This window comes from Miniopterus schreibersii (genome assembly GCF_964146895.1).
Source record: "Miniopterus schreibersii genome assembly, chromosome: 5".
Classification (NCBI taxonomy): domain Eukaryota; kingdom Metazoa; phylum Chordata; class Mammalia; order Chiroptera; family Miniopteridae; genus Miniopterus; species Miniopterus schreibersii.
In genome coordinates, this window is record NC_138106.1 from 4,466,469 (window position 1) to 4,589,350 (window position 122,882).

Sequence of the window (122,882 nt, forward strand, 5' to 3'; positions counted from 1 at the left end):
ACCATCTGCACACACACCCTAGCTCTGCATTCTTGTCTAGTATGTATACTCTTTTTAAGCCCCGAAGGAAATTTATTCTGCCACTATCCTATGTAAATTAATAGTTTAATTTTGCATTTTAAATTAAGAGGTTTGTGTGTGTGTGTGTGTGTGTGTGTTTTAACAAAGCTTTCAATTACACAGGTTTTAAATTTGTTTAGGATGACCCTATATGTTTTGCTAAGTTAGTAAGGTAATTTTCTTTGTTTTTATTTTAAAAAAAAATTATTGATTTTAGAGAGACGAGAGCGAGGGAGAGAGAGAGAGACATCTCAATTTGTTGTTCCATTTATCTGTGCATTCATTGGTTGCTTCTTTTATGTGCCCTGACCGGAGATCAAACCTACAACCTTGGTGTATTGTGACGATGCTCTAACCAACTGACTACTTGGCCAGGGCTGGTAATTTCCTTTTTACTTTATTTTTTAAAAATATGTTTTTATTGATTTCAGAGAGAGGAAGGGAGAGGGAGAGAGAGAGAGAAACATCAATGATGAGAAAGTTATTGATCGGCTGCCCCCTCACGCCCCCTGCTGGGGCTCAAGCCCGTAACCCCAGGCATGTGCCCTGACCGGGAATCGAACCACGGTCTCCTGGATCCTGGGTCGATGCTCAACTGCTGCGCCACGCTGGCCAGGATGGCAGTTTTTTCTTTTGGCACTTTGAATGCTTCATCCCACTCACTCCTGGCCTGTGAGGTGTTTGTTAACTGAGAAATCCGTGGAAGGCTTTATGGGGATAGCTTGTAAGTTGCAAACGTCTCTTGCTTCTAAGATTTTCTCGTTGTCTTTGATTTTTTGACAGTTTTGTTGTTATGTGCCTTTGAGAGCATCTCTTTGAGTTGAGTTTGCTTGGTGACTTCTGAGCCTCATGAACTTGCGTGTCCAAATCTCTTCCCTCATTAGGGAATCAGTCAATATTTAGTTAAGTAAGCTTTCTGCCCCTTTCTTCCTCTCTCCTCCTGCTGGGCCTGCAATAATTTGCAAATTGTTCCGTTTTTTAGTGCTCCATAGATCACAAAGGCTTTCTTTTTTCTTTGTTCTGTTCCAACTGGACTATTTCAATTTTCCTGTCTTTTAGCTCACAGATTCTTTCTCCTGCTGGATCCAGGCTGCTCTCTATTGCCTTTATTATTATTATTATTATTATTTTCATTTCATTCATCGTGCCTTCTGCTCCAGTATTTTTCTTTGGTTCTCTGTTATTTCTATCTTTGTTAAACCTCTCATTTTTTTAATGCAATGTTTTACTGATTTCTTTGAACTGTCCTTCTTTGTTCCCTTGTATCTTATTGAGTTTCCTTAAACAAAGCTATTTTGAATTCTTTATCAGGTAAATTGCAGATCTCCGCAGTCTTTGAGATAAGTTTCTGGAAGGTTATTGTGACCCTTTGGTGATGACGCGTTTCCTGGGTTTTTCATGTTCCTTGGCGTCTTGTGTTGCATCAGTCACCTCCTCGGTCTTTGCTAACTGCCTTTGGGAGAGAAATACCTTCCATTAGTCCTGCTAGGGATTTTGTCCTTCGGACCTTCTGTGGATGCACCTGCTCCACGTTTGTTTCCTTTTGTGGCGGAATTCCTAAGCACGGTTGCCGCCTTCGGATCCTGCAACGCAAAAGGCGGGTGCTGACACTCCCTTTTGTCTTCGAAAGGTGGCGCTACAACCCAAGTTTGTCGACTCTCCTTGACCCACAGACGGGCCCGTTCTGGATGCGCGCTCGCTGTTCCTTCGCCCAAACTCGCTCTCAGCACCACCGGGAACACTCAGGGCGCCGCTCACAGGGTGGACGCGTGTGGGTGAGGCGTGTGGTGCGCTGGGGTGCCCCTGGGCCAGCTGTGGGATCTGCACGTGACCCTAGTGGGTCACCGCCAGGCTTCTTGCTAGTCTGTGATGCATTTAGCGGCGCTGGGGTCCCTTTAAGTTCCTCTGAGAATTCTGTCTCCTGCTCGCCCAGCCTCACTCTTTGGTACCGTGGCGGCGCAGGAGAGGAACAGCCCTCCCCGGCAGCACCTGGCACCGCTGGCGACGCTGGGCGCTCACTCACCCAAGCGCTCTCACTTTCTCCCGCGGGCTGAAAAGGTCTCTCTTGGCCCTAAACTGGGGTGCCTTAGGGGAGGCGTGGTGCCGGTAAAGTCAGACTGTTCCTCTTACCCGCATGTTTTTCTGCTCTGATGATGAGCTGGAACAAAAGCTCTCTTTGTGGGCGATGGTGTAAGACCGTGTTTTCCAGGGGCTCCCAGACTGTGGTCAAGAGGGGCTGGAAACAGCTCCCGGGCCTCTGCAGCCTCTATAGCTGGGCCTGAGGTCTGTATGCCCAGGATCTGATGCCATAGAGGTGCTGATACTTAGCAAACACCGATTAGCACTAACTTCATGCCAGGGATTGTGCTACAAGTTGGGGCAACAGCGACCTGCAAAATTAGTCCCCCCCCTCCCCCCCCGCTCCTCATGGCGTTTGTAGTCTGGTGGCAGGCATGAAACAAATAACCATGGTGCTGTGAATGCAAATAGTGGAAAGCCAGGGAAGCCTTCCCTGATTAAGGGGTGATGCCACTGGTGTGAAACCGGGTGACTGGAATTAATTAGGGACATGCAAAGTCGGGGCGCTGGGAACGTTTCCGGCAGGCAGAGGAGCGTGCCCGAGAGCTGCACGAGGGAGATGCAGAGCGGGCCTTGGGCTGGAGGAAAGGCCCCCGCAGCAGGCGTTGGGGGGCGCGTCTGCTCGGCGACAAATCCTCAGCAGCAGGGAGACTCGAGCCAGGGCTCAGGGGAGGGGGCGAGCGCGCACCTCCTGCGCATGCCCGGTGCTGGGCTACGTCACCGCGGGGCGCCTGCGCGTGACGTCACTTTCCGGCGCCAGGGGAAGAGGCGCGGGGCGGCCCACGTGGGTGTCGGCGCGACTGCCGGCCGGGCTCATGGCGACTTCTGCGGGGCTGGCGCTGTGCGGGCAGGCGCTGGTGGTGCGGGGCGGCAGCCGGTTCCTGGCCACCACCACCGCGAGCAGGTGAGGGGTCTGCGCTTGGAGCCGGGAGCCAGGCCGCGGGCGCGCGTCGGGCCTGGAGACCCCGGTTTCCCTGCTCCGGGGCTGCGGGCGTGCCGGGGGTGCCCCGCGGGAGTCCCGCCGCTGCCCTCGGGCCCTCCGCTGCCGCCTGGGCCTGGCCGCGTGCCTGCGCCGTGGAGCGACAGCCCTTTCAGCCAGTCTCCTTTCAGAACCGCCCCGGGCGCTCCCCTGGCCCCCGGTCCAGGGCCCCGCCCCCTCGGCGACCCCTCTGGGTAGGATTCTGCTGGGGTCAGGCGGGGACCGGTTGCGTGGGGCGATGTGGGCAGGATGGGGCCAAAGCGGGGTCCAGGGGACGCCCGCCAGGCCCGAACGTGGGGAGGAAGAAGGCGGCCCCTGGCGTGCGGGTTGGAGGGTTTCCTTCCCGGGAACGCGCTCCCTCTCGCCGCCCTCTTCTTGCGGCGGCGCCTGCCACCTCCTCATACCCCTCCGCATCCATGGACCCCTCCCTTGTTTGTTCTTCAGAATTCAAGGGTCTTAGGCGGCAACTCCTTAGTCGAGGGTGCGCTCAGGGCCCGCAGCGCTCACCTCCCTGGTGGCCCTTCACAGAGTTCTGCTTTTGCTTTCCCTAAGTCACTGTTCCTTCCTTTCCCTTCTCCAGGGTGTACAATTTAGGTTTCACAAAAGATTTACCCACACACCTGTCATGTATCCCCCAAATTACTTTGTTTTAGAGACTCTAAAACATCCATCTGCTTGCTCCCTTAGCGGCCGGCACAGTTTCTGACTTGGAGGATTACTTCTCTTTCCTGTGCTGCAGTGCTCCCTGCGAAAAGAGTTTAAAATCCAGTCACTGTAAAGGCTATAAATTTGTACAAGATGCCTTCCTCGTGCCAGGCACTGAAGGCTGGTGGGATAAACTGTAGAGAACTTAGTTCGATGGGGAAGATGGGTGGGTCCTGTATTGGTCAGAGCTTGGTAGCTATGGGAGCTTTTGTGAGCAGGTGAGACATTTTTCTAAACAAGAATGGCAGTTTCAAAGTTGGGAACAAAACATCCACTGAAAACAATATCAGAACACAGTTCTTTCTAACATAACCATTTTGCATTGATGTCCCAGTGCCTGAAAGACTAGTATATTACTTCCTGTTGAGTTTTTGTTGTCACCTATTTTACTAAACTGGTTTTTGTAGAGAACCTTGCCAGTTGTGTATGGCAAATCCAGACAGAGATCAGGCAAATAACGCTCCATAACCATTGTCTGAAGTAGTATCTAGACAGTTTCCTGTCGTGGCTGAGACCCTTAATTTAATGAGTTTGCAAATATTTTTCTGTTCTAGAGAAATAAAAGAAATGGGCATTTTTATTAACAAAGTGCTCCTTTTAAAATCTTTCTGTTTTTTTTTTTTTTAGTGATGATGACAGCCTCTTCACGTATGATTGCAGTACTGCAGAAAAGAAGTCACAAGAAAGTAAAGGGTAAGATGGGGAAGCCTCTTCGGGGCTTGGTTCATGGTTCTATTAATGGGACTTGATAGCCTAAGGAGGAGGTTGTTGTCTTCTCTCAGAATTCTTCCTTTCTCTTTACCTTGCTGTGTAGAAAACCAAGTACCACCTCAGGAAAGAAATGTGGAACTAATTTTCAAATTAGGCATTAAGAATATTAGGACTTCTCTGAATACTTTTGTTTCTATCAGTAATGATTTTATTGGTACTTTGAAATAACGCACCCAGTTTTAAGTGCATTGGGGCAGTTGTATGAAGTTAACTTTAGCTAATTGAAAGGTAAGAAAAGCAGAGTGTGATGATTTTATATAGTGACATTCTTGGTAGAATTGGTCCTGCAGCTCAGCTTTTTAAAAAAGTTTCATTTAAGCCTTCCTCTAGTCTTGATTAGTTCATGTCCACGAGGGAGTGGGCCAGGTGGCTCCTTCCAGCTCAGCTCTTTGGATTTTGGTGTATATACTGAGAAATTTTTCTGTTTAGTTAGATTTTACTCCTTAAATATTAGAGCTGTTTGAACCTCCCCATGTCCTCTTAATAGGTCCGAGATTCTGGCTGCATGAATCTCATAGCACTTTCTCCCTGCTCGTGTTGTAAATGAATGAGGCTGGCCTGGGGGAGCGCAGCCTTATTTGCTCGGGTAAGGCCTCACCGTTCTCTCTTTCTCAGGGAGGGCGGACAGCCCGTGGAGAAGGGGACTGACACGATCCTGGCATCCACCTTCTCCAAGTCTGGCAGCTATTTTGCTTTAACCGATGACAGTAAGCGTCTGATTCTTTTCCGTACAAAACCATGGCAATGTCTGAGTGTCAGGTATGAAATGCTAACGTTGAATAATTACAGTGTTGAACGCATAGCTTACACTTGCATGCCAATAACATTAGTGACAGTGACGATTATAATATGCAACTAACACATAGCGCCAGTTGTGTGCCCAGGGCCTGTGATGGGGGTGGGGGATTGTTCTCATCATATCTGCAAGCCAGGAGTCTGGAAGCTGAGCCCAGTGGGTTTGGAAGGGCAGAGCCAGGCCCTGAACCTGGTCATTCTGGCTCCAGAGTCGGTGGCCCAGCCACTGTGCCATCCTGCTTTCCAAACAGTGTTTCTCCAGCCTTGTGGTGGTGGAAATAAAGGTCAGCATGCACCCCAAGAGTGTCAGGGTTTTGTGAAAGTGAAGGCATCTGTGCCACAGCTTTAAATTAGCTGGTTTTTGGGTTAGAGTGCTGATTTCTAAGTACTTGAGAACAGGTGGGAGCTCAGTGGTCATGGGGGAGGATGACAGTAACTCAGCAAGAGCATAGATGCCATGGGGCCGGAGCAGTTCCTCTTACCCACAAGTCCTGTAAATGTTCCTCGGCCTTAGTTATTACTCTTCCGGATCTCCGTTCACCTCCGGAAAGGGAGGGAGTGCTGCTGTTTGCGAAGCCTTGTTTCCTGAGAGCTTCTTGGCTCATCACCGCGATGTTCTAGGAGAGGAGGCGGGCGGTGCTGGTTTCTCTGGGCTCTGACAGCCTCGGTCAGCTCTGTTCAAGTTCTCTGTTTAAGAGGGTGAAGGCTGGAATTGTTCTGTGACACAGATGGAAATATCCACATATTTAGAATATGGAAGATGTTAAGTGTTTTCAGGATTTGGGGTAAATACTACAAGGGGCTTTGAGGGTCTGACTCCAAGCTTCCCTCACTTGCACTTGGCCTTGGTTTTGAGTTTTCACAACCTGTGGGAAGGAGGGAGGGGTGTGAGGATGGGAATCAAGCCAGTGACAGCGATGACAGAGATGGTAGCTGTCTTATCTGCTTGGGCCTCTGTGACAGACACCACAGCGTAAAAGAACAGGTTCTTATCTCATACAGTTCTGGAGCTGGGATTCCTCAGGCCTTCTGGTTCCTCGGGCCAGCTGGCTGATACCTCGGAGGCCTCCTTCTGGCCTTTTCTGGCCTTTTGTCCCTCTGCTCCTGAGAAGCACAGGGTCCTGTTTGGATGGTGTGTTGGGGGCGTGATTCCTTTAGGCTTCGGTTTCCATTTCGAGCTGACATCTGGGGAGTTCCACATGCCTGAAGCTGGCGCTGCCACCAGAGAGCATGGTTTGCAGGTCTGTTGTAGGATCTTGCGCCGACCTGTGTTAACCTGTGTCAGCCAACCTTCGGCACCTCTCTGGCTTCCTAGGTCCGTGGTGAGGAGGTGCACGGCTCTGACGTTCACGGCGTCTGAGGAGAAGGTTTTGGTGGCAGACAAGTCTGGGGATGTTTACTCCTTTTCAGTGCTAGAGCCACACGGCTGCGGCACACTTGAACTTGGGCACCTGTCAATGCTGCTGGATGTGGTATGTGTCCAAGTGCTTACTAACTTAGCTGCGGTCGGGCTCAGGTGGAGCGGGGATCTGCGCTGAGCATCTGGGTGGGTGCAGGCTCTCCTGTGGCAGGGACAGTTCTCTGCAGATTTGTGAGCAGGAGGAATGGGACCCAGGGGTGTGAGGCTGACAGCAGGGCGAGTGAGGAGGGGCTGGGTGGTTCCGGATGTGAGGGTCAGCCCAGGTCAGGGTGATGCGGTACAGTCACGAGGTCAGAGTTCATCCTTCATGCTTCATGGGCATCTCCTCGGTGTCCTCCCAACTCCTGAGCCAGGAGCTGTCCCACTGGAGGCATGGAGAGGCTGTAGCCATGGGTGGTGGAACAGGGGTGGGTTCTCATGGAGGGAGTCAGAACTTGGGGACTGGCTCGACATGGGGATGTGTGAAATAGGAAGGAGAGGAAGGTGACTAGGGTGCTGGAGATGGGAAGGCATGGGTGGCAGTAAGGAATTGTGTTGAGATGGTGTCTTTGTGGATAAGGAATGGAGGCTGCAGACAAGGGGGTCTGGGGGGGTGGGAGGAAGGAAGTGCTCTGGCTGTCCCATGAGTGGATCTGTCCTTTATCACCCCACGTACACAGGCCGTGAGTCCTGACGACCGCTATGTCCTCACCGCGGACCGGGACGAGAAGATCCGGGTGAGCTGGGCCTCGGCACCGCACAACATTGAGTCCTTCTGCCTGGGGCACACCGAGTGAGTCTCCCGCCCCCCCCCGAGCTGGGCGTCTGGGCAGAGGTGGTTCCTCGGGCTGAGGGCCTCTGGGCAGTGTTGCTGCTTCTCTGTCGCCCACTGTCTTCCATGCCTCACCCCGGGGGTCTCTGGGGAGTCGGCTGAGAGCAGTGCACATGAGGGTCTGTCCAGCAGGTGTGACCGGGCCGCATCTGGTTGGGGGCCACCCTTGGTGGAAGCTGTTGTGTTGGGGCCCTGAGAGTGACGTGGCCGGTGTGCTTCCTGGGCTTCCCCATCGCCACCCACAGGCCGTCATCACTTACACGTTACTCAGCTTTTGTTGGAGGCTGGGTTTGGGGGGAGAAGGCTCCTCGCTGAGGTGACAGGAGCTGTGCAGGTCACAGCAGCACGAGCGCTGCTAACCGCCCCTCCGTGTGCCGCAGGTTCGTGAGCCGCATCCTCGTGGTGCCCGACCACCCTGAGCTGCTCTTGTCCTCGTCGGGGGTAAGTGCGCCACGGACTCTCCGTTTCTCTCCAAGGCAACTCCTCAGGGGCCGTGCTCAGGGCTCAGGGCTCAGGGCCAGGGCTCAGGGCTCAGGGCTCAGGGCCTAGGGCCAGGGCCCAGGGCCCAGGGCCCAGGGCTCAGGGCTCAGGGCTCAGGGCCCAGGGCCAGGGCTCAGGGCTCAGGGCTCAGGGCCAGGGCCAGGGCCAGCGCCAGGAGCTCATCTCCGGTTCCCAGCTGTGGTCCGCCCGGCAGCGCGCTCCTCTTCTACCTTGGCTGTCCACTAGATGGCGCTCGCTGTCTGAATGTCAGAGCTGGCTGGGCCTTGCTTGCTCTCTGTATACTCAGGGGTGTCCACGTCCGTGTGTAGAGTTAGAACAGTTGTGCAGGGAGTCCGTTCGAAGGGCTGTTGTTACATCTGTAGTATTGTGATGTCAGTTCAAATAGTTGCTAGAGAAACTCTTTCTGAGTCTTAGAGGGACCTGTGTTTGGTCACCGCCGCTGCTGATGCAGGCTCAGTCGCCCTGCGTGCTGCTCCTTGTGTGAACACCTAATCATTGATGTGGCAGTGTGTGTGCATGCATGTGTGCGTATATTTGTGTGTGCATACTCGGCCTGAATACAGCCTGGCTTGTGACATCAGGCTGTCCTTTCTCCTTCGCCCACTTTGCTGTGTGTGGGTCACCTGTTTTTCTTAATGACTTGCTGAGTGGTTGGTTGGGAAGAGCACTCAGGTTGCCCCAGAGTTACCATCCCCAGGACCTGGTGGAAGCCCAGGTGCTTGGGGAGGGTGCCGTGCCCGAGAGGTACGCTGACCGGTCCTTGTGTGCAGGACCGCACCCTGAGGCTCTGGGAGTACGGACGTGGCCAGGAGCTGCACTGCTGTCACCTGACCAGCCTGCAGGAGCCAGAGGGGCCCTGGAGCAACAAGGTAATCGGGTTTGTCTCTGGTTTGTGGGGGCTACAGGGCCCCTCTCCAGTCACTCAGGTCTTGTGAAAAAAATGATTTACGTTGGAAACATATCTTTGCTGTAGTGCATCTGGAATTCTTCCAGCTTCAGAGAAATCATGTATTTCAAATTCTGAAGGCAGCTAGTCATGTAAGCGGGAAATAGTTTATATTCTTATCATGTTTACATTCAAACAACTAATTTATAGAAAGGCCTCTAGTCCACTTGGAAATGGAAAAAATAGTAGAGCTGGAGCAGAGAGCTTTGCTGTGGTTTTATCAGCCAGGCAGCAGGCCGAGTACCTGCCCAGCGTCCTCTGTTGTCCATCATGGATTAATCTCATGGCCCACCCAGGTAGGCCTCCTGGGCCTTTGGTTGCCAAGGAGGTTTTTCAGGGGGGAAGGTGTGGGCTGCTTTTCTGGGTTCCCAGGATTCTGTGCTCATGGGCACCCAGCTTTGATGCTCCTGAGCTAGTCTTGCACAGCCAAGGGTCTGAGTTCATCACGCATGAACAGCCCCACCAGCTTCCCTGATGCCCACCTGGGCCTGGTGGGGAGGGGCAGGGGCCTGCTATCGAGTCTACTCAGGCCTTTCCCCAGAGGCACTGTGCCCTTTCCCCTGAAACCCCCACGTGGCACCCTGCCAGCCCTTGAGGACTCGGCTCTCCTGCGTGTCAGACCTGGGTGTGAAGTGAAGGACTTGTCTGCCTGGTCCTTGGCCTGGCTTCTCGTTTCTGTTGTCTGCTCTGAGACCACTATTGCAGCTGCCCTCACAGGTCCTCAAGGTGGGCAGGCTGGGCCTGACTCAGGCCAGGGCCCTTGGGACCCATAGCAAAGCACCTGCAGGGCCACCGGGTCTGTGGCGCCTGCTGCTTGGACCCTGCAGTCACGGAAGCTGCAGCAAACAGAGGCCTGCTTTGTTCTGGTAACTTCTCACCCATGTACCCTCACTTAGCCCGATGCTTCGGCATCGAGGTTGATGTGAGTTCTTCCTAAGGGCGAGGAGAGAGGCCTGTGGGTAAGCAGGTTTCTGACCTGCGCTGGTGCGCCTAACTGCAGGAGCCAGGCGGCCTTGCCTCTCGGGCACCTGCCCTGCTCGGGCCTGCTGAGTGGCAGGCCCTTTCTCTCCACTTCTGACCAATGTCCAGTGTTTCGCCCTTGCTGGGTGTGTGGGCACCCGCAGGGCAGTTGTGTCTGTACTGAATGCTTCTCTTCTTTTCCACTTGTGTTCTCTGTCCCTCTGTCCTTGCCTTTTGAACATTTCCGCTGGCTTTGGAGACATTCCATGGTCTGGAGAGAGGGCAGAACCACGGAGAGGCTTTTGGCATGTGCCTTGCATGTTGGAGTTACTATGAAACAGGCAGCCAGCCCTTCCCTTCTCTTCCCTCAGTGGTTTATGTAGAGTTCTAGCACCGTCTTCCCTCTCCATCCGGGAGCTTGTGTGGGAACTGTCAGTCCTGCAGCGTGTGCTGTCAGTGGGGATGGAACAGGCAGGCGTCAGGTCACGTCCCTGATGTGCAGTTAAGCCGGTGCTTTCCTTTCAGAGGTTCGCCGTGTCCAGGATCGCTTACTGGAGCCAGGACAGCTGTGTGGCGCTGCTGTGTGACTGGTAGGCTCACTGCTGGTTCCTTCCAGCCTGCCAGGGAGGGAATACATGGATTGTTCCATTGGGCCCATAGTCTGCCTCCTTAGTCGGGAGGTTTTAGACAGTACGGTGTATTGGTGCCATAGCTCCCAGTGGGGTGGCGATGGGGTCTCCCTTTCTGAAGTTGCTGTGGCGTGTGGGTGCGGGTTCTGGTTCTACATGCAGGCATTCTTACATACTGTTTAATTCCACTGACTTAATTGTCAGCAAGGCCTCTGACTGGTCTGACAAGGTCTTTTGTGTGTGATTGAATTCTACTTAAGGGTTGATTGTGGTAGAGTCGGCCTCAGTCAGTCCCACCTAAGGGCGATGGTTTATGAGATGGGTTAGGTAGCACTTGGGTTTCAGCTGCTTCCTCCTGAGCATCCTCTCTGCTCTCTGGATCCTCACTTGTCCTCATAACATGTCTTGAGGGGCATCTTAGCTTGTGTTAGAAGTAAGGACACAGGTTAGAGAGGGTCGAAGTGCTGCCCTGCGGGTGGGACGGCGTCAGCTCTACACTTTTCCTTCCTGGATTTCTTGTCCTTGCTGCATAACAGGTGACCCCAGGGCTTGGTTACTCAGATGTTCCTTACCTCACAGTCTGTGGCCCAGGGCTGTGGGAGGGCTCAGCTGGGTGCTTCTAGCTCAGGGTTGCAGCACAGCATTGGCAAAGGCCACATTTCCTGCTCGGGCAGGCCCAGCTGAGTGCTGAGCCAATGTCTCTGTCAGGCTGTGGGAGTTGTAACGATTCCCTCTCTTTCTCGTGGGAAGTATTCCCGTTGTCTACATCTTCCAGCTGGACGCCCTGAGGCAGCAGCTGGTTTATAGGCAGCAGCTGTCTTTCCAGCACAAAGTGTGGGACATGGCTTTCGAGGAGACCCAGGGGCTGTGGGTGCTGCGGGACTGCCGGGAAGCCCCGCTCGTGCTCTGCAGGCCAGTGGATGGCCAGTGGCAGGTGAGGTGTGCTGGGCCCTGCTGTCCCCTGAGCCCGGGGCGGGGGTAGGGCCACAGCTGTTATACCTTTCAGCTTGATCGAACCTTGATGCCAGAGGGTGTGTCCTAGGTGAGGGGGGTGTCATAGGCCATGCTGGTACATGAAATGCCCCAGGCCTCGTGTCATGGGTTTTTATCCTGACGAGATGTGGCCGCTGTTTGGTGAGCTAGCATCTCCTGGTCTTCATGTAAAGATTTGCGGGGCCTCTTCCCGGGCCCTGCAGTTCGGGCCCCCGCAGGCCTGCCCATTACTGTGCCAGCAGCACCTTCTGATCCAGGTTTCCTTTGCCTCGCAGCCCGTTCCTGAGAGTGCTGCGGTGAGGAAAGTCTGCGCACACCTTCACGGGAACTGGGCCATGCTGGAAGGTGAGGGTGTGGCTTATGTTTCAGGGTGAGGTCCGGCGTGGCCACGGACAGAGCAGATTCTAGCACACGGTGCACAGGAGGGAGCTGTGAGAACATAGGGTGCGCAGGGTGTGCACGTGTCCTTGTCGGGGGCACGGAGGAGGTAGCTCACACCTGGGCAGACGCGGTAGGTGTGACTCAGGACAGTGAGCTGCCTGTGAGCTGGGGGCCAGTCGGAGCAGCATGTCGCCTCTGCCTTCAGGGCTGGGTGCTGGAAGTCCAGAGGGCAGGCCAGCACCTGGGGTGGCCCCCAAATGGAGTGAGGAGCCACTGAGTTCCCAGCTGGTGGCATTGAGTGACTCCACAGGTGTGTGGTTTCTCGACCAGGAGGTCAGATATGAGGACAATCCACAGGGTCGTTGAGAGTCTTCACAGCTCAGGGCAGGTACCAGTAGTAACCCCAGGTCGAGGGAAAAGGGGAGAGCAGTGAAAGAAGCCAGGTCACCCCCATGAGCTGCTGGGGTTAGTGAGGGCGGCAAGGCTGTGGGTTCCTCGGGCTCCAGTAAGAGGACCCATGGCGAGCAAGTGTGGCTGAGATGGTATCCTGCCGGGGGTGTTAAAACGAGGAGACCCCACTCTACCTGCACTGGCAGAAGGCAGACCCTTAGTCACGCAGCTCTTGGCTGTTTCCTTCTTGGGAGAGACACGAAGTGACAGTGTCTGAAGAGGAATTTGTAACCCAGCACCAAGCATGCTCTGTGCAGAGCACTTTGGTGGAGACTCATTGGCTCTGATCCCAGGGTTAAGTTCCATCCTCCCTTCCTCTTAGGGTTGAAGGGTTGGGGCAGTGACAGGGCTGCATCTACCCCAGTGCTGTTTGGATTTGCATGGGCCACACCGGCAGGGTGGACTTGCAGCAGGACTGTTGGGACCCAGGGTGGAAGCATCACTAACAGGCCCCTCCCCGCCTGGCACATGCTGTCCCTGCTGCTGGGGCCTGGGGCCTGCACGGCCCACTGAGATCACCTCATTCAGGGCCAGGCCCCAGCTGTGCTTAATTTTCCTAAGAGGTTCTGCAGATAAAACCACCTATTTCCAGTGCAGGTTGGGGGAGGCTTGGAGAAAGCACAGGGAAGGAGAGTTGACCTTGAAAACCACACAAGGGCTGGAAAGCCAAGGGAGCTGGGAGGCCACATGTGTGGGGCACAGGCCTGCGAATCACTGACTGGCCCTGTGGAGTGTCCCACCAGGTGAGGTGGTCTCAGGAATAGCCAGATTTCGTGTTCTGTTAGAGGCGAGTCAGGTTCAGCCAGTGTGGCTACCAGGAGGTGGGCTGTGTGGGGTCTGCCTTGGAGAAGGTGCCAGAAGTTCACGGAGAACTCTGGGTGGTCACAGGGTGAATTCCCTGTTGCAGGAGGGCCTCACAGACCCACCAGGTCTCGCAGCTGGAGGCGGTGTCCGTGTCGCCGTCACACCTGGCCTCTGTTCTTGTTCACCCGCACAGGCTCTGCTGGCGTGGATGACAGCTTCAGCAGCCTGTACAAGGTCACCTTTGACCACGTGACCACTTACCTGCGGAAGAAGGAGGAGAGGCAGCAGCAGCTGCGCAAGAAGCGCCACAAGGACCCGCCCCCCGGGCCCAACGGGCAGACCAAGAAGGTGAAGTCCGGGGAGGCGTCCTGGAGCTGCTCGTCCTAGCCACGGTGACGGCTCTCCCGGCCTCGGAAAGCAGAGGAGCGTTTACTGGTCCCCTCCCTGCCGCAGCAGCTCCCTTTAAGGAAAAAAAGGGGGAATAGCACCGCCCACTCGCACTTGGTGGCCGTGAGGTCCATCCAGCTCCCCAGACGCCTGGGCTGTCCCAGACACTGGATGGTACCTGAGCTCCAGAACATTCTGTCTCTGAGCAGAGGCTCTGCCGCAGGTGTGTGGAGCATCCTGCTGGCTGCAGGGAAGCCGGACGGTGTGTTAGCTGAACTGGAGCTGCAGGCGAGCAGCTCGGGGCCTGCAAGCATTCGGTCTTCACGTTGGAGGAAATGTGAGCCTGTGTTCGGGGCGCTTCCCATAGTGCCACCCATGCCCGGCGCACTTCCTTCCAGGGCCGTCCATAAGCAGATGGCTTTATGCCAGCTTGATGGGCATTTTCATCTTGTTCCATCAGCGGGTCCTGGGTGGTGTACTGCACTGTCCGCCCTGGTGGCCAGCGCGACCTCCGCGGAAATCGGTGCTCAGTTCCTCCCTCGGGGCGGGCTCCTGCTCAGCGGCAGACGCGGAGAAGGGGACTTGTTTCAGGACGTGGGAACACGGGAGGAGCCGGGTGGAAGCTTAGTTCCACAGCGAGGTGGCTAATGACATGTGTACCGAGTGACTTGCACTTTTCACACGTCCAAAGGGCCAGGGTGTCAGCCAAATCCTAGTCGCCAATCAGTCACGAGCTTTTTGTAGCCTCTGGAAACATCTAGCAGCAACATGTGGAACGAATTTCAGATAACTTTGAGTGAACCCGTTTTTGATGAGTGTGCTGTTTGTGACTGAACAGCTTGCTTTTTGCTTTGAAGGAAGTTTTCGGTGTGGGGTTTCACAGGGTGCTTGGAAACAAGTCGTTCTGCGTATGAAAAGCCCGATGCATCACATTTTCCCAAGTGCCGTGTTTTACTTTGAACGCTGATCTGAAAACTACTGTTTGTGCCGTGTTCAGGATCCCACAGGGGACAGCCCCAAGCTGGGGATTGGGGACAAAAGTAGTTTAGGGGCAAGAGGGTGGCAGTCTCAGGCAGAGGGGTTCCCTGGGGGCAAGGGGGTTGCCCTGGCCATGGTCCTGTAGGAAGGGCCTGCCTTTGTTAGCACTGCATTGGGCCCAGGTAGTGGTGACATTGGGGGACCCTGACAGATAAACTAGTCCTTCCTTACATGTCCCCAGTTGCCCCAGAAATTTCCTTTCCTGTTGGTAAACCTAGACCCATGACGGCCTGCATGTTGTTTAAAGGGTTTTAAATCTCTTCACTCTTCACCTGGAACGTCAGCACCCCCTTCCTTCCGTGACTGGCTTTTTGAGAAGATCAGGTCCACAGCCGGCTCCCGCTTGCAGAGCAGTGTCTGGATTCGTCAGTTTCGCTGGCTCACCTGCCGGGAGAGCCAAGGACTTGGTTTTCTCACACTCCTAGTTATAGTTCTCTCCTTTTTTGGTTTCTGTATGTTTTACTTTGGGGAGATTCCTTGGGCTTTGTTCCAACTCATTTATTTTTATTTTTAAATATTTAAAAAATTTTTACGGATTGAATTTTAGAGAGAGAGAGGAAGGGGGACAGAAACATTAATTTGTTCCACTTGTTCACCCATCATTGGTTGATTCTTGTATGGCCCTGACCTGGGATCAAACCCAACCTTGGCATTTCAGCTGCTGCTCTAACCAACTGAGCTACTTGGCCAGGGCCCAACTCATGTATTGATTTTAAAAATCTGGTTATCGTATTTCTTAATTCTAAGGGTTCTAGTTCTTTTTTCATTTTTATTCAAGTGCAGTGTACAACTGGGAAGTGCACCTGGAATACACAAACTGAAATTCTGACTGGACACACACATGTGACAGTCCCCACCAGAAACAGGACATTACCCACGGCTGAGAGGTCCCCCAAGTTCCTTCCAGTCTTATACTCCTTCCCCCCTCCAGTGAAGGCCAGGCTGACTTAACAGATTAGCTTCCTTTGGCTCAACTTTTTGGGCGAGATTCATTTACATTGTTGCACTGGTTGGAAACGTTCATTCTCCTTGCCGCATAGTATTCCCATATGCGGAAATGCAACAATGTATCCATCCTGCTGGCAGCGGGCTTTTGAATGGTCTCCAGACTGGCTGCAGTGAACATTCCGGTCCTTGTCTTTTGGAACATATGTAAACATTTCTGTCCGGTGTATATTTAGGAGTGGAATTGCTGGCTCTTGGTCATGTTTAGCTTGGATGCTGCTGCCTGTCGTCGTTAATTCTAACACCACCACAGAATGTACATTTTGGTACATTCTCATGCTCGGCATTGGAGCTAATGTTGAATTTTGCAAAGGCACAAACTTGGGGGCATGGGAATCGGTGAAGCTGCCCACCTATCCTCCAGACTTAAACCTGATCTTGTTCTTGGCAAGGTCACCTTAAAAACAATGTGGATGGCCCACTATGGGGGATGCCAGCCATAGGTCATGAGAAGGCAGCCTGTGAAGAGGTCAGCGTGGCAAGGAGCTGAGGTCTCTTGCCAGCAGCTGGCGACCGACCCCTGGACCGAGCCATCTTGGAAGAGCTTCTTTCTAATATAAACATAAAACACTGTAGATTCTCTCCTGCAGCACCATTTACTTGAACCCTGTATGTGTTGACGTGTATTTTTCTTTCTAATTTCCCTTGTGACTTTGGTCTATGGGTTATTTGGATGTGTGGTTTAATTTCCAGACATTAGATTTTTTTTCTTCAGATTTCTTTTGTTACTGGTTTTAATTCCATTGTGGTCTCAGGATATACATTGATTTCATTCCTTTTAAAGTTACTGAGCTTTGTATTATGCTCCACAGAACAGTGGTTATTTCACATGCCCTTGAAAAGAATATGTGTTCTGAGTTCTTGGCTGGAGGAGTGTTTTGTATGTGGATTAGGTTTAGTTGGCGATACCAACTTGAAAACGACCATCTTTCTTTTTTTTGTGCATGTCTGTTAATTATTGAAAATAGTACTTAAATGTCTAACTATAGTTGTGGTTTTGTCTAATTTTCCATTGTCCTACTGTTTTTTTTTGTTTTTTTTTAATATCTTTTTTGTTTTCTGAGTGAGGAAGGGAGAGGGAGAGAGAGAGAATCACCAGTGATGAGAGAGCCATTGATCAGCTGCCTCCTGCACGCCTCCTGCTGGGGATCGAGCCCGCAACCCGGGCATGTGCCGACTGGGAATCGAACCAATAACCTCTTGGTGCACAGGACAGCGCCCAACCACTGAGCCATACCGGCTGGGGTGACAATGTGCCTTTAAAAAAAAATCCCCAAATCATTGGGTTTTAGTGGAAATAAACCTGAACCACATATGTCATCAGAAGTATTCCAGTTGTCACTTTGAAAAGTTTTTAAAAAATAGATGAAATCTTTGAGAATATAGTTCATTTAGCTCAATACAGCAAAAACAGTGTCTCAACACATGATCTATGGAAAGTTATTCATGAGCTACTTTTTTGAGCTCTTATGTTCTATTTCTAATCCTCATTGTTCGCAGGCTTGTCTTATCTGTGCAGCTCCCCCATTGGGGGCTCTGCCTGGAATCCAAGCTGCCTCGGCCTCTGAACTCGGGTCGGTCGCCCCTCGGGTGGCCAGGCTCCGTTCGGGCCTGTCCTCTCCAGGCTGCAGTCGGGTCACTCCTGGGCACAGATCCTTGAGGGCGGGGCTGCCTTTCTTAGGGACCACAGACCTGCGCGGGAGGGTGATTCTGGACCCTTGTCTCCCATGGTCCGAAGCAGAAGCCCTTGTTGCAGTTTGAATTGATGTTTATCTTGCAATAGGTGAGCTAAAGCATCTGTTTGAACAGTCTGCCGAGCCTCCTTTGCCCAGTTGCTTCTCTATTGTTTTTTGGGGGTGGGGGGGCTGGTTTGAAGGTCATCTTTTTAGTTCTTCATCTGCTGTATGACTTGCAGATTTTTTTCAGTTTGACTCTGGGCTTTTTTAATGTTTTCTTTTTAATACAGACTTTTCCGTAGTCAAATTTGTCCATCCTTTTGTTTGTGGCCCCTGGGTACCCAATCAGGAAGGCTTTTCTGCACTCACCCCACCTTTGAAATGGTCCTTTTACAGAAGGGGAGGCAGAGTGTGGGACTGAGGACAGAAATAGGCCCACCCGACGGGGTGGTGACCAGAGGCTGGTGGGACGCGAACGTGTGGGGAGACTGATCTCTGTGTCAAAAGCCATTGAGGTTTTGTCCCCCCCCCAAGCCTGGCTTTTTACCTTTGAAATGGAAGCAAAGGGGTGCTGGAGGGCCCCCAGTGGGACCTGCCCATCTCTGAAGCATAAAATTACAAGCCCTGTGTTGGGTATTATGTTTTGCTGGTTCCAATTTCATGACCAAGATGAAAGAGCCAGAATAATAAAGCTGTTTTCGTGGCTACTCTGCGCTGTTTTTTTGCCGGCTTGATGGACGGAAGATGTCTGGAGGGGGACCCGGTAGATCAGGATGGGTAGGAGTGACGACAGATGAGAATTCCTGCACCCTGCAGGTCAGGGCTGGCCCTTGGAGGTGACTAGCTCACACGACCATTAGAGAAGTCAAAGGGATGCAGAGCATCTGTCGTAAGCCAGCCGGCTTGAGCGTCTGCTCCTGTAAGACAGGAGTGGCTCTTGGGACATCGCAGACGTGCAGCTTTATTCTTTCTGGCCCAAGTGGCTTGTTCCACAAAGCAAACGAGGCACATGCTGCCCTTGGCTTAAGGTCGTGATTTTTTGCCTCAGTTCTCCAGCCTTCTTGGTGTGTGTGACTCCAGGAGCGGAGATAGCAGGGTCCTCGGGGAAGTGGTTGGTTCCAGAACTGGGGTGGGGAAAATAGAAGCTGAGCCGGGAACGTTTTGTGGAACCAGAACATACGGACGTGCTTGCAACAGACGGGGTGCTCGTTGAAAGAACGCAGGAGCCAGCTGAAGGGGCTCCCCGGGGTCACAGTGGGGACCGTTTGAGCAAGAAAATAAATGAAGGTACAATTTGATGGTGCCCCACAGATAAGCCAATGTCCGTGAATCCATCCTGATGTGAAAGTCACTGGAGAAGGGGCGGCTCTTACAGAGGGATCCCCGTTAGTAACGTAGGAGGGACTGAAGTACAGACGCGCTGCCAGGCGGGCGCCCGGTAATCGCTGCTGCCGGCCAGGCCATTTGGGGAGCACGGTATCTACACAGTTTCAAAGTACCTGCCCCAAGGTACTGACTCAGTACACATGGAAAACCAGGCCTTTTTAATGGAAAAACCCAGCAGAGCCCGCCCCAACTAGCGATCAAGGTCAGCCTCCCGGTAACCAGGCTCAAAGACGCCACGTGCCCAGTGTGACGCTCCGAGGACTCGATGTCACTGCTGCAGGGCTTCAGCCAACGTGGGGACCCATGGGACGTGTCAGACAACCCACACACGCAGTCATGGAGCTCACCCTTCAGAGGTGTGGCCACAGAAAGGGCCGACTGAGGGCCAGTCTCGGGGAGGAGGTGCGGGGCCGAGCGGCTGGGGCAGGGTGGGAGCCTGGGCTGGGGGGTACCTGGGCTCCTGTGTGGGGGATGGGCGGCACAGAGGGAGCAATCGGTCAGGCAGGAGGGGGGGTCGCAGTGGGGAAGCCGAGAAACGTGGCAAAGGTGGGACCCAAGACAGCCTCTCCCACCTTCGTTCGGTTGGTTAAATTTTGGGGTTTCATGTACGCAGCAGGATGGAGAGATCCAAGATGCTTTGGGTGAGCACTGACAGGCGAGCATCCTACACCATCATTCTAACAAGGTGTCGGGTGCGTCCGTGCCCCAAGGCTTTCCTTGGGCTCCTAGTAGTCGATACCTCCCCAGTTCCATGCTTGGACCAGGGCAAGGGGACCCCGTGCCTCAGGGGTAGGTCGACAGCTTTAGCAAATGAAAAGGCTTTGGCCACCCTCGTCAGGGGCCCACCCTTGGAAGTGCCTTCCTCGCAGTTTTCTGGGAACAGCTGACGCCATCGTTCCCTTTTGGGGCGCTCTGGTCCTCTGTACCCCCACTTCCCGGGATCACTCGGTCCATCCCTCACACATGGGCCTTGCTTCTGTTCTAGCTGCTGAGCCCGGGTGGCGGGGATGCGGGTGTCGGACTCCGCATGTGGTTTTATATTTGGACTGCGGCAGTGTGAGCGGGGGAGGGTGCCCCCAGAGGACTGCAGGCTCTGCATCTTCTAGAGCTTGTCATGCCCGCATGATTCGTATCCAGATCTGCCACATCTGTGTGCGCCCTCTCTGTCCCCCTCATGGCAGAGCCAGCCTGCTCCGGGGGTGTCCCTGGGACCCCTGGGGCTGTGGGCGGCAGGTCCCCGCCGCCCCCGTGGGTGCTGGTCGGGGAGCCTGCGCTGGGGCTCGGGCACGCGGTGCTGGGCAAAGCGCCCTTGGCTTCCAGCCCAGAACCAGGAGCCTGTGCCCATCCAGTCCTGCTCACCAATCCTCCTGTTTAGTTCGTTAACCTGAAAATGTGAGTTTGCCAGTGTGTTGGGGAGACTGCCAGCCAGCGTGCCCCTCCCCAGTGTAGGGCACACGCCGTGGTGAGCAGACACCCCGATTTCTCACTGTCCCCCCGCGGTGCTGGCCGCGCTGGGAGCCCCTCCCCTCGGGCTCCTGTGCCCGCGCCCCCCTCTCCCCGCCGCCCACAGCCCGGAGCTCCGACGCCAGATATTGCCTGGTGCTGAACTTCACGCGCGTGGAATCCGTGTGATGTGTGTGTCTGGCTTTCTCGTTTTGCGTCACATTGTGAGGGCCACCCACGTTCCGTCGTTTCCAGCTCTGGGCCGCCGCCTCTGTGCTGTGGTCACGCGTGATGAGTGACGAATGCCCATGCGTGTCTTTACAAGGGGCCTTCAGTCACAGCATGGACGAGGGGATGAGTGACCGGGGACTAGGATTTCAGGCTCACCCCCTTGGGAACTCCAGTGCGTGAGTTTCACTTATCGTTGGGCAGATGTGGCTGGTCCCTCTGCCTGGCACAGGGCACACCTACTGGGCGCTGTGGTTCCCTCAGGGACCGCAGCAGGCCGAGCAACCAGTTGGGAGAGGTCACGCTTGGTTTTGGGGACAGTCTTCTCTCGGATCTTCAGATTGGGGGGAGTGATTTTGAGGACTTTGAGGGCTGTTTCCATGGAGATAGGAAGAAAAGTGATATTTCCCGAGTACTGCGGGCCTGCTGACCACCGAGGGAGCTGTTCCCACGGCCCATTTTGCCAAATTGGGACAGCAGTCATCACCGGACTTTGCAGATCAGGAGGTGAGACTCGGTGACTTGTCCATGGTCCGGGCTGCTGGTGCCAGAACTACTGGTTGAACTGGTTTATCTGCTCCCTAGTCCGACCCTTCCCATGCAGATTGTTGTCTTCTTGAGATTAGACACCGTTTCCTTAGTCCTTAGGTCCCTGAGCCTGTGCAGTCCCCACGCCTGACAGGTACTCAGGGTCACGTGGGAGGCTCCTGGGAAGACCGTGAGGCAGGACGCACCCTGCAGCCCCTCGCACGCCCAGCCTGAGGCTTTCAGACTGAATTAGCAGCCGGTGGGGGGAGGCGAAGAGCTGAGGATTTATGAATTTCCTCCTGTATTTTGGCTTTGCGTATTTTGAAAACATTTACTTAGTGGCTCATAGGTTTAAGGTTTGTCTGTCTTTCCTAAGAAATTGTTCCTTTGCTGCTAACCAAGGACACTCATTGTCCCGATGACGCTCTTTGCCGCAAAGACTCCTTTACTTGGTGTCAAAATCGCAACACCGGCTTTCTGTTGCTTCACACGTTCTTGGTGCTGTGGGAGCCATCGCCACCCCCCCAAGCGACCTCCTCATGGGTCCCCTTCTCACTCAAGTCAGCAGTGTCCCAGTGAAGTCACCGGGACCGCAGTGAAGAAACACAGGGGTGGCCCTGCCGGGCCCGCACGATGCTTGGTCGCTTCCTCAGGAACCGGAGACCTTTGGCAGCGGCAGTTAGGCGTGATCAGACGACTGATTCCCATGAAGTTGTCCATAGCGTGTTAACTCATCAACTCTTTTGTTTTTTAATCATTTAAAGGCTTCCATCCAATTAAGTCCTGGCAGCTGTGGCCCAGTGGTTGGAGCATCGGCCCGCACACTGAAGGGTCTCGGGTTCGATTCCCTGGCAAGGTGACCTGGGCTGCAGGTTCGATCTCTGGCCTCGGTTGGGGCATGTGCGTGGGGGCAACCAATCGACGTGTCTCTCACAGCGATGTTTCTCTCCCTCTCTCCCTTCCACTCTGTAGAAATCAATGGAAAAAGTATCCCCAGGTTAACAACAGCAACACAGCTTCCAATCTAATCGTTTCCTGTACTTTCTGGAACTATTCTGGCTTCTGACTGCGCAACCAGAGCGGGACCAGGCCGACTGTCCTTCCTCCCTGGGGTGTCCATTTCCCTTTCCCGGACAGATTCAAGGCATTCTCAGGTTTTTCTTTGCGGGTTGGAAATCACCGCTGGCCGTGTCTTCCTCCCTCCCTTTTTGCATTTTAATAATGGACACTTCCTTGATGGAGAGAGGTGAATTTCTGGTGGAATTTTCCACGGGAGACGTGGTGGCGGGAGGCTCCCGCGTGCGTTTGGCGGGTCAGGTGGGAGCAGCACCTCGTTGGGGGACAAGCTGTGCAGACGGAGCTGCAGGGCAGGGAATGTGCAGAGCACGTGGCACAGAGCAGAGACCGAAAGCACCTCCCAGCCATTCCCAGCAGCGGAGAAAATGGAAAGCCCCAGGGCAGGCCAGGCCAGTGGAGTGTGTGTGTGGGGGAGGTGTGGGTGTGTGGGTGTGTGCACGCCTGCATGTGTGCACAGTGTGTGCTCCTCAGGAAACTTCGTGGGGAAGGGTATCCACGTGACAGTCCCTCTCGTTTCCTAAGCCTCTGGATGCCTGGGGTGCAAAGCCGCCTGCCCCGCAGCGCTCGGTCCTTGCGCCTCCGCCCAGGGCTGCGTTTTCCCCCGGAGGCCCCGCTCCGGCCGCCAGGGGCCTGTGTTGAAAGCGCGCGGGTCTCAGACGTGCAGAGCGCCCACTCCGTGCGTTTCTTCAGAACGTCATCCCTCAGCCTGAGCGATGTCCCCGCGGCCGCATTTCCTCATTTTCAGAGGACAAGGCTCACCCGCCTCGGGGCGGTGACCGGGCAGGAGGTTAGCGCTCCAGCCCTGCAGACGCCCCGCGGCCACCGAGAGCCGGGTCCCCGAGGAGCTAATTTGCCGAGTGACCAGTTCCCTGAATCGATTCTTTATTGGCACTAATTCATTTCAGCTGAGCAGTTTTCAATTCGGGTTCCTTTCGGTACATTCAAACGGCTCTTTGGTCTGTTCCTCAGCCCCTGGGGACGGAGGGACACGGAGGGGGGGCGCCGGAGAGGACAGTTTATGCACATAACCTTGACTGTGGAGTTTCAATCAACCAGTTCTTATTAAAGTAATTCTTATAAAGCAACTATTTCACATTGAAGAATATATTCAAGATGATGGTGATGTATTTTCCATAAATGTTTTTTTCTTGTAGATTTCCACGTTTTCAATCTGAAGGTGTGACAGAGGTTGCCAGTTGTCTGTCCCTCTCCCTTTCCCTTTGAGGGAAGGCCTTGTGTTTTGTAAAACCCACATTTCCCAGCCTCCCTGGAGGTAGGGAGGGCTGGAGAGATGTAAACAAATGTCCTGGGTGGAGCCTCGTTGAGAGTCCTGTGGAGAGACTCACCTGGGAGGCATCCGCTTCGCTCTTCTCACTGCCCTCTTCTTTCTGCCTGGAATGTGGTCACAATGGCTGGGTCTGCAGTGGCCATATTGGGACCATGAGGTGACCTCGATGATGAATGCTGAGAGACTGAATATATAAGTGGACAATGGCCAGACTCTATATGAAAATAAGACTCTGACCCATAGCCTGCAGCAACTTGCCCAGGAAACCAACCCATTGTCTCTAGTGACCGGCCCAGGGAGCCAGCTGCTGTAAGTCAGACGTGTAGGGAGTCGGACTGCTATCTTTAGTGGCCAGTGCAGGAAGCCAGGTGATGACCCCTGTTACCAGGGATGAAGAGGGATAGTCACAGAGATGAAGGGGTCAAGTCAAGAAGACGCCATCACAGTCCTAAATGTGTGCATCCTAACACCAGAGCCTCAAAATAATGAAGAAAAACCTGAAGGAACTGAATGACATCAATGGACCACAGTGTCAGCTGGAGACTTCTGTGCTGTTTCTCAGCATCCGATGGAACGTGTAGACAGAATATGTAGACAGAGGCACAGAAATCAGGGCCGTTAGTCTCCTGCAGGCCTAGTGTGGGGGCTGGAACATCTGGTCAGGAGCTGGCTGGTTTGGGTTTGTTGTTACCATGGTTATCTCAGTGCCACAAATGTCAAATCCTTCCACATGTGGGCTGAGGTGGCCTCATGGTGAGAGTAGGGCCTGGCGGGTTGCAGGGTTCTTCTTGGGGTTCCTGTGCCCCCTCAGCTTTTAGCTGTCCCTGCTTGTCTGTCCCACAGAGGGGGTCCCTCGTCAAGCTCTTACCCCTCTCTGAGAACCACTGGATCTTTGCTTGTGCCCCTCCCTCATCAGTCTCAATCATTTGCTTATAAAAGAGTTCAGGCTTGTTCCTGCCCCAGGAGCTGCCAGTCACTTCATGCCCACCTGTGCCACCCAAGGGCTCTCTCAGGTCTCCTGCCCTGTTCCCAATCTTTCTTGGAAGCAGCTGGTGGGGGGGCCATGGCAGAGAGCTTGCAAGTGGGTGCAACCCCCGCTATGAATTTAGCCGAATCTTTCTTGTCCATCCATATGGTGGCCACCTCTTCGCTTTGTGCTCTGTCAGAGATGAAACAGCTCTCTCCTCAGGGGGACTTCTTTCTTTCTGGAATTCAGTTCACTGTGTTCCTCTGTGACCCATCTGTCTGAAGATTTTGGGGATTATCTGACTTAGTTGTTAGTGTGGGAGTGATGTTCCTTGCATTCTAAGTGGAAATGGAAGTCTCTGTTATGCATTTTTTGGCAGCCCAAACCTAACTAAATCACCCCATGAGCTCATTTTCAGTGGGAATTTCTATGGTAGGTATCCTGGGTAATGGAGTAGCCCTCCAGGCTACATATCACATGATGAGACCTCATCAGGAAACAGATGGCACAGAAAACTGGGTCACTGAAGGAAGTTACAATGCTGGGGGTAGGGTTAGAGAACCCAGTATCCTAGCGCCAGCAAGAACAGAGCTGTGGCATCCCTTAGGGGTGGAAGGGAAAGAGAGGAGACTGTTTCTGGGGTCCAGAGAGGGTGGCTGCATGGAGAGGACTGGCGGGGGCTGTGGCCCTCAATGAAATGTCTCAGTCAGTTTGTGGCTACACACAACACAAGCAGGGATAGAGAAGAACTGAACACCATCGCCAACCAACAAGGTCTAATCAACAGTCATAGAACGCTCCAGCAACCACAGCACAGACCTGTGCTTTTCAAATGTCCTGGAACACATTCCAAGATCGATGGCATCATGAACCACAAAACACTTCTCAACACATTACACAGATTCGAGGTCATGCAAAGTGTGTTCCTCAACCCCAGTGGAATCAAACTAGATACCAATAACAGAAAGTGAACAGGAGAATCTCCTAACAACTGGAACTAAACAACACACTTCCAAACAATTCATGGTTCGAAGAGGAAGTCTCAAGGGAAATTAAAAAAAATATGTTAGACTGAATAAAAATGAAAATATAACGTATTAAATTTTACTGTGGAGGGTGGAGAGGGAAATTTACAGCAATCAATGCTTATGTTAGAAGAGAGGAAAAAAACCTCAAATCAATAATTTGGGCTCTGCTCTCCAAAAAAGAGTAATAGAAACCCAAAACAAATAGAAGGAAGGAAATAATAAAGATTAGAGAAGAAAATGAAATTGAAACGGAAGAAAAATAGAGAAGGTCAACGAAACAAAGAGCTGGCTCTTTGAAAAAAGAAAATCAATAAACCTTTTAGCAAGACCGACAAAGATGTAAAGAGAGATACACAAGTTGCCAAAATCAGGAACAAAAGAGGGGGCATCACTACAGATCCCTGCAGACATCAAGAGGAAGGAAACACTTCAAAGAAGTCCACCCACACAAGCTTTACAACTTAGACGAAATGGGCCAATTCTTTGAAAAGCACAAATTAGCAAATTTATCTATTATGAAATAGATAATTTGAATAGCTCTAGGACTATTAAGGAAATTGAATAAGTAATTAAAATACTCCCCCACCTTGAAAGAAATTCCTAGACCCAGATGTTTTCACTGGAGAAGTCTTCCAGGTTTTTTTTAGTTTTTTTTTTTTTTTTTTAACACCGATTCTACACAAACCTCTTGCAGAAAATAGAAGGGAGCACTTCCAAATTCATTTAACAAATATAGCATTACCCTGATATCAAAACTAGGCCAAGACAGGACAAAAAAGGAAAATTACAGACCAATATCTCTTATGAATATAGATACAAAATTCTTGACGAAATATTAGCAAATACAATTCAGCAATCTATAAAAAGTGAGTCACTATGAACAAGTGGAGTTTATTTCAGGGATGCAAGGTTTGTTAATATGCAAAACTAATCAATGTGATCTATTACTTTAACAAGGACAAAAAAAACCATGATCTTATCCATCAATGCAGGAAAAGCATTTGACAAAATGTAACACCCATTCAATGTAAAATCTTTCAGCCAAACAGGAATAGTGGGCAACTTCCTCAAGTTGATAAATTATAGTTAACGATAAAAGACTGAATGATTTTCCCCTAAGATCAGGAATGAGGCAGGATATTTGCTCTTACTGCTCTTATTCAACATGGTTCTAGACCTTGTAGCCAGTGCAATAAGACAAGAAAAGGAAATAGAAGGCACACAGGTCAGGAGGAAGAAATAAAACTGTCCCTGTTTGCGGATGGCATGATTGTCTACATGAAAAATCCCAAGGAATCTACAAAACAACTCCTAGAACTAACAAGTGAGTTAATCAAGATCACAGGATACAGGATTAATATACAAAAATCAATTGTATTTCTACAGACTAGCAATGAACACACCGACACTAAAATTAAAAATAATACCATTTACATTCACTAAAACAAAAAAGACGTACTTAGGTGTAAATCTAACAAAATAGGATGTGTATGCTGGAAACTACAAAATATGGATGAAAGGATTAAACAATGTTCATGGATCAGAAGACTCAACATAGTAAAGATGTCAATTTTCCGAAAACTGAAATACAGGTTTAATGCAACTTCTATCAGAACCCCAGCAAGATTTTATAGAGAGAAAAGATTATTCTAAAATGCACATGGAAAGGTAAAGAAACCAGAATAGTTAAATATTTTTGAAGAAAAAAATGAGCGGAATAAGTCTATCTGATTTTAAGACCTATTACACAGCTACAGTAATCAAGACTGTGTGATATTGGGAAAGATTCTGAGGGACAGACAGACACAGAGATCAATGGAGCAGAATGGAGAACCCAGGATCGCACCCATGCAAATACAGCCGGGTTGTGACCAACGTGCAGAAGCAGTTCAGTGGAGGAAAGAGTCTTTTCAACACATGGAGCTGAAGCAGTTGAACAGCCACAGGAGGAAAAAATGAACCTCAACCTAGATCTTGCATTTGGTATAAAAGTTAACTCAAAAGGGACCCTGGATTAAAATGTAAAATGATAAGACTTTTAGGAAAAAACATGGACGAAAATCTTAGGATCTAGGGAGGCAGAGATCTCTTAGACCTGACATCAAAAGGTTGATAAGTAGGACTTTATCAAAATTAATAATGTTTGCTTGGTGAAAGATGCTGCTAAGAGAATGAAAAGACAAACGGACTGGGAGAAAATGTTTGCAAACCACACGCCTGACAGTGGACCGGTATCTGTAGTAGTCAAAGAACTTCTAAAACTCAGCAGCAAAAAAACAATAACCCCCCGCCCCCTCCCCAAACAAGACATGAACGCATTTTGTCAGTGAGGGTTTATAGAGCACATTCTTCCAGATGTTCAACGTGCAAATTAATGCCACGTGGGCCAGCACCGCACACCCATCAGAAAGCTTAAAATAGAATAGTGAAAACACAAAAAAGGAACGAAAGTGTGGAGAAACTGGATCACTCGCACGTTGCTGATGGGAAAGGAAAATGGCATAGCCATTCTGGAGCGACAGTTTTTTGAAAAAGTAAACAAACAGTTACCATATTACCCAGTGATCACACTCCTTGGCCTTCATCTCAGAGAGATGAAAGGTCAGATTCATAAAATCCTCTTAGTCAACGTTTATAGCAGCTTTATTCGAAGGAGCAAGAACTGGAATCCGCCCGGGTGTCCTTCGACGGGTAAATGGTTAAACAGACTGTGTCCACTGGCATCATGGAACAGAGCTCAGCAGGAAAAAGGGACAGGTTCCCGGTCCACACAACAACCTGGTGAATTTCCAGAGACCGATGCTGAGTGGAAGGTCATATAGTGTGTCATTCACTTTATATAATGTTCTTGAAGTGACAGTTGTAGAATGGAGACGAGAGTGGTGGCTGGTGGGGGTGGGAGGAAGGGGGTGTGGCTGCAGGGGGCAGCAGGGGGGACCCTGTGGGGATGGAATGTTCTCTCCCTGGACCGTGTCAGTGTCCACATCCTGGGTGTGATGCTGACCCACAGCTGTGCGAGATGCCGCCCCTGGGGAATCTGGGTAAAGGGTCCCTGGGATCCCTCTGTATTCTTTCTTACATGGAAATCTACAGTTATTCAACTTAAAAAGTTTGATTTAAAAAAAATGATTATTTTCTTGGTTATGAAACCTATCCAAGAGAGGTTAATTTCTTAGACTAGCTCACGTTTCCTGAGCACCCTGTGCTGTGAGACCTGTCACCGTACAGACCACTTCTGAATGGCCTTTGCCTTCCGAACACCTGCTGATCCAGCCCAGCCCCGGGCATCTCGGGGACCAGACTTGGGCATGGAAACGAGAGTCTGACAAAACCACCCAGAGAAAATCAGGCCTCTTGTTGTCTTTGAATGGTGCATCCCGGATTTGGGGATGGTGGGGACATCCCGTGGGCTGGGAGGGAGTTCCAGGGTGGGGACATCCTGTGGGCTGGGAAGGTGTCCCAGGGTGAGGGCATGCTGCGGGCAGGGTGTCCTGGGGTGTTGGACACAGTCTGTGGACTGGTTAGTAACTGGGCGCCCAGCCTTGATGACCAGGGTCTCCTGCACCACACTCAGTATTGACTCTCCTTGTGGGGGATTTAAAGGAACCACAGAAGATCCTGCTGGAGGGGACTGTGGAGTCCCGAGAGGCTCTGGCACTGTGCCTAGAGACGCAGCGGGAAGTGCCCCAGGAAGGACCAGTCCCAGGGGCCCCGCCAGGGGTGCGGGGCTCTCTCTAGCTCAGGGAGAAGCAGTGCTTGTGAGAAGTGATCGATCGCACTGGGAGGAAAGGGTCTTTCCTGAGCCTCCCTGTGGGCACCGAGGGGGCAAATGGTGACTCACCAGCCAAGCTGCGGTCAGGAGGGTCCCTTGGCTAATACACAAAGACGTGGGCCTGGTGGGTTCGCATGACCGCTCACCTCTCCCCAGGGGCCGCTTGACCTCACCGGCGCCTCACTTATCAGCCGTGGGTGGCGACAATGGTGCGGAGCCAGGGAAGCCAGGTTTGCCTCAGTGAGCCCCCAGCCCCAGTTTCACCGTGTGGTCCCCAACCCCCTCCCTGGCCTCTCCATTTCTGATAGAACTGCCTGTAGCCATCAAGAGCTGCTTTTGCCACTGAAATGACCCTTTATGGCCAGGAGGAAGGAGCCCCCCATTCCCCTCTGCAATAATGCTAACATCCCCCCCATTTCCCATTTATGCCCTTTGATTTCTGAACAAAAGCAGATGCATTTTTCCTAAAGACACACACACTGAGAATCTATGTAGTTGAGGTGGTGGACAGGGGCCCCTCACCGCGGATCATAAACACACTCCACGCCTTCCCCTGGGGCTGTGAACTCCTGTCTGAAGTGAGCGGTCTGAGGTGGGGGGCGTAGGGGAGCAGGGGAGGGGCACAGCATCATTTACCTTCTGGTTCTCTTCCAAGCTTCCTTTAAGTCTATTTTAATGCAAAACAGGAGCACTAAGCCCCATCATTTTTTACCAGGTTAGCTGTGTAACCGTCCAGGTACCTGCCACTTAATTGTTGGTTCATAGATTCAGGGTCAAGCACCCTGAGCACTTCTTGCCCACGCAGGCTGGGCACCAGCAAGAAAGCGGAGAATTTCTCCCCCTCGAGTTTACTGGTGCCCGAACTCACCAACCCCAGTTTGCTCTGGTCATTTCTTGAGATACTGGTGGGGGAAGCTCACCTGTCAGACATTGGCTGTTTAAGGAGCAAGGTTTTTTGCGGTTTATAACTCATGTGCTGACGCGACTGGTCCGACACACTTGCTCGTATCAGGAAGGTGTGGGAGGCCCACAGTCCATGGGCAGGGTAGTGAAAAGATCAGGCGGTATTTAATAAGTTCATTCGGCTCAAGTTGCATGGTCGAATCTGGATAATTAAACACCTAATTATGACCACCAGTTGCGGACCTAATTAAACCCTGGACACCGGCCCGGAATAATGGCCTCACTCCGGTGAGCTCTGGGGGAGCATTAGGACTGCAGGGCGCCCCCAGGCTGGGGCTACAGGATGACCCAGAGTGTGGCTGCTTTTCCCTATGGGATGGGGCTTCTCTGACCATAAATATAAAGAAAAATACTGCCCGCTCATGGGTGAGAAATGGGTCCTCTCCGCTGGCCCGGGCGCGGTGCTCAGCATCCACAGCCTCCCACCTGGGACCTGGTCTGACTCTGAGCCTCGGGTCACTGGATCATTGGTGTGGCTCTGCGGCCAGGCTGCCCCGTCAAAATACAATGCTGCCCCCGGTGACCTTTGGATTACAAAGTGGCGCATTGTTTTCATTGTGGAAGATGTGGGGAGAATGCAGGAAAATACCACTTGTAATTTCACCCAGAAATAACCTGCTGGGAAATGCCCGTTGTTAATATTTCCCCCAACAAAATTAGGATCAGATTGTTCAAACCATTTGGCGTTTGCTTTGCCCAATCTAACATTATTTAAATAAGCATTTTAAAATAAGATTTAATGCCCTGGAAACTCAGTGTTTGCTTTCACCATGGCCTGTCACGTCTTACGGATACACCCTGCTTTATTCAAAGTCCCTCCCCCTTAGACACTCTTAGAGCTGCCTGGAAGCTCCAAATCTCCTTTGAACTTCTCAGAAAATCGAGTGACTCTGCTCTCCCACCATTTAAAAGGGGGAATAGGAGACTTTCTGTGAGCACTTAGGGGCTCAGAGTAAAACCTTGCACTCATTTTTAAAAACAATCTCTTAATGATGTGCTTTTCTGCAAGGCCATTGTTTAAACCCTCTTTACATTTTTGTTAGGTCCCTCTGACGGGTTGGCACAGTGACTAAGTATAAATTCTGGTGAGACAAAATCATACCAGAGTCAGATCACCTTCTGCCCGCTCACAGGCTGGGCGCTTGGACGGCAGTGCTTCCCCCACCTCCCGTGGTCGGACCAGCCGATCCCACCAGTGCTGGCGGGAGCCCCGATAACGGAGTCCAAGGGGGCCTGGGGCTGCTGCTCCAAGGACAGCATGGAAGCCCGTGTAAGCGGATAAGCTGAGCCCCTCAGTGGGAGTTGGGGATCGCAGCCTCAGAAGGTGGCGATAAGGTTTCGGCGGCTTTTTTTGGTTAATCCTCACATAGGATATTTTTTCCGTTGCTTCTAGAGACAGTGGGAGGGAGGGGGGAGGAGAGAGAGAGAGGAGATGGAAGCACCGACGTGAGAGGCACATCAGGTGGTTGCCTCCCACACGCACCCTGACCTGGGTGGGAAACCTGCAACCCAGGGACGTGCCCTTGACCAGGAACCAAACCCTTCGGAGCTCGGGCTGGCGCTCTAACTACTGAGCCACACCGGCCAGCCAGGGCTACAGCTGCTGTCTGCAGGTTGGCAGTGGGCCTCCACACCTGAGGTCAGCTGACTCTTGGGAGGCTCAGGAGAACGGGGGTGGGCATCCTGGTGGAGAGGAGGTGGAAACAGGCCTCCTGTGGAGACTGAGGGTGGCTACGGTTGTGTCTGAAACCACGGTCTTCCTCACCCTGGCAGATGGCAAAAAACGGCCATAAATTCTTTGCAGCTCCCTCTGTCAAAGTCTGGGCTTGACCAAGGACTTGCTGTGGCCCACAGCGTCATAAATGTGCAAGCGGAGACTGGAATAGAGCTCGGGCACTGGGGCTCATGCTCTCTTGTTGCTGGGACCACTTTGCCACCATGTGAGTGAGCCGCGTCTCCCAGCCACATGATGTCGGCACGGCTGAAACTCCAGCCGACATAAAACAACTGCCAGACACGTGGGTGAGGCCAGACCCACAATCGTGCCCAGTCAACCTGCAAACCAGGAGAAATAATAAACATTTTTCCAAGTCACTGAGTTTTAGGGTGGTTTGTTACTCAGCAAGGGCTAACTGATACACTCTCCGTTTCATACCGAGATGGTTGAAGGCAACACTTCAGGCTAGAGTTTGACCAGGCCCACGGTCATCGTTAGTCTTCCTGGATTCTTAGCTTTCTACCAACCTGTTCCTTCTGACCTACTTCTATCAGTTCTTGCTTTTGAGTAACTCTGCACCCAGTGCCCGGTCTTCTCAGAGAGACCCTGCCCGCCCTTCTCTGCATCTCTTTCATACTCTGAGCCTGCTGGTCTCCTTTCCCACTGGTCCCTTCTTCTGCCTTCCTCAGATCCTGGCTGGATCCTGGTTTGGGGAAGCCTGACCAAGAGACAATATCCCCAAATCACAGAGCCACAGCCCTGCCCCGGCAGGACAGGTATGTCAGTGATGGCCTCATGCAGCGATGCCTCGCTCCTGGCACCTATGAGTGTGACCTTATTTGTAAATAGGTTGTAGAAATAATCAAGATGAGGTCATATAGTTTAGGCTGGGCCCTGATCCAATGACTAGTGTCCTTGTAAGAAGATTTAGCCCTGCCAGCTGTGGCTCAGTGGTGGAGCATCCACCTAGGATCCAGGAGATCGAGGTTCGATTCCCGGTCAGGGCACAGGCCCGGGTTGCGGGCTCGATCCCCAGTCGGGGGCGTGCAGGAGGCAGCCGATCAATGACCCTCTCATCATTGATGTTTCTCTCTCTCCCTCTCTCTCTGAAATCAATAAAGATATATTAAAAAAAAAAAAAAGATTTAGACACCTGAGACATCCAGGGGAGGAGGCAGAGATTGGGGTGATGCTGCCACAAGCCAAGGAACACGAGAGTTGCCGGCCGCTGCCAGAACCGGTTAGAGGCGAGGAAGGCGGCTCCCCTGGAGTCCACAGGCCCTGCTCGCACGCTGGCCTTGGACTTCCGGCCTCCAGACCTGAGAGAGTAAGATCCTGTTGTTTGTAGCCACAGGACACTGACACAGAAGGTGCGTAGCCCACACAACTGGGAAGTAGAGAAATCCCAAAGGGTTCAAGCCCAGTCCTGCCAGACTCCTTCCAGAACAGGCGGCCTCTGGGTGACCCTCCATCCACTGGCAGAGGCTGGGCAGCCAGGAGGAAGGAGCAGCCTTGTCTGGAGGCCAGTGGAGGGGGCGCCCTGCAGGAGGCTGGCTGGGGCCTCTGGACGCCTCCCAGGGCTCCCAGTCAGGATGGATGGGCCTGTCCGGGGCGAGCAGGCGATATGTAAGCAGAAGGAACATCTCCGCGTGGCTCCTTCCCACCCTGTAAACTGTAGTCAGCACATCGCATAGATCAGGCTGGGGGGCAGCCTTGGCTGTGGAGCCAGCGGAGGTTTCCATAGTGCTGGGCCTCAGGGCCTCTAGCACCGTGGGGCACACATCAGCTGCTTAACAGGCACCTCCGGGCACCTACCAGCAGCAGTGAGAACAGGCAGGCCGGTGAGCCAGCCACCTTCTGTCCTATGCCAACTAGCGCGCCCAATGCATTTTTAACTTTTTGTAAAATTACTTTTAAGGAAAACAGCAGAAATTACTCCAGAGCTCTCACTGCCAAGAATCATCATCGGTGCCGCGGGGGCTCGGATGCCAGGTCTCGCTGCCCTGAGAGGGACCCACCGTCCGCCTCCCCCGCCTCTCCCCCGCACCTACCCCTTTGTTCCCCAGCGAATCCAACGTCCCTTGTTTTTGCCCCACTTGCTGCTGGGTCTGAGGAACCGTGCCAAGGAGATGCCTGACGCATTTCCGTCACTCTGACTTCCTTCTCAGCGGGAGGGAGCTCGGCGTGTAACCGGTGCGTGTACGCTCACAAATGTGCACACGCCCACGCCCACTCCCACACAGAAGCACCCGAGTGTCCTTGTGCCCCCGCCCCCACGCACACACATCTTCAGGACGACTTTCTTCTCTCACACGATTCTTCGGGGCAGTGACCACAGACTCAGACTCATTTGGCGAATGTCTGAGGCAGAAGGAAAGGCAGCCTCCTCCCCCACAGTGGACACCCTCCCCTGGGCCGAGTCCACGCGGCGCCTTCTCTTACCTGGGAGTTAAACGCCCGAGGCCACCAGCAGTAAATGAGCACCAGCTGCGGTGTCTGTGTCCCGCGTGAACTCGGTGTTGTCTACAGGGAGACGGGGCTGCCTCAGGTCCCCACTTCCCCGCACAGGCGCCAGTGTCCCCTCGCAGCTCAGGAACGCAGGACGCGCAGGCGCCAGGCGCCGGGGCGGGCCCGGCCTTCAATGCCGAGTTTCCACGGGGGACACAGCATGTCCCACTGCGCGGGCCCCGGTGCCTCTGAGCAGCACCGCGTCCTGTCTCCACGTGAGAGCGGTGTATCTGACACACTGCTCCACCGACAAAAAGCACAGAACTCATTTCTGTATAAGAATATATTATTTAAAAGGCAGTTTAAAAATAAAAATTCTGTACAGCATCATGAATTCCTTTTTTTGTTATCAGTGAACAAAATGGTTCTTAGAAAACGTGGTCACGAGCGCGATGGGGTCAGGATCAGCTTCTCCCTGCGCCGAGAAATCTCACGTTGGTGGCTGAGTGGGATCACCTGGGGTGTCCTGCTTCCTTCAGGCCAGGTCTGCTGAGGATGGAAAATAACCACGGGTTTATTTCTGTTGGGGTTGAAATGTGCAGGCGATATTGCAAATGTCACAGGATGAGACACAGGCTGTGTTTGAAAACCGAGGCCACAGGACATATTGTCGAGCATGTTTAGGCAAAATAATTTCGATTGCTTTTCCGAGCCATTCAGAAATATGACCTGACTTCTGCTTGCTTAGCTGCTGAGACGGCAACGAGAGTGTTACTGCCCCCGGGGAAAGGCTGGGCTGAGGCACAGGGAAGCGGCAACACCTGTGCACCGTCTGCACCCAAGGCCTGGCTCCTTGGTGCCGGGGCCCCTGCTCCTCTTATAAAACCCCACCCGGTGTCTCATGCCCGGCACCCCGAGTACTTTATAAACTGAGACTCGGGTGGCTCAGCCGCATGCGGGGTGTAACCCAATCCTCGGCCGAATGGGCTGGCGCTCGCCTTCCGCGAGGACTGGCTGGGCGGCTGCTGTCACAGGTGCTCGGGAAACAAGCCCCGCGATGCCAGCAAACGCCTCCTTTGTAAACGCTTTACTAAGTGTTTTTCCTTAGGAGCGGTACACGTGCTAATTGCTGACCTTTCCCAATTAACTAAAGCATGCCCCTTCCTTCCTTCCGAGCCTGATTCTAATTATTATGAGCAAGGAATATGAATTTCACTCATTTAAAAATATCTGGTATTTGGGTTTCCTCTTGATTCCTCCCTCCCTCCTTCCTCAGATCCCACTGGCTCCACTTTACCGGGAATTACTGAGACGTCGATGCCGACAGCATTACCTTCGCTTTTTTTCACATCTCTGCTCTTCTCCCTCGACTTATCGGCACCCTCGCCTGTCAGGCTCTCTGTCTTCTTCTGTAATGAGAACAGAGCACAAAAGGCGGCGGGGGTCAGGCTCAGGGACAGTGAGTGACTGCGGAGTCCTCGGCCCTTCTCCTTCCTTTTCGGGGCTGTCCTTTCTGGGGGCAGGAAGGCGCCTTGGAGGGTCCCAGTGGCCCCCACTGGGGCATCTGGGGCTGGGACTTGGGGACGAAAGGCCTTCATCGAGTTGACTCGTGGATGACCCAGGAGAGGAGGGGCCCCATAGGTCTCCTGCAGGGGCTGGGCGGGGGGACGCCTCTTCTTATATCTGTCCTCTGTATCATTTGCTCTTAAGCTTTAGGAGTTTCAGGCCCTGCCTGTGACCTTCTAGAATCTAACTAGAGAGGTCGAGATGGCTGGTCTGCTTGTCAGCGGGCTCACAGCATTTACTGAGCACCTGCAATGCGTCTAGTAGGCTGACAGAGGCAAGAGCAGCACAGGACGAGCCTCGGCAAGGTGTGGTGGGAGCTCCCAGTGGCAAAGGCAGGTGGGGGCACTGTAACGGGGAGGCCCTGGCTGGAGTTAGCAGTGAAGAAATGGTACTGAGCCAGGATGGGGGGCTCTGCCAGGGTGGGATGGGGTGAGGTGAGCCACGGTCAGATGGGGCCCAAGTGTGAGGCAGCAGGGAGACCGTTCCAGCTGTATCAGGGCCTCTGGGGAGAGGGACACCACACCTTGGGTGGCTGGAGGTCAGGTGGGAAGGTTCTTGGGCAGTGCCAAGAGGAGGGGGCCCTGACGCAGAGATTTGCACACCCTGGGTCCTGACTCGGCCAGACCAGCTTGCGGGACTTTGTGGGGAGCCTCCACCCCAGCTCCGAGCCTCCCCAAAAGACAGCATCAATCCCCCCAGAGCACCCTAAAGCCAGGCCCAGTCTGCCTCCTTGACCCCTGGGAGTGGCCGAGCTGCCTCAGGTGAGGGTCTGTGGCCTAGAGCTGGGAGGAGGGTGGCCGCTTTTTCCATGCCAGGACGACCATCTCTTCCCACCGCCCTCTCACTGAACAAGGTCAGTCCTGGGCAGGAGGAGGGAGGGCGTGGGGCCAGAGCTGCTCACAGGGTCGGCGACGCTGCGGACGCTGACACGCGGTCCCATCCTGGGGCAGCGCTGTCGTATACCATCTACCCACATCGGATTCCCTGCCTTTTCTTTGGGTGGAATGAGCGCCCGTCCCCAGGGGCCCCTCGGTGGCGCCGGCAGTGCGGACGGAGCCCGCTGTGCCTGCTGGCCCGGGAGGCCAGGCTCACCTCCGTCAGGGCGTCGTCTATTTGCTTCAGCTCCTCGTAGCGGTCTCTGGATTCCCACAGGGGCTGCAGCATGCTCTCCTCAACCACGGGGAAGAGCTGGCGGGAGACAGACTCGGTCAACAGTCCACCTCTGAGGCGACAGAAAATGTTTGGGAACAACAGGTGGTGGGTCCTGTGTCTCGGTGGGTCACACAGGAAACCTGCCTCCATCCAAGCTGCCACAGGCTCCTCTCTGGTGCCCGGGCAGTGGAGGCCACGGGGTGGCTCTGAGAGACACTGCGGAGGTCTCCACGGGAGCCAGCAGGCTGGCCATGGTGGCGGCCAAAGGGGAGGCCAGGAGGCTTGTGGCTGTGCCGCTGGGTGACACGCCAGAGCAGCAGGAGCTGGGAGGGGCGACTGGAGAGGCGAGAGGATGAGTTTTGGGCATGTCGCTGTTAAAGTGGAGGGGGATTCAGGTGGGTGCCAGGCAGGCAGTTACAGCTCGCGTGCATGTGTGTGAGCGTGTGCACTCGTGTGTGCACTCGTGTGTCGTGACATCCAGCGTGTGGTGATGGTCACTCACCTTGGTCACTGTTTCAAACATCGGGATCAGGACGAACTTGATGAACCCGATTTGGGCAGTGGCTTTGGTCACTTTGTCCCGGTCCATGAAAGGGGCCACGGGAAGGCCTTCCGACTTCTCCCGGTCGCTCTGGGGGTGCAGCAGACAGCAGCATTAATGAAAGAAACAGGGAACCCGGGGGACTCTGGGGATCGCTGTTCTTCGAGGAAGGGATAAATGAGCTAATATGCATTATGTAAATGAGTAATACCAATGACTAATTATTAGCACAGATGATGACATCCGACTGCTAACCAGGGTGCGTGCTGGGCGCGCAGGGCCATTCCAGGAGGCCGAGGGAGGGGCAGGCAGAGCCTGATTAAGTGGGTCACAGGATGCTCAGTGGCAGAAGTAGCTTGAGGACCCCCCTCCGAGTCCTCTTGGGGCTCATCAAGCTGCTGTAGTCAGCGGCTTATTCTTTCATTCTTTGAGAGGCTGGCCTGGCCTTCTGTGCCAGAGCTTCCCCGCCACCCCTGGGGCCCTTCTTGCCCCCGCGGTTCTTCTCGACCTCCAGGCCCTTCTTCTGACACGTCCGCCCCTAACAGCGGCTCCATTAGAGGTGACAGGTGGCAGTTTTACAACATTAGCTTTCCCAGGTTGTCACTGTCTCTCTGTCTGAGGTTACAGCTCTTTCGTTTTTGATGTGTGCCTATCGGGAAGGCTTTCTAGAGGCTGGAGAAATTTCCGCCAACCCATCTGCTAGTCCACTGTGACACGTCCGGCATGGTTCAAATGCGGACCTCATTTAAGGGGTTAGGAAGAGAGAGGAGGCTTGAAATGAAATAAAATACTCTCACCTGCATAAAATATTCTTCTAATAAGCAGTCCACCCAAGGCTCTGCTACTTCCATCGGGCGCACCTCGTTAGAGATATCACAGCATTTTATCAAAATCATCTTCAGCTGAAAGAAGAGACTTGGAGTCAGGCAACGGCATGAAGACCTGAACCCACCGCAGTTTGGGCTGGACTTGCCGCCCAGGAGAGGAGCCCGTGGGTGGGTGGGCGGTGCTGCCCAGGGGGCTGAGCTCTGCTGCCCCCTCCAAGGCTCAGCCAGGTCACCTGTAGGGGGTGCCCTGGTGGTCTACCTCTAGACCCTCAGCCTCAACTGGGGAGAATGGGGGAGTCACTGCACCCCTGCAGGATCAGCATGTTTTCCTGGAGGGACCCTGAGTGGTAGAACAACCCATTTAAACACAAGGACCCTCTGTCATATGAATATACATTGTGAAGTTCAAAAGTGTCTTTTTGATTATTGAGGATACAGAAAAAGTGCAGCGAGGCATCGCTAGTGACGAATGGAGCCACTACAGTCAAGCTGCTGAATTATTAAAATCACGCTGCCTGAGGCAGGAGATGACTGTTCTTGCACTAACCAGCCTGGGGACTTGCACGTGAACTCTCCAGTCCTGTGTGACAGGGACACCGTCAGACCTCCAGGTAACCCTCTGACTGATTGCCTCTGAAGGGCTAAAATGGACATGACCAGCCCTCCTGGCGTCCATCCCCCGGCCCACCCGGCATCTGACTGGGAGCCATGCTGGACCAACCCTAGGGCCAAAAATGCAGGGCTGATTCTTCTCAAGAAGGTACTTTTTGCCGTAAGAACTCTTAGTTTTTCCCTCTTCTCTGGGACATTTCTGGGTTTTTGCCTAGTTGTGTGTCTGGTGTGCAAAGTCTAAGACTCTTGAGTAAATCTTGGTCATTTATTTCCAGCCAACGCTTCCAGACTCTTATGGAGTTCGTCTGACATTAAGAATCAGAGGTTAGCCTGGCCGGGCGTGGCTCAGCGGTTGAGCGTCGACCTGGAATCCAGGCGATCGGGGTTCGATTCCCGGTCAGGGCACATGCCCAGGTTGCGGGCTCAATCAATGACTCTCTCATCATTGATGTTTCTATCTCTCTCTCTCCTTTCCTCTCTCTGAAATCAATAAGATATATTTGGGAAAAAAAAAAAAAGAATCAGAGGTTAAAAGGGTAATAAAAGTGGATAGTGCTGGGACCCCCGAGTGACAAAATGGCACATTAGAAATACTGGGTGAAGGGGACCTTCACATAAAAGCAGGCAGGGCATGGCCTCGGCACCCAACCCCTGCACAGGAGTGGCAACACCAGCTCCCTCCTGCCCCCTCCAGCCCAGGGGTAGCAGAACTGCACCAGTGTCAGAGGTGGCTCTAGCTTCTGCCCTCTGCACCCACGCCCGGCGTCTTCCCGGTGCTGGCCCGGGCTCTCAGCCTGCACCCGGCCCACGTCGCCACCCTGCAGAAGCCTCTTCCCCAGTGCGTCCTCTCAGGTCCTGCCCTGGCCCCTCTCCAGCCTTCCTGGCCACCCCAGTCCCCGATGGCGGCCCCCACAGCACAGGCCTGTGTCCAGTCACGTCCTGTATGTGCTGTTCCCCAGGTGGGTGCATGTCTGGTCTCCCAGGAGGCAACTCCCTGTGAGCCTGGGGAGGTTTGGGCACACAGTGGGTCCTTCGGATGGACACTCGTTAGACTTGGCCAGAGCGTTTCTACCCGAACCGGCCAGAAGAGTGCCTCTGGGACTGGCCAAGGCACAGATGACTTGCTCCAGGTGCAAATGACTGTCACCAGGAATTGCTGGTGTCTGAGGTCAAAGTGTTGGCCCCACTCAGGTCTGAGGCTGGTTTGGGATGAAGGTCCACCCGGGTGTGGGCCTGAATCTATCTTCCTGGGCTGCTCTTCCAGGACAAGGGCCTGGAACATGACTGGGCAAAGGATGGCTGGGCGCAGCTTACCGTCTGGCTGGGCGCAGCTTACCGTCTGGCTGGATATCGAGGTGAGCGCTGCCTTTAGCCCTTCCCTCGTCACCCCGCCCTATCGCTTCCTGGGAACTGACCTAGGCCAGGCACCAGGCTTGGGCCAGCCAGGGCACGGCCCTTGTGGAGGGAGCTGAACATGGCTCAGGCCTCAGTCACCGGGTCCCCAAGTTGCCCTCCCAAAGGCTGGTGTCCAGCGTGTTTTCCGGAGCTGTGCTTTCGCGGGGGAACTAACTTTATTCTCAGGAAACCAGAGCAAATGAATCGCCTTCGCCCACTTATCTTCAAACCAAGTGAGACGGGGATTGAAAAACACTGCCTGTAGCCGGGAGGGAGCTTTACCAGGAGAGGGTTCCTGCTGGCGGCTTTCCCTGGTGAGACTGCAGACTTTGAAAACCAGCTTTATCGACACCTCACTCCAAGGCAAGGTGAAGAATTCTGGTTTCTGGGTTTCCAGGCTGAGCCCGAGGGGAGGGCTCACTCACCGGCACCCGCAAGAGGTCAAACAAGCCTACTCACCAGGGTCATGTGCTCCTCGTTGCTGTAGTCAAAGTTCTCCATTTTCTCTTTGAAAGCATCCATGATTTCGGCATGCCTCGCCATGTCCGTGGCCAGGATCAATGTGATCATCCCCTGAAGAGTGAAAGAGCAAAGCACTAAGGCCGGGCAGATCCCAATGATTCCTCAGCGAGTGCCGACTGTGTACCGAGTCCTCCGCACACACCGGGTCATGGGGTCCTCATGCTGACTCTGTGTGTGTCTAGGAATTACTGTCCTCATTTTTAGATACAGAAACTGAGACCAGACGAGGCCAAGGACCCTGCCCAGGCCGCAGCTGGAGAGGGGAAGGCTGGGGCTCAAGCCCGGGTGGGAGCCTGGCGCCTCCTGTGCTGTGTCTGCGAAGCAGCAGCAGCCACGTCCGGGCCCCCAGGATGACTCACTCGAGGACGGCAGGCTTAGCCACCCACAGATGCTTCCCCTCAGTTTAGCAATCTAGACACATGGTTAGTCCCTTCTAGGTCTTGTTGGAGGTCAATGACTGCTTTTCCAAGGGTATTTTTCCCTGTTATCTAATCTGTATGTGATTATATGGGCATCTATTGCTTGGGAACGGTCAAAGTCTGGTTATTCATAATGGCATTCTTCTATGAACAAATCTGTACGTGAGGACGCGGTGAGTTTTTAATATAAATATTTTATGACCCTGCTGATCAAATATTGGTTTAAAAGTAACATAATTCAAAACCATGACCATCTATCTGACCATCCATCCATCCACCCATCCATCCATCCATCCATCCATCCATCCATCCATCCTTCCATCCATCCAATCCACTCATCTACCCATCAATTTCTCCATCTAACTTGTCCATCCGTCTGTGTGTTGATCTGTCCATCCATCCATCCATCCATCCACCCACCCATCCCACAAGCATTGACAAACACGCTTCTGTGCCGAGTACGGTGTCCTACTTTTTCAAGAAAATAAAAGCATTAGCATCAAATGCAGAGCTCAGAGCAGCCTCTACAGATCGTCTCAAATGTATGTTGGTATTCTGAATGGTACGACTTCCCCGTAAAGATTTAACTGTCTAATAGTAAAGGATTGATGCCCGTGAGGAGCTGGCCCTCAAAATATTCAATGACAAAATGTTATTAAAACTTGGGACAACTGATTTTATCCTCAGGAAAAAAATCTCGTTTGAACATCAGTGAAGTGTTTGAGGCAGGGCGACCCTGTGTGTCCCCGTGGCACAGCGTGAGGAAGATCCCGGCTGTGGGGCGAGCCGCTCCTCCGGCCAGGCAGCTCCTGCGCAGGGAGGATGCGGAGCCTCGCACGGAGGGGGTTCAGGTCCTCCGATTCTCTGCGTCGCTGGGCAGCCATCGGGGCAGCGGCCAATGCAGTGCTATCTGCAGGATTCGCCACTTTACCTGCTTCGGAGAGAGGTTCCCTAGGGCTATGAGGACAACGTGTGGCGCATGCTTCCCAGGTAGTTCCTTAAACTTGGGGGAGAGGCCAGAGAGCCCGGACACAGGAGAGAATTGTACGGGAACCAGTGATTCAGTGCAACAATGATTAAGCACCGTATTTAGCCCTGTCCTTCCTGGAAGTGGGGACACAGTGGTTTATGAAGCTGTTTTCTGATAGAGTGAGGTTTATGAGCTCTCCAGAAGTGAGGTGAGTGGCACTGGATTCTAGACTCTTTATCAGGTGCGTCTTCAAGCAATGCCACAGAGACATCAAACGGGTGAGGTTCTTGTCCGTGGTTGTCAGAGTACGGCTCCTCCAGGCACGGCCGATGGCTCCTGTGCAAGTGTCCTGAGGCTGCCACACACGGACTGGGTGACGTAAAACAGAAAGGTGTTCTCTCACGGTTCTGGAGGCCAGAAGCCTGAAACCAAGGTGCTGGTAGGGCCCTACTCCTTCCGAGGGCTCCAGGGGAGGGTCCTTCCTGCTGCTTCCAGCTGCTGGTGGCCCCAGCAGTCCTTGGCTTGTGTCCACATCACTCCAGTCTCTGCCTCTGTCATCTCAGGGCCTTGTCGTCCATGTACCTGTGGCTTCTCCTCTTCTGTCTCTTACAGGGGCGCTTGTCGTTGGATTTAGGGCCCACCTGGATAGTCTAAGATCATCTCATCCAGAGACCCTAGCTTAATGACACTGTGAAGGCCCTTTTTCCAAGTAAGGTTACATTCACGAGGTCTGAGGGGCAGAAGGTGGACATACTGGGGTTTTTTTGGTGGGGGTGTGGCTACCATTCAACCCACTGTATTCCTCCAAGAGATCCCCCCGATACTTTCCCTCCCCTGCAGACGTCAGAGGGTGGTGCAGAGTCGTGCTCAGTGGGACCTCCTGCGTGAAGGGGGTATTGTTTGTGGTGAGTTGGCAGCGTCTATCTCAGGACGAATGGTGCCCTCACCCTCCTTCCCAGTGCCCTGGGAAGTGGTGAAGTCTCTTATCCAAAGTGAGCAGTGGGGCTGACTGGGTGATGGGATGGCAGGGGACAGCAGCGGGGGGCAAGGGGACAGTGGTCAGGGCTCTGCCAGGCTGGATGCAGCAGGCGTCTGTCCAGGGCCTGCCATGGATTCACTGAGTTCCCTCCTTGGACAAATACCCAACGCCTGTGAGCCTCACCCCCCTGGGCTGCAATGGAGAAAGGGTGCATCTCGAAGGATAAGCTCAGCAGGGGATGTGAACTGCCGTCGGTGGAATCCCAGGTACGCATGCCTGGGCACACACCTCTTCTTGGGTGCTGTGTAGCCTCAGAGGCAGAGGGAAGGAGGGCCAGTGCCCCTGGATCCCTGGTGGGCACTGAGGGACCGGGAGCTCCCGGGAGCCTCAGCCACTGGAGAGGGGGTTCTCTCGGAGTCGTGCTCACTGTCTCCACCCAAACTCCCCTTCATTCTGCAGCCAGAGTGCCCTCCCCCGCACACCTGTCTGATTTGCTTGAACCCATCCGCCTGCACGTTGGAGAAGATGTTGCACTCAGGCTGGGCGAGGATCTGGAAGGCCACGGCACAGTGGTGATTCTCCAGGGGCGAGATGTCATTGTAGCGGACGGCCAGCTCTGTGCGGGCATTGATCTGGTACCTGGAGCGGGGGTGGGAGGGGAGAGGGGCCTCAGGAGCAGCACTCAGAGGCACCCGTAAGTCAGGGCAACACATCAAGGTGTCTGAGTGGTGCCTGAAGGGGCTGGGAGACTGTGAAGGGGCTGGCAAAGGTGGCTGCACTCGGCCCAGGCCAGGAACTCCCTTCTTCTGGCTCCCTCGACTCTCTGCTGCCCCTTTAATGAGATGATCCCAAGTTTGTTTCATCCTACCAGGTGGACACCACCCAGAAATCTCAATTTCTCCATTATGGTGCCCTGAAGGCGACCAGGTCTTTTGTTACAGCCTCTTGCAAAACATTTCAATGTGTGCAAAGGACAGCCATCTGGGAGGAGAATCAGCCGCTGTGGCCCAGGCCCCGCGCTGGCCCATCACGGAGAGTGGACACTCGGAATCCACTCTGGTCCTGACAAATGGCAGCAAGGTTCTGGGACACATTTGGGGTCATCATGCAAACGATAAAACTTGTACATAAATGCACACATTTGATAGAAAGAAGCCACGTGTCACTGTAAATGCAACCCAATGCCACGCGGTTGGACTGCGCAGTTAGGAGGAGTGGGACCCTGTGCCTTCACTGCCCAGAGCCAGGAGTGGATCAATGTTCCACCAAAGCCCCCGCGGCCCACGTGGACACCCCCCCCCACTCGTCCACACTCCTCTAGCTCAGTCCTAGCCCGCAGTCTCATCCCTGTGGGGAAGAGGCCGGGGAGGCTGCCGAGCAGGTTGGAGATCCAGAGAACGGGGCCTGGTGGCTGCCTGCATCCCGTCTGTGTGAGGGCATCAGGCCCTGCTTCAGGGGAGGGCGGTTCTCGCTCGTACCACCAGGGCTCTAGGCCTGTGCAGAGGCGCTGCCTGGAGCCAGGACCACAAGAGATGTGGCAGCCTCTCAGGGCTTGGTAACCTTGATGGGTCCTGCCCCAGGGAGGCCCTAGGCCTTGGAAAAAGTTCCAAAGTGGGGAGCTGTGTCCCATGGAGGGGGCGCTGGGGCTCGGAGGCCTCTGTTGACAGCTCCGATTTGGGACTGGCCTGCGTACTGAGCTGAACCGAGGGCCCTTTAAGAGGAAAAGTGATCGTGCACGCACGTGTTGTTGTATCCTGGGTGATCCAGATCGTGGCAGATGGCTGCGGTCATGAGGATCAAGATATCCATTTGGGAAAACTTCTCCTGGGTTAGAGAGAGGGGGGATGGGGTGAGGAGGGGGTGGAGCGGGGCAGGGTGAAACCCCTCCGGGCGCTGGCCTGGGGGGAGAGGACCCGCCTGCTCCCCGGGTGGGGCGAGGAGAGCCCGCTTGCCCACTGAACCGGAGGAGCCTCACCTAGGAGGGCGCTGGCGTGGATGGGCAGGGTGGTTTCCCTGGGAGGGTGGAGGAGCCGCTGGGGAGCTCCTGGGTGCCCCCCTGGGAGGGGGCCGAGTCCCTGAGCGGGGCGCTGCCATCCCCTGGAAGGGGCTTGTCCGAGACCCACCTGGAGGCCGCAGAGCCAGATCATGCTGTACATCATCTGGGCCACGCAGAAGCAGTGCCGGAAGTTGTGGAAGGGGTTGTTCCTGTAGTTGTCGTGCACGCAGAGCTGGGAGAGACGAGGGGTCCTGACCGCCCGCGCCTGCTGCCGCCCTCCTCCCGAGCCCCTTGCTAGCTGTTTCGGGTGCTCCCTGCCTCCCTGTCTGAACCCGAGGCCACCAGTGCTCCTGCACATACAAGGCGAGGAAGGGGCGGCCCACACGGCAGGGTGGGGACAGGCCTCCCAGGCTTCCTCTGGGCTGTGGGCTCAGGTCTGAGGGTGTCCGAGGAGCCACTGACAAGGATCTGAGGGGCGAGCCAGGGGCACTACCTGGGTCCCCAGTAACCAATAGACCTTTAACAGTCCTCAATATTTGATTCTGAGCAATATTTTATTTTAAAAAGGTCTGCTGCTAAACACACACTCACACATGCATACACTTGCACATATACACACTCACATGTGCGCTTTCCCCACAAACATGCACAAACTCAGACACTTTCACACACACACACTTGCACACACACACACGCCCCTGCTTTAGAACACACCGCTGCACTTGTCTGCCCTGGTCCTCGCCGTTTTCTCGCTCCCTGGGGCAGGAGCTCAGGGGTGGAGTGTGTGGTGGGGACACAGAGGCTGGCTGAATGTCCTGGCAGAACTTTCATGAATGCCCAGTGCCATCAGGATGGTGCCCAGATGGTCACTCCTGTGTAACTGGATGAAACGGTATTCAAGAGGGACTGGAGGGGGCTGCCACTTACCAGCCACCTCTTGAGCGTGATGGGGTTGATGCTGAAGTCTCTGACCAGGCAGAGGTCGTGGTACATGTGCTCTAAGCAGCTCAGCATCTGGGGGCACAGGGAGGGCAAGGGATGGTCAACAGCACACGGGCCACAGGCCCTGCTATCCTGGGAGCTGTCCCCAGGGCAACAGGCATCTTCTCCAGGCCCGTCCCCGGGGGGTGAGCCTTCCGGTTCCCGGGTCCCCTGAGAGTGAAGCCTGTTGACTGGGGGTTTAGATCCCCCTGGAGGGATGTGTGGTTCGAAAGCGTAGTCAGCATTCAGAAGTCAGTGGAATTCCACGCGAGAAGAACAGCCAACGGCTGGATGAGGGGGAGCCCGCTATGTCCAGAGGACCGTATTAGAAATGATTTTATCTCCACACATGAAACACAATCTCAGTGGGTCAACATCGCAGTCTGAGGTTCCAGGACTCGGCTTCATCTAACGCAGACCTGAGGGCCGAGCCTCACAGGCAGAGAGGCCCTTCACGTGCCGGAGCCAGAGGGTGAAGGGGCCCTGGCGACTTTCATGCCCAACATGCCTCACTGTGGCCCTCTGGGGCCACTGGGACTGAAGACACTTATTAGTGTTAATTTTAGAGCCCAGAAGGTAGCCTGTTCTGGAGTGTCCCCTTCCAAACCTTATGTCACTGCCTTCCAAAGAAATCCCTGCTCAAGTTGAAATAGATTTTGTTTTTAGCCCAAAGAGGATTTATTGTCACTGTTATCGCCGATTTAACTATCACTCAGAGCTTGAGAGCTAATTAAGCCAGGGAAGACAGATTAAATTATTTTTAGTAAATTAAAGTTTGGCAAAGTGGGTTTTGCCCTCTGGGAAAGCAGGTCTTAGATGGAGAGCCCAGGGAGACAGATCTGCAAAGCAGGGACAATTAAAATGTCACCTGTGGGTGCAGAGCATGACACCTGCGAGTGCTCCTCTGCCCAGGGCCACACACCTGTACCCTGCCTCTGTCACATCCACCAGCTGCCCTGGTGCCTGCACAGGCCAGGCAGGCCCTCAGGCAGGACTGAGAGCTGCAGCCCCGACACCCCCCACCCCACCCCACCAACCCACGCGCCACTCCAGGCAACCCTGATGCACTGAATGAAATGTTTGCTGCGACGTCAGAGTCCAGAGCTGCAGATGATCGGCAGACGAAACCGTGTGCCGCCCTGTCTAAGGCGTGTGTGGTGGGTCTGGAGCAGGGTGATGTGGCCGGTCCCAGTGGGCGGCTGGGGGATGGAGTGTGGAGGACTCAGGAGAGGCCCAGGAGGCCCAGCCTGCAAGCCCAGCACTCAGTAGACGTTCTCAGGGTGTAAGCTGCTTTGTGGGTGACCAGATGCAGTTTTGGGGGCCAGGAGGGCTGTCGAAGTTTTCAGCTGTGACCCTTGAGTTGTTCATCTTTGCTGTCCATGGTCCAAAATTCATCAGTGTTGCTGAGGCTTCTCCTTTGCTGGGAGAGTGGCAATGGATGCACACGAACACCGGTCACTGAGGGGACTCTCGTGCCCTGGGAGCCAGGCCAGCGCTGGCAGACGCTCAGGGTCCAAAGCCCTTTCCCGGCCATCTCAGGGATGTCATCGCTGCCACTCTCCTCCACGTGGGCAGCTTGCTGGGGACAGCCTTTTGCGTGTCTCTGTTACTGAGAAGCTGGAAGAATCCGTGGATTTTGGTGGCCTGATGTCCGAGATGAGGGACTTTTTGTGTTCTCGAGGTTCGGAAAGAGAGGGGTATGACTGATAGGATCAGGGAACCAGAGCAGACCAAGAAAATCTCCATTGGAAATTTAAAAAAATATCTTGCTAAGCCCCTCGCCGTCCCAGATCTGGGACTTGCGCACGTCCGGGGCCACAGCTGCCTGGGCAAGTGCCTTTTCCGAGCACAGCTCTCCCGCAGAAGCCCGCTCTTGGGGAGCTGTTTCTCACAGTGTGGGGGGTCTGTGGGCAGCAGCTGAGAAGGCGCTTGTAGGCTCAGCAGTCGGCCCCTGGGGACTCACGACGATGCCACGATGATGCTCCCCAGGGGTGAGCGCCTGCAGCCGGGACCCCAGGATTCGAGACTGCCTGCCCTCTGACACCTCCTTCCTGAGCTCTGTCTCCAGGGACCCCTGAACCTACCGAGAGTCGGTTTAACTAAAATCTGGAGGATCAAGTTAAAACAAAAAGAACAGAAAGGAGAAAGGCAAAGGGGGAGAGACGGGGGTGTTTCCGTCAAGTCCTGGAGGTGCTGGCCCCGGGAGGCTCCCTCACTCACCTCGTTGGGCTCCCAAAGCCAGACGTCGAAGGTGGGCTTGCGCAGGCCCTCTATGGTCTCCGGGGAGAGCAGGTACTGGAAAGACAGGCGGTGGCGTTAGCCTCTGTGCTGACAGTGGGTGTCGTCTCCTGTCCCCTCCCAGGGACACCTGCACACAGACTTGAAGGTACATTCTACAAGGATCCTGGGATGGGCAGACTCTAGGGACAGGAATCCCATCAGTGGCTGCCCCAGGCAGGGTGAGAGTGCCGGGCACAGCCACAGGGGCAGGAGGGACAGTTCTGGAGTGATGGAAACGCTTCATCCCTTGACCGTGGTGGACATTATGTGACCACAAGTTTGTCAAAATTCACAATACAAGGTACCTACAGAAGATGAACTCACTGCATGTATGTTATACCTCATAAACCTGACTCAAAAAAAATGTGGTAACATGAAGTCAATGGAAAAAAATTACGTGGCATAAATTCAAATATGGGTTAAGAGTTTCTTTCTGTGGGGAGCCCATCCCTGGTTTAGCTGTGGGCCGAGGCAGGTTCTGCAGACACCAGATTTGGGGTTAAACCGTGATAGAAAACAGAAACTGCGATTTTAGACAGAAGATACGGTGTTTCGGAATTAGATATCAATTCTCCCAGGTTTACGGGGTTTTGATTTTTTTTTTAAGGAACTGCAATGGGACACTGAGACCCTTTATTTTGGACCTTGTGAGCTCTGGGCTTGTGAGCTCTGGGGCTGGAACATAAGAGATGTCGGTCACATTTTCCTATGGGAAAGACATCAGTATCTGTCTGAAAACCTTGAACAGCCAGCAGGGCCCCGGCCCCTGAGAGTGAGCGGGAGCCTGAATATTAGCTCCAGAGGGTGTTGAAAATCAGTTGGGCAGGGGCCTGCTCACCAGTCAGCGAGGGTACTGTTGAGGTGGGTGACCCTCACCCTGAGACCCTTCTTCTGTACTTGTTTGAAGACCTCCCCCCAATTCCCAGGGAGAGCTGCTTTAACAAGGGCCCGGGGTTGATTGTAACTGAGAAATCTTTTGTGACCGAAAAGCAAAACTTCGCATAATAACTGTGTATTGTTCAGGGACAGGAGATCCAAAAAAGCAGATTTTTAAAAATGTACTTAAAAATTTAACTCCTGGCACAGTAAGCTATGGTCTGGGAACAGTTTTTTTAAACAAATGTCAAAGAGAAAAATATTCTGCTTAAGAATAGCAGGAGCGGCCCGATTCTGCACATGTGCAGATGTCAGGGGCCGGGCCAGGAGGCCAGGGTGGCTGAGGGTGGCCGAGGGTGGCCCTGTGCCCTGGGGCTGTGGACACAGATGCTGTTTCTTCAGAGGCAGAATTTCATCTTACCTTGGGATAGGTGGGGACATCGCGTCGAGGCGTCAACTTCTTGTCTTTATCCAAAAAACTATATTTACAGGGACAGCTGGTCCTAAAGAGGGAAGCAGAGATGAGTTTTGGCACTGTCACTTCAGGCTGGCGTTCAGGTGGGCCGCCGACTGTGGGGACCTCCTCCGAGCAAAGAGAAACAAAAACCCCGCACCAACCCCAAAGCAAACCCCGGACCCTTTGGTCGGATCTGCCGCGGGAGAGTAAATCCTAACGCCGGTGGGTCTCACCGCTGGTCCCAGGGCTGGACCCCTGAGGCTGGCACTGAGCTCGTGGAGACCTCCTGCCTCCGTTACAGAGAAGCCTCCAAAAACGTTTTAAAATGAGGAAAGCAAAACACTTTCATCCCCCCAAATTCAAATAACACAGGAGTAGACAAAGTAAAATTTAAAAACCTCCAACTCCCCGTTTCACCCACTTCTTTCCTCTTTTGTTTTCCTTTGTTAATCTTCACCTGAGGATATTTTTTCCACTGATTTTTTAGAGAGCGTGGAAGGGAGGGGGAGAGACACAGAGAGAGAGAAACATCGATATGAAAGAGACACAATGATTGGCTGTCTCCCGCACGTGTCCCATCCGGGGCCGGGGATTGAGCCTGCAAGGTAGGTGCCCTTGGCCCGAATTGAACCCGGGACCCTGCAGTCCGTGGGCCGGTGCTCTAACCGCCGAGCAAACCAGCCAGGGCCCCACTTCTTTCCTCTTAAATCTCACCCCCTGGAAGTCCCTCCTGCTATCTGGGGACTTCTTCCAGAAGATCCTAGCCGTGGACACACATGGACAGCCCCACGCTTTTCAACGAAGATGGAACTGTACAAACTTACTCTTCTGCAACTAGTTGTTTTCACTGAACACACCACAAGCTTCCTGGGGCTGCCTCACAGAGCTCGACTTACTGAAAGCAAGCCCTTCCCCGGTGCCCTCGGGTGTGGCCACACTGCACGGTATCAGCCCAGCCCCAAGACGGACTCCCAGGATGTCCCAGTGTTTCCCGTTACATACACACTGACAGAGGAGTCCGCTCTCCGGCTCCGTTTTCCTCATTACTCAATGTCAAGGTATCCGCAGAGGAACAGAACAGAAGGAGCCAGGTGTGCTCTGGGTGGAAAGCCACCCTCCGGCATCGGGAGAGTGCGCCGGCCTGGGGGGTCGTACCCGGGGGCTCCACGTAGAGGCCACTCTAGGAGATCTGGCTGCTCCGTGGCCCCTCCCCACCTGGGGACCCTAACTTGGACACAAACATGCTCTCCACCCTCCCACTGATGGGGAGTTGGAGGGCACGGGGGTGTTTGCACCCCTTCATTTGAGATTCTCAGGCTGGTAGGCAGGGGGCCAGGTCATCAACGTGCAACAGCGGCAGCTCATGCGGTTTGTAAATAAAGTTCCACCTTCAGGGAGAGCCACTTAATACTGTAGAATATAGAGCCGGGAAGACATTCAGATCCTTGAAGTTCGAATGTCTACTCTGGGGAGTTTACCCTGAGAAGAATTAGACACAGCAAACAGCCCTGCGCAGGAAGGTATTATCCATCCATCGCTGCGTTATCTGTTGTTATAAAAGCACAGAGCCAAACAAGCTACCTAAATGGCCCCGAGTGGGAACTAATTTAAACCACTTTGCTACTGTGTGATCTTTAAGATAATTAAGAAAATGATGTGCAGCGAGGAGATTTTGGGTGAAAAGGAAAGAAAGAAAGGCCGCCTATGGTGTGTGCTGAACGGGAAACACCCGCCGAGGGCGAGGAGACCCGCGCACCCTGGGGCGGGGCGGCGAGTCTGCGCTGCGCCCCCGGACGAATGTATTCTGTGGGTTAAATCTGACCCACTTACCACTCACAACACCGTAAGTGACAAAAATGACAATATATTTTTCAGTTGTTTTTCAAAACTAGGTGTCTATACACAATAAAACATCTGGGAAATCAGCGTCTAGATTTCAGTTGGGGGCATCGTGGCAGCTGTCGTTTTGGTGATTCACCCCCTCCCCCCGCCCCCGCCCCATCAGTACAGTCTGATGGTTTTACAAGGAGGCTGTGCGGCTCGCAAATTCTAAATAATAGATCTATTTCCGCTTTGAGAAGAGGGCCTTCAGTGTTATTTTCTTGGCATGCTGCTACTCCTCCCTTCAACCCGATGCTTACAAAAGCCATCAGAGGGGCTTGTCACAGCTTCCTGTGCGGAGGGGTTTAACAAAAGAGTCACAGAATGAACCACTAAAAGGTACCAGGCAAATGATTTCCACTGGCACCTCATAAAGGAGGAATCCCATTTACACATTTCTGCGCAGTGATGAACTTGGCCTGTGCACTTAAGAAAACAGCATCATTGTTACCTCTCTTCTGCTTTTAACCCCTTTTGCATAAATATCGGCGCACGTGCCGCGGAGGTAAGTGGGGTGCATCTGCCAGGAGAGCTGTGGATGCCTTCGCTAAGCAAGATGGTTGGACTGCTGGAAAATCCCAGCACTGGGGGCGTCTGCTGGGTGCCTGGCAACCTGTGCCAGGGCCTCTCCACCACGCCAGGTGGCCCTGCCTGCTCCCGCTGCACTCTGTTGCCATGGGAACCAGCATCCTCCAGCCGACAGAGCAGCTGGCATGGTGCCTTTTCTTTTCAGTCTATTTGGGGCGTGTTTTGGCTCTCATTTCCTGGGCTCTCAAACTGCACTCCCCTGGGGCTCAGGCCATTGGTCAAGGCCATTTGTTGGAGATGAAGTACAGATTACAGACCTCCCAGAGCCCTCAGATGCCACCCATGTTCCTGCAGCCCTCCCCCACCCCGGGTCAACCAACAAGCTCCACTCTGTGCTCTAAATTTGAGCAGGCAACTGGACCTCTTTCCTCGTGGGGAAAAAAACCAAGAGAAACCCCAAGGTGTGTGTCTCTGGGGAGTGCAGCCTGTTTTCTGGGGTATCTGTGAGCCTGCCTACCACCTGGCTGCTGCTATCTGCTGCTCCCCAAGAGGAAAGGGGACCTGGTGCACCCAGACCCTGGCCCTGATGCCCTGTTAGCATGCTGTGTGTGAGTGGGTGAGGTTCACACTTCAGGCTCATGAGCCTTTGGCTCATGGGTACAGAGTGGGGAGCAACTGGCCAGATGCTTTTGATCTCCCTGCCCTCCCAGAGGGAGCTGCTCAGAGGTGCAATTTCTCCCCTAGCCCCACAGGGGAAAGTCACGCTTAACAAGCCTGGTCCCAGGGATGCTGAAATGCTACCCAGCAGCCCTGCATGGTTCAAATGGAAGCCTGCCTTCCACAGACACAGAAGAGAGCGAAAACCGCAGATTGTTCTGCTGCTCAGCCTATTTCCCCATAAAGGAAAGGGAAGGGCTGTTCTCTCGGGTGCAGAGTGGGCTGCAGAGCTCCTCGGCCCAGGCCCAGGTGGGTGATGCTGCTGAGGAAGACGTAACCCCGGACACAGACCTCTTTGTTCTAAATGCGTCAGTGACGTTTGAGATCCCCACCCCCACCCCCACCCCCGGTCTTTTTTTGATAGAAGAGTCACATTTACCCGGCTCTTGTCTCTCGCCTATGTGGGCTGCTGCGAAAACCGTCTGCTGAGAATGTCGCCTTTGGAGGAGGTTAGGCCACTGGAAGACTTCTCTGTGGATTATGGAGCTGTGAGCTCTAGACTGTGCTTCTTGGGGGGTGCAGAAGAGCCCCCACATTACTGTTGAGAGCCCCAGCGCCCACTGCACCTCAGCTCAGCCCACCCTGCCCAGAGGGGCCTGCAGATAACGTCTTGTCTCTGCGCCCCAGGTAGGCTTCCTCTCACGTGCTCTAAAATCAGGTGTATTTTCCCCATGTGGTGTGCCGTGGGTTGAGTTGTAACCCCTAAAGTCACATGTTAAAGTCCTAGCCCCCAGACCTGTGTGTGACTTCATTTGGAAATAGGGTCGTTACAGATGTAATTAGTTAACCTGTGGTTAACGGGAGTACACAGGGTGAGCTCCAATTCAATATAACCAGCCTGGCCAGCATGGCTCAGCGGTTGAGCATCGACCTAGGATCCAGGAGATTGTGGTTCGATTCCCGGTCAGCGCACATGCCCGGGTTGTGGGCTCGATTTCCAGTGTGGGGTGTGCAGGAGCAGCTGATCCATGACTCTCTCATCATTGATGTTTCCTCTCTCTCCCTGTCCCTTCCTCTCTCTGAAATTAACAAAGATCCATTTAATTCAATATGACTGGTGTCCTTTTAAAAAGGGGACATTTGGATACATATACATGGGGGAGGCTGCCACATGAAGATGGGCAGCAGAGATGGGAGTAATGGCTCTATAACCAAGGAACCCTTAGGATTGCTGGCACTGCCAGAGGCCGGCAGAGGCATGGGACAGAGCACCAGGTGGCTCCTCCCAGTGGGCACCACATCAGGCTACTGCCCTTTCGTCACAGTGGACGTGGCACTCAGCCATGGCAGCCAGTCTGAGGCCCATTGGAGAGGCTGAGCATGGCCGACGGGGCAAGGATAACTGGGCAATAGGACTGGCCGCAAGATGGAGGTCCGGCATGTGGCGGCTGGGACACATGGACAGCCAGAAGGCTAAGCTGAGCCACGTAAGTCCTGAGCTGAGGGTGATGCCACGACAAGAGTCATGTCAGGTCTGAGCATCCTTCCAGCTGCCAAGCCAGGTCCCAGCCCCAGGGGCCCAGCATTGTGGCTGCCCTGAGCAATCCAGGGCTCTTACTAGGTCACCAGAAGGACTATCTCCTGTTCCTGAAAGAGTCTCCCTCTATGGGATGGAGAGGGTGAATTCACAGTTTTCTGTGGTCACAAACTCCTCTGGCCTGACTTTCCCCAAATCAAATGCAATGAGACACTCTGAAATCCAAATGAGCTGCCAAGTAAGTGTGACATAAACGTGACCTGGTCTATAGGACACCTGCCAACAGGGCTCTGAGCCCGTCGGGCTACTCCTGAGCCCACCTCGAGGCCGGCTAGCCCGCTAACTCCGATGGGCCCGAGCTGCAACTCTTGGTATCCCTTCACCTCCAGCCCTCGTAAGATGCTTCAGCACAATTACCACCCCCCATCGCCCCAGGCCCCAGCAGGCTGTACTCAATGTTTCAAAACCAGGGAGAGAGCTCCAGACTGTTAGGTGACTCTTTGTAAGAAGCTGGGTGCATTGGCAGGGCTGTCCTTGGGTCCATTAGTCCCCATTAAAGGGGCCGAGGCCCTGCTCTAAACTGAGCAGTACTTAGCAGTGTGGTGCTCTGGGGGTGATAGGACCCATTATAACCAGGCGGTATCCTGGGTGGGCACTCTGGGCGGGAAGAGAGTCCAGCAGAGGAGGCCTCTGCATGGCCTGGGCAGTGCATGCGCAGTGTCTATCACCATCTTTGCTGTCCCTGTGCATATCCGGCCTAAGCATGAACATCTGCTGGGACCACGGTTCTGGGACAGGGTCCTACTGTAGGAAAAACCCACTTTCAAGGGGGTGTAATGAAGACTGGGGTCTTTCTTCATGAATTTCAGCTGCCCAGGGCATGTGAGGAGGGATCCCTTGTTGGGCAGGACAAGGGGTTTCTGTCCAGAACAGCTGGGGACCCTTCTCCCCTGACCCGCTGCTCTGCACAGTGGGGATGTCCGCCCAGGAGGGGACCTCTGAGGCACCAGGACACTTGTCCCCTGTAAGCCAAGAGCCTTTTCTTTTTATTGTTCCCATTCTTCAAAAATTGGTGTCAACTTCTCAATCCTGCCTCTCTGCTCTGGAGGCTTATTCCCCTCGATATGCAGCCAGCCGCCCAGCCCCCGTGCCACGAGGTCTCTTTATAAGAAAGCTCTGTGATAGAAAAGCAAATCCCAGCAGGGGCATGGCTGCCTCCAACTGTGCCCCCCCCAGCTGTGCTTCTGGGAAAACAAAGACCAGGGCGCCCCCCCCCCCCCCCAGCGCAGGCCTTACCTGTTGTTTCTGGCTGCCAGTTCCTCCCTCATCTTTTTAATGTCACTCTTGCATTTCTCAATCTCCACCACTTTCAGTCCTTCCACTGGCGACAAAGAGAAACAAGGGGGTTACCATGGATACACCGGGAGGCTCTCGAGGCTGCTAAGTGGGGGCCCCCCCGCCCTGTTGGGGGGGGGCGGCTGACTCAGTGCAGTGGCTCCCACTCCTGCCCAGGCTGCTGATATTCAGGTCTTGTCCCTCTGCCCACATTCGGCTCAGCCACAACTGACTCCGACATCGTGGGCCTGTTCCGTGGCCAAGGGTACGCTGTTGCCTTCATCCGTGGGTTTCCGTAGGACAGAAGTCCTTCCTCCCCGCTCCCTGAATCTTGATTTTTCTTGCACCCACTTCTAGCTTTCTCTCTCCACACCCCTAAGCATGAGCTGGGGGCTTGGGCGGGACAAAGGAGTCTCTCAGCCAAAAGAAAAGAAAGGGAGGGGAATGTGGCCCCAGGGCATTAAAGTGCTCCCAGGGCTCAATGGGCAAGGCCACAGCCTTCCCAGCAAGGACCTCATTCAGATTAAAGCTTTGTACTTCAAGGCCCTCGCTGGAGCAGTTAATCAGGACTTAAAATAGGTGAGAAATGAACAGGTCATGTTAATGAGCACAACCTGGGCCAGGTGGCATCCCTGGAGTCCCACGGCAGAGCTGTGCCCGAGAAGCCAGGACGAAGTTTTCATCCAAGAATGAGCTGGGACTTAAGCCTCCAGGCCTGTGCTCAACGCCCAGCCGTTCACTCTGGTGGGTGCGCAGCGAGCCCAGAACTGTTGCCCAGAGGCAAGCAGCTTTGGAAATACTTTTATTTGTATTTATTTATTTAAATCCTCACCTGAGGATATTTTTTCCATTGCTTTCAGAGAGAGTGGAAGGGAAGGGGAGAGAGAGAGAAAGAGAGAAACATCGAATGTGAGAGACACACACAGATTGGTTGCTTCCCGCACTCACCCCAACAGGGCTGGGGATCGACCCTGCACCCGAGGTCCATGCCCTTGGCTGGAACCAAAGCCGGGACCCTTCAGTCTGAGGGCAGATGCTCTAACCACTGAGCCAAACCGGCCAGGGCTGGAAATACTTTTAGAGTCGGTGCATAAGAAATAGAAAAGACTGGCTTTGTTACTTTGTAATCACACCTCAATTTTTATGCAAAAAGACGCGACCACGATGCCACTCTATTCCCCTTTTCATCAAGCGTGGCTCTGAATGTGGCTAAAAGTAAAACGCTATGATTTCTGAGGAAAATGAAGGGACTCGGTGACTGTGGCAGTCCCTCTCGCCCAGAGGAAGTGCTCTGGCCCTGGAGCACACGTTGGGGGAACTCTCCAAGGGCTGCTGGCTGGAATCATAACCTCCCTGGGCAGGTTTTCTAAACATCCCCAGGGTCAGGGGCCAAATAGGGGTAAGGCTGTGTGAACACACTGCTTTTTTCTGCCCAAAGTGACCAGAATCTGGAGGATCTGATGCTCAAATCTGGTCCTCGTGACTTGCTTCTGTGTCCCTCCTCTACCAGGACACGGGACCAAAGGCTGGAAGCCTTAAACAGGATTAAAGAGTGGAACTTGGGGCAGGTCGGCTGAGACGGTGAGAGAGTGCGTGGCCAGCCGGGCCCCAGCAGACCATGCCCAGTCCATTCCCAGGCACCGGGCTGCTTTTGGAAGACTGGACATCAGTTTCAAACACGTGGTCCCACTCATCCACCTCGAAATTTAAACAGAGATGGGCACAGACCAGAAACCCAAACTAAAGCGGAGTCTCCCCAGGGCCGCCCAACACTGGAGGCCGCACTTATTCACCCAACACTGAGTCGGCGGGAGGTGACTCAGAACGGGGACACCTGGAAACCTGGCTGTCCTCATACGGACTTCAGAGGTGGCTCTGGAGGCAAGTCACAGGCCACCATGAGGGAGGGCCTTTAAGGATGGCTTTCTAAGAGGGACGCTGGCTTCAGGGATGGGGCCTCAGCAGGCAGGGCCAGCAGGACGGGTCACGGAGGCAGCTCTGTTCTACACGGGCTTCCACTGGCCTCGCTGAGCTTGTGGAAGCAGCGGGGGGTGGGGTGGGGGTGGGGTGGAGGGGTCCCCTTCAGTTGCTAGTTAAAGCTGTTTAAAACCATGTGAGCCGTGTTTCAACACTTCCTCCACAGACTTTGGGACTTTGGTAAGGAATTAACATAAAGCACATTTCCCAAGTGACAAAAAGGAAAACAAGATTTGGTTTCCGCGTCGAGTCTCCTCGATTGTCTGCATGACCCACGGGGCCAGCTCTCCCTGGGGTGAGGTTTCGGTCCAGGCCCTGGGCACGGGCTGCCCATCCTCAGGGGCCCCGGCGCAGGGACCCGGCCCAGCAGCCTGCGTCCAGCAAACCAGGAAGGATGCTTCATCTGGGACCAGGAAGCAGGCGAGGACCTGGGTGTGCTCCGTTTACAAAACAATCTCTAAGCTAAGTGGGATCCCAGACTCCCGGCAGAAGGCAAACATTTTACATGAAAAGGAAGAAAAGCTCTTAAAGTGAATTAAGGAAATGGAGGAAACTACACTTGATCCAGAAGAGCTATATGTTTGAGAAGGTGAAAATAAAACAGGAAATTCCATTTAAAACAAGTCAAACAATGTATGTTGCCTACAGAAGGCCAGTGCTGGCCGGATGCCTCCTTGACCTCCAGAAGCAGAACAGCTGACGACAGCTTGTGCAGACCAGATGGGGTGTGTGTGTTTATATGTGTAAGTCTGTGGGTGGGTGTGAGTGTATGTGCCTGTGTGTTTACATGTGTGTGTATGCGTGTGCATGTGAGTGCATATGCCAGTATCTTTCTGTGTGTTTATATGTGCATGCATGTGTGTGTGTGAGAGAGTCTATACCTGGCCTGGGCCCAGTTGGGCGGTGGCCGTCATGTTCCTGGCAGCCTTCCCAGTCCAGCAGCAGAGGTCAGCTTGTCTGGCAGCTGTGCTGGCTCAGGACTGACCTTCTGAGTAGCTGGGACGACCTTTTCCCCAAGTGATCTGCACGAGAGGTCCAGCTGCAGGACCCCAGTCCTCAAAAGCACCCCCCTTTCCCCTTCTGGGGTACCTGCCAAGTCCTGGTTACCCGCATCCTTGGAGTAAGGCATTGCTGTCTCTGGGGCTTAGCACAGGCGAGACAACCCTGCCACCTCCGTGCGAGCATAGAGGCTGTGGAGATTGGGAGGTGGCAGCCAGAAGCACCAGGAAAGGACCAGCCCAAAGCGAGGTGGAGTTCAAGGAGGTCGAGAGCCCTTCTGAATCGTGGCCACCTCCTGGGGGTGTGAACCTACCGGTCACATTCCTGATGGGAGGCAGGCAGCCAGGAGGAAGTGGGGAAGCAGGGGGCTGGCGGGAGCAGAGGCTCCAGAGTGAGGCCATGGGGGACCCACTGTCAAGCCCACAGTTCCTAGGCTGTTCCCTCCTCCCTCCTCACTCCTGAGAGAGGTCAGCTTCTTCCATCCCATTCCTAAATCCTGGGTCTTGGTGCTAGAAACTAGCACAACTAGTAAAAACACCAGTAATTTCGACCTATGCGGCGAGCCTGGGCTCGAGTAACCATGTGAATTTGCAGGGTTTCTGTGGCTTCCCCAATGGCCCTGCAGGGAGATGCCTCCCCACCGATGAGCGAGCCAGTTCTGGAGGATTCTGGGGCTGAGACAGGCCAGGGGAGAAGGTCCTATGGGCTGCATCCTTTAATGGTCCTTACTTCACATGGCACTTGAAGCAAAATAAAAACTCTTCTGGGTCTGATTGTTGTTTCCACGGCTAGACTTTGGAGGCCACCCAAGTTGAGGTCAACATAGCTCTTCAGAGGGTTTTTGAAAAATTCCTTCTTGGGCTCTTCAACTTGCCTGTTTGCAGGTAACAATGGGCTCTGGAGCTGGCTTCTGTATGGGCAGAGGGCACTGCTGCTCTGGGCATTTGCATGCCTGGGGGTGGTTGTAACTTTCCCCTCCGTAAATGTAGACGGGGACTTGTCAGCAAAGGTTGTTCATCTTCTGTGTTCGTTGGCCGAGCCCCTTCCTACGTCTGGAGAGCTCCCTGCTCTGCGGGGCTTGGTGGGAAGCTGAGCTCGCCTCCCACTGCAATAGACGGAAGCACCAGTCGCTCACTGTACAGGCCTCCACTGCGCCCTCCTCCCAAAGATGTGCTCACATCCTACGTCCTGGAACCTGTGAGTGGGATCTCATTTAGAAAAAGGTTCTTGGCAGATTTCTTGAGATGAGATCCTGGATTAGGGTGGGTCCTAAATTCAAAGACAGGTGTCCGTATAAGAGACAGGCAGAGGGGACTTGAGCCACAGAGACACAGGGGAGGGGGGTCTTGTGAAGACAGTTTAGAGTGATTTGGCCACAAGCCAAGGATGGCTGGCAGCCACTGGAAGTTAGAAGGAGCCTGGAACATGTTCTCCCTCAGCCCCCAGAAGGAATCAACCCTGAAGACTCCTTGATCTTGGGCTTCTGGCCTCCAGAACTGTGGGAGAATTCATTTCTGTTGTTTCAAGCCTCCCAGTCTGTGGTACTTTGTCATGACAGCCACAGGACACTAATGCACGTTGTCTGGCCTCTCCAGCAGCGAGGGTCCCCCTCTGTCCAGACTTTGAATCTGTAGTCAGTACATGAAGATGCAGCCTGACATCTGCAGCAGTGGCCACGGGGGCTGTGGGTGGCTGAGAACAGAGCGCCAGGTGCTGGGGCAGGAACCGTACATACTGGGCTCCGTATGGTAGCTCAACAGCTCCACACAGTCCGCTCTGCTGGGATTTGGGGCATCCTTCTTGCTGCACAGCTGAGCCCTATTCCTGAGCCCTCCTGGGGATCATGGGTGCTCCCCAAAAGCCTTTTGAAAAAGCCCCCTTTGTGGTCAATGCAGCCACAACCAGTGTCTGTGGCCGCAGCTGCAAGCCCGCTGCCTGCGGCCTGCTTCGAGCCTTCATTCTCAGGCCCCCAGCCAGGAGTGGAGGAAGGTGACAGGAGGGCCCGCAGCGGCAGTGAGAGCAGCCCGGCCAGGACCCTGGGGCTGGTCTCAGGTTTATTTACTTTTCTACTTTGCTGAGTGAACTTGAGCAAATCACTTATCTCGTTGTGGCTTCTCCACCATCAGTGGGGAAAATGAAACTGTTCTGAAGTTCGAGTGGCGGAAAGAATTTAAAAAACGTCAACGCGCTTCGCAAAGTCTGACCGTGTGAATCATGTTTCACATTACTCAGGTGAATTTGTTTTGCCGTGATCCTGAATTTTTCTTGGAAACACCCCAGCAATTCACACAAGATAAAAAAAAGGTGACACCCAAGGAAGTCCTACGAATGTGAATCAGCCGGGCAATGAGTGGTGACGCCACAGCCCCGAGGGCCTCAGGCCTGGGCGCTGTTTAGTCTTCCCTGGAGTTAATAAATACGGTGCTTTGAGCCGCTGCTCTTGGCTTGGACTTGGACAAAGAGCCTCCGCCTCGGGAGCTGGACGGGAGTGCGGTTCCAGCCCAGCTCCTTATTCACACAGAGCACGGGTGACCTGAAGCTGTTAGCCGTTTGGTCACTGGCTCAGGACTTGAATAGACTCTCCTTGCTTCCAGCAGGCTTTCTGCTTTGCTTTGTGGTGACAGGGAACTGAGAGGTAATGACAGTGGACATATTCCCCCCAAACCATGAAACCACCGAGTGGGGGCCACGTATCCTCATTTATGTAAAAAGAGACACACAGGTATTTAGCGGAAGCTCCTGCCCAGGGAAATGTAAACAGAGGCCGGCCTTCTTCTTTCCTTCCTCCCTCCCCACTCTTTCTTTCTTATTTGGTTAATCCTTAGTTGAGGATATTTTTCCCATTGGTTTTTAGAGAGAGTGGAAGGGAGGGAGAAAGAGAGAGAGAAAGAGAGACATTGATGTGAGAGAGACACATCGATTGGTTGCTTCCTGCACTCGCCCTGACCGGGGCCAGGGATCAAACCTGCAACTTGGGTGCGTGCCCTTGACCGGGAATCAAACCCGAGACCCTCTGGCGCTCGGGCTGTGCTCTAACCACTGCGCACACCGGCCAGGACCGGAAGGGAAGCTTTCTTTACCTGCTGTTACTGTACCACGTGACATGTTATCCTGTACTTGTTACTCTTAAAGTGGTCAGGCTGGCCACTGGTCTAGCCTCGGTTAACGTTAACTTTTAGGAATTGCACAAAGACGACACATCATGCTTCCCTTCAGCTCTCACCACGGGTTTAGGAGGTGAAGTTAAACAGAGCTTAAGAGACGCAAGCGGAAAGGACACGGCAGCTGCACTCACATTCCACACGCTTCTCGAGCACTGCCAAGTGATTCGCGACCTCAGCTTTGAGCTCGTTGATTTTAAAGGCTCTGGGGATGGAGAAAAGAGAAGACAAGACATGAGTCATAGATTCTCAAAGTTAAAATGGGTCCAGCAAACAGCTTCTGAATCACTGGCGGGGGGAGGGGTGCAGGTGGGCAGGCGAGGGGCGGCCACAAAGGTGCTAGGAGTTGCTTTTAAGAACTAGCGCCGTCTGGGGGTGGAGGGGAGGAAAGAGAGACACCCTAGGACGATCTGGAGGGTGTATTTCCCAAGTGGGAACACAAAGCGGTTCCATGCTGGTCGGAGTGCTCCCTTCCCTTACCTGGTGCTCTGCTCTCAGCTGCTTTGCCCTGCCCCCCTTCCCTTGGGCACAGACCACCTTCAGGGGACCCAGTGTGTCTTCTCTAGGCTCCAACCCAGTCAGTCAAACAATTCTTGGGCTTTAAGAAAGTACCACCCATATGCCTCTCCCCATCTGAACTCCCCTGGGGCAGGGAGATGTCACAGTGAAATATCTGAGGAACCGCGAGTATGGACTCCAGGACTGGCAGATGGCCCAGAATGAAGAGGTCCCGCGTCCACACGGGATCTCCGAGAGAAAGCCTGTTTCACAAATGGTCTCAGTGCCTGTAGCCTGAACTCTGAGTCTCAGAAGAGCCAGTTGAGAAAAATCTTCGCAACATGGGCTCTCATTCTAAAAAAGTGCCCACCCCAGGGCCTTTGAAGTAAGGTCTTTGATATGAGTGTTTCCTGGCCCCCCCCACCTGGCTGAGTGGGGCAGGCAGCTCCTCCAGGTAGGCGGCTGTGGCCAAGACAGCCTCCACCCCTGCCACTGAGAGAGTGGGGATTTGAAGAGTCCGTACCTTGAGAACTGCTCTGCAACCTGGGTCAGCACACTCTGGATCAATTCTTCTTTTTCTACAGACCAAAAAGAAAAACAGATGGGAAAGGGACAGGTCTGCGGACCAGCACGGCCTGAACCCACCTGCTGCGGGCACGAGGCACTGGCACCACAGTGAGCAGCTGTCACCTTACCTGGAGGAAAGCTCTGGCCCCATCCGCACTCCAGGACCTCTCCTGTCCACCTGCAAATGCTCTCTCCCTCCTGGACTGCTCCAGCCACTGACCTGTCTTTTAATGCCTCTTGGCAGTGGCCAGGGCTGCGGCCCTCCCATCGTCGGCACCAGCTGTAAAAGGCAGGCAGGACTGGCTCTCTAAATAGGGGATGTTTTCTCCGGAGTGCCCTGGCTCATTTTATGAGGGCAATTACCATAACAGAGCGAGTTCAAGGCATATTTCAAGTGCAAAACATGGTGTTCTCTGCAGGTCCAGAGAGCGGAAGCAGGCGAAAGTCTGTCCCTTTGTTCCTGGCACGCAAAACCAGCTGGGCAATTGGTTTTACAAGCCTCTGGTCCCGGGCTGAATATAAGCTGCCTGGTTTCCTGTTTCCTGATGGGCCCAGTGCTGGATTCCTCAAGGGAAAGTGTAGATAAATGCCCATAGACCTGTCTGTCCCAGCAAGTCTCTGCACTTGGACGGGGAGTGATCCCTTCTTGACTCCAGCTGGCCATCAGTTCATGCCCAAAACACCGAGAGCCTAAGCGAGGCTTAGTCCGACTTCATGTAATCTGTGTTGATTCTATGCCTAACCCTTCACTAAAACCAAAAGAAACCTGCCCAAGCAAACAAAAAATCCCACTAATCCAACTGGGGCTCAGAAGCTGGAAATGTTCATATGCTCTAAGTGTCTCCATTTCCAGGAAATACTCATGTCTGAGCACAGAGCTGTCCATTAGTGTTATTTCATGTGATGAAAATGTAGCCACTTATATTATACGCCCACCGAATGGACGTTAAGTGAATGATGACATGCCTGAACTGCGCAATCATATTTTGCTATTAAAAATAACATCTTGGAAAATGTTCATGTCTATTGTTAAAGAAAACAAAAAAACAACAAAAAAGGTGGTAAAACAGTGTGATCCCATTTTTGGAAACACTGGGAGGAAACACTCCAAAATAATAATAGTAGTTATTTTTTTGGTTGTAAGATTATATGTAAATTTTATTTTCTTATTTTTGCTTCTCTGTATCATATACATTTCTATAATAAGCACATGCTAATTTCATTGAAAATTAAAAAATTAATCTAAATTAACCTCTGAGGACTCATCCCGTCACGTGCTGAGTGAAAGGGGAGGCCAGGGGACCCTAGATTCCATCTGGCTTAAGTGTTCTATGACTTGATAGAAGAAGAACGATATTTTGTTATATCTCTGGAAACTCTAAGAGTAAAAATGTCAACCAGGAAACTTTCACAGAGCCGTGTGCTGAGCTGCGGGCAGATCCAAGGCCCCACGCTTCCGAGAGGCTCACATCTACCAGGGAAGAAGGCTGGTGACTCAGTTGATGAGAACCACCAGTGAGAAGGCTTCACAGGCTTCCTTGGTGAATCAGGATTTCAGATCACTTATTCTGAAATCTTTGCCAAAAGTAATATATCTCATAACCTCCAAGAGTTAATGATCTCAAAGTCTTGAGATAAATTTAGAAAGCCATTAAACAATTGATATTTATAGACTACTCCACCTAACAGCGGAACACACGTTCATCTCGGGTGCCTGTGAAGTGTGTCCTGCGATAGACTACATCCTGGACCATAAAGAAAACCTCAACCAATGTAAAAGACCGAAACCATGTAGAGTATGTTCCCTGGCCACAAGAGAATGAAACAGAAATCAGGAACAGAAACATAGCAGGAAACCCCCCAAACCCTTGGAAACTAAACAGCACACATCTAAGTAATCCATGGATCAAAGAGGAAGTCACTGGGGAAATTTAAAAAGGCATCAAACCAAATGAAAATGAAAATATAACATAGAAATTTAGCCGTGAGCCAGAGCCAGAGCGATGCCGAGAGGGATGTTTGCAGCACCGAGTGCTTGCATTCGAAGGGAGGAAACGCCTCCACTCAGTAACCTGAGAGCCCAGAAAAGGAAGAGCAAAATAAATCCACAACAATAGCAGAAGGAAGGAAACAATAAAGAGCAGAAATCAGTGAAATGGAAAACGGAAAAACAATGTAGAAAATCAAAGAAAGGAACAGCTGGTTATTTAAAAATATCAACAAATTGACAAACCTCTAGGAAGACTGACAGAGAAACAGAGAAGACACAGATCAGCAAAGTCAGAAGGAGAAAGGGAAGGTCAGCCCAGACCCTCCAGGCATTGTAAGGATTGTAAGGGAACACTACGGACACGTTCATGCACAGAAATTTACATCTCCGGGGAAAATGGACCGATTCCTGGAAAAGCATGATCCACTGCACCCATCCAATATGAAACAGGCAATCTGAACAGCCTATAACTATTAAGGAAAACAAATTCTGAATTTAAAATCTCTCCCAAAAGAAATTTCCAGGTGCAGATGGTTTCACTAGAGAATGCCACCAAACATCTGAAGAATTAACACGAATCTAAACAACTCCTTCCAGAAAACGGGAAAGGAGGGAACATTTCCTGATTCATTTTACGAAGCTAGTATTAACTTAATACCATATCCAGACAAAGACAACCAAAAAAGATAACTACGGGCCAACATCCCTCGTGAATACCGATGCAAAAGCCCTTTAAAATATTAGCAAATAGAACTCAGCAACAGATAAAAATAAGTATACACTGAGGTCAAGTGGGGTGTATTTCAGGGATGCAAGGCTGGTTCAATATTCAAAAGTCATCAATATAATCTATTAACAGGCTAAAGAAGAACAAGATCATATGATCCTATCAATTATTTCATTAAAAGCACTTGAAGAAATTCAGCACCTGTTCATGGTAAAACCCTCGGAAAAACAGTTGATGAAAAATCCACAAAAACGCTACAGCTAACGTGATACTTAACAGTGAAAGCCAATGCTCCTTGTCTGAGATTGAGGCAAAGCACGGACCTGCTCTCGCTGCTCCATCCAGCACAGGGCTGGCAGGCCCAGCCTGAGCGACGAGGCAAGAAAAGGCATGCCCATCAGACAGGAAGAGATAAAACTGTCCCTGCTTGCCGATGACCTAATTGTCTACATAGAAAATTCCGAGGGATCTCCAAAACACCTGCTCAGGACTAATAAGCCAGTTCAGCAAGGTATACAAGATACACACACGCAATCAGCTGTATTTACATATATGAGCAATGGCCATAAAGACACTGAAGTGAAAGCACAATGCCATTTACAAACACTTAAAAAAAACTTCGGTGCAACGAGAACACAGAATACGCAGAAGATGTGAGCTAAAAACTGCAAAATGCCCATGAAAGAAATCCGAGAAGCTATAAATAAACGGGGAGACCTACCTGGAAGCTTCAACGTAGTGAAGATGTCAGTCCTCCTCAAACTGACAGGCAGGTTTAACACAATTTCCATCAAAACCCCAGCAGGATTTTTTTTGTAGAAACAGACAAGGTTTTCTAACATTTATACGGAAATAAAAAGGAACTAGAATAGCTAAAACAATTTTGAAAGAGAAAACAACATGGGAGGAGTTGCCAATCTAATGTTAAGGCCTATTACACAGCTACAACAATCAAGACTGTGCGATACTAGAAAGGATACCGGGGGACAGGCATGGAGATCAATGGAGCAGAACAGAGAACCCAGGGTCGCACCCACACAAATATGCACAACTGATTTTTGACCAACACGCAGAAGCAGCTCAGTGGAGGAAGGAGTCTTTCCAACCGGCTGACGCAATTGACACTCACAGGCAGAAAAACGAGCCTTGCGGTTTATATAAAAATTAATGCGAAATGGACCACAGGCGTAAAATATAAAACTATAGCGCTTTTAGAAAAAGGTAGGGGGAAATCTTCAGGATCTTGGGCTGGGCAGGGCGTCCTTAGACGTCTTAGACTTGACGGCCTGCCCGCAGAAGGAAACACCGCTAAGTGGGACTTGGTCAAAATGGAAACGTCTGTTCTGAGAAAGACGGTGCTGGGAGCAGGAAGAAACAAGCTCCCACCCCGGGGAAAGTATTTGCGGACCTCGCATCTCACAAGGACTTGAATCTAGAACATGAAGACAACTGTCGGAACTCAACGGTCAAACCCAAAACGGCCCAATTTGAAAATGGGAGGCGCGCGTGGAGGGAAAACAAGGGCACGAAAGGGGACCGAGCATCCTTCGCCCTTAGGAGACGCAGACGAACACCAGAGACGGGTCACTGCACGTTTATCAGGGCTAAAGCCAGAAACAGTGCCCGCCTCACAGGCTGCGGGTGGTGTGGAGAAATTGCATCGCACGCACGGCTGGCGGGGCTGTAAAACGGCACCGCCGCTGGGGATGCTTGGCAGCTTCTTAAAATTTCTAAAGATGCAACTACCATGTGACTTAGCAAATGCACCCCGGGGCAGAGCCATGGAAGCTGATATTTACACAAAGGCCTGGACGGGATGTTCCGAACAGCTTTATCTGTAATAGCCCCAAACTGGGGGCAACGCAGGTGCCCTTCGGTGGGAGAACAGACAAGCAAACTGTGGTTCCCCCAGAACACAACTCAGGAAGAAACGGAACGGGACTGTCGCTGCACGCAGCCCCCCGGGCGAACTCCCAGAGAAGGATGCCGAGTGGAGAAAGCCGACCGCGCCATCACCTACCGGATGACGGCACGGACGGGACACTCCTGAGATGACACGAGTGCAGAAACTGGGAACAAATTCGCGATGGCCAGGGGATCAAGGCGCTGGTGGGAATGGAAGGGACTTGGTGTGGCTATAAAAGGGCATCGTGAGGGGCCCTGTGGGATGGAACATTCTGTCCCTGGACCGGATCGGCGTCAACAGCCTGACTGACCATTGTGGGAAACGAGTAAAGGCGACCTGGGCTCTGTCTGTACTTTTCCTTATAACTGTGTGTGAATCTTCAATTATTTGAAAATAAAAAGTTTAATAAAACATTTTATAGACAGAATGGAAGAAAAAAGTGAAGCAGGGCTTTTCCTTTGGACTTTGGAGGTGGGATCCTTGGAGCATTACAGGATTTCAATGCCTACATTTAATATCCAGCCCAAGCAGTAACAACACTTTTCGCACACCGTGTCTCCTCCCGGCGCAGGCCAAGAGGCAGACATTGGCATTCTGGTCCACGCACCACCTACACCTCCGCCCATGTGCCCCCATGCCACGTGTTCAGTTGGGCGCCATCGCCAAGGTCGCGTGCTCACACTGCCTGTGTATGTGAGGGCCTCTCTTGAGACAGTGCGCGGCCTGCTTGCTTTTCACGAGGACCGGGGCAAAAATGCCAGCCCCACCCACACATCCATGCACAGAGCCCGTCAGGAAGAGGAGCCTCCCGCCAGCCTCACCATGCAATTCGCGGCGCGGCCACTGTTTCCTCCCAGTGGGTTCCGGGACTTGAAAACAAGCTGTGATTTAACTTGTGCAAAGCACTCCGACGGCCCGCGACGAGCGCTGTTTGCATTAGCTCTTGTTATTGTTGTTATTATGACATCACTAAGTGCTGCTGTCTGCCCACAGGTGCCATTATATCACCGAGGGTCACTGACAGCCCTTTATTGCCTCCAGTGCCTTCCCCGGTGAGTTCCGGGTCCCTGGGGGTGACAGGCTGAGTCTGGGGGCACCACCTCCAGAACCCTGCCTGCAGGGTCAGAACTGCGCCCTTTAGTCCCCCAGCGCCTCTGGAACCCTCAGAGAGCCCCAAACCCCTGGATTTAGGGGCAACAGCTGTTTTCAATGGCAAAGGTTAGTCATTCCCAATTACTGTGGCCAAACCACACCCTATCAGGAAAAACTGACAGTATGTAGGACCCTTCCTGCTCCCCCACCTCGCTCTCTCCTATGCTGCGTGGCGCACATGGAATTTTAAAAATTAATGTGCATTCAGGTAATGTCGCTCCGAGAATTTCTCAACAGCTTTAAGACTAGCCGGCAGCAGCCAGGGGCGCTGGCAACTCAGGGATGGATGTGACTGGGTGTGCGGGGTCCCTCTGGACCCCGCTGTTTTAGGAAATCCAGAGGATGGAGATGAGACTCTGAGAAACTGGATGTCAGCAGGAACTACTTCAGACCCACACGGACAGAGGCCGAGGTGGGCCAGCTGACGCTCACGGGCCACTCACATGTCCTCCGGAGGAAACTGCTCCTTGAGCACAGCTGGCCTATTATCTTGAGTGTCCCCGAGTCTGGGCATAGGGCAGACTTCAAGGGCGCCAATGCCAGCTCACTGTGATGGGCGCTCAGGCACTGATGGTTTTAACAAAGGCAAAAGATTTACACCACCAACCATAGCGGTTTTGGTGGGTTCGGCGTCAGCCTCTTCAGGTTTGGGCTGCTGTTCACCCAGTCACACCTGGACTGGCCAAAATTAGATGGTCTGGGGGCTTGTCTGGCTGGCCTCTCAGGTGACAGGCACTGACGGGCAAATGCTGGGGCTGGCAGAGTGTCTCACGTATTACAGAAGAGTTTAACTTAGTGCCTGGGCTATCCGGGAGGCTGGCAGAAGCTGGGTCCCATTTTTAGGATGCTGCCCAATCAGCCCAGCTTCAGGCCATGAATCTGTGCTTGGTGGCCTCAGGACCTGCCCCCAGGAACAGAACCAAGGGGACTGGAACCACCTAACCCCGGGAGATGACTACAGAGTGGCCTCTGGGGTTCATGGGCAGGATAGAGCCCGTGGGTGGCAGGACAGGCCCCCTCCCCGCGGTGTTTACCCAGCTGTACTCACGAGTGCCCAGGGCAGAGTCTCCTGGAGGCCTGCACTTCCCGATGCCCGGAGGCTGGGCCCTGACTCCGCCTCGGGCTGCTGCAGACAGTTCAAGGAACCTGCCTCTGCCTCTCCCACCCCTTCCAGGAATTGTTTACTTGCTTCATGGAATCCCGAGTCTCCCAGCGCAGAGTGACGTGAAATCTGCTTTAACTGATCCGCACGGAAGCTCGACCTGCGATTCCTGCTCTGGAGACGAGTTGAACATGATGTACTCCCGCGGGTGCCCGGCCCGCTGCTCGCCCGTTTCATCTTGTGCCGAATGGAGCAGTAACACGCGCCCGCCATTCCTTTCATTGTCTGCACACCTCAGCTGGCCGGGATGCCCACCTTTCTCCCCGGGGCAAACGTGCGCGAGCCTAGCCCTAGCCACCCCTGGGCCCCACCGGCACCCAGAGGGAAGATGCACAGATGTCAGCACAGGCATCTGAACCCATGCTTTTGACCCCCAATGGTGCGATGAGAGACACCCGTGGGCATGCCGGAGGTGCCTTGGAGTTCACCATTGGTCCCCCACATACGTGTCTGTGGCCCGCACACTGTTGTGTTTTGATGCCATTAATACGATGCCCCGAGCAGCACCGTCTCTCACCTTATCAGTCACCCAAAGTGACAGAGCGAGCTGCTGAGCATCCTCCGGGAAGCACGCTCCTAGCAGATGCTCTCCCAGAGCGTTAAACCAAAACACTGCCACCCTTCAGGAAGGGGCATCTGACCCTGCACCACGGACAACAACCCACACTGCTTGGCTCCACAGAGACCAACTCCCCTGAAGCCCTGATTGGGGGTGCATTGACTTCCGTTCTTTCCAGGCCTCTGCCTAGGAAGGGCAGGAGGGGGACTCCCCATTTGTCCCTCTCTGCTCCTTCTTGGGGTGTCACTGTCTCCAGGGGTGCAAGAGGGGAGAACTCACCTGTTGCATTCCTGCTCTCCCGGCCCCTCCAGCCAGTCGAGGATGTCCTGGCCCAGGGCACAGTCATCGGTAATTCACTGTTTATGAACGTCATAAAATAGGCGTGCAGAGTGAGGCCGTTTCCTTTATAACCCAGGAGCACAATAAAGTTATATGGTCAACAGTGACCTCGCCTCGCTCCTTAAAGGCACAAGAGCCCTTCCCGTGGTCTGTCCTACCGAGAAATCACTCGTGTTTATCAGCAGCCAGAGGGACAGATGTCCCAGGTGAGTTGTGGGGGGACCTTGACGAGATGCTGTCAGCCATTCCGATGTAACAAAGAAAGCAAAGTAGATCAAAAGACCCTGATGAGCATATCCGAGATTTTGGAGGGTGTTTCGTACCCATCTGGGTCGTTCCCTAGGGGCAGGAATTGGATGGTCTTTCCCCCTTCTGGTTTTGGAGAGGGGACCTTCATGCTCTGCGTAGTTTAAGTCTGATTTCGGATATCTGGGTACAATTCCCCCCATGCCCTTCTCTCCGCCGTAGGCTTAGTCTGCAAGTAGGAGAATGCCTGGCAGGGGAGTAGCCTCTGGGACAGTGACAAATTTTCCTTTATTGTTTTACAGGTTGCAATAGCCATAACAATCTTTTTTTTTTCCTCCTTGGTGCCCTTGGCCGGAATCGAACCCGGAACTCTTCAGTCCGCAGGCCAACGCTCTAACCACTGAGCCAAACTGGCTAGGGCAACCATAACAATCTTTATTGTGCTCTTATTATGTTCCAGCTGCTGTCTTAAGTGATCTGCATATATTGATCATTTAATTATCCTTATAACCGAAGTGGCTGCATGATCTAGAGATAAGGCCAAGTCACGTTCCCATTTACTGCTGCAAAGATGGGACAGCCACACACTCACCCCGGGAAAGGTCTTCTGCACACACTCCTCCTCTCTGAACCAGCTCCCCACTCCCCAGGGTGTGATGAAGGCAACTCTGATGGGCAAGGACGTGGGTATGATAGTCCTTTGAGATTGCCCTGAGACGAGCCTGAGCTTGAGGCAGAGCAGGTGACTGCACATGCTGGCGGGACTTTGTCCCCGCTCTGATAGCCAGTGTATGTCGCTGTGATAAGACTCCCCGTGGGAAAGTTTAATAGTGGTGAAGTCAAAGGGGGTCAACTCCGGTTCACCACGTCTGGGCTGTGACAGTGCGTCCAGTGACCCCACAAGACTAGCTGCAGGAAGAATTCAGTCAGGGGAAACTCTGATCCAATAAACTCATCGATTATGGTGCCGATGACCGGACTTCTGCTAAAATTATTCAAGACTGAGCCATCCGTGCAGACCAAAGGTCTCACTCCATCTGTGGACTTTACCGTGTTGCACACAACTGTAGAGGCTGGAGCAAGATAAATTAAATGAACAAACCCTAGAATGCCACAGGTATTGAAGTGAGCAAGTCGAGCCTTTAATGCCACAATTATACGCACATCCAAGGACTGAAGAAAAAGGTGCCAGTAAATAGGAAACAGATGGGGGACCCCAGAGATAAATCTATGAGTAAGATTGAAATAATAATAATAGAATTTAAAAATATATCTGAAAAATATTCATGAAGGGGCTTAGAGCAGTTTGGAGTCAGCAGAAGAGTCAGGGGAACTGAGGACAAATCAACAAAAGCTATCCAATCTGAAGAGTCAGTCAGTTGAGGGACCACAGCAAACTTTCCAACACGCGTGCGATTAGGGTCTCAGAGGAGAGCTGGGATAGAATGGTGCCTAAAATACATTTAAGGAGACAATAGCTGAACATTTTATGAATTTGGTGAAAAGACACATTTATGGACCACAGAAACTCAGTGAATATTAAGCAGAATAAACTGAAAGAAAACCAGGGCTACAGATATCAGGGTCGAACTGCTGCAACCAACCATAAAGGCAAAGCACCCTGAAAGCAGCCGGGGGAAGGACACGTCCCGGGGCAGGGAACCACGAAGCCGTAAAAGCTGACTTCTCATCGGGAGTCGTGGAGGCCAGACTAAAACGAATCAGCCCCTTAAACTCCTCTACAAAACAAAACCGTGAGCGCAGAATCCTATACCCTGAAAAAGCATCTCCCAAAAGGAAGGCAAAATAAAAATGCGCTCAGAGAAGAGGCTGTGGAGCTAGTCCCCAGCGGCTCTGCAGGCAAATGCTAAAATCAGAGAGGAGTCCTTCAGGCTGAAGGGATGTAACACTAGTTAGAAGGTGGGGTCCACAGGAAGAAATAAACGCCCCCAAAATGGCCAACATGTGTGACTATAAAAAATCATCTTTGTGTTTCTTTCCGTAAGTTCTTCAGAAGACAACTGGCCGTTTAAAGCAAAAATCATACTATTGCATCACGGAGTTTACAATGTATGTAGACTGTCTTAGTCCGTTTGGGCTGCTCTAACAGAATTTCTGTTTATAAAACAGAAATTTATTTCGCACAGTTCTGGAGGCTGGAAGCCCAAGATCAAGGTGCCTGCGGATTCGGCGTCTGGCGAGGGCCCTCTCCTGGTTCGTGGACGGCTGTCTTTCCACTGTCCTCACAGACGGGAGGGGTGGAGGCAGTTTCTGGGGTCTCTCTTATTAGGGCACTAATCCCACTCACGAGGGCTCTGCCCTCATGACCTAGTGACCTTCCAAAGCCCGCCCCAACACCATCACATTGGGGGTTAGGATTTCAACATATGAGTTTTGGGGGACATTCAGTCTATAGCACAGATGTAAAATATATGGGAGCAACAGCTCAAGGTTGTGGGGGGGTATGTAAAATTATACTACTGCAAAGTCCTTACTTTTAATGTGAAATGGTACAAAATTATGATTTAAAAATGGGCAAAAGATTTAAAAAGACACTTCAGTAAAGGAAGACATACGGATGGCAAGTGAGCATAGGAAAAGATGCTTAACATCCTCTCTTACTAGGGAACTGCGAATTAAAACAGCGACGAGATCCCACTGCACACCTACTAAGATAGTGAAAACGCAAAACACTGACAACGCTAAGCGCTGGTGAGGCCGTGGAGTGGCAGGAACTCTCATTCACCGCTGGGGGCAAGGCGAAATGGTGCAGCCTCTGTGCAGGACAGCTTGGTGGTTTCTTACAAAACTAAACCTACTCTTACCACGCCACCCAGCAACCGCGCTCCTTGGTATTTACCCAAAGGAGCCGAAAACTTATGTCCACACAAAACCCTGCATGTTTACAGCAGCGTTATCTGTAATCGCCAAAACGTGGAAGCAAAAAAGATGCTCTTTGGGGGGCGATGGATACACTGTGGTTCATCCAGACAGGGGAATATTATTTAACAATAAAAAGAAATGAGCTACGAAGCCATGAGAAGGAATGGAGGAAGCTTGAATGTGTATTATTCAGTGAAAGAAGTCAACACATGCTGTACGATTCCAACGCTATGACATCCTGGGACAGGCAGAGCTACAGAAGCAGTAGAAAGGGCCGTGGTTGCCGGGGCCTTGGGGGGAAGAGGGAGGAGCGGGCAGAGCACAGAGGATTTTGGGGGCAGTGAACTACTTTGTATGATATTATAGTGGCGGATGTGGGCACATGTCATTATGCTTTATCTATCAAACCCACAGAATGTGCAACGCAAAGTGTGAACCCTAATGTAAGTCACGGGCTTTGGTTGCTAATAATGTATCAATGTCGGCTCATTGATCGTAATTCTAACGCAGCATGTTGATGGCGAGAGAGGCCGGCGTGAGCTTGTGGGGAGGGAACGTACGGGAGCGCTCTGTACTTTTTACTTAGTTTTGCTGTGGACCTAAACTGCTCTAAAAAATGAAGCCTACAACTTAAAACGAGTTAAGGATGCATCGTGTAAATCCTAGGACAACCAGCTACAACTAAAAACAATGCTAAAAAGTGTAGCTAAACAGCCCATAGAAGGAATAACGTGGAATACAGAGTCCAGATGATCAGCCTTATGACAAAAATGCAAACATGGGTCTATACAAAGAAATGAAGAAAAAAACTGACTGTAAAGAGCAAAACACGATACCAGTGTATTGGGAGTTTTCTACGTTGCGCGGAGAATGAGGTGGGAGAAACGGAGGCCGCAGTCGTAAGAGTCTCACGCTGCTGAGAAGTGGTGCGATATCGTTTAAAGACGGTGATAAGTTGATGACACATATTGTAAAACCAAGAGCAACCACAAAGAAATACAATGAAGACCATAAACCGAGAGTAGAGAAAAAAATGGAATTAAAAAAATGTTCATGGGAGACAAGATGGCGGCGCAGGAAACAGCTGCCCCCGCCGCCTCCTGCAACCACGTCAAAATTACAGCTAAAATCCAGAACCACCGTCACTCAGAGCCTCCTGAGACCTGGCTGCACAGAAGCCCCACAGCCAGGGAGCTGAAGCAGCACCGAGACGGTAGGAGGGGCGCAGACGCGGGCGGATCGGGCTGAATCCCAGAGACGCGGCCGCGGGCCCACACCCGGTGACGTGGGTAAACCCGGGAGGGCATCTCGGCGGGGGAGGTTTCCCAGAGGAGCGAGGGGTCCCAGCCCCCCAGCAGGCCCCCAGCCCAGGGCTCCAGGGCCGGGAAGAGACGTCCCTACAACTCCGGGCTGTGAACCCAGCGGGGACTGTCCCTGAGGGTCGCGGAGGCCGCGGGAGCCCCAGCAGCTCCTCTAAAGGGCCGCGCATGGACTCACTCAGACGCTCCCTCTGAGCCCAGCGCCGGGAGCGGCCTGAAAGGACCCGGGACACTCGGGGAGGAACTAACCTGCCTGAGGTCCGGGCGAGAGGCGGAGGGCGGCTTCCTCCCGGGCAGAAGGGCTGGCGGAGGCCATGGCTCCTTGGCGAGTCCTCCCCGCACACAGCCGGCAGGCAGGCGCCATGTTTGAGCCGCCAGCACCTGACTCACCTTTGGCCCCGCCCCGTGATTCCCGGAGGCCCCGCCCCTCCCACCTGCAGCTCATCCGGGCCATTTCCAGGGGCTTTTCTGTGCAAGTGGCCTCTCGAGCCTCATGCTTAGGACTTTCCTAAAATCTCTCCAACAAGCAGCAGCTGCCCCATGAGGCTTGATAAACGGCCCCAGGCCTGGCACTAGCGGCAGCCTGTATTGGCTCATAGCTGGGCCTCTCTTAGGCACCTCCAAGCCCAGCACAAACAGCAGCCAACTATGGTTTGCTGTGCAGGTCATGCTGGGTGGCCCTGGGCAAGGCACTGGCACAGGCTGACTCTGCACCTCCTGGGAGGCCTCAGAGACAGTGTACCTGGTGGTCAGACTCGACCACGCTGGATTACAACCCTACCACATCCACGAGTGACACTCAAGGGGTGCACTTGGTGAACCAAAGCTCCACTGAAGGAAATCCTGCTCCATAGGGGTGTCTCCAGCACAGCCGCTCTCTGGCTGTAGCTGCAGCTGGTCCTCACAGCCGATTGGCCTGGGGGTCAATTCCTCCCAGTGATGCCAACAGCAACCAAGGCTCAACTACAACAGGACAGTGCACACAGCCCACACAGGGGAGCACCTAGAAGGCCCAGCTCAGGGGACTGGGGAGGCTGAGCCACTGGACCCTACAGGACACCTACTACACACAGCCACTCTACCAATTCCAGAAGACATAGGAGCTCTACCTAATACTTAGAAACAAACACCTGGAAGCATCCAAAATGTGGAGGCAAAGAAACATGTCACAAAGGAAAAAAACAGAAGAAATCTCTAGAAGAGGAACTAAATGAAATAGAGCCAAGAAAGCTCACAGATACAGAGTTCAGAATTTTGTTTATGAGGATGCTCAACCATATGAGTAAGAGTTTTATGAAAATAACTGAGAAAATTGATGACATAATAAAGGACCAATTTGAAATGAAGGCTACACAAACTGAAATGAAGAATAATTTACAGGGAATCAACAGTAGAGTAGAGGACGCTGAGAATCAAATCATCAATTTGGAACATGAGGAAACAAAAAACACCCAACCAGAAGAGCAAAAAAAAAGAATCCAGAATATGAAGATAGTACAAGGAGCCTCTGGGACAACTTCAAGAGGCCCAACATTCATATTATTGGGATGCCAGAACAAAGAGAGCAAGAAACTGAAAACCTATTTGAAAAAATAATTACAGAAAACTTCCCCTACCTGGCGAAAGAAATAGACTTACAAGTCTAGGAAGCACAGAGGGTCCCAAATAAGAGGAACCCAAAGAGGCCCACAGCAAGACACATCATCATTAAAATGCCAAAGGTCAAAGACAAAGAGAGAGTCTTAAAAGCAGCAAGAGAAAAGCAATTAGTTACCTACAAGGAAGCACTCATATGACTGTCAGCTGATTTCTCAACAGAAACCTTGCAGGCCAGAAGGGAGTGGCAAGAAATATTCAAAGTGATGAAAAACATGGAACTACAATCAAGATTGCTCTACCCAGCAAAGCTATCATTTAGAATCAAAGGTGAGATAAAGAGCTTCACAGATAAGAAAAAGCTAAAGGAGTTCATCACCACCAGACCACTACAGGAAAAGTTGAAGGGTCTTCTTTAAGAAGAAGCTAATGAACAAAAGAACCTGATGAACTAAATAGATCCAGAGACATTGACGCATGCAACAGACGATCATATTTCAGAGGAAAGAGGGAAGGGGGGTGGAGGGTGGGAAGAGATAACCAAAGAAGTTCTATGCATATATGCATATCCCATGGACACAGTCCATAACGGGGTGAAGGCCTGGGGAGGGGGAGGGAGAGAGGTGGAGGGGGTCAACTGGGGGGAAAAAATGGGACATCTGTAATACTTTCAACAATAAAGATAAATTAAAAAAAAAAAAATCTAAAAAACCAAAAATAAATAAATAAATAAATAAATAAATAAAGTTCATTATCCAAAAGATCTAAGAAAGAGAAAAACATCAAAAAAGAATGAATGAGACAGGTAGAATATGGGCAGCAAGGTCGTAGATTTAAACCCAACCATGTCTATAATTACATTTAGTGTAAATGGTTTAAAAACTCCACTTAAAAACAGAAACCGCCAGAATTGATAAAAGCTGCCTGTAAGAAATCCACTTCAAGTATAAAGACACAGATATACTAAAAGTAAAAAGATGGAAAGGGTTATAACATTTGAGCACTATGCATGAGCAAGCTGGAGCGGCTAGGTTAATATGAGATAAAGAAGACTTTAAAACAAGGAATAGTACCAAGGGAAAAGGGCACATTTTGTAAAGATAAAGGGGTAGATCCATCAAGAAGACACAACAATCCTAAATAATTACGTACCCAATAACAGAAATTGAAAATGCATGAAGCCAGCCCGGCCGGGCGTGGCTCAGCGGCTGAGCATCGACCTAGGATCCAGGAGATGGCGGTTCGATGCCCAGTCAGGGCACATGCCCGGGTTGCGGGCTCGATCCTCAGTGGGGGGCGTGCAGGAGGCAGCTGATCAATGACGACTTTCATCATTGATGTTTCTATCTCTCTCTCTCCCTCTCCCTTCCTCTCTCTGAAATCAATAAATTTAAAAAAGAAAAGAAAATGCATGAAGCCCAAACTGAGAGAACTGAGAAAAGAAATAAGCGCATCCCCAATATAGTGGATATTTCGATCTCATCTTTCAGTAATCGGCAGAACAAGTAGACAAAAAATAGTAAAGATATAGGAAGCTTGACCTAATTGATATTTCTAGAAGATTCCTTCCAATAACAGCAGAATACACATTCTTTCCAAGAGTGCCTGGAACAGTTACCAAGATACACCATGTATCTCAATAAATTAAAAAAAGACTGAAGTTATAGGCTTACTTTTGATCACAACAGAATGAATAGAAATCAGCAACAGAAAGATAATTGGAAAATACCCAAATATTTGACTATTACACAATATACTTCTAAATAACAAATGGAGTGGAGAAGGAACCACCAGGTAGATTAGAAAATATTTTGAGCTGAATAAAGTTGAAAACACAATACACCCAAATTTATGAGATATAGCTCAAATACGTGTAGAGGGAAATCTCTAGTTTTAAATTATTATAAAGAGAAAGATCTAAAATCAATGATCTAAGCTTCCACCTTTATCAGGTAGGAAAAAAAGAGAAAACTGGACCTGGCGCAAAAGAGGAGAAACCAATGAAACAGGAGACAAGTAGAGAAAACCAATGAAACCAAAGCTGGCTCTTTCAAAACAGGAATTGGTAAAATGTATAGGTCTCTGGTTAGACCTCTTAACTCCAAAAGGGAGAAGATGTGAGTTATGAGGATCTTGGAAGCAAGGACTTCACTGTAATCCCATGGACATAAAGAGGGTCACAAGGACATATTTCAAACTACATCATGCCAATAAATTCTCAGGTGAAATAGACACAACCTCTTAAAATGAATCCCCAAATAAGAACAAAACCTGAATATGCTTATCTATTAAAGAAATTGAGCTCATAATTTAAAACCTTCCCACAAAGAAACTCCAAGCACAGAGGGATTCACTGGGTATTCTATCCACTAGAAATAAGGCCAACTCTATACAAACTCTCCCAGAAAACACATGCAGAGGCCCCGGAACGCTTCCCGACTCATTTTATGAGGCCAGATGAACATACTATAAAAACAGAAAACTATGGACCAATATCCCTTATAAACTTTGCAAAATATTTGCAAATTGGATCCAGAACAGAAAGAAAATGTACCATGGCCAAAGGGAGTTTGTACTAGGAATGCAAGATTAGTTTAACGATTTAGAATAAATCAGTAAAATTCATTACTAACAGGATGGAGGGAAAAGAACATGATCCTCCCAATACGGGCCGAAAAAGCACTTGACAGAATTCAACACCAATTTATAACGAAAACTCTCAACAAATCAGGAATAGAAAGAAAAAACGAACACCTCTCAACCTAGTAAAGGACCCCTGAAGAAAATTACAGCTAACGCCAGAATTGATGGTGACAGACTCCACACATTCCCTCTATGATTGAGAACAGAGCAAGAATCTCCACTCTCACACCTCCCCATCTTCGATGGCACTAGATATCCTAGCTAGTACAATAAGGCAAGAAAAAGAAATAAAAGGCATCCAGGTTTAAAAGCAAGAAGCATTCTCTATATGCAGGTGTAGGAAATCATAGAAAATCTACACAAAGGCTTTGGACCTAATAAGTGATAGTTTAGCTAGTTCAATATACAATTCCAATTATAGTTCTGTAAACTAAAAACTATTAGAAGTTAAAAATGTAAAAAAACCTATTGACAATAGCATTAAAAATATGAAATACTTAGTCATAAATTTATCAACATATATTTAAGAACTTCACCCTGACAACTATAACCCAATACCGTATGCATGAATCAGAAGACTGGACATGAAGACAGTAATTGTTCTATATATTTAATACAATTTCCATCGAGATCCCGGTAGACTTGTTTTGGTAGCAACTGAATGACTGATTCTAAAATTTTATTTGAATATAAACGGAACCCCGGAATAAGCAAAACGTTTTTGAAAAAGAAGAGACTTAGTATAAATCTGCAGTAATCAAGACAGCGTGGCATTCGTTTTATCTGATACTTTTGAAAAGACAAATCTCAGCGACAGTGTCAGAAAGCAGGTCTGTTGCTGACAGAAACCAGGAGCAGAGGGAGGGGTTAACGAGAGGGGGCACCAGAGACCTTTTTCGGGTGGTGTAAATGTTCTGTGTCTTTGTTTTGGTGGCAGTCACCGGGGTGTATAAATTTTCCAAAGGTCATCAAAATATACTCTCCAATAGGAACATTTTATTATGCATAAGGCATACATAAGGAAGGGTGATAAAAGGTCCAAGAGGAAATGGGATTTTAACAAAACAGCTCCACTGGCTGAGACATCCTGAGGGCTGCGGGTTGCAGATGGCCCACCCTTGTGGCTCACGGTCTAAATGGGCGGGACAGGCACTGACCTCAGGGGGACAAGAGGGGCCTGTCGGCCAGTGTCTGCTAAGTCCTTGGGGAGAGGGCGGGGGTCCCTGAGGAGCAGGCCGGGGAGAGTATAAGGCTGTCTCTGCAGCCGCGTATGGCTTCAGATCCTGTGATAGCACCGGGCTTTAGATGCTAGTGCGTAACTAACACGCATTCATCACACGGGTAGCCAGGAGCTTTCTTCTGTTTAATTTTTAAAACGATAGCAGGGCCTTACCAGAGAGCTGCTTGATGGCCACAGGCCTCACTTTGTAGGGAGTGCTGCAAGAGAGAAGACAGGTCACCGTGAGACGGTCAAAGACGCCGCGGCCATCTGGCCCCAGCGGGAAGCGCTCGGCCGAATTAGAATTCACTGGATTAGTTTTTTTTTAAATTAGTCCCTTTGGCTGCAATAACCCCTGAGCCCCCGTGACGCTGATGACCTGCTGGGCAGGGGCTGGTGACCTTTGAGGGGACAACCGACAGCTCTGTAAAGAGGAAGGGGCATGAACCAGGGTCTCTCACTCTCTAACCACTGACACTGGGGTAGGTACATGTCTGTGGTGGAGCGGTCCTGTGCGTGGGGGACCCTGTCCTCTGCCCACTGGACGCCAGCAGACCCCTGCCCCCGCCTGTGAGAGCCATAGTGTCTCCAGACATGGCCAGACCACGGTACAGGGGAAGTCTGAATAGACTAACTGCAGACAAACTGTTTCAAGTGAATTCAGGGAAAACGTGGTTTCGCTCAGATCCCAGCTTATGCTGACAAGGCACTGGTTTGAGTGACGAGATCATTCTTGTCTGTGGACAAGTCAGGATGACAGGTCACCCATCCACCTTCCCTCTGAAGCGAGCTCTGGTTGGGCCTGAGCTTGTGGGGAGATTTACAAGAATTTCGTTGGAGTCTTTAGGGAGCCAATTAGCACTGTTCCTTCCGGGGAGCCCGAAGCCCGTAATCGGGGGTGGAAGCTCCTGGTGGGTGAAATTCAGGGAGACTGATGGGCACAGCAGGAGGGGGAGGCCTGGGTGAGGCACCCTGTGCCAGCCACGGTCCCCATGGACTTTGTACCGGCCCCAGGGTTTGCTGTTTGACCTGCTCCGTGCACTGAAGCCTTGGCTGTCCTCAGGAGGACTGTGCCCTTGCCTGGGGCTGGGGGATCCTGCACCCAGCCTTGTATGAATGGCTGGCAGGCCGGCTTCTGGGGGCAGGAGGAAGAGTCCCTGGGCTCTCAGGCTGCACATACCTGGGGTGCAGTGAACCTGCAGAGGAGGTCCCAGAGCACCTATTGTGGGGAGCCCCAATATTTCCCAGCTGTCATTAGGCAGCTGAGAGCCCTCCAGTCGCTGGGTACGTGAGGGTCTACCTGGGACAGGCTCTTTCCTGCAGGCTCGGAACAGCTGGTGTGGCTCAGCTGATGGGACACCCCAATGACTGGATTAACACATGTCCCTCGGAGGGGGTGTTCAATGAGGACCAGGGAACGCATACTGGGGGCCCGAGGGGCACCTCACACCCAAGCGCACTTCTGTTCCCGACAGAGAATGCAGTTTAAGTTGCCTCGCCCAGTCGCTAGGATGAAGTAGGGACTCCTGGGGACTTGCAGGCTGCTGGGCGATCAGGTCTGGAGAGGCCCAGCTCACAGTCCTTGTTCTTCCTTCCTCTGGCTACACACAGCTAGGCTTTACCGAGTGTTCACTGCTGATCCCCTCTGCCCCCCCTTCCCTCTGCCCCCCCCACCCCCTGGTGCAGTGAGGAGTCCTGGGGAAAGGACTTCATCAATACCAGGATTCATTCCAGTAGGAAGATGCCAACTGTCCCCCAGGGGCTCTGGCCAGGGGATGTCCTGCTCCCCTTCCTGAGGTGGACAGGGGGTGGCAGTTAACACAGGGTCCTGGCTCCACTACTCGTCACTCAGCCCCCGTGCCTCAGTTTCCCCATCTGTGAAATGGTGACAACACCAGTGCGTGCTCACAGGGCTCTTGCTGAGAACTGGGTGCGGAGCCCTGGGAAGGCTCCTGGCAGGTATATAATTGTAACCATCTCGGTCAGGAAACAGCGAGTGAAGCTTCCTTCACGGTCCCTCCCACCCCGCCCTCCCATCTTCGGTTTAAATTCAGATTTCTACAGCAGTAAATTAGGGAAACAGCCGCAGAGATCCTCACGTGGGTGTGGAGAAGAGTCAGAGACACTGCGGGAACAGGATGGGACGAAGCCGCCAGCTTACCGTTCGGAATTTGCGGGCATGGTGGGGTCGATGGAGACCATGGCGTCGTCTGTGGTCAGCAGGGAGATGGTCGTGTTCCTGGAAGACATGCCCAGTCAGAGCCTTCACCCGTGACGGTCTCACTGGGCGCACTGGGCCTCGCGTGAGAGTGGAGCCGGGAAACACGAGAGCACGAGGACCGGGGCCTGGCCGTCCAGGCCGAAGGGCCGTCCCTCCTACCGGGCGCTCCACGTGTAAGGGAAGTGGAGTGGCGAGTAATCCTGAGTGCTTGGTGGACTTTAAAGTAATTTAAATGGGAATTAGAGAGAGAGTGATTGATGGAGCTGGAAGATTAAATAACACTGGGGTGAATGGAAATAAAGAGTGTCGGCTGGTGAATGCAGTATGCCTTTCCGCCTCATTCCTTTGGGGGGCCACCTAAACAGCTGATGTGGATAAACTGAGTCTTCCTCCAACCTCTCATCCCGGGGGCCCTCCCGTGAGCGGTGCTGCCTGGACCACACTATGTGAACCGTCTCATCTTCAGTGGTGTGTTTTTAAAATCTGCGCAATGGGGGTGACACTCAAATCTCAGGGTTGTTCTAAGGAATAATATGCATATATTTCTTAGCACAACGCTTACTTAACAAAAGATGCCCCCCTCTGTGGGCTTTTTTGCTGCTACAAACTGCCTGCCCTTTGCTGTAATCTCAACTCCCGAATCCCTGTCCCACCGGCCTGTGAATGATTACCAGGGTCCTTCTCGCTCACCTTCCCTGACCCGGATTCTGGCTTAAGGGCCACGGTCATGCCAGAGCTACTCCTGATCACTCTATAATCGAAACGCTATGGTAGAAAATCCACTTGATCTAATAAACTGCTGATTTGGGAAAGTAATTTTTATGGAATTCTGATGATTCTATAAGGTGGATAACTGGTCTTTTCAATTCATTTCTGAAGTCAGTCTTTCCCCAAATATTGATCTGTGATGACCCGCCTGAGATAGAAAAGGCACCTACCTGCTGGACCATTTGGAGATGGGGGGACCATGGCAACACAGCCACCCTCTTTCATCCTTTCTCCAAAAGCAAATGAATGAAAAATAAATGAAAGAAAAACTCTTGATGGTACTTTCTGCCTAATTCCGCCCAATGGTTTTCTCTGTGCAGACACCGGGGAGCCTGTGGGCGCCAGCGGGTTGAAACCTCCAGGGCCGAAACCTCCAGGGCTTCATTCACTGACTTGAAAGAGCTTCTGCAGCAAGGGGGGGGCCTACTGGCCCTTCTGCTCCTCTCATCCCTCCTCCTTGGACCCACCCTCCCTGGTGCCTTCCCATCCAGGTGAACTGAAAAGACAGGGAGGCAGAGGCACCCTCAGGCAGGCCCAGGCCGGGCCACTCACCGAGGCAGGCCGGTGGCGATGCAGAAGAGGTCCATGATGTCGCTGGAGTTGCAGTACTTGCTGAAGACCACCTGGAAGACAGAGCAACGGGCGTGAGGAGCGGCAGGAGCCGGGTGACCCGTCTCCCTGCCGATTTCAGAGTCCTTGAGCTTCCTCTCCGGCCCCAACCCGCAGGGTTATTTTAAAAAGAAAGTAACCTTGGGCACTAGAATGTTACACATAATACATGTCATTTAGTGCATTTAGAGAGGTTGTGACAAACTTCATTCCACTGCCACTGAAAGGAGTTAGGAAACAAAGCTTCTGCCCACGTAAACGCCCCAGCAGGTGACATGTTGCCACATCCCATTATCGCGGTGTCTGACTCATGGAAGACAGCCTTGTCTTCATCCTGTCTCGTCGCAGGGGGTCCCCAATGACCTCATGAGGGCCGTTATGTCAAAAATTCTTTTTAAAAGTCTTTAGCTTAAAAAAATTGCCTTTCAGGATTGCAGGGGCTGAGGCCGCGTGAGTAATCAGAGGAAGTCACAGTGAGAAGGGACGCGACGTGAGCCACAGCCCCGGAACACAGCGTCGGGGCGCCCGCCCACCCTGCCAGGGGAGAAGGCGTTGGCATCAGCATCTTTTGCCCAAGGGGTCCCGAGTCCCTCCCTGGGGACTTGGGGTACACAGAAGGCAACGTTCTCCAAGGCTGGACAGAGCCCGGGACAGTCCACGCCGAAGCGCTATTTTCATCACAACAAACGTTTCCCTTCAGCGCTTCCCCGACCCGGGCCGTTTGCTAACCAGCAGGAGCCGGGGCTGGGGAGAGAAGCAGCCTGACCCGGGCGATGTCTCAGTGCCCAGGGCGTCATCGTCCAGCTGCTCAGTCTGCACCTTCCTCTACTGGAAATAAATACAACGAGCAGATATTTCCCCCCATCTCACCAGTCCCCTCTCTAAGCGTTAGGTAAAAATCTTCGATGCACAGCACCAACAAAAAAGTGGGGTAGGGGGTTGTTGGTAAAGTGAAATTTAAAAATGAGATGTGGAGGCAGTAAGATTAACGGAAAAATAAAGATTTCGTACCACTGTCCAACTTGAGGCAAATCAGGGCTGGAGTTCATGAGTGAGCTCGGCAGGTCACCTCAAACTCTTTTGTGTGGTTTGACTGGCAGCCCGTGATATTAAAACAAGACCAGAGAAATGAGTGAGAAGGCAGAGGCCTCTCATCCCCGCATATTGATCTTCCCTCGCAGTCAGCGGGGCCTGTGAATGTCAGAGGAACCTTCAGCGGCGGCAACCCTCCCGCCTCCACCTGCACCACAGAATGACTGACACTGGGCATGAACCACAGGCCGAGCCCCGTGCTACGGGATCTCCACAAGGAAACTGAGGCACACGGAGGCACAGGAGGCTCCCACAGGCCCAGCCAACGAGTGGCAGTCAGGGCTGCATCCCGGGCCACCGCTGTCCAGTGCTCACACCTGAACACAACAGCCACAATGCCAGGTCTTTGCGTGTTATTTGACATCTACACTCAAATCAGCCACCTAGGAGTGGTGCTTGTCCCCACAGAGACTCCTTCTGTCTATTGCCTTCTCTTTCACCCCTGCCTCCATGGGCAAGACCCTAACCACTTGGAGCCTCAGTTTGCTGTTCTATAAATGGGTTTGATCCTATCAGCTCTGCCTGCCTTTCAGAGCCGTGATGAGAAACACGTGAGGGAACACATTTGCAAGGAGTCACTCAGAACACCTGCTGCTTGAACACAAAAGTCAATGTCACACCATCTCAGGTGCCCATGAATCTCATGGTCACTGCTGGTTCCAATGCCCTGATTCTGGAGACAAGTCTTCAGGGGTCTCTGAAGTGCCAAGGGCATCCAGAATGACATCTGGCCATATTTTGTTTGGACCCTAATTCAATCTGCAGAATTTCCAGAGCTTGAGCAAAGAACATCTAACCCGGCTCCTCTGTTTCCTGGGGAGGGAGCTGCCTTTGACTCGGGAAAGTCAGGAACGGAGGCCTGGGCACTCCCCGCCCTGAACTGCACACTCACAGCTGGATGGTCGTCTGCTTGGTTGGGGCTGATCAACAGCCAATCAATACGAGGAAGAGAGGCGAGTGTCACTGGAGCACACACAGGTTGGCCAGACTTTCTGGCTCAGCCCAGGGTTGGGACGGGCCTTGGCCCATCTGTGTTGCACAGCTCAATAGGTGGGGCAGTGCTCCGGTCAGGACTGCACCCAGTAGGCTGGGTGGGCACCTTTCTCACAGATGTCCTATAGGCCTGTCTTTACATTGGGGACTTAGGAGTGAGACTCAGGACCGCAGTGTCCTTGCAACAGCTCTCGGTGAGCCCCCTTCCCGCATCCATCGACCGTCCCACCCCCTACACAAACCCAGGCCTCTTGAACTGGCATAAGAACACTTCTGTTTCTTGGTACCAAAGTGCCTCGACCAATACACTTAGGAAAACAGGACTGGTAACTGTGGCACAGATGGCCAGAGGGCTGCCAGACTGGATCCAGGTGGCCTCTGGGTTAAAGACACAGGACAGGGCCATTTCTAACAGCTTGGGAGACTTCTCGATTCTGAGTCCAGAGGCCTCTTCCTGAGACACGGCTATTGATAAAGCACCAGAGCTTCTGTGTTTCCCTTTCTCCCCCCAGACACCCCACTTGGGCTCGTTGAGAGGGGGTGCCGGAAGGGGTCCCTTCAGTGCCCGTTTTGCAGTTTCACGCTGTGCTGTTTGGTGCAAGAAGGCGGGACAACGAGGCCCCAGCCTGCTGGCAGGTCCAGGTGATCCCATTTGCCCGGCGCGAGGTTAGGTGAGGTTGGGCAGCGCGGAGCTGCTCGGGGTTGAGCGGGGCTCTGCGGGGACTCTGACCAGGAAGTGCAGCTGCGTGAGCTGAGCAGTGAGGGTTTGCACGGGCGTCGAGAAGGGAGAGGACACGGGCTGACCAGTGAGCCGGCGGAAGGTTCTGGAGCGGAAACAGGAGTCTGATGATTCGAGCACTGACCAGGAACTAGGACACAGGGACGTGGGGGCGGCGGGGAGGGGGGTCCAGGCTTCAGCAAGACCAACAGAGGCGATGGTGTTCACCCACAGACTGGGCAGCCCCGCCTGTGCCAGGCCTTTTCCGGAAGGTTCTTCCCCCACTGAGAGGGGCCTGGCATTGGGGCTCCTCACCTTTGGCCTGTGGGGAGAAGCTAGGGCTCATTTCTGTCACCTCCTCGCCCGTCTCGCCATGTGATTTTCGTGAATGTGAAAGGACCCATTTTCCACTTTGAAGGGACCAGTTTAGCGAGATCCCTCTGGTGACCAGTCCTTTCATTCAGCAGCAGATTCCAGGGCCGGGAGGCTGCCCAGATTGTGCCGTGCACAGGTTTTGTGAAGCTCAGGCTCCAGCCCTGGCACCTGGGAGAGAAGGGCGGTGTGCACCACCCCCGGGGCCTCCCTCACTCCACACCCAGCCCTGGTCTGTGCATTCTGGCCCACGGAACGTGGCAGGCCCAGCACCTGCTTTCGCGCCCACCCAGCACTGACCACAGATGGCCATGGCTGCCATGCCACGTTTCCAGACGAGGCCGTGTTTGTCCGTGTGCCCAGAACCTGGGCAGGTGCTGTGTTCCACTGTTGCCAGATACCAGGTCTGGTTTTTGGAGCATGCACTTAAGGATGTCTGCTCCCTCACATACGTGACTTAAATTCACGTGTGAATTCACCCTCCTGAAAACATTTTAAAAGAAAGCTTTTTAGGAAAAGCTGGTCTGAATGTCCATCATCTGCTCTCCTTTTTCTTCTTGGCTTTGCCTTTTTAGGGTGTTTGGCCAAGGAGCTGTGGGGGGTGCACAGCCCAGAGCTGGGCCTCTGTGGTCCCAGCCTGGCAGCCGGGGGAGGGCAGGCCACAGGGGGGCTCCGGCTGAGGCGCAGCCCACGGGGCAGGAATGCGGGAGAAAGCACGGGTGTGGCATCCTCTCATTTGCGCTCCACACACAAAAATGACTTGTCCTTGTCTCTGCCCCATTTATCCTCGTCATTTTAGCATCTATTTAGTCCAGATGCTGTTGGCCGTGGCTGCTGAGGGCATTCTTCCGTCTGAGCAATGCGCTGCCAGGGCAGGAGGCGAGCAGAGGGACCTGAACCGCAGGGGAGAAGCCAAGCCCGTCTCCTGAGCCCCAGGCTCACATATGCTCCCATATGCTCCACACCGGATGCAGGGGGGGGTGGGGGCAAAGACCCCCAGGCTAGTTTCCTGTTTCTATTTGAATAGAAATTCCTGGCAGCTGCTGAGGACGTTTCTCGCTGGGCTTGCTTGTTGGGTTCCAGTTTGGATTGGCACGAAGTCAATGACCACCAGAAATTGAGGGTTTCTCACACGGATGTTTGTGGGGCTATGTTACGAAATGCTCCCAACCCAGGGCAGATAGGACAACCGTGCGGCAATTTAGGTTTGGGCTGAGCTTTGCAGGCTGGGAACAGAGACCACCATGATCACAGGGGGGCAGTGCAGTGTGTGGGGCCGGACAGGGACGGGGTGGTCAGAGGAACAGGGGTCCTGGGATCTTCTCTGCGGAGCCAGAGACGAGTTCTCCACCAAGGAGACCATCTCACCATGCTGGTGTGGCGCTAGCTCCCTTTCAAAACCACAGAGAGCATCCGTGTTACCTCTCAAAAACATGGAAAACTGTGCCACGTAAGTCACACTTTGGGGTTGGTTGTTGTCAGACATGCGGTTACGTTCATTGTCTCGCTGGTTGGGCGCACACCAACTGTGCAATTTTCGCCTCAATCGCCTTAGCAACAATTTCCACAGTGCTCCTTTGAAGTTGGAGTGACGGCTCTAGAGCAAAATTTTCCACCTTGTAATTCTTCCACAGCCTCTCCTCCGAGCGATTTTAAATGGCTACAGCTGGAGGTGAGACCTGGGGACACCGTGATACTGGGTCCTAACAGGAGCAGGGAAGGAGAGGGAAGAAAGGGACTTTTCCTGTCCCATAAGTGGCCTTCCCGAGGAGCATGCCCGAGCTCTAAGCCTCCTTTCTCCATTAATCAGAACCGGGCACCTCTTCCAGCCACGCTCCCTTCTGGCGCCTCCTCAGTCTCTCCACACTGGCTGTGGACCTGGCCCCCCCTCCAGCACCTTAAATCTCAGCATCACACTTCGTCCTAGTTTTATTTACTTGGACACCTTGATGATGAGGTTGATTCATTATCAGTATGACAATGGCATCAGAAATCTCCACCCAACCCAAATCAGGATACCGACGTCTAGAAGTAGCCACCCTGGCCTCCAAGAGATGGAATTATTTAATCAAATTGGCCATAATGATAAAGGGGCGGATCGCCAAAATCTGGGTGAACGTTAACTGTGGTCCGGGCACCCCACACAACACTGCCCAGCAATGGGAGTGAACTGCTGATCCACACGCCAGCTACCACGGGTCTCGGGGGATGTAAGCGGAGTGAACAGAAGCCAATCCCCAAAGGTTACACAGTGTATGATTCCGTTTATATGACATTCCTGAAATGACAAAATTATAGAAATGGAGAACAGAGTAGTGTCAGCCGGGGGTTAGGGATGAGGGTGACGAGGGTGGGGAAGGAGCCAGCTCTGGTTATAAAAGGGATGGAACTGTGCTGTATTGTGACTGTGGAAGATACGAGAACCTACACATGGATGAAACTACAGAACTCAGTACACTCGCTCAAATGAGCATGCGCACAGGGCAACGTGAGTGACCTGGGGGCTCTCTTGCTCTCAGTATCCTGCTGGGGACACTGTACTGTAATTCTGCAAGATGTCACCACTGGGGGAACCTGGGGGAAGGTGCACAGATCCCTCCATGGTCTTTCTTACAAGTGTAAGTAAATCTACAATTATCTCAAAATCTACAATTATCCCCAAATCTACAATTATCCCCAAGAGCCTATTTGAAATAAGGAGACTGCACCGACTCTGTCTGGGCTTGTGAGGGGACACCTTTGGAGGAATGTGTGTCCGCAGAGCCCCGGGGCAAAGCAGTTTGGCAATAAATTGGCCCTTTGACCCAGAACCCCATTTCTAGGAATTGCTCTTGAGGAAATAAAACAGCAAACAAAAGGATAAGAGCATTAAGTGTCAGGCACTGTTCTGGGTGCTTTTCATGAACCCGCGTGTCTTCACAGCGAGCCAGGCACTCCCAGGTTTACGCCCTGGGATGTCGCTCTGCCGGCAAAGACGCACAGCTAGGGATGTTCCTCTTGTATTACTTATTGCATGGAATTAAGCTAAATAGTTCATAAATGACGAAACGATTGCATTTTAGTAAGTCTCCATCATGGAACATTATATAGGCATTAAAGTCATGTTTTTGAAGACTATTTAATGCTATATTGGAAATGCTGCTGGTGTGATGCTGAGTGAAAATGATCAGGATAAAAAAATTAGGTAAAAGATGCCCTGGCCAGTGTGGCTCAGTTGGTTGGACGCCCACGAGTGCACCAAAAGGTTGCCAGTTCAATTCCCGGTGGGGGGCGTGCAGGAGGGAGCAGATCAATGTTTTGCTTTCACATCAAAGTTTTTTCTCTCCCTCTCCCTCCCTCCCTCGCTAAAAAAATCAACAAAAAATCTTTATAAAATTAGCTAAAAGAAAGACACACACACATACACACACGCACGCAGGTAGGAGAGAACACCAGTGGGAGAGGCCCCGATATGCTAGCGGCCCCCTCTGTGGGGCGTGATAACGGGCTGTTTCATTTCCCTTTCCTACTGCTCCGCATTTTCCACATGCTCTGCAATGAATATGCACGGCTTCTACAGGCTTCTACAGCCGAGAAAGTGTTATCTGCTTCTAGCAGGGAGGCTTGGAATTGATAACAGAACTAGCTTAGGCACGCTCCCCCTAATAGCTGCTGCGTTCACTTCCATAAAATCCTTATGCGAGAAAGCAGGTCTTTACCATTTTTATTTGGAAAGAATACTCTTTGGCATTAAGCCAAGCGGATGGGAAAATTAAATGACAGTGAACCAGAGGACAAAAACCAGAATTTAAACAGCATTCAGCTAGGAGTGGGGGGAGGTGTCTAGTGAGAGGGAGGCACCGGGAGGGAACCAGAGAAGTGGGAGCGGGGCAGAGACAGGTGGGGGCAGGAGTGCCAGACTGAGGCGAGATGGAGCCCGGCGCCTCCTGGGATGGAGCAGGGAGAAGGCTCCACGGTTGGGTGCGGGCCGCAGGGAGGCAGGCCGAGCAGCTGAATGAAGACGGGGAGCCTGAGGGTATGTGGGCAGAGAAAGGAGTGGGGAGACATTGCTCCCACCCTCACAGTCACGCTGGGCCCTGAGATTCAGCCGCAGGCAGGCCTCCCTCCCTCTAGAGTTAAAGGGCTCCCATGAAAGACTTTCTAAACTCCAGACGTTGTCCTAATGGCCCTCAGATCCAGGCATTTTCAAGACCCCACTGACGTGGTTTTTGGTGACCTAGGAGGGGTGTGCAGGCCTGGGCCTTGTTCTGAGGGGGCCATAGGGAGCCTGCGCAGGGGCCCCACAGGGTCCAGATAGGAGGGGGGCTGAGACGGGCTCAGGTGGGGAAGCCACGGCCCAGGCTTCTGGAGTGTATGTGACTGGGACCAAACTTCAGGAGGGACCAGGGGAAGATGGATCAGAGAGAGGGGACACCGAAGGCCGAGGGGCAGGTCCAAGGCTGCCCCCTGTAAGAGCTGATGTGGGCCTGGGAGGCGGGGAGGCGGGGAGGCTGGAGGGGACGGTCGGGAATTTGTGGAGAATTCCTGTCCCAGCTGAGGCTGTTCTTTAGCAGGACGCAGCTACCCAGGCTGTCTGCACACCCGCTCCAGCTCTGGCTCCGGGCTGGGAGTCTGCCGCGGTCTTGGGTCTCCTCTGCACTGAGCCCATTTGTCATGGCTGATCTGATCACCACTCCTGTCATCCTCCTGGGTTGCTTTGCTTTGTTTTTGTCACTTCTGGTGTCTGAGGCCAATCTCCGCTGTCATAAATAATAGATGACAGGGGACCGAAAGTGCAGAAATCAAGGAGCCGAGAGAGTGAGAAGTGTGCCGAGCTGCAGCTCAGAGGACCGTGTTTTGGGGGCGCGGTCTGAAGGTGTCTCTCTGGGTCCAGTTTGCTTTACTCCTTGAGCCCAGTCAGATTCAAAGCAGAGGCAACTCTGGGGGCACGATCCTTGAAGTCCCCTCACAGGCCCCGCTCTTCTGCCTACCTCCCCCCCTTGGCCTGACCCAGCTCTGCTGTATCAGGGCTCCGGCGTGGTCCACGCGACCTGTCTCTGGGGTCAGGGCTCCTTGGCACCCCCGGGGAGGGGAGGGTGGAGGGGGAGGTGCTGGGGAGGACCTGGGGCTGCAGCCCTCTCCCAACATGCAGCCCTCGCAGCCCTGACTCAAGGTGGGATGTGAGAACAGCCGTGGTTGGGCAAGGGTGACCCAGAGAGCTCTGCTGTCCGCGTCACCAAGCATCATCGAGATGGACCCTGAGGCCCTCACACAGGCAGCTCGGGAACAGTGGCCAAGTGTGTAGCAATCGGGGGCATCAGCGGATGGCCGGGCGGAGCAGTGGAGTCGGAGGAGCTTCCGTCTGCAATGGGGAGGCCTCCTCTTTCTCCTTCCCTTCTATGGCTTGAAGTTTCATTACTGAAATTGAGCATGGTTCTCCTGCCAGAAAAGAAATGTCTCAGAACGTGGGCGACAGGGACCTCGAGCTGGTCCAACTTGGCTCCACGCGTCGTCATGGTGGCTGGAGTCACCTCCCACACGTCCCGCTCCTTACGATGCAGAGGCTGGCCCGCGGTGCCAGGCTGTCAACCTTGTGCACCTCCTCTCAACAGCACCCCAAAGGTCAGGTTTCTGCTCAGTGCTGTTGGGCTTTCCTGATGTAACATCAGTGTCTTCCGGACCAGACTGAGGCCAGCATCGTACGGTTGCCACAGCCCACGTCACGCGGCACCTGTGCCACTCGGGGTGTCACTCACCATGAACCACAGAACTGCTCTCAGGCTCGCTGTGTTTAGTTTGATGCCTGGAGATCACAGCCGTTGGCTGAAAGCTGTTAACCTCCGGTTCTTTCTCCCAGAAGCCAAGCCTGGCGCTTCAGAGGGGGAGGTGGGAACTGGAGGAGCCTCGAGGGGTCCCGCTGGTGCATGGACCTGACTCGGCCCCAGGGTGCCCTCTCAGGGCCGCCTGATCTATCATCTGGAGGACACACACTAGGGTCACTGAAGAGGCTGCGACTGAATCAGAAACCCCAGGCCCAGTGGTGCCTGGAGCCTCCCAGGAGCCCGGCATCCATCCAGCGGTGGCCCCCGCTGCTCCGGCACCAACACCAGGAGACTCGGAATCCCCAGGCCCTGGAGAGCCCAGGGCTTTGGGGAAAGGCCTTGGAAGGGAGATACTGGGTGAAAGACTGGTTCAAACAAATGGGGTGCAGGGTCATGTTCCTGGCAATACGTTAGGATACAGGGAGTGGGGGTGGCCAGGGGTAAGGAGGTCTTGACGTGTCTGTAGCTGAGTGTCAGCCAGTGTCCTGGCACGCTCAGCTCACACCTTCCAGGCTCATTCAGGGAAGCCCTTAGAAGAGTGGATGAGTATAAGGGTTAACACTTTCGGTGCCTGGAGGAGGCAGGTCTGACTCGGAGAAGAGCCCTCTGCCTGCTCCACCCACCAGGCGTCTGCCAGTTTCTCTGTCATCTACGCATCACCCGCACATGTGTGTCCTCTCAGCTTCCCGAGGCTGTGACCCATCCTGATCACCATTTCAGCACAGTGCCACCCAGCACAGTTTCAGGAAATATTCACAGAGGAAGCTCACCGCCCCTACACTTCCCCCATTTACAACGTGGCCCCAGGATCTCCTCTCCTGACCCTCGCTTCTCAGACTATTCCAGGCTGTTTCCCCAAGAGGGCACAGATGCCACCTCCTATCTCTGCTGTTTGGGGCTCAACCTTCAAAACACCACCAAAAAATGGGACCACGGCTGCACATCCCGGTGGCTCAGGGGGATGTCTTAAGTCCTAAGGACTCTACATGGCCACGCAGTCACTGGCACCTTTGGGGTCACGCTTCCAGCACTTCTTGTGTACGTCCTAAGCTTTGGATGTTCTGTTATTAACCGTGGCAGCGTTATTCCAGGCTTACATAAGACGCCTCATTGAGAGGTTTCTGAGTATGTCTGACCATTAACTTTGAACGTTTCACCACCACTCACTTGTAACTTTCCCCGGTGAAACACAACCTCGAGCGAAAGCAGTTTGGCAGCTGTGCCCCAAAGCGCTTTGGAAACGGTGGGATCAGCAGACGGGCGACAGACTCCAGCGAAGCCGCGGGCTCCCTCCCGCCACACCCAGCTGCTCCTGCTGACAGTCATCGGCCCTACGGCGCTGTAAAGGCAGGTGGAGACTGCGGAAGACCTCGAGAGGACAGTGTCAGAAGCGCTGCTTCCTTTTCGGTTATTTGTTAGGCTATCAAAGTTTGTTTTTTTTAAATCCCAAAGGCAGAAGCAGTGAGGATAAAGACAGCCTGAAGCACTGGGCTCCATTAACTGCTCTGCTTACAAAATAAATCAGCAGGTGACCTGCCCCAGGGGGCGAGCCCACCTGAAGAGAGAGTGCCCCGGTCACACTACACCTGCCCTTTAGTGGTGTAACTGGAGGAGGCAGGGTGGCAGTTTTTCCTGACAGTGTTGTGGGCTAAACTGAGGACAGCTTGACTGTGACGAATCCTGCCCACTCCAGGCATTCTATGGGGGGCTCTGACTCTGTTTCCCCGAGGACTCCTCCATCCCCCAGGGCTGAGCAGCTCTCCCAGGGCCTGTGGGGAGGTGTGGCCAGCAACCAAGTGACAAAGACAGCAGAGTGCTCCGGACTGTGATGGACAGTGAACCAGCCAAGCCCTCTCCAAACACGGCTTGGTCTAGCAGCATGGCTGACTTCACCCGTCAAATTACTAAGTGCTGTGGGTATCACTACACCCCCTCCAGAGAAATGGGTGAGCCTGACGCCCGGAACCTGGCCTGCGCTGAGTGCCACCCTCCCTCCTCCCTCTCTCTCTATTTCCCTCCCTCCTGATCCAGCTTTCGGATGGAGCTCCACCTCCAAAAGATCAGAGGAGAAATGAAAGGCATCTGTGGTCCTTTCTTTGGTGGGAAGATGGGGGAGGAGGGCGGATCTGGGGTTAATCTGGGAAACACAGTCACACGGTGTCACTGAGCTGGAAGCACCCTCCGGCTGACTGGTCCTTTATTCCACGGAGCGTGCCTGGACACGTGGCCCTGTGCTGGAATGATGGCGGGTGCCCACGGACCACTCGCCGACCCGGGAGCATGAAGCTAGGGGTCTGGGTAAGGCTCCCTCAACCAGACACGGAGATTCGGCTGCCTTGAATCCACAACATAAAACAAAAAATAAAAATAAGCGAGATACAATAACCATGACTTTATGTAGCACTCGCTGTGTGCCAGCCCTGTTTTAGACCTCATGTGTGTTTATGCGTTTAATCATAACAACCCACTTCACAGATGCAGACACTAGGCACGTAAGTAACCTGCACACACACTCCTAGATTCAAATGCAGACAAGCCTGCCCCAGATCCATGCTCTCGACCATGACATCACGTTGCTGGTAAATGGACTGAGCGTAATTGAATCTGAAAAGCATCTGCCTTCTCTGGATAGTTCGGTCCTCTCCCCGCCTGTAACATATCACAGACCACACCACACAAAACCCTCCTAGATAAACAACTATGACCAGAAAGTGGGAAGGGTTTCAAGGAACACAAAGTTTTTCATAAGACACAATCATACACCATTGCAATAGGCCTACACTTTGCAAACCAAGGAAATAAGCATGGAAATGACTGAGGTTTAAAAAATATCAGGCAGGCCCTGGCTGGTGTGGCTCAGTTGGTTGGACGTCTTCCTGTGCACTGAAAGGTGGCCAGTTCGATTCCCAGTCAGGGCCTGAGACCCAGTTGGGGGCAAGCAAGAGGCAGCTGATCGATGTTTCATTCTCATATCCATGCTTCTCTCTCCTCCCCTCCTCTCTCTCTAAATATCAATAAGAATATTAAAATAATACTAGGCCGATCCATGATGGATGAATGGATAAACAGAATGTTTATTTACACACAATGGGGTATTATTCAGGCTTAAAACGGAAGGACATTCTGACACATACTCCAGCCTGGAGGAAGCTTGAGGACATCATGCCAGTGAAATAAGCCAGACACAAAAGGACAAATACTGTGTGATTCCATTTATGTGAGGTTCCTAGAGGAGTCAGATTCACAGAGACAGAGTATAGAAGGGTGGGTGCCAGGAGCTGGAGGAGGGAGAGCTAGTGCTTAATGGGGACAGAGTTTCAGTTTGGGAAGATGGAAAGTTCTGGAGATGGGTGGTGGTGATGGTTGCACAGCAGCGTGAATGTGCTTAATGCCACTGGGCTGTGCGCTTAGACATGGTTAAGATAGTGAAATTTTATATTATGTGTATTTTCTACAATTTTAAAAAGTGAAAAACACGTTAGCTGGGAATCTAAAGCCAATTGACTGCAATGTTCTGACTCTTCCTTAATTGTGTCTAGACCAAGTTTTCGGGGGTGCTCTGAGTTTCTGTCCCGGGCAAATGCTCATGTCAGGTGATCAGCTTTGGGGCTGCATGGTAACCACCATGGCGGGGTGACGGGGAAACAGGCAGACAGGGTAGGGCCAAGCCAAATAACCCACACCATCAACTGCCGAGACTTCTTTTTAAATCCTCACCTGAGGATATTTTTTTCCATTGCTTTTCAGAGAGAGTGGAAGGGGGAGAGAGAGAGAGAGAGAAACATGGATGTGAGAGAGACACATCGATTTGGTTGCCTCCCGCATGCACCCCGACTGGGCCCTGGGATCTAGCCTGCAACCGAGGTACATGCCCTTGACTGGAATCAAACCTGGGACCCTTCAGACCACTGAGCCAAACTGGCCAGGGCCAGAGACGGTTTTTGAGTCTGAAATGTTTGAAGCCATCCCCACAGCAGCTGAGCGCATCTGCACGGTGCCCCCCGCAGGACCACGAGCCTCGGTGCCCAGGAGAGATGCATGCGCTTCTCTACTCCTGAAGCCGGTCTTCAGGTCTGCACTATCTCAGAATATTTTTCTCTCAAAGACTCAGGACCTTGGGAATGCAGATCCTCCACCACGAAGGCGGGGGAGGACTCAGCTCAGTGAGCTGAGCAAGAGGCTGGGAACCCCTTCCGAGCTGAGCCACTCACTTGCAAGCCGCCCTGGCTGCGTGCCACCCTCCCGGCTGGAGCTCTGCTCTGTGGAGTAAGAGCAAGGAGGAGCCCAGTGCCCGGGCGTGTCTGTCCCCATTAAACGCCCCAGGTGGACAGCTCTCATCTCACCACCTGTCTGGCTAGGGGGGCAGAATGGGGAGCCAGAGGAACTCCTTCTGGGGGCAGGACCAGCTGGTGGGCTGCTGCTGTGCTGTCAAGGTGGACACTTGAGGTCCCAGTGTCCTCTGGAGACTCTCTTAGCCCTCACTGCCACAGACCTCCCCCAGCCCCCAGGAACACTGCCTGCTGGGTCACCCACAGCCAGGGGGCAGGGAACCGAATGGAGATGGTTCAGCTTGTGCTGCCTCTGATGGGAGAGACGGGTGGTGGTAAGTGCCAGCTACGCCCCCAGGCAGCAAGCCCAGGCCAAGGGTGCGGGACCCAGCCTGCAGGGACCCAAGCCTATGGGTTGGTCAGTCCTGCTGCCCCCTGGCATCTCCGCTGCGCCCCTGCGGTTGCTGGCCCCGAGACCAGCCTCCTGGCCGCCCCGCTCTGTCTCTCTCGCATGTCGTTCCTGTGAGCGGGTGACGTGAGTGCCGCGCCCTCCCTCTGCCCTTGCCCTTCCTCTCTGAAGACCAGGGTGTTGTACTCTGTCTGTGCTTTTCTGAGGCCAGGCAGCCCCTCGGCCCTTAATGGCTCATGTGAGGCCACCATGGCTCATGGGGTGAAGTACCCCGTTTCCAACACGAGTAGCCTCTGCCAAGTCGGACACCAAGGTGCCCGGGGTAGAGCGACTCGGGGTCTTGGGGTCTTATCCCTGTCTCCTTCTTTGTGGTTCAGAGTCACAGTGGCCACACAGAGGTACAGAGCAAATGACAAGAAAGCACCTGCCATGGCTTCTTCCAGTCTCCTGGTTGACAGGTGCGGGGGGTGGGGGGGCTGAGGATGGGGGGTGCATACTGTGCTCAGGCCCAGCACTTTATGAATATTTCTTAGGGCCATCTTTGGTCACCCCATGGGAGGTGCCACCACCGCACTCACTTCCCCGAGGACAAAGTGACTCCCTAGCTGGCAAGCGGAAGAGCCGGGCTGTCTGGCACCACGGCTTCCACCCCTCCGTGTGACAGACAAGAGCAGCCCAGCCCCTCCGAGACAGGGCATGCTGCATTCAGTCAGAGAGGACTCCATGTCGTCAGATGACGTTAGTGGGGTTCAAGCCCCCAGCCGTCCCCTTCCTGGGCCTCCAGATGTTGGAAATGTGGTGTAAGCGGCCTTCAGACCAGCAAATGGGGCGGAGGAGTGGGGCCGGCAGCTCCCTGACTTCTCAGCATCCGGGGGCTGGAACCTGGAGACCAGTTTCTAAAAGTTCTTTAGGGACAGGACCTGCTGTGGCATCATCACAGGCAGCAAGGCCGATTTACTTCAATGGCTGATGTACTTGTTGAAAAAGAGACTGACAATTGAGACACCCATTAATTTTCCCAGCCCAGCTCTGACGCAGCTGGAGACAGGGGTCATTGCAAGCTGGGGTCGGGCTGGGAATCCGACGGCCCTGCTCCTTTGCCCGTCACTACGGGCCCCGCTGGAAATCCTACAGGGAGTGGGAGCTCCCCTTTCTCAAATCTCCCTTGGTTGCAGTTAGCTTATGTTACCACTTCCATATCTTCTTAAAGATCTTAAGTTATGAACATTTCAAAGATAAATGGACTTTGCTGGAACTGCCGATAACGGCCCAGGGGAGTCCACCAGGCAGGAATGAGGGGAGCAGGCAGGTGCTCGGAAGCCCAGAGAACTCTGCTGGGCCTGCCTGGCCTTGTGTATATGAGCAAGGATCCTGCCAGTCCGACGGGAAAGGCTGCTCTGCGTGATGGGCACGCAGGTGCGCAGGTGTTAAAGTGAATGGAAGTTTCCGCTGGGCTGCGCCAGGTGGCAGGACAGACCTATTCCAGCAGCGGGAAAGGGGCTGTGGAGAGGGACTCAGGGTCCCACCGTGCTGGCACACTGGACAAGAACTGGGTCAGGTGTACCCTTCAACCAACAGGAGACAGAATTGCCCTGAAGATGGGCAGCCAGCCAGAAATGCCAGATGTGTTTGTGCCAAAGGCAAGAAACAAAGGCAGAGGAGTCTGAAGCCCCTTGGGCGGGGTGGGGCAGGGAAGGGGACATTGGGAGAAACAAACAGTAGGGAGTGGAATTCCTTCTGGTAAACCCAGACACAGCCAGCAGGGTGTGCGGGGGCCTGGGCTCCAAGTGCAGGCAGGAGGGCCTCAGCCAGAAAAGAACCAGAGCTCCGGGCAGGGGACGGTGGGTCAGGTCCCCGCAGTCCCACGGAGGCTGACTGCTGGCTCCTGAGGAACCCCAGGGGCATGATCTGGGGTCCCAAGTCACAACAGGGCCAAGCTGGGTGACAGAGAAGCATTGAGAGCAGGTCCCGCAGGCTGAGCACACGAGTGCTTGGCTCCTGCGGGAAGGGGAGCAATCACAGGTGTGTGTGGGGGTTGTTCCGAACCAGAAACTGTTGACATTTTAACAACTTCTGAACACTGCTCTTCTCTTTTTGTTATTTTAGAGTAGAAACAGCTCAGCAAGCGGCTGGCTGCTTATTAACACCTGGGTGCCAGCTGCAGATGGAGGCAGGGACAGAACACAGCCCAGCAGAGAGCTGCGGCCAGGGGACTGTCCCCAAGGGAACTGCTAGACCAGGGCAGTGCACCAGCAGAGGCGGTCCCTTTCAGCAGGGCTCAGGAGCCCCAGGACTGGCACATGTACCCAGACAAGGTTCCTCACCAAACCCAAGCCCAAGGCCAGGCCTGGGATCCCACCAAGGCCTACTCGGCCTCATTCGGAAGGGTGGCAAACCCACGCCTGGATGTGCCACTAGGCAGGAGCCCCTCAGGATCCCTGTGTAAGTGCATTGTCCTGCAGTGCCCTGAGCACCCCAGGGAGCACACCTTTCTCTGTACGCTGGTGGGAGAAAGGAGCAGGTGGGAGGCCAGGGCCCCCAGGCCAGGGGATCTGAGGAAAGAAACAAGCAAACCCTCTGGGCAAAGACAAGGAGCATCGGCTTCCTGAGAGAAGTCCTCAGGGCAAGGTTCCCAGCTCTGTGGGTGCAGGGAACGGCTCCCACTCCCTCTTCCTTTACCTGGTGTCAGAGGTGCCAGTCTCACCTGTGCTCCTTGGCAAGTGGAGCAGCAGATGGGAACAGTGTGCAGGTGTGCTGGCTGGGTAAGGCTGTAGCCCTGCTATTCAGCAGCCCTTAACCTGGGTCATCCCAAGGTTACCGGGTCCAAAGAGGACCCCTTGCCCACAAAGCCAGTCTTCTTGGAGGAAGAAAGTCTACTCATCAGGCCCACATGTGACTGGCACCACAGCCCTTCCCACCAGCCTGGTCCTGTTGTGTCCTTCTGTGTCGCAGGGTGCCCTGCACAGCTGCTTTAACTATTTGTGCCCATCCAGGGCCAGTGAATGGCACAGGCCAGAGGGGGCCACCGCTCAGTGGGACTGAGAGTCGTGAATGGCACGTTCACCCTAGACCCCAGCACTTGGCATGCAGTAGCTGCTCAATAAACTAGTCTGGATAATTGACTAAGTGGTTGGCCTTGCCCTGTTTGGTTCTTCCAACAAGCAGCACTACAGTACACCATGTACCCAGATGACAGTTGAGAAACAGTGGCATAAAGATTAAATGACTAACCCAGGACCATGACATGGAAGTGAAGACATTGAGCACTGGCCTCTCTTTAGACACTGTGGTGATCCAGCTGAAGGTTTGCTGGAGCAGACAACACCCACGGGAGCCACTGTTTGGGAACAGCATGGAATGACCAGCCATGGGATAACTCAGGGGACAGAGAGCAGACAGAATGCAGGAGCCACAGGACAGATGACCACACAACACATGCGCCACAACGTCACACATGCCTTCTCTCCTCCCTCCACACCCTCTCCCTGGAAGCAGCACGGGGTCTGTGTCCATGACCTTTCAGACAGGATCGGATGGATGAAAGGGAGACAGAACCCGACCGCCTACGGAGAACTTCAGAATTAGTCCAGTGTTTGGGGCTTTAAGAAAACAACAAGTTTTGTAGAAAGAGCCCTTAGGCGAGAGAGACATTTGACATCTGGACAGAGCTGCCTGTGTGGAATCCAAGGGCAGTGAGAGATGACCAGTGTGTCCGGCACATGCCTGGAAACCCCAAATGATCTGCCTCTCAACCAGGCTATGAGTCCAGCTCCAAGCCTCCAGCAGTGACAATGGCAATGGGAAAGGCCACTAAGCGAGGTCAAGAGCGAATAATAGACATCGCAGGGATGGCAGAGGCTTAAAGACCCAGCCCTGCTCCTCCTTACTTGTCAGTTAAAGGACATTTATTGGACAGTGAGCGTGCACAGCACCATCATGGTTTGGCAGCATCCCCGGCTGTTTACACTAGTGTGGTCACCTCTCATGACCACCTCTAAAGCAGATGTTACCCCACTTCAGACAGCAGGCCAGCTCAGGGCAGCCTGGGGACCTGCTCAAGATCACAGAAAGGGTGGCACAAGCACACATCAGACCTGGCCCCTCCCAAAGCCATAGCCTCCCTCCTGAATGCAGGTGCCCAGGTCTCCCAGAGCTGCCTGCAGGTCTGCTTTCCTAGAGGTCAACCCAACCTCGGGTGTGTCACCTGTGAAAAACCACCCTCCCCACAATGACAGCAGAGTGACCTGCCAGACTAGGTGCTCGCCTCTACCCTCTGGAACCTCTTCCACTTCCACCCACTTTAATCAGGCTTCTCAGGAAGACTGCTGGGAAGTCCTTGGGAAGGAGCTGTCACTTCTGACTTGCTGACAGTGTCTCATCTCACCTCTTTCCAAAGACAAAAAGCGCTGATGTTTGATTGTTTGATATTTCTCATCTGGGGGGCAGAAAAAGTATGCGCTTGTGTGCGTGCATGTTTGCCTGTTTGCATGTGTGCGTGTGCACGTGTCTGTGCTTCTGTGCATGTGGCATGTGCATGCATGTCGATGTGTGTGAATATGCACATGTGTTCTCACGTGCATGTTGTGTGTGCACACATGTTCTCACATGCATGTGTGGGTGTGTGCACACCGGAGCAGGGGGCATTCATGGAGGGCCATTTCTTCCCTTGGGAAGGCTGTTGTAAATTCCTATGCAGTCACAGCTGCCTGGTCGGAAGTCAAGGGACTTGGGTCTAGTCCTGTGTCTGCTGTTGACCACCTGCCCTTGAAGATGCTTCCTGTTCCTGCGATCTGATTCTGTTGAAGTGGCTATAGCGGGGGAAGGGCAATCTGCACTTCTTATTTCCCGGGGATCAAGCTGGAGAGGGGAGAGCGAAGTGGCTTGTTGGCTTGTTAGCTGGTGGAGGCAGGTCTGAGAATCATAGCCCCAGTCCCGTGCTTGCCCTGGCAGGGCAGGCATCCCTCCTTGGCTCCCCAGCTGGGGAGCTCCCGGAGCAAAGCAAGGTGAGACAAGGTGCAGCTGAGGTTTGGGAGGGTGGCCTCACCATTGCATTTCCCTGGGGGCAATCTAGGGAGAGCTAAGAGCCCCCCTCCAGGCCAACTCCCTTACTGTCCCTCTGCCAGAAGCAGGGGTCAGGACTCTCTGGACCTGCCAGGGGCTTAGAAGAGGAGGGGCCACCAACAAATGGGGTCTGCTCTGGATGCCTCTCCTATGAGACTCTGGCAGGTTAGGAACACCGGGCATGTGGAGGGCAGCTCTGGTGCAGCCGGCCACCCAGTCTCTCTGTGGGCCCAGGAGGTGCAGCAGCCCCAGTCACCCCCTCTGCTGTCAGAGCTGACCACCTGAGGGAAATGGGGAGAGGGACACAGGCGAGCAGCTGGGAGCAGCCCCAGCTGTGGCCGCCCCCCTACTCCCCACCGCCGGGCAGCCGCGCCTCTGCAGCTGACCCCATGCGCGGGGCCCTGCCCCGCAGGTGCGCCCACCGTCTCGGGTGGGGGGTGGGGGGTGGGGTGTCTGCTCTGGGGGTCGTTCCGCCGGAAATGAAGGAGGTAAATGTACCAGCCTGTGAACCGACAAACTCAGCCGAATCAGATGTGTTACAAAGAGCTCTGCCCGCGAAATGGAAAAAATGCCACCGGTCGCCCCTTCGCATGGGGGTTCAGTTGGTGGGGAGACCTGCCCCGCAGAGCCCTGGCGCCACTGCCCGAAGTTGTCGGAGACCACCGCCCGGACCCACGGACGCGCAGACGCACGGACGACGGCCCCTCACTCGCGGGCGGCGCCGAGATGCCCGGCGCTGTCACCCCCGGGCGCTGTCACCCTGGGAGGGGCCGCGCGGCGGGCCGGCGGGGCCGGGGGCGCGCCGGGAGGGGCCCGCGGCCGCGAGGGGGGGCGGGGGGCTACCTTCTGAATGCGTCCGTCGACGTCCAAGTAGATGGCCTTGGGCCGGTAGCTGGAGGAGCCGGACCCCATCTTGCGCCGGCGACCGCACTCGGACTTTTTACTGTACTTTCCCGACGCCAGCCCGGGAGGGCGGGGAGGGAGGAGGGGGCGGGCGGCGGCGGGCGGGGCAGCCAACCAGAGCGCGGCCGCCCTCCCGCCCGTGGGCGCCGCCTCCGCCGGCCGCGCGCCGCGCTCGCGGCCCTCCCCTCCTTCTTCCCTCCCCCTCCCCTCCTCTCCACCCCTCCCCTCCTCCTTCCCTCCCCCTCCCCCCTCCCCTCCTCTCCACCCCCTCCCCCTCCTCCTTCCCTCCCCCTCCCCTCCCCTCCTCTCCACCCCTCCCCTCCTCTCCCTCTCCCCCTCCCCCTCCTCCTTCCCTCCCCCTCCCCCTCCCCCCTCCTCTCCACCCCTCCCCTCCTCTCCCCTTCCCCCCTCCTCTCCACCCCTCCCCTCCTCTCCCCCTCCCCTCCCCCTCCTTCTCTACACCCCTCCCCTCCCCCTCCTCTCCCCCTCCCCTTCTCTCCACCCCTCCCTTCCTCTCCCCCTCCCCCTCCTTCTCTACACCCCTCCCCTCCCCCTCCTCTTCTCTACACCCCTCCCCTCCCCCTCCCCTTCTCTCCACCCCCTCCCCTCCTCCTCCCCCTCCCCTCCTCCTCCCCCTCCCCCTCCCCTACCCTCTCTTCCCCTCCCCCTCCTCTACTCTCCCCCTCCCCCCTCCCCCCTCCTCCTCCCCTTCCCCTCTCCTTCCCCTCCCCTCCCCTTCTCCTCCTCCCCCCTCCCCCTCCTCCTCCCCCTTCCCCTCTCCTTCCCCTCCCCTCCCCTTCTCCTCCTCCCCCCTCCCCCTCCTCCTCCCCCTTCCCCTCTCCTTCCCCTCCCCTCCCCTTCTCCTCCTCTCCCTTCCCCTCCCCCTCCCCCTCCCCTCCCCCTCCCCTCCCACCCCTCCCCCATCTCCCTCTCCCCCGCCGCCCCTCCGCCAGCCCCTCTCCCGTCCGGCTCCTCTCCTCCCACATGAAGGCACTCTCTCTTCTTCCGCTGGACTCCAGCCTCCTGGGGACGGGGCCAAATGGGCAGCGTCTCTCCACGTGCCCTCTGGACTAGTGCCGGGAGCTAGCGACCCCCTCTGGCTGCAGGCTGGTCCCCTCCCCGGGCGGCAGCTGCCCAGAGCGACCCCTCCAGGCGGGCAGGCGGCCCTCAGGCGGCACCTGGCTGGCACGCGGCCCGGAGCTATTTGCGGTCGCGTCCCAAACCCAAGCCCCACTTAGCGCTAGGAAAATTTCCCTTTCCCTGTTCATTTAATAGGAATAGGAAATGAGAAAAATTCTTCTCATGCAGGCACATCCTTCCCTAAGTTTTCCGTACGTTCTGGGGAGTGACAGCCTCTTCTACCTGCCCCCCGCGGCTGAGATGGCAGTTTTATTTCTGTCCTTAATGTAGCCAGAGCGGGGATTACTCATCCACCGGCGATTTGCCGGTTTCCTCACTGCTCTGCCCCCCCCCCCCAGTTAACTGCCACTGGGAATACGGGCGAGCAGGGGGGGAAAGGAGGGATTCCAGGAAGATGGGACCTGCGGATCACTGTGCCTTTGTGGCTCTCCCAGTGGGAATGAGATGCTGGGGGGCCAAGAGGCTCTGGGTGCCTGTTGCTTTGGGAAGCGGGTGTCCAGCCGGCTGGAGAGCGCATTACTGTTTCCTTCGAAGTGTGTCCCAAGCCGCTGCCTTCCATCTGTTGAATATCTGGGTTTTGCCGTGAGAGTGCGCTTGGTGCACACAGGGACTGTCCCTCCAGGCCTGCCCAAGCTAGGCTGACCACAGCCCTGGCCATCCGCCTCCACATGGCCCACAGTCACTGGCTTTCCAGACTCCTGGTCCAGGGCCACCTGGAACACGGGTCGGGCTGGAGCCCTGGGGAAGGTGGGGCACATCTTCAGATGCACCGTCTTCCTCAGCCTTTGGACAGCCCAGCGTGTGTCGCTTCATGTCCCTTCCTGCTCATGAGGACCCTCAAGGAGTAATGATGGCTTTGCTCTCATCTCCAGTGCAGCGAAAGGACTGCATCGGAGCCTGGGCACCACAAGAGTGAGAAGGGGGAAGCCAGGAGGCCTTTGAAGTGTGTGTGTGTGTGTGTGTGTGTGTGTGTGTTGGGGTGAACACAGGGGGGTGGTTATAGTTAGTCACTTCACTCACAATGTGATACTGTGTCCCCCCAAAATTGGAGTGAGCACTGTGATTATGTTTAGCTCTGTTGTTGAATGTTCTGATGCTATTTGGCTAATCTAGCCACTGATCTGTGCAGCCGGTGCTGCCCAGCGTGGAAATTTCACCGCCCAGCAGATGGCTCATTCATGAGCTCTGTGCTTATTTATTCCCCATGTGTTATTGTCATCTGGCCCAGCCCTCTGGAATCATCTCCTTCCACCGTGCGGGGCTGCCGAGCCTTTTTTTTACCTGTTCACTGGAGGGTGCGGGTCTGTGGCTGTGCACATGGCCCTCCGTGGACAGGCCTCTTACACCGCCTGGCTGGTTCTGTAAGTATCTGACTGAGCAGACCGCTGTGCGGATACTCAGTCGATGACACAGCAGTCCTGGCCCCGGCCCATTCCTGACAATGGAGCAGCGGTGACTCCTGCAGCCACCACCGTGTGCTGGTGCTGTCCTAGGCACTGAGCACTCACTGGCAAACACAGAAACAAAACCCCAGCCTGGAGGAGCCCGCGTTCCAGTGGGAGATGGACAGATGGGCTGAGTAAATGTGACATGTAGCTGGTTGGATAATAATTAGTGCAACGGAGGAGAGACACGTGGAGAAGGGGCTACAGAATGTGGAGTGTGGGGAGCAAGGAGAGGAGTGTGTGGGAGGAAAGAACCTTCTTCTAGCCGGGGGTGCAGCCTCGTGCCAAAGTTCCTCATGCAGGAGGCCAGTGTAGCTGGAGGGGGGTGGAGGGGACTGTGTTGGGGTGTGAGGTCAGCCCTGAGGGGACCATGCAGGGACTTAGCTCCACCCCTCAGATGCAGGCTCCGCAGGAGGCTGAGCAGGGGCTGAAGTGGCCTATTCCGGATCTAACAGGGTCTTCCCTCTCTGGGCGGGGAGTGCCCTGGAGAGGGCTGGGCTGCAGCGGAAAGGTGGGGTTCTGCATCCAGCTTGGAGACTGCTGGAGTCTTTCATTTCTGCTCACTTGCTAGGCTGATGTTATTCTGCTCCTTGCTTGCCCCCCCTTTCACAGGATGTGTTTCTGCCTGTGTTTATGCCCCTTCATCCTGCGTGGCCCTGGGGTCAGGTTCCAGGAGCCAGCTCTTTGGCGCCCATGGCATTAGCCTGAGGATCCCCCCTGTGTCCTTGACCTGCACTCCTGATCCTGGCTCATCCACCAGGAACGCAGCCCACGTAAGGTCCCAGAATCAAGATACAAACAAATAAACCATCTGTGTCTGCCGTGGGCTGGGGGTTAGGATGAGGGGCCTGGGAGAGCAGGAGGCCTGTGGGTCTGCGTGGATGTGATGACCCAGTTTGCATAGTGCTGGAGAAGTTAGGGGGCAGAGCTAGTCCTGGGGAAGCTCCAGGGAGTGGGGTTTCCAACAGCCTGGAACACGGGTGTGAGACACCGCCCACCGGAATCTCAGGGAGGGGGCGGAGGTGCGGGACTCCTGGAGCTGCAGAGCCACCAGGCTCCTGAGAGCCGGAGCTGGGTGACCTCAGTCTCCCACCCCTATATGGGTTGCAGTTTCTTCCGGCACCATCCTGCCTGCACACGGGCTCGTACCTGTATACGGAGCTCACTCTTTAACTGCCCTGAAGCCTGCACCAAAGGAGAATTTCAGAGTAAGTCCTGAGAGCCACAGTGATGATCAGAGGGGCTGAGCTGAGACCACGCAGGAGCAGCCGGGCTCTGGTCCCCGGTCCCACTCCAGCTCTTCATCCTTGGCAAGGAGCGGAGCCATGAGGAGGAAGAAGAGGGTCTGCTAGGTCCCTGCAGCGTGGGTGGTGCCCACAAGGACGGAGACATGGGGAAGGAGGTGGGGCACTCAGGGAAAGGCTGGAGGGTGAACCCGACGACGGAAGGAGGCGCCCGCCAAGAGTGGCAGGGACAGGCCAGGCAGAGCATCTTGCAGCAGCTGCCCCCTCCTCCCGGCCGACCCCCCGGACAGCGTGGGCGGGAAGTGGGTCAGCGGGCTGCTGTCGATTCAGCCCCGAAGGCACCCTCCCCCTGTTCTCTCTTGGGCCTAACTGGCATTTTTAAAATGACCGTTCTCAAGAGAATCCAATTGCTCCCTCAGCCAACTCTTCTGAAGCAGGGACAGGGTGGGGGAGCAGAATGAATTCGTCAGACAAGCAAAATGCATTGGCGCCTGCTACACGCAAGGCACGGGCGGGCCTTATTAAAGGGACCGGCGCGCCCTGGACTCTGGAGAGGCCGTGGGAGAGGATTGAAATCAAAACGGGTGCTTCTCCCCTTTCGCAGCCGTCGTAGGAGCGCCAGCAGTCAGCAGTCAAAAGGAAGTTCAGTCCCTTTGAGACTTCTGACTGGAGCGAGAACCCTTAAAGGCGTTTCAATGCGCCTTCCCACATTCGCGGGAAGATCGTGTCCCCTCCTCTTTCCGAAGAGCTGCGACAAGCACAGCGTTCCGTCCGTGCCCATCCGAAGCAGGACGAAGCTCGGGCTGCGGGACATCCCGAAGGGCAGCAGGCCGCCGCGTGCCCCTCTGCAGGGCTGCGCGCCAGCTCCGTGGAACCAGATGTCATCCAGCGGTGCGGTGTCATCCCCAGGCTCCCGCTGGGCCAGACGGCAGAAAGATCCCGAACGGAGGCCAGCCTCGCCCAGGAGGGGAGGGAAGGGCCAAACACAAGGAAGAAACAGTTCAGAAGATGCAGGAATAATCTTATGTTCGACTTTCACTCAAAAGGAAAAACAATTATAAACTGGTTGGGGATAAGGCGTTTTACGTTCAGAAGGTCTGACCGATGGCCTCCTGGAGGAATCAGACTTTTGTACATAAGTGGGGAACTGAACAACACCCACGGCCTGCTCTGAGGCCCTGGGAGAGCCACTGGCAGGTGCAGCCAGAGCTCGAGGAAGGGCCTGTGTGCCCTTGAACTGTGTGCCCCCAGCTTCGGCAGGAAGGGAGGGACACTGGCACGGCGACCACCAAGGCGGTGTTGGTCTTAGGAGCCTTTGATTTATACACACGTCTTTCCCTCTGCGGGTTTGGTAATTACAAAATTATTACTAGTTGTAAATATTTCAGACAATGTAGCAGAAAGTCAAAGTCCCATCTGGGTGAGAAGACGGAGACCCGCCCCTTCACAGCCGTCCGGTGGGTCTTTGACCTGTGCTCTCTTATCCATTTAGATAAGATGTCCTATGTGATGGGCGTTGACATACTCCAATATTTTTTGACTGTAAACAATGAAAAGACCCCACGCCCATGTATATTCTTTGGTAGCTGTGCTGCTACTCTACAGAACCTGATTCTTAGAAGTAAGATTTCTGGATAACAGTGTACACACACTTCAGTTTTTGATTTTGCCAGGTTGCCCTCGATAATGGTAAGTGGTCTGAGCACCCAGTTCCAATGTGTGGATTCCTCACACCAGCAAGCAATTCTCTGGCACCAGCTGGTGACCTATAATTCCACTCAATTCTGCCGCCATCGGCTTGGAGGCAGGGTCCGGTCCTGGAGGTTAAGGGCGCCATCCCACAGGACTGCTCTCCCCCACCTCAGATGCCAACTGCAAGTTCAGGTGGCCACCTGTGTTTCTGAGTGACCTCCAGGGATCGGAAGCTCTCCATTCATATGCTAGAACAGCTCACAGACCTCAGAGAAACATGCTACTCACCAGGCCACCAGTTTATTACAGAAGGAGGTAACTCGGGGACAGGCAGACAGAGGCGATACACAGGGCAAGGTATGGGGATGGCAGGGAGCTCGCAACCCTCTCCGAGTGTCCTGCTCTCCTTGAATATCCACGTGGCACAAGCCTGGCAGCTCTCCAAACCCCACCCTTTGAGATTTTATGGAGGCTTCTTTACATAGACATGATTGATTAAATCATTGGCCCTGGGCGACGGATGCAACCTCCAGCCCCTGTCCCCTCCCCATGGATCAGGGGTGGGGCGAGGCGGAAAGTTCCAGCCCTCCAATCATCTGGTTGGTTCCACATGCAACTTGCCCCCATCCTTAGGTGACCTAGGTGCTCTCCAAAAGTCACCTCGTTAGCAGAACCTCAGGTGAGGCTGCAAGGTGTTTGTTATGATTCTCAAGGCACCTTTACTGCGTTGTCACTTAGGAAATTCCAAGGGTTTTAGCAGCTCTGTGCCAGAAATTGGGGTGAGGGGCAAAATCTGTATTTCTTATTGGAAGTCACTATGCCCACGGTCGTAGCAGTTTAAGCGCCCACCATCCGAATACGCGAGTGCCTTGCCGCTACACTTTGAATAAAAGGAGACTTAGCCCTGTTTATGTTTTTCAAGCTAATAAAAAGGAAAATGTCTTGTTTTAACTTGCGTTTCTCTACAAGTGAGACGAGGCACTTGTGTTTCTTCCGTGAATTCATACTCGTTGCCCTATATTCTAGTTTAAAAATCTGTTTATTATTGATTTAAAGTAGCTGTTTCTATACAAAGGGTAGTAACCCTTTGGCTATCAAATATTTTCTCCAAGTCGGTGGCTGATCTTTTTTAACTGTATCCATGGCATCTCCAAAATGTGGCTCTACGTATTTAAATAATCAAAACTCTGCCACTTTTCCTGCAGGCATTCTGGATTGCTTGTCGGCTTAGAAAAGGGATACCCATTAATAGAAAAAAACTAAAAAAGAAAGAGTGACCCAAATTTACAAAGATTGGGACCGACTGATTAAATCGTGGCACATTTCCTGAAGGGAACATCAAGGTTGATAACTGTGACGAGTGTATAGAGACCAAGACAATTCTGGTACCTTCAGTGACAAGGTAGAATCCACAGAGGCCCGTTCCTCAGCGCGTGGGCCGTGGGCACCGGCTGTGGGCACCGGCCGTGGGCAGCTCCTCCCTGCTCCGGAGTTTGCAGGCCGGCGTGAAGCTCTGTGAAAGCCCTCGGAGGGCTGAACAAAGCTGGGAGGCGACTAGGAAATGGCCGTGTTGATGGGGTTCTAGGCATTTTTTTCAAAAATGTTTCTAATGCGGTGATGTTATTTTTGCCATAAAATCAGGAAAGGGAGATGTGTTAAAGTGATAAAATTAGCATAAAGGAGCAGTTTCCTCCCACGTTTCGGAAGCTGCTGGATGGGGAAGGATGCATCTCTTTACAGGTGTGGCGAGGTGACTTTCCCTCTTCACTGCTGTGGGGTGGAGTCACCCGCTCTGGGGGCCTCAGCGGGCTCCTACCCCTTTCCTGTGGACAGCGACTGCCTTTGTGGAAGCTGCTGGGTCAGACCCTTTTCCCCTTTGGGTCCATTTTTGTGGTGTCCTGCGGGTCCCCTGCTCCCCCAGACCCTCTCACCCGTCTCACGTGCGCATCCCCAGATCTTCCTATTGGGCTCATCTGCCCCATGCCATTCCCTGGATGGCCTTGTTGGGGACTCCCCATCTCCTCCCAGTGTGGCACCCCAGGCATCTATTATTTGCTCTGCCCCCCACTTCTGCCCAAGACTCCAGACACTCGCTGTCACATCCATGGCTTTGCACCTTGTTTCAGCCCAGAGAATGTCTCTCCTTCTCTCCTCACCTCAATCACCTCCTCTTTGAGATCCATTCAAGTGTTACCTCCATGAGGCCACCTTCCCTGAGCCCCCAGATCTCTGGAGCAGGGTGGGGAGCTCCTCCTCTAGGACCCAGAAGCCCAGCACACCTCTGTGATCCCCGCAGTGTGGCCTGGACAATTTACCTGTCCTCCCTGAGCCTCAGGCTCCTCAGTGGTGGAATGGGGGTGACAACTGCTGGCCTGGAGCACGCTGAAGGTGAGTGGGGAACCTGGGATAGTGTGTGACCACCCATAAGCCCTGGCACGCAGTGGGAACACGGGGGGATTTATTGCTCTTTCTGTCTGGAACAGCAGCAGCATTGCCACGGCACCCACCCTGTGCCTTGTCACCACCCCAGCCTCCTGCTAAACTATGACCTTGTGAGCAGACTGAGTCCTGGGGTCTTCACGGAGGGGGCTGGACCTCCACCCGAGCTGCGTGGCCGTCATGTTCCATCGGCCAGCCCCTTTGTTCACGTGACGTGGCAGCCAGCCGTCCTCTGTACAAAGCTCTTGGCCCGCGCTGGATTTTTGACCTTGGTTTAATCAGCATTCAAGGCGGTACTAAGAGCCAACTATGCACTCCCTGCCGCCTTCGGCTGAAGTGGTTTTTCTGAGTTTCCGAGAGGAAAGGGCTGCCTCGCGTTGACCCCGAGAGGCCCCTACCCCCACCCAGCCCCCGTGAGGAATGTGTTTCCTGTCTGCCCACCCGGAGCTGGAGCCCGGATGCCCCGCGACTGGCAGAGAGGCGCACGTGGAGGCCGCATGGCTGTGCTCAGTAGCCGGGCCCCGGAGCAGCCCAGGGATGGGGCTCAGCCGAGTGAACCCGGCTGGCCTGCCCCCGTGTGCGGGAAGGGCGCTCCCTAAGGCGGGGCCTCACCTGTCCCAGCACCGTGACAGGCCCAGCTCTCCAGCATCTTTCCACGAAGGCTGGACGGCCTCTGATTCATTTCCCCATCCGTGGCTGCTGTCACATCGCTGCACCACAACAGGCTTGCAACTTGCAAAGGCTTTCGAGTGACCTCAGCTGGCCCTAAGGCCAGGCCACCTGTTAGGAGCTCTAAGGTCGCATGTGAGTGTGACTGAGGCACTCCCTGGGCCGGGGGAGCTCAAGGCTCTTTAGCTACAAAAAGACCCCAACACTCTCTAGACCTCAGCTTCCTGGGACCAGAAGGCGGGCGGAGCGGGAGGGCTCACTGCGGTTCACAGAGCGGCGCTGACCGTGGAGCAGGGCAAACAGCATCGCCGTCGGGGACGGAGGAGGCTCCACATGCCACAGGGGGGTGAGGTGCGGGCTGGCTACTTCGGCCCTGGGATCTGGGAAGACCCTAACCAGCCAGGACGCCGCTGCTTACCAGCCAGCCTCCTGAATCCCTTGGCAAGGGGGGAGGCGGCCGCCCCCCGACGCCAACCCAATGGGCTGGTTCCTTTTTGGGGGCTCTGGGACGGCCCTGGGCGAGTGCGGTGGGCGTCTGAGTCGGTCTGTCCTCAGCCTTCTGCTGCAGGGCCTCCCAAGGTGACCGCGTGGAGCAGCTCCAGGATCCTAAGTCAGCGTCGGGGCTGTGCCAAGAAGCCAAGGGACCCCCTGCCTCAGGTTTGGCTCAGTAGTGAGTCTGCCGTTGTCCCTGGAATCAACTGCAAACTAATGACCTCACCTCCAGAAATAGGACACAGGCTAATTTGTATGCAGCCCTGCACCCGAGGACTCGCTAATAGCGTGTGTCCTCAGTCCCGCTAATAGTGTGTGTCCTCAGTCCCGGGGTTCCAGCTTCTTCCCAAGCTTCTTAAAGGGGCGGGCCGTGTGCCATTTATTTTGGTGGCCTCTGCAGTGCTTGGGATGCTTTCAAAATATACTGAATGCTTAGTTTTAGGGGCTGGAGCTGGTATATATTCTAGTGAAAGAAATGTTTCCGTCAACTTAATGTTTGATTGTGGCCATGCCTCTTGTAAATTTGTGATTAGTTTCTTGAGCACAGGAAGGTCCCTGTCTTGCATCCTGATAAGAGCCCCTCACCTTCCCACGTACCCCAAACCACAAGGGTGTATGAGGGTCCAGGGGAGGGGCCTCTGAATCCTTGCAGGGCGTTTCCTCTAATGTTTCCCACGGACAAGTAAATAAACCCACAGTGCCCCTCCCCCAACCTGTGTGACAGTGTATTTCATACACTGCAGATGACAGAAAAGTGAGGTCTCACCAGCAGGAAAATCCTGTTCCATTTTTTCTTCTCTTGTAACCCTTGAGCCAGTATCAATATTTGTGCATTTAAATAATTTGGCTCTGAGAGCCATGTGACAAGGTGATGCTCCAGTGCCATTTCCACCACCTGGACGTCCCCAACAGCGGCTTTAGGGAGCAGGGGCTCCGGAGACCCAGCTGTCGGCCGCCTGCCCTCAGAAAGGTCCCCCTTGCCTGTGATATTCATGACTAACTCGGCTGGGGTCACAGCTGCTGAAGTCAGCTCTCCCCGCAGCCCGCAGCCTCCGGGCCTGCCCCCCCGCGGTTGCTCCCTCATTCTCACTCCTGGTTTGCTTCTCTGAATTCCACGACCCCCCCCCCCCCCTGGGCTTCCCTGCTGTGCTCCTCCCCCTGCTCTGTCCTGGGACAGGCTCTGAGTTCATTCCTGGCACCCCAGCCCTGGCCTCGGGGCTGTGCCCACTCTCATCACCTCCCACTCTTTGATGAGGAAAAGCACCTTTCTTGACCAATTTCGAACAGAAGAGACTGGAATTTTCCAAAGAAGCTTCTACTAAGAAATTAGGTGAGGTGGGACATGGCGGGAATCAAAGGATCCGCCAAAGTTTGGAAACGTGAGCTTTTGATGGCCTGTTTCCGACCGGATGTCATGAAGGCCAACCGTGGAGCAGGTGGACTGGCAGGAGCCACTGGGCCTTCCAACCTTTGGGCCAGGCCAAATTCAGACAAGAGCAAACAAACGTTCACTGAGCAGGGGTCAGGTGACCCACTGGGCCAGGAGCCAGGAGCTGGGGTTGGGGCAAAGCTACGCGCGGCTGGGCCTTGCTCTCTGATGAGCTCATAGGCAGACAGAAGAGGAAGATATGTAAACTCCCTCCACCTTGTGCCCACCCCACGCATACACATAATATGATGAGCGCTATTTCTAGTACAGGTTTGCAAAAAGCTCTCCCAATAAATAAGACAGACAGAATTCTACTAACCTTGGACTTATATTCTGGTGAGGAGACAGACAATAAACATCCACTTGGGACTTATATTCTGGTGGGGAGACAGACAATAAACAAACCAAAGATGTATAATGCCAGGGCAGAGATAAAACCTATAGAGGAAAAAATAAAGCCAAGAAGGAGCATAGAAGATTCTTTGGGCTACTATTTTAGATATTGTGGTCAGGGAAGGCATCATGGAGGAGGTGACATTTGAGCAGACATGAATCAGTTGAAGGAGAAGACTTGTTCATAAGAAGAGCTGTCCCGGTGGAGGGAGCAGTGGTGGGAAGGCCAGAGGCAGCCGGCGCTGGGGCAGGGAGACGATGGAGGAGAGACAGCAGAGGGGTGAGAAATCGGAGCGGCCTAGGTTTGCAGAATTTGGGGCTTCATTCTAGGTGTGATGAAAGCCACCAGAGGATCCAAAGCTGTGGAGCTGGACCTGAGTTGACTTGGATGCAGGTGACGTGTGTGTAAGGAGGCCAGGCTGATGATTGTAGTGGCTGGGCCAGCGGGTCCTGGGGTCTGTCAGCTGGGGTCCAAATCTAGCTCTTACTTGCTGGGCAACGCTGGATAAATTGCTTAACCTTCCTAGGCCTCTGCTTTCTGCTCTGTACAATGGGCTGTCAGGGCCTCGGCAAGATTCAAAGGAGCGTAAAGCACTTAGCCACCCACAGCACGCCCTTCCCACGACTTCCGTCCCCCCCTTACTCGCTCTTTTTCTGCTTCCTAAGGTATGAATAGGCTACACCCGCCCGTGAGAGCCCGCGGCGGGCTTTCTGTGTAACAAGCTAAATCGCTGTTGCCGTGGCAGTTGTAATTTCTCCCCCTGGGAGCGTGGGTTTAAGGATTGCTGAAGAGGCCCCTTCAGAGCAAGTTGAACTTTCTAAACAGAACTTCCGCTCCCACGTCAGGGCAGTCAGCGGTTTCTCCGAGACACTCCGAGTAATGGCATCCAGATGTTGGGAGGGGACGGCGGGCCAGCTCCAGTCTGTAATGAGTCACCTGGGGCACAGCTCGACCTTCCAGGAACCGAGCTGCTCCCGCTGACCGCCGCCAGGGCTGGGCTGGGTTCCCCGAGCGTGTGCAGCGCACCGCCTCTTTTCAAAGGCTGTCTCCCTGGTGACCAGCCATCCGCATTTATGCGACGTTAGCACAGGAGTAGCTCAGTAACTGTGGTTTATCATTGCCGTTGTTTAAACATAAATTTGACACCCCCCCCCCCTTTTTTTATATAAGAAAAACGGCAGAGATAGGTCTAATTGCCTGCCAGGGAAACTCTAAATTGTCATCTTAGGGCGGGAGGGTGTTAGCCACATAATTACTAAGGTGAAAAGACAAGGGAGTGTAGCCACTGTGTGTAGGAAAGTTTGCTTCAGACAAAACAGATTTGAGCTTTGCATTGGTGAGGTGCTCAGTACATTTAAAAAAAAAAATTATCTTTATTGTTGAAAGTATTACAGGTGTCCCATTTTCCCCCCCAATTCACCCCCTCCACCTCGCTCCCACCCCCTCCCCAGGCCTTCACCTGGTCATTGTCTGTGTCCATGGGTTATGCTTATTATACTCATATAACTTCTTTTTTTTAATCTCTTCCCACCCTCCACCCCCTTTCCCTCTTCCCTCTGAAATATGATTGTCTGTTGCCTGCGCCAATGTCTCTGGATCTATTTAGTTCATCAGATTCTCTTGTTCATTAGCTTCTTCTTAAAGAAGACCCTTCAACTTTTCCTGTAGTGCTGGTCTGGTGGTGATGAACTCCTTTAGCTTTTTCTTATCTGTGAAGCTCTTTATCTCACCTTTGATTCTAAATGACAGCTTTGCTGGGTAGAGCAATCTTGGTTGTAGTTCCATGTTTTCATCACTTTGAATATTTCTTGCCACTCCCTCTGGCCTGCAAGGTTTCTGTTGAGAAATCAGCTGACAGTCATATGGGTGCTTCCTTGTAAGTAACTAACTGCTTTTCTCTTGCTGCTTTTAAGATTCTTTGTCTTTAACCTTTGGCATTTTAATTATGATGTGTCTTGCTGTGGGCCTCTTTGGGTTCCTCTTATTTGGGACCCTCTGTGCTTCCTGGACTTGTAAGTCTATTTCTTTCGCCAGGTAGGGGAAGTTTTCTGTAATTATTTTTTCAAATAAGTTTTCAGTTTCTTGCTCTCTTTCTTCTGGCACCCCAATAATACGAATGTTGAGTCTCTTGAAGTTGTCCCAGAGGCTCCTTATGCTGTCTTCATATTTCTGGATTCTTTTTTCTTTTTGCTCTTCTGGTTGGGTGTTTTTTGTTTCCTCATGTTCCAAATTGCTGATGTGATTCTCAGGGTCCTCTACTCTACTGTTGATTCCCTGTAAATTATTCTTCATTTCAGTTCCTGTAGCCTTCATTTCAAATTGGTCCTTTATTATGTCATCGATTTTCTCAGTTATTTTCGTCACACTCTTACTAATATCCTTGAGCATCCTTATAGCCATTATTATGAACTCTGTATCTTGGATTTGTATTGTTTGGCTCTATTTCATTTAGTTCCTCTTCTAGAGATTTCTTCTGTTCTTTCCTTTGTGACATGTTTCTTTGCCTCCACATTTTGGCTGCTTCCAGGTGTTTGTTTCTATGTATTAGATAGAGCTGCTCTGTCTCCTGGAATTTGTAGAGTGGCTTTGTGTAGTAGGTGTCCTGTAGGGTGCAGTGGCTCAGCCTCCCCAGTCCCCTGAGCTGGGCCTTCTAGGTGCTCCCCTGTGTGGGCTGTGTGCACTGTCCTGTTGTAGTTGAGTCTTGGTTGCTGTTGGTGTCCCTGGGAGGAACTGACCCCCAGGCCAGTCAGCTGTGAGGACCAGCTGCAGCTACAGCCAGAGAGCGGCTGTGCTGGAGACACCCCTGTGGAGCAGGATTTACTTCAGTGGAGCTTTGGTTCACCAAGTGCGCCCCTTGAGTGTCACTCGTGGGTGCGGTAGGGTTGTAATCCAGCGTGGTCGAGTCTGACCACCAGGTGCACTGTCTCTGGGGCCTCCTGGGAGGTGCAGAGTCAGCCTGTGCCAGTGCCTTGCCCAGGGCCACCCAGCATGAGCTACACAGCAAACCGTAGTTGGCTGCTGCTTGTGCTGGGCTTGGAGGTGCCCAGGAGAGGCCAAGCTATGAGCCAATGCAGCTGCCGCTAGTGCCAGGCCTGGGGCCGCTTATCAAGCCTCATGGGGCAGCTGCTGCTTGTTTGAGAGATTTTAGGAAAGTCCTAAGCATGGGGCTCGAGAGGCCACTTGCACAGAAAAGCCCCTGGAAATGGCCCGGATGAGCTGCAGGTGGGAGGGGCGGGGCCTCCGGGACTCACGGGGCGGGGCCAAAGGTGAGTCAGGTGCTGGCGACTCAAACATGGCGCCTGCCTGCCGGCTGTGTGCGGGGAGGACTCGCCACAGGAGCCATGAACTCCGCCAGCCCTTCTGCCTGGGAGGAAGCCGCCCTCCGCCTCTCGCCCGGATCTCAGGCAGGTTAGTTCCTCCCCGAGTGTCCCGGGTCCTTTCCGGCTGCTGCCCGGCGCTGGGCTCCGAGGGAGCGTCTGAGTGAGTCCACGCCGGGCCCTTTAGAGGAGCTGCTGGGGCTCCCGCAGCCTCCACGACCCTCAGGGACAGTCCCGCTGGTGTCACAGCCCGGAGTTGTGGGGGCGTCTCTTCCCGGCCTGAGCCCTGGGCTGGGGGCCTGCTGTGGGGCTGGGACCCCTCGCTCCTCCGGGAAACCCCCGCCGAGATTCCCTCCGGGTTTAACCCGAATCACCAGTTGTGGGCCTGCGGCCGCGTCTCCGGGATTCAGCCCGATCCGCTGGTGTCTCCGCCTCTCCTCCCGGTCTCAATGCTTCTTCAGCTCCCTGGTTGTGGGGCTTCTGTTCAGTCAGGTTTCAGGGGGCTCTGAGTGACGGTGGTTCTGCATTTTGTTGTGATCTTGATGTGGTTGCGGGAGGCGGCGGGGGCAGCGGTTCCCCGCGACGCCATCTTGTTTCTCTCAGTACGTTTTTTTGATGATGCAACACACGGTTCCCCGAATTTCTTTCTAAACCAGGACCAGCTAACATGCTTTACATCCAGGGCGCGTTAGAACGTTTTATACCCAAGTGACAGAGTCTCAACTCAAATGTAAGGAAAAGTGACGCTTTGACTCATAACGAAAAAAGTCTAGGGGTGGATCTGGCATTAGATGCAAATAGATCCAGGGTCTTTGTGTGTCTGCCTGTGTCCCCTCCCTCCAAAGGGCTTTCCCATGTGGCCAGTGTCATGGCTGGCTGCCCGCCCGGACCTCGCATCCCACCCGCCCTGCAACCCGAGTAGGAAGAGAGCAGCTTCCTGGGAACTTGGTGAGAAAGGCTCTGGAGGGAACCCGAGAGGCCCGACCGGGTCCAGCATGGGACCTGGGTGCCCCGATGAGGATGCCGGGGTCACATCCTGAGCAATGACATTCGTGAGTCACAAGCTTAATATGCTCATTATATTTTTTAAAATAAAAATTTTAGTTTAGAGCAGTTTTAGGTTTGCAAAGATAGTGTGCAGAGTTCCCATACACCCCACGCTTGTTTCTCTGTTGTTCCCATCTGACCTCCGTGTGACACACTTGTCACAAGGAATGAGCCCATGTCGATGCATGGTTCTTAGCCAAAGTCCATCATGTATTCAATGTTCTTGGGTTTCCCCTAATGTCCGTTTTCTGTCCCAGGGCCCCACCCAGAAAGCCAGATGGCATTTGGTCATCTGCCTCCTCAGGCTCCTCTGGGCTGTGGGAGTTCTCAGGCTTTCCTGGGTTTTGGTGACCTTGGTGACCCCGACAGTGTTGGGGCACGCAGGTCAGCTCTTTGGTAGGATGCCCCTCCTTGAGGATTTGTCTGATGTTTTGCCCATCATTGGATGGGGTGTGGGCTTGGGGAAGGAAGATGGCAGAAGCGAAGGGCCATTTTTATCACATCATATCCAGAGTGCTGCCGTCAACAGGACTTGTCGCTGTTGATGATGACCTTGACCACCTGGCAGAGGCCGTGTTTGTCAGGTTTTCCCACTGTCAAGTTACCCCTGCTGCCTTCCCGCACCGCCCTCTGCGGGGGGAGGTCTTCACTCAGGGCCTGCGCCTGAAGAGAGGGGAGGTACCTCCTGGGGGCAGAGCGTCCGCATACGTCCTGAGTTTTTCTGCCTGGGAAATTTGTTCTTCCTTATGGGTTTATTTATTCAACCATTTATTTATATCAGCACAGACTCATGGGTATTTATTTTATTCTTGGGCTATAATCCAATATCTATTTGTTTTGTTGCTCAGATTGTTCCGGCTTTGGCCACTGGGAGATTTCGGTTGGCTCCTGTGTCCCCTTGACATTCTGCCATGTGCTTTACTCTCCCCCCCCGCCCCCCAGCACTTCCTTACCTTCTGGCACCACGAGATGTTCTAGGGTCATCTTGCATATGCCCTGCCCCAGTCCCAGAATCAGCCGTTTCCCCAGGAGCCCTGGGGCCTTTCACGGACAATGAGATCTGGAACCAATGTCTGGCGCCAGGTGTGCTCACTGACACTGGGCGTCGCTGCTTCTAGACCCTCTCAGCAGACAGCGCAAGGAAATATCTGTATGTATGCTGACCTGTGTATGTGCACGCACGTCTATAAATATTTCCACATGTGACCTCTGTACCCATGTTCCTTCAAAGGTGGGCACCTTCAGCTCTCATCCGTCACCACGTGGGTCACCCCAGCCCTCCTGCTTACCTGTTGCCTTCCATGCCCCCAGCCACAGAGCTGGCTCCCACCACCCACCGTCCCTTACTTAATCGTCCAATTCCATTGTGTGTACTGACATTTGGAGAGTAGGTCAGGGGCAGGGGGGCCCTCAGGACCTGGCCAGCTGGACGTGGAGGTGAGGAAGGGCCCTGCGGTTTCCAGCTGGGGAGTGCTGCTGGGTAACCAGGACAATGTGTGAGCTGCCAGGCTCCCAGCTCCAGCACAGCCGCTGCAGAGCAGCCTGGGCTAGCGTTTGAGGAGTTAACCTTCTGCTGTGAAATTCACGGACAATTGAGCTTCTTCTCTGGACAATGTTCGATCAGGGGCCTGGATGGACGCTCGTTCCCTCCACCAGCGGGGGCGGACAGAGCGAGGGGACTGCAGACAGACCGGGAGGAAGGATGTTTCCATGAACCCTTCATGTGTGGGAGGCGAGGCGCATGCACAGCTGGCAAAGCATCAAAGGCTTCGAGAGAATAGACAAAGGCACTGGGAGGGGACCCATCAGCCCAGCTGGAGGAGATCTGAAACCCAGGGGCCTACAGAGGGAGCAAAGACTCCACACGCGCACAGCAGGGGCTAATTTGAATTAAGCAGCGAGTCTGTTGATAGAGGCCCAGGGTTGAAATGGAGACTTCAAAGCAGAATGTCGAGAGGCAGCCCCTTTGAGTGACCTGCCCCTTTGAGAAGTCCCCCGGCCGGACCCAGGTGGCTTGGGCAGAAACCCGGATGAGAGGGATGGTTTTATGAAAGTGTTTGGCTCAGGATCTGCTCCTGGAACAGCGCCCCCACTCCTCCACCCCTGCCAGGGACAGCCCCGAGCCTTTCCTGACACTTGCCCTCCCAGGATGCCTGGGTGTGTGGGTTTGGGACTGGCTACTCTGCCGGCTATGGTCGTCCCGCTTCGAGCTGCAGCTGTGGCCAGGAGTCCCTCTGTCTGTGGCTTGTGGCTCAGAGAGTTGGCTGAGTATTTTGCGCAGAAGTCGCCCGACACTTACCATTGGGGAGTGTGGGAAGTCCCCTATAACCCGACCCTGACACGGGTTTTCTGTTGGCTGGTGAGCTATCATTTGTAGTGTCCCCTACATCTCTTGGTAGGTAGCTGTGTGTAGCCTCATGGTCACAGGTTCCTTTCGCTATTATGAGCTGTTGCTTCTTATCAGAATTTGCAGGTGAGGTTGCAGCGCTCAGCGGGTGATAGTTCTGGGAAGGAGGTGTGGGCCTCAGAGGCTGCCCTCCTCAGGAGTGCATGTGCATATGCCTGTGTGCCTGTGCGTGTGCATGTGTGCATGTATGTGTGCATGTGTGCACACCATCAAATCCTACTCACGAGCCCATTCAGCACCAATGGGGACTCAACAGGAGTCCGTCTGTGGTGCACACTGATTAATCTCATCCCACCTACAGAACACACGGAACCTCGGAGGCCTCCTTCGTGGAAACCTCGTTAAGAAAATACACGGCCCTTCAATATGTGAGAAACGTTCCTCCTTATCATTTGCAACCAGATGAATTCTCTACAGAGATGCTGTTACCAGGCACAAGGTTTGATGTAATTATGTGTATGGCAAAAAAACCTCGCCTCCCAGCTAATGCCATCCCTGGCCCCGTGCGACAGGTTGGCTCCACGCACTGGCCTCCCGCTTGCTCTCCAGCTTTAAGAAAGGAAAGAAATTGGTGCACAAACAGCATAAACTGGGAAAGGCGAACCTGTTTGGAAAATTATGCGAGGCTTGGAATGCTCCTTAGCTGAGCGTGGTGTCTGCGGAGTGCTATTAATATTTACACAACAGCACGTTATTATGGTATTAGTGTCACAGAACAGAAAACAAACATTTGCTTCAGTGAGAGAGTAGTCAGGTTGGGGATCCATTGCTCTGGAATAAATATCCAGTTATCGGACTCAGCGTAAACCCACCCAGTGACTGATTTGATGCTCTGTAGATGGAGCTTTAATGAGTCATTGTTAAATCTATTTGCTGCCTCTCAGAGGAAGGGAAACGCTGCCTCTGAGCAAACAAAATGAAAACCAGAGGCTGTGCTCCAGACTTTTCTGCGTTCTGGTCTCTGCTTTAACTGAGGGGCAAATAAGCAAAACTGCTACAATGGGTAGGGGCTTCCCTGCTCACCTGCCCGTGGGGGACATGGAGATGTGGACCTTGGGCCCGGGTCAGTGAGAGGGCTACTTTGCATTGGTGAGGAGATGGCCCATGGTGACCCCGTAAGAGGCAAAGCTTTCTCGGTCCCTGGCATTTGCACCTCAGTGTCCCTGTGTGTGTTTCTATATGCAACCTCCACAAAAAGGAGCCAGGGGAAGAGCTAAAGGGGAGGCTGATGTCATAAGCCACAGGCACCTGGTGGAGAGATGC

At 53.4% G+C, this 122,882-nt stretch overlaps 2 protein-coding genes across 9 annotated transcripts; one reads left to right on the forward strand and one right to left on the reverse strand.

The window, feature by feature from the left end:
- Positions 1-2,880: 2,880 nt before the first annotated feature.
- WDR4 (WDR4 tRNA N7-guanosine methyltransferase non-catalytic subunit) lies at positions 2,881-18,097 on the forward strand. 2 transcript variants are annotated; one of them, XM_081138299.1, is made up of 11 exons: positions 2,881-3,043; positions 4,451-4,516; positions 5,210-5,353; positions 6,705-6,861; positions 7,469-7,581; positions 8,001-8,061; positions 8,892-8,990; positions 10,553-10,617; positions 11,407-11,590; positions 11,925-11,994; positions 13,478-18,097. In XM_081138299.1, exons 1-11 carry the CDS (start codon positions 2,955-2,957, stop codon positions 13,669-13,671), a joined length of 1,242 nt encoding a protein of 413 aa, XP_080994425.1. In that variant the 5' UTR covers positions 2,881-2,954; the 3' UTR covers positions 13,672-18,097. The 2 variants fall into 2 exon arrangements, with proteins under 2 accessions (XP_080994425.1, XP_080994426.1); XM_081138300.1 differs by having other exon boundaries at positions 2,889-3,043; positions 5,210-5,301.
- Positions 18,098-34,229: 16,132 nt separating this feature from the next.
- Positions 34,230-103,958, reverse strand: PDE9A (phosphodiesterase 9A). 7 transcript variants are annotated; one of them, XM_081137932.1, is made up of 19 exons: positions 103,845-103,958; positions 84,231-84,301; positions 82,851-82,928; positions 80,864-80,907; positions 62,905-62,959; positions 62,018-62,088; positions 55,708-55,792; positions 49,773-49,854; positions 48,416-48,490; positions 46,142-46,228; positions 45,342-45,446; positions 44,960-45,042; positions 43,701-43,857; positions 40,788-40,901; positions 38,292-38,396; positions 37,456-37,584; positions 36,894-36,989; positions 35,569-35,644; positions 34,230-34,781 (listed from the first exon to the last, which is right to left on the reverse strand). In XM_081137932.1, exons 1-19 carry the CDS (start codon positions 103,911-103,913, stop codon positions 34,771-34,773), a joined length of 1,593 nt encoding a protein of 530 aa, XP_080994058.1. In that variant the 5' UTR covers positions 103,914-103,958; the 3' UTR covers positions 34,230-34,770. The 7 variants fall into 7 exon arrangements, with proteins under 7 accessions (XP_080994058.1, XP_080994062.1, XP_080994061.1 ...); XM_081137931.1 differs by having other exon boundaries at positions 34,567-34,784; XM_081137936.1 differs by lacking the exons at positions 80,864-80,907; positions 82,851-82,928; positions 84,231-84,301; positions 103,845-103,958 and adding an exon at positions 69,772-69,934 and having other exon boundaries at positions 34,562-34,781.
- Positions 103,959-122,882: the final 18,924 nt, after the last annotated feature.

What these genes read in the sequence shown, in the direction of transcription:
- PDE9A (XM_081137931.1), bottom strand. Translation starts at nt 103,913, where the DNA reads ATGGGGTCCGGCTCCTCCAGCTACCGGCCCAAGGCCATCTACTTGGAC. An exon ending in ATGCCCGCAAATTCCGAACG is followed by an intron (nt 80,908 to 82,850) that starts GTAAGCTGGCGG and finishes TCTCTCTTGCAG; the next exon opens with CACTCCCTACAAAGTGAGGC. An exon ending in ACGAGGAGCACATGACCCTG is followed by an intron (nt 38,397 to 40,787) that starts GTGAGTAGGCTT and finishes CTCTTCTTTCAG; the next exon opens with CTGAAGATGATTTTGATAAA.
- WDR4 (XM_081138299.1), top strand. Translation starts at nt 2,955, where the DNA reads ATGGCGACTTCTGCGGGGCTGGCGCTGTGCGGGCAGGCGCTGGTGGTG. An exon ending in TTCTGCCTGGGGCACACCGA is followed by an intron (nt 7,582 to 8,000) that starts GTGAGTCTCCCG and finishes CGTGTGCCGCAG; the next exon opens with GTTCGTGAGCCGCATCCTCG. An exon ending in AGGGGCCCTGGAGCAACAAG is followed by an intron (nt 8,991 to 10,552) that starts GTAATCGGGTTT and finishes CTTTCCTTTCAG; the next exon opens with AGGTTCGCCGTGTCCAGGAT.